The following is a 144,179-nucleotide window of genomic DNA, read 5'->3' on the forward strand; positions in this document are numbered from 1 at the left end:
AATCTGTGAGATATCTTCATAAAATGTTCTGCAGACATTATATAAAGCTTATAACACAGACATCAGCTGTCGAGTATCAGAGAACAGTAGTTCACTCCTCATTTCTTACCTTTTAAACTGGACTAGCTCCTCACTCAGGCCTACCTAACCGGTCTGCCAGATCAACCGGTCACCCTGGCAACAGTGTGCAAAATACGCTATATGACCAAGCATATGTCCAGCATGGCCCTTTCTAATGAAACCATTAATTAAATAACCACAAATTGCTGACACATATGTGCAAATGCACACACACAAATGGTATAGCCCCCCCCCCCCTGTAGAGATGCATCACCAATAGCATACTGTGTGTCCCAAAACTTTTGTCCATGTCGTTTAGGCTAGATTGTATAAAGCAGTATTAATAAGATAAGATAAAGTATATTACCTTAATTACAAAAAATCTTTTTTTCATGTCTTCTAATTTCTCACTTTTTGACATAATGCGAATCTGGCACACCTTTACATCAAAGTTTCAAAGTTCATAATTAATGGACTACAAGAAATTGTTCAAAATCTGTTTCACACTAAATTGCATTTAATTAAAATTAAGATTTTTTCCTTCTCTTGTAAAGTGTCCGTTTTGTAAATCTTCATAAGAGTAATTAAGCTCTATTTAATTTGAAATAAATACATCTATAAATATCATATTGACGTTATTGTGAGTTTGCTCCTAACATTTAAAGATCTTTTACATAACGTCTGCCAAACTTGTGGGAACGTACCCTGTTAGCTGGGAGATAGCTGAATAGAAACTAGTAAGAATCCCTCCTAACCATTGGGAGGCGCTGTAGCTTAGCCTGGCAGTATTGTATGAATCTCAGGCCTTCATGAACATAATATACATGAGGGTCGTTGCTGTGGGCAGGTCTACAAATGTAGGCCTGTTTACAGCTTATGAATGGTTTTATGTATTAGTTTGGTCTAAATGACACATATAAATGCCACCAATAAGTTTTGCCTCAAATAAAAAGGCTTACATAAAATGTGGTACACAGAGTATGTCACTAATATTAGTATAGTACACACAGATTGTGGGTCTGTGTGCAGCCATGCTACAGGGCCCCACTTATTGAGCTGATGGAGTACAATGCTCTATATCTCTGCTGTGGTCTTTCAGCTCCTGTCTGGACCAAAGTGATTCTCTTAAATTCTCATTATGTGAATTAAACGAGCCTATGATGGTGTTACGAAGTTATTAAACCAGTCCTAACTAAGAAGAAGGGCTTTACAGGTTGGAAGAGGAAATTACTGGAAGTGTAAACAGTAGCCTTCTGTTAATCACCGCCTGGAAGAGTGACGGCAAATGGATTCTCTGATCTGCAAAACAGGAGCTTCAGTTTTGTCGACAGTGTGAGATACCTTTGTCTCAAGATTCTGCCATTCCACCTAATGTTCCCGTTAGTACAATATATAAATGTACACAAGGGTAGAGTGGGACTGTCCACTATATAACACCTTTGACATGTGGACATTATCTCTAATGAGCGGGTTACTACAAGACTTCCCTTGGGGCCTAAAAATCTTGCTTCATGGGGACAAAGCTGGTCCACCTAATGCAAGAGTGAAAACACACATTCCCCACAGAGATGCGAAATGTATGACTAGGAGAAATTCTTATTTAGCAAATTACTTGCAAGACGTGTGGTTATACATACATGCTACTGTCACACAAAACCAGGTTATCTCCAAAAAGGCAACTTTACAAGAGAAGGGAAATGCTTTCTTTACAATGGAAGTAAGTATAAGCAGATTTTATTTTTATTAGAAGATTATTCAGAGCATTTCTATTGGTCCATTCATCATGAAATTTTGACATAATGTAAAGAACTGCCAGATTTAGACTGTCAAAAAGGAGAGGGAAAAAAAACAAAACTGGAGATGTTAAGTTCTTGCGTGACAGCAACAGTATATTTATAGACACCTATAGACTGGGAGCTTTGGCATTGACATGATATAAAAGCCAAATCAAATGCAGCAGTCCTGCCAAGCTAATCACTCCAACTTGGAGCCAACATGATCCGATGAAATGTTTGCCGGGAACGTCCCATTATTTGTTTTAATTAGTGTGCAATTTGTTGCTAGTATAATGGCAGTAATTCTTTCGGCCTGGTCTAAATGGGTCCATGTTTGATGTAGGAAAGGCCTGTTTTCTGCAGTCATTTTAAGAGAACACTTACCAACAACCTAGTAGTAATATTAAATATGAACAGAATGTGAATTGTGAAGTACTGATATTGTAATTTCTGCAGTTAATACCTGATATCAAAGTCAGCAGCATCAACCCAGGAATGATTTTTGGGACAGTAAAGGCTTCCTTGTGTAATCGGTAGAACAGGTAACAGGATTTACAGGTAAACACAGTCCTGCCTCAAAAATAAATATGCCTTTTCCAGCTGCATATAATAAAGAACAGTTGGAAACACAGAGGTAATCAAAATTATAGTTACATTTCCAAACCAAAAGTAGGAACCATCGGAGCACAAGTGATATTCATTATTCTGCTGGCTTTTCAAATAAGACTCCATGTTTAAAACACTGACCTGAGGTGGTCACAGTGTCCGTGGGATAGGCCTTTTCAGATCCATTACAAAATTCTAGCAAAATTAGACATTGGCAGAAGATGCTACTCTACACATCACACTTTACAAAATCACTTCACTCTCCAGCATGCATCTCTTCAAGCCATATGTACCCAGAAAAATATGGTCATCAGTTATTTCATCCCCCCCCCCCCGCCAACTCAATCTATTGCAGAAAATGGCAAGAACACAAACTAGATAATGCACAACAAAGTTGTTAAGAGAAAAAATAACGAACAAAAAAAAAAGTCTTATATGAAAGATTTTTCCTTTTGAAAAAAAAAAAAACATACAAGATCTTTCCTGTCAACAAACAGAGGAACAGGTGCAATCAATGCATTGATTTCTTAACACCACATGTTGGAGGGTTTTGGGGGGGGAGAGAAACAAAAGAACATTTGGGCTTTAGCTCGTCAACACACAATGGACTACAAAGATAATTATTTCATATTAGAATATGAAAGCAATAAATACATTGACTTTTTTTTTAATGAAGATGTTTTGAGGCAGTAAGACAAACTACTAAAGCCTGCCAATGTGAAATTTCTGCTAGCATCCTCGTTCTCACTCTCCTATTGCCTGGCCTGCGGCTTGCTGGCTTGTTTGAGTAGAAAAGCACCACTGGAACAAAATCTGACCAGTTCTCCTAGTCGCAATTGGCATCAGAGTGACAGAGCAAGAGAAAGACAGGTAGAAAGGAGAGTCAGGGATAATCGCATTGTGAGCAAGTGGAAGCTTATTTCCTGTGTCACGTCCCACCCATACACTTGGCAGACAGTCGAAAGGTGGGTTGGAGGCCCAGTCCCAGAGAAGAGCAAGGTGGCAGCCTGGTGAGTTGGAGATCATTCCGGAGAGGAGGGATCGTCGTCGTCATCTTCGTCCTCGTCTTCATCGTCGTCATATTCCTCGTTAAAGGAACTTGGCGTCTGGACCCGAGATTCTGAAGTGTGTGATGGTGCAGAGCTACTGTGGCTGTGGAGAGAGGCGAAAACACTGGCGTAAGTATCAATCATGAAAGCGATGCATCCGGAAGAATGAGCTTAGCTTTCTTTAAACAGCCATCTCATAATGAGAGATCTGCATCATCACTATTAACAGTACTCCAAAAATTATCCATGCCATGCTAGATGTTTCATATTTTTATTATTTCAGATTTTTTTAATGCGAGCTAACTCATCCAAACTGACTGTAAAGAACAGAAAGACGACAAATGCCTTCACCAAACACAATAGCAACTTTAACTCTGTAGAAAGTGTAAATTCACAATTCCTACACTACATCCCAGACAGTAGACCTATGAAGATACTTTAAATAAAGAATGCTGGGAAAAGTGGTATAAATGTCTACACTAATATATGCACAATAAAGGTGCATCAAATAGTTCTTTGAGCCATAGAAGAGCTACTTTTGGTTCCATACAGAACAGTCACTGTATTGACAAGTATTTGGACACCTACAGGAGGTTTTCTGACATTCCATCCTAAATCCATAGGCATTAATATGAAGTTGGTCTCCCTTTGCAGCTGTATCAGCAGGTTTGGAACTCTGCAGTTATTGAGTCAGCTGAGTGTTGGAGACTTTTATGCACTTTGCTGTTCGGCACTCTGCGACCCTGCTCTTTAGCTATGTGGTCTGCCAGAGACCCTTTGGGTATTCCAATTGGACAAGTAGAAGAGGGAAATTTCACCAAGTGATTTGTTTCTATGCTTGATTTGAAAACACCTGCATTCAGTGAATAAGAATTGTGTACCAATAGCCTTTTCCATATAGTGTATATTTGTAATGGAGGTGTAAACAGCCTTTAAAGCCTTAAACAGAACATTTACATCAAGAGAAAGTTCTTTAGACTTTTAAAATGTTCTTCACAATCACATGTCTCCAATAAAAACATGGTTCTTTATGGTTCCAAAGTGGTTCTTCTATTGCATCGCTCATAGAACCATTTAAAGACCCTTTATTTTTACGAGTGTACTTTGATTTAATACTGCATGTTGTGCGATTTACATTTTAGGGACCATGGTATTGCTGATTTGTCCCCACAATGCATTTTTGCAAACAGGTTTGTTCTTGTTGGGCAAATCTCATCGTAATTATGTTTAAAGAAAGAAAAAATTACCTTGTATGGCTGAGAGGCGTTCTGTTGGTGCCCCGGGCCATACCTGGAAAAACATCAGATTCAGAAAAGAAATGACATGAATAGACCAAGCAAATCAACAAAACACATAAGATTTTCTATAGACTCCATCCCCAAACGTCCCCACAATCAACAGATCAAATGTTGAATAGCATCTCACAGTTTTGCCATTAAAACAATGGCTGTTTGTTACTATACCCATCATGACTCACTACAGATACTTGCTGCTTACAATTCTGGTGACAAGTTGACAGTTAACCTTTAGATAAGCTATTAATCAAAACTGCACCAATTGTGTTTATCACAGCATCTTTGATGCCCATGGCTAATTCCATGGCTAAGTCCTACATGAAACTACAGGACGATAGACATATGCTGCCTGCACAAGCATTTCTCTCAAATCAATCCTAAGAAAATCTTTATTTTCTTAAACACTGTTGTAGTGCAAACACACTTGTGGTAACTCAAAGGAGCTGCAAAAATACCTGCCAAAAACAATGACACTTTTAGGACTACAATTTTCAGAGTGGCCTACCTGTGACGTATGTCTCCAGGGATTTGGGCACAAGTGACTTGGCAACAGTGAGGTTCTCTTGGGTGCATTTGCCATTTTCCAACCCCAGAGACATTCCCATGCGCTTCAGAATCTCAATGTCATCATGAATCTCAAACATATTGTCAAAGTTGAAGAGGTATTCGCATCTGCAATGAAGAACAAATTGAGCAGAGTTAGGATTGAAGGCAAAAACTGGCACTGATGAGACTGCTCAATAATAAAGATAGACTTATTAATAATAAAAAATAAACACGTAAAATTGAATGAAGAGAAAGACACAGAGCAATAGGTGACATACTTGTCACTGGAGATGGAGCAGTCGATGACAGTGCGCACGTCTGTGTTAAGAATGATGAAGGGCAGCTGAATGACAGACCCAGGTGGAGGTGGCGATTTTGACGATGCTTCGTTGGCCTGGTTCCTCCGCACTAGGTTCTTAAAGGCTATCTGCTGCTCAAGGCAAGAGATGGAGTGGTCAGTACATCAAGTAATCTCTCCCACACAGCCCTCATTGTCAATCTACAGAAACAGAAGTTCATTGTCTAAATTGGTTTGGGTTCCTTCGGTTCAGACAGCAGCCCTCCAGTTGGATCTGCAGCATGAGAGGAGCTCTGTGAATGATGAAGCACCTGCAACATTCCCTCAGACAGGACCTCCATTCATCTCTAATACAGAAGGCTAATGTGCTAACGTGAACATGCTAAGTGCCACAGATTTGTGACTGGGTGGTTCACTGTAGGAGTAAATATAGTATTAAGCTGAACAGGCTGTAACGATTTACTTGCCAGCACGTGCAGTGTGAGAGAGAGAGGAAGGAGAAGTGTGGGATGTGCATTTTGGAACAGTATTCAGTTTCAGTGGCCACTGGCAGCACTCCCTTGCTGAGACAATTAATAAAAGGAGAGTATTTGTTCACAGAGCTGGCCTATACATGTTCCCACCCACAAATATTCTTTTAGAGCAGCTACTATGAAGCTGGACAAGCTTAACAGAAGGCTGGCACAAATCTTTCTCAATGAAATTTAGTAACTGTAGTGTGCAACTCCGCCTTAGCTAGAATATGCAAAATATTCACCATTATTTTCAATACCTCCAACCCCAATCTAACACCTTATTTATCTAATTAAGGACTTCTGAAACCAATACTTGGATGTGGTTGATTAGGGTTGGAGCAGGAAGGTGCATCACCAGAAAGCAGGGCTGGTGACCATTGGCCTAGCATAACTACGTATCATTAAGGATTCAGTTTAGAAAACACAGTTCTGTTGAGCAGCTTTACATTGTTGTACAATTAAAAAGGGGTTGTGTACTTAAGACAATGGTTCTAAATAGAACAACCTTTTTGTCTGGTTAAGGGGTTCTCCAGACGGACTGAAAAACCCTTTATGATAAATCAATAGAGGACTTTAACAAATGGCTCTATACACACAGAATGAAGAGGTCAAAGAACTCTTTCAGTGTTCTATGAAACCCTTTTTTGCTGAAAGTGTAAATCTAAACCAGGCAGATTGAAAACACTGGCACAAAATGTACCACCATACTAAAGGCAGCTCAATTATATGACAAGTAATCTAATCTTTAATCTATCCTTCCTATCTGAACAGAGTGGGTTGGTGAATGCAAATGTAACAAATCGCATACATTTAAATTAAATTAAATTAAAACTGCAGCGTTACGGTTTCTCTTTATGATGAAGCTTTACACTTGGATTACACTTGAAGGCTTGGATTTTTTCGGACTTGCTGTAAAGCTTGTCCAGTTGCTATGAAAGACTGCATTTCTGGGCAGAGCATGGATAGGTCAACTGAGTAGTGCTGTGATATGACCTTTCTTAAATGCCATTGCTTTTTCTCTCAACTCTTCCCATCCTTTAACTGGGACAATGGTCTGTATTGCATGCTAATCTTGTGCTAAGGACACAAACAGCAGTCTGTTCACAGGTTGATGACCAAGCCTACTGCATGAAGAGGACAAACCTGCAGTATAAGCTCCTCCAGCTGGCTTCTTTTCTGTCTGATTCTTTCCAGCCGTTTCTGCTTCTCCAACTGAAACATGCACACATACACACAGAAAAGAAGATGAGGCTGGGCATGTATGCAGATTGTGCAGTCTACCTATGCATATGGAAGGGTAAAAACTAGCTTAGTATCCTGGAGATCTGTGCTCTATAGAACTGTGTGAGCATCTTATATCCTCCTCCATCTCCTTCCATCTTCTATAAAAACAGCCCCACCCCCAATTTGTCCCCATCATAATCATCCTCTCAGATGTGACGGTACCAGCTGTTGTCAAAGGACCCGTGTGTACAAAAAAAACACGACAGTTAAAATGAGTATCTTGCTTCAGTTAATATTAGAGTGACAAGAGCTATATTGCAGTCTAATTTATGACATTACTGGAACACTGAAGCGCCATTTCCATGTCATTGAAAAAAAAAGAAAAAAAAAAGGAAAAGGGAGGTAGTTGTTAGTTTACACACATGCACAGCAAATTGACTTGATATAACTACAATAACAAATTTACTTCCAGGTGCTCCCTGATGCACACTGAGTACATCAAGAAATCATGACCAAGGTAAAGAATCGAGATCTTTAGCTTTTTTTTTCTAAATCATAATTAATGTAATAATGGAATACAGCTTTAATTGTATTGCTGTATGTTCAGATATGCTGTGTTTCTGGTTATAATGAGCGTTTGGACAGTTTGTTGTAGACAGTCAGGCATCAGCCAGCCAGAACACAGAAAAAGCTAGTTAGCAAGCTCAACTTGCATATCAATCCGCTAGAGGAAACACCAAAAATAAATGAAAATTAAATATAAAATTAAAATATAATAAAAGTAAAATAAATGATTAAAAAGTTTTTACGAACAATACAGGAGAGGAACAGAGGAAAATGTTTTGTAAACAAAATGTGTTTTGTTACATAAGTCATGAACATCTCCCAATGTTTAGTGCTCTGAGCTGAACAGTTATCCACCTGGGAGTGTAAACAAAGGACTTCAGAAAATTTTTTTATGAATTTGGTCCATTCTGCAGCATGCATGGTCTATTTCACCTTATTCTTGGAACTACCAGTCGTACAGTGGTTAAACATACTCTGAGAAGAACATTAAGCACTCAACACGGTCAGATAGTATCATTAAGTCCTTAGAAAATGGATCTCTTTCTGTACTCTTGGGGTTTTTTTTTTAGTTTGTGAGACGTTGACCAATGTTTAAGCCAGTCTTAGGTGGCTTCCTTTTAATTAAAGTTCATTAACCCATCTTCTTTTAGCCATTCTTCCATCTCTCAGTTGAACCCACCTCCAGGTTGCGAAATTCCTGCGCCGAGTTGGTGGGTAGACCAATCCAACGAATCTCCTTCTTTTCTTTAGAGATTATGTTCATGGCCATCAACACATTCAATGCATCATAAACACGTCTGCGGATGTTCTTCTGGTCATACACCTGCTGCTTATACAGACACAAACAAGAAAAAACACACACAGTTTAACACAGATCAGTATTTTCGCCACGCTATGACAGCATCACCTAGTTTTTCCCCAGGGTTCCTTTCCTGTAAGGCCTCTGGCCCCCCGTAAGGCACAACCAGCTGCCGGCACCAGCCACTAAACCTTTTTTAATTATACTTTTAACATTCCAGAAGAGGTAAGGAGATTAAACCACAGCCTGGCTGACATTGGGTGTGCTGTCAGAACTAATACCGGAAAGTATTTACTACACACTCCCTTTCACTCTAGGGAGAATCTGTCCTTCGGTGCTGACCCCGGACCTATACCCCTCGCCCAAAGCGTAATCGGATCTTCAGCGCAGAAACAGTACAACTGTTTTGAGACCAGCAACAAAAATTGCTCAGCCTTCAACCTGGCAGAGAGGTTGATCCGTAACACTGGGAAGTGCTTGAGGCTTATATTCTAACGTTGGACCTGAACCAGTCAGAGGACCACCGGGTGAGTGTGTACAGTGAGTGTACAGAAATCTTTTATGGGTCAAGTACTGTGAACCTTTTGGATTGATATTTCATCCAACTTGGACAGACTACCAGGAGCCCCTATAAAACAGTTTGCTGAAAGTGGGTGAGAAAGAGAGAGAGGACTGGCCTAATCCACAGGTTCTGATTTCTTAAAAGTGACTGATAATCTAATGTGATGAGCTCTGGAAAGGTTGATGTTCACAGATAGTAACAGCAAAAGACTAAGTCAGGTGTGGCTGATGTACACCATGTACACCATGATCCACACATAGCCAAGTGTTGCCCACTTCTGAAAAAAGGCTCACAGCTCTGAAGTCGTCCACATGGTTTCAATTACAGCTGGCTCTGCAATCGCGATTGGCTGTAATAGCTACAAGTGGTAAACAACTAGCATGTATTTGTAACAGACCATGAATGTTTTTGTGGTTTTACTGATGGACTGACAAGCTACAGAAAGCAAACATAAAGAAAATTAAATTCCTTAAATAACTTTAGTCAATCAGTGTCTATTAATTTTGACCGACAGAAAATGTGCAAACCCATGTTTGGTTTCAGTTGAGACCTCTACAAAGTAAACAAACTATTGGTTATAGGAGGTTTAATAGGAGGTAGGATTTAATTATTAAAAGCAGGGAAAGATATGTGAGGCCTTCAGTAATTCACTGCTCCCTCTTAGGAAATGTGCTACTCACTGAATTTGAGTGTGTAAGGTTGGCATGGGCGAATTCTGCCACCAATTCGTCTGCCACCTCGTTGTACGATGTGGTGCCTTTCTTCTGCACCTTCTCGCACACCTTCATGGAAAAGTGCCTGAGACCCTTCCCATTCTTATCCGCCTTCTTCATTCTTTTACTGCAGAGAGAGATAAAGAGAGGAAGCAGACATATACATACTTTAAGTTATTGGATTCATTTATGATTGTCAGTTTATCAGGTACATTCCTATCTTGTACCCGTCATCAGTGACCATTTTGTCAGTGCAATTTGTCAGTCATCCTCGACCCCATTCTTCAGTGGAAAAAAAAAAAAGGAACCACAAAGGCCCACAGCTGACCAAGTACTGTACGTATATTTGGGTGGTGGACCATATTCCACACAGCAGTAAATCCAACACAGTTAAAGTGTGCTGAACTGGTATATGAGGCACAGCAGCATTGGTGGAGGTAGTACCTGTGTCTCATTGCTGTGTTAACTGTCCAACAGCCAAAACTATCCAGTAGTCAGAAGTAACTGCTGATCTAAGGCTACAGGTCGACCACTACCACCACTTTCCACTAAACAGTGTGATACACCATGATTGTTCATTAAAGAGCTGATCATTAGGAACTCTCGTCCGAGTTGGCGGAGTATAGCGGTTGTTGTGGTGTAGTGGGTAACAACACTATCCTCCCCATTGCAGACTAGGGTTCAATTCCTTAGCTAGGCAGACCCAAGACGTTAGACACTAAATCTGCTTAGCCGTGTAATATGACTCAAATGTAAGGCGCTGCCGATGCCAAAATATAACATGACTCTGACACAAACGTTGACAAAAGTCTGCAGTATGTCTTCCACCACTAAGGCCCACTTTGGTATCCTGGCAAGAAGTGACCGCAAAATTCAGCACAGAAACAAAGGTAAGGTTAAGAAACCGATACAGTACTGATAATAAAAGCGGCCAAACAAGCATCTAATCTCTAAGCGTAATCCTGCTCACAGACGAATAGTGGTGTGTCTAAAAACACAGAATGCTTACCTTCATGAATATTCAAAGCATGCAGATGCTCACACAACACACACAAAATACAAGCTCAGAAATATGCCCTCCCTGAAACCCTGAAACACATTCCACCTTACTCTAGTTCATTCGGTTACACGCAGCTCCACTGCTGCTGACCCACAGCATACTGCTACACGTGCTGTGGGCGACTGTGTTCTAGGCACATGTCCTGCTGAGAAAGCCAACAAATGGCACAGAGGGAACACGAGTAGGAGGAAAATGGAGGTCTGAGAGGAGAGGAAAACAGTAGTCTGTGCAATCATACACGGGTTCTCATGGATTACATAATATCACTTCACAACCTGCCTGGCATGTGCACCAAAAAAAAAGATGTACCACACATGATGTTTTCAGGGGAGGGGAGGGGGAATATGCTATTTTTTGTACCTGAGGAGGAATTTTCTGCCAATGCAAAACAAGAACAAGACGTTCAGATGTGCTCATTTTCTAACTATAGCTCCTTCCTTTTCAGTGACGTTTCTTAGACATTCTCTTTTGAGCCTGTTTTTCCCTGATGCCCAATTTAGCTCCAGCGCTAGTGCTACATCTTCAGGAGACTAAAATAACCTCTGTGGGTGTTTAACACAGGAGGGGGGGTTAAAAAAATACTTGTACACAATGAGAGCAAATTGGGGCATGTAGGCAATGTTAACTATGCTTTAAAAGATACTTGTCAGCAGCTGGTCAAATCACCTAATACACGGTACACCAAGCCAACTTTGAACTGGCCAGCTGAGAATGAATGAACAATATGATGCTAAAGGTGGGTTTTCCATCTACTGATTCTCCACTGACTGTAATAGAGAGAATGGCATCTCGGTCATTGCTAGTCCAGGCCTTTGGTGGAGCTACACAAGACCTCTTGCCAAAACTGCGTAACACTCGGTAACATGGGTCGTATTTGTCATTTTACTCTACCCTGCTAGTCCACATACTTTTTAAATTTATACTTAATCGGTCAGCACGCTCAGCCAAATATGTTTTCTGGTCTGGATCATTGTCTTCACCGGCGATAGCTGACTCTTTCCCAGCAGCTCGACTGGATCTACGGTTCATCTTAGCAGCAAACCGAGTTGAGCTCCAGTACTATAATTTGAGGTAAATGTAAAGTGTGAACTGAACCGTTACTGTTGAAACATTACTCTTACTGGACATACTGGTTATCCAGTGAAAAAAATCTGCTTTCCTTCTGGTCCTTTAGGCAGTTGGAGATGCTTGGTCTAGGACAAAGAGGCGGGTCTACCAAATGAGTAGGTGAGTCTGGCTCTGCCTCTGGTCTTTACTGCACAGACTCCGGTTGCAAATTTGACAACATGGTGCACAATTTGGCTTTATTTTCTATAGAATAGAATGGTTCCTGTGTCCATTTCGTGGAAATTTTGTGAAAAGAACAATATACAAGTTTTTATTTTACGTGTTATTACCAGAGACTGGCCCAGCTTGGTATTGGACTGGATAATAAACAAAAGCATGAACACTATAAAGACTTCAAGATGGCCAATGCTTTCGGCTGTACAACACATTATCGTCTACAGAATTAGATAATAAATTATACCAGGCACAGACATACCAGTCCCACAACAGGCAGAGCAGGTTGGAATATTCCAATTAGTGTTTAGTCCTAGACTTAATGGCAGCAATTTCCAAAAACATCATTAATTTTACCCATAGAGACAAGCAATTTAGGACCCAGAATTTCTAACAGAGAGTTTTCTGTGTTTTCTGTGTAAAACCAGCACTCATGACAGTTTGTGCAAGCTGGGTTGGCCAAGCGGTCATATATGAATATATGAGAAGGCAAATCCATTCCTTCACCCCGTTGCTCACACTCACGCTCACTCTCTCGCTCTCTTCCTCACGTTAGGAGAGCGTAAAACTAAAATGCAGCACTGCAGTGAGCAGTTAATTATAATAGTGTTGCTCAGTGTGCTGAATGGAGGAGTGGAGGGTGGGGGTAGGGGGTGTTTCACAGTGGCAGCTTGGGGTTCCAATTGTCAGCGCAGATTAGTTCCAGATGCCGAGTGCACAATGTTGGCCATAATGAGAAGAAGTAAATGGCAGCCATGTGGTAGTGGAAGATGCAGGGCATTTAAAGTGTAATGAGAGAGAGAGAGAGAGAGAGAGAGAGAGAGAGAGAGAGAGAGAGAGAGAGAGACAGAGAGAGTTGTGAGCGCACACTCACACGTGTGAGAACGGATGAACACGCACGCATTTCTCCGTAGCAACAGTACTGAGGTGCTCGCTCACGCTCACACACCCTCTCTCTCTCCTCCTGTGAAGAAGTGAAGAACTGCAGTCTCAGGGAGGGGGGAGGAAGGAAGGAACGGAGAGGCATCTGACCTTTCACAAGAGAGCATACATCTACCCATCTGTCAGTGTGCAGCAAAAGGTAGAGGCAAGGGACAGATAGAGGAAACAGGGTGTGGGTGTGAGAGAGAGACATCACACTTAAGGATGGGCAGTATGGCAAAAGTATCACATCATAGCACATGTTCACATTGATGTTTGTATATGTTTCTGATGATTAATAAGTTGCAAAGGACAAAAATGAACCAGCAAAACAAACAAAAATAAATGGAAAATAAGTGCTAAAAATATATTTAAATTTTTTTTTAAAAACATACAATAATGCTATAAGGTTACAGTACACACAGTATCTGCTTTACAGGCTCTTTAAAAACTAGTCTAAACCTGTGTTTATGATTTACAACACAGTGTGCAACATGCAACACAGCATTTACTACTTAGACCTGCACCCAAATGCTCTATAATCAGTTAGGGTTCCAGAGATTCAAGACATAACAGGGACGTTCGCCAAATGATAGACTAGACAAGAGAGTTGAAACTCGACACGGAGTGCAAATTTGAGACAAGTCTTTGGGTGGGAGTCAGAGACCCGAGACTCAACTTGAACCTCTACCCAGAAACTTAACAATCGACTCAAACTAGCATCTAGAGACTTGAGACTCCGTTCTGACCTACACAGAGACTCCAGGCAGACTGAGACAACCTCCACAGACTTGTCTGACTGACAACCAGAGATTCAAGAAACGACTCGGACTAGCGTCCAGAGACCCCGTACTTGATTCCGACTAGCGTTCCAGGGACCCCCACACTCGATTCCGGCTAGCGTCCAGAAACCCCCACACTCGACTCCGGCTAGCGTCTAGAGACTCAAGACCCAATTTGGACTAGCACCAAAAGACTCAAGACTGGACTCAGACTAGCATTCAGAGACTCGTCTCGGGGGCACACCCAGAGACTCGAGACTCAATTCAGACTAGCATCCTGAGACTCAAGTCAGACAAATATCCAGAGATTCAAGACCAAACTCAGACTAGCACCAATCTCGACACAAACCATCATCCAGAGACTTGTCTTGGAGTCTAAATTCACCCAGTGTCACATTAAAAAGGCTACAAATACATAATAAAACACATACATTATATATTTTTTTATTTCAACATTTGTAAACTATAAAAGAACAGGAGTAACTGTGTAATAAAACCCATGTCCAATCAACTACTTGTTACTATGTAGCTTATGCAGGTACAATGCACTAATTGGTGTGTACAGTCTCTCTCTAATTTAATACCCATGATACCCTCATAAATGCACAGCATTTACCAGAATCACATTAACAAGTCATCATACTGCCCAGCCCTACCAGAAGAAAGCTCTCAGGCACTGCGGTACAGAGCAGAGTGTGTGCATGAGGAAGAGAGACGTGCAGCTTCAGCAACACAGCATTTCTGTGAGAGTATGCGTGCACCAAAAACCACACACACAAACACACACACCCACAACCACCAAAAGAGTGTGTGTGCATGAAAAAAAGAATTTGTGACAGAGTGAGACACTGTGTTTGTGTGTGTTGGGGGTGCGAGGGGTTTATAGGGTGAGGCTCTGCTTACTCTTACTATGAAGTGAATAATTTACTGGATGCAGAGGATGGCCTGCAGGAACAGAACCCTTTAAAATTTTACTATCCACAAAACGGTTCATGCTTGAAACACTCCACACACTCCTCCAACCGTTCCAGCTACTTCATAAATCAGCACACCTCTGCAATACGTCGGCAGGGCACACATTCATCTGTACAAGTCACTGACTACAGCAGGGGTGTTTCGATCTTATCCGCAAAGGGTCGGTGTGGCTGCAGGTTTTCATTCCAGCCAAGCAGAAGCACGTGTGATTAATTAAAGAAGTGGAATCAGGCGTGCTGCTGGTTGCTTAGAGTGAAAACCTGCAGCCACACCAGCCCTTTGTGGATAAGATTGGACACTGCGGGACTGCACAGACTTTGACAGCTTTCAGACATGTCCAGAACTGCTACAGTAAGTGATCTTCAACCTGCATTATGGAAACAAGAACAAGGGCTCGCTATTCAATTATATATCAGCAAAATAAGTATACAACATACATCTTTAACAGGACTGGGGGGGGGGGGGGGGATGGATAAAGCAGGTTAACAATGAGGTTTTGGAATATCCATTGTAAAATCTCGAGATCATCCAAAATGATACATTTGCGGACTCAGAGCCACAAATGTGCTTGAAAGTCAGGTCTGTGGCAGAAAAGCCAACCATTTGCCCACATATTTGGCATGGCCATCTTTGACTGTGCAGATGGCAGAAAAAAAATTGAGTAAAATCTTTTTTTGTTAAGGAAACTGATAGAAGTAGTAGTATCTAAAAAACGTGCCCATTCCTACCCTGGAGTATCTTTAAGTACTTTCCCTGCACAAACATGGCCAATTCAAAAATCAAACGGATAAATATTAGGTACAACTAGCTAACATCATGTCTAGAACTGCAGTCAATAAGTAATCATCAACCTCACACACATGCCCATACATTTTATTTATAAATATAAAAATGTATATATATTTTTTAATCTGTATATTTATAAATACACATATATATATATATATAAATATAAAAGCACAGATTGCTTTCCTGTTCCATGAGATCTATAGTGAGTCACTGCGTGGTGTAGTATGTGTGGGAAGTAAGACTGCATTGAGACAGCAGTGTGAAAAAAAACAACAACCCAAATGGATCTGCAGCTGTGCTCCTCAGCAACCCCACACAGCATCTGAGCTTCATAAATCCTACTGGGCAGAGAGGTGACAGGCACATAAGCATACGTACACACACACACACACACACACACACACACACACACACACACACACACACACACACACACACACACACACACACACACACACACACACACCCCCTTTCATTAGCACATGGTCACTCTCACTCGAGTCTGTGTTCCCTTCCCCATCTCCACTCTAAAAACCAAGCAAATTATTAGGTTTCCTTCTCTGCTCTTCAGCATTCACATCCCAGCATGCAGCACTGTGCAGAACAGCATGGATCAATACAGCAAGTAAAGAGCAGAGTTTATGTACCTTGACGAGGAGTCACTAGAACACAGTCCATCCCTGCAACACACAAGCACAAATTCATTAGCTAGGATGGGGGAAGCTCAGCAGTAAAATCTAAACACATTTTAATTTATGTTTATTGGGAATTACAGGGATTTTGATGATTTCTAAGGAGCGAATTTCTAACGCAGTGACGCTAAAGGAGTGTACAACTTAGCTATTGGCTAGTCTTGTCTTTGCTCATACATGCATATCAGTGATGTCCAATGAAAAACATTTTTCCATTTTCCGTTTTTTGTTTTTCTCCATGGTTTGAACCCTGTAGCTGCTCTATACTCTATGATAATAATTCTGCATGAACAGCGTTAAGGACATTTTTGCCTGTAAAGCCACCATTTGGGAGATGCATGTTTTTCAGCGTCGATAACCTTATCGTCTAATCGCACAGTTAGGCCATATCACTACATACCAAAAAACTAAAATTAAAAACTAAATTAAAAAAAGGAAAAGAACAGATTGTGATGGGATTTTTAAATCGTCCTACCATTTAGAATAAAGAATAAAAAGAAAGTCCAATGCAACATCTGCGCCAAAGCAGATGTTTTTTTAATAGATTAATGGTTTAAAGAGCTGTTTCTGATGGGGGTCTGTTTTAGTGGTCTGCTGGGTCTTGCACACTTGTTTATAGGTTCCATTTTACAAAAGCCCCCCCTTCTCTTTTTTTATAAATATATATTTTTATTCCTGTCTGTTTTATTCATGTCTTAAAAACAAGGTTATTGCCCATTTGGCTGGAAATAAATAAATGCAGGATAGTCTTAAACTTTTACACAGCTCTGACTGAGTATCAATCATTATCAGTCTAATCATTATGAGGATTTTTTATCATTGTACTCAATCAGATGCAAAAATAATGACTGGATTAAAAATGTACTATATGGTCAGAGACACAGATGTATTTACATTCCTCGAATAACTTAACAGCTGCTTAAAATAAGCAACAGAGATCGCTACTCACATGCTATTCACAAATACTGTTTTGACATTTCTTAAAATCCAAATGTTTAAACTCCTATATCCCTCCCACAAAGTATGGGTAGTAAAACTGCCATTACTGCTTTTAGCACAGTACATGCTGAGCCTTCCCTGACAGTACTAAGCACTTTCTTTTCAATGTTTAATAAACCTGTGGTTGCTGAGAAGCTCAACTGGGCCTGTAAAACCACAGACCTTCTGTGACGTGGAGTCCATAAGAGTAAGACCAGTCATGCTCTCAGTGTGAGACATTGAAATCAGAGAAAATGAGGAATTCTGTTCTCAAAATCCCCCGCTACTCAGAAGAGTGTTTCTCAAGGGTGCCAATAATTGCAGACATGATTGTAGCTTTATAGAGAGAGGATTTTCCCTCATCCTATGGTGAGCATCAGCTGCCACTTACCTATCGGAGTAATAGGAATCTATAAAGTCATGTGTCCGTTTCTTGTTCCTAAAAAAAAAAAAAAAAAGAAAAGAAAAGAAGATTGCGATTAGAAAATGAGAAAATGAATTAAACCAATAAATGTCTAAGACTATTCAATTGGATTCAGGAGCACTTCTCTTGCATAAATATTTAGAACCTTCTAACAATATAAGAAATTTTTAAAACAATGCAATACACATCATTATAGCTGTGCGGCGCTGGAGTAAGGTACAAGAACAAAAACACTGGGCTGTAATACTACAGTGATTGTGGTTTGGCTATTATGGTAGATTGGAGGTCAGATTCCACGAGGCTTCATCTCACAGCTTTTTTCATCAACTTAAATTAGAAATACCACTGTGTCCTCTGTCTCACACCACTGGGAATTCCACAGCACGCGTCAACGTGGGGGAAGGGGACACACTCACCCTGGTGTCCATTCGTTGCCGTCTGGTGGGCGTCCTTGTGTTACCATGGTAGCAGGTGTAGTGTGTGGTGTGAAGGGGCTGCCGATGAGGATGCTTCCTGAGTGAGCCACTCTCTGAGGCGTGCTTATAATCTACAGAGAGAGAAGATCAGAACATCAAGTTAAAAATAGTACCAGGGGTCTTTTAACCCATATGTCTAAGAAAGGTGGGCAATAGGACAGTATTTTATGGCACTGTGATACACAATATGCATTTCTGAACAGTTCATGGGTACCAATACCTAAAAATATTTTGTCAGTTCATTATAAGAAGTGTAATCAGCCCCGATAAAACAGTCAAAACAGTTAAAAGCAAGAAAAATAGGCAAGCTTAAGAATCTGAGCCACTGACAAGGGCTAAGTTGTGATGGCTAGATGACTGGTCAGAGCATCTCCAAAACAACAGCAGGTCTTTTGATGGTTTTCTGGTATGCTGTGGCAGTACTCTTTAGTACTTAAAGAAAAAACAGTGAATCGACGACAGGATCACAGGAACTCAAAGCTCACTGATGCAATCTATGGAGGCTCTACCTCAAAACCTACATGACTTAAAGGTTCAGCTGCTAACATATTGGTGCCAGATACCACAGGACACCTTCAGAGGTCATTTGAAGTCCATGCCTTGAACAGTCAGATCTGCTGTGTCTGTACAAGGGGAACCTACTCAATACTAGTCAGGTGGTGTTAATGTTATGGCTGATAGGAGCAGATATAAGACCATTCCTTTTGAAGATCATTGCTTTTCTCCATGTAATGCTGGGTCTATCCACTCATGATGTAATGCTCTATCCCTCCAGAGACAGTGGCCTACCAAGGACAAGCTAAGGTAAAGCAGATCATCAGTCATTTTCATACTGCATGCCTCCCTCTTCCCCTTCCCTCCCCTCCCTTCCCTTCCTCCGCCCCTCCCTTTCTCTCCTGCGTCCATCCATCCTGCTATGTACCGCAATGTGCTGGGCCTGTTCCATCTCTTACAGACCCCTCTCACATCTATTCGCACTGTGTACAGTAAGCCGATGTGCGAGGGCCATGCTGCTGGGAAGGCTCGACGTTGCACAAATTTGTAAATGGGAAGTCACGCATGTTCTCGCAAACTCACTAACGAGCTCATTAATGGAGTGCGAGACACACAGTGCTCTGTTCTCCACTAACCAGGCTAGAGGGGTTCTCTTCTCCTCCTCCTCCTCCTCCTCATCCCACTCCAAGTTCCCCCCTTTTCAGAGCTCAGCCACCTCCCTTACGCCTCTTGTTCTGGATGTCCTTCCTGACCTCCTCCCCACTCCACATCTCCATCCTGCCCCTTCCTCTCCCCTCCACTGTTCATCTAGCAGAGCATTCCGTCACTTTGCTCATCCCGCAGAGCCCCAGTGACCTCTGCCGTTCACCCTCCCTTCTCCTACCCAGCACTCCCTGCACTTATCCACCGTGCGTGCACATATGCATAATTCAGTGACTCAACTCAGCACCACACACACGCAGAGGCTGCATGAGGGATAAAGCTGAGCGTAGAATGCAGGCAGTGCATAATAATGTGTGACTGCCACCCTCTGGACACACAGTGCACTGCAGGGGTGACTGGAAGAACTAATCACTGGAATTACAACAGGAGTGAAGTTAACTAAACATAAGCCTGAGAATATCTGGTTGTGAATACGAAAGAGGCCTAAAGAAGCTAAAACTATCATATTAAGAAGGTCCAACAAAATACTATTAGTGTTGGATTTGTGGAAACATCTCAAGCTAGACACAGGTCTTTCTTTCATATTTTGAGAGGTGTGTGTTATACACAGCACGCGTCGCATGGCTTTTGGTAAAATGCTCCTAGGGGAATTGCCGGCTTGCTGAGCCTGGAGTGGGAATGATGGGGATGCTATTCTCCCTATTACAGGTCAGTGGAGCTTTAAAATGATATTGAAGCTGTTATTATAAGGTAAAATGTAATAATAACGAAGCTTTAAAATGCATGTTATGAAACAATTCAAAAAATAAGAAGAAACCAATAAGTACAGCAATCAAATACTGAATCAAAAAGCAGCACTGCCTGCAGTAGAAGCAATTATAAAATCCTAAACAATCCTAACTATTCCCTGAATTAGAAATAAGCACTTGCTAAATATGCACATGCTGAATAAGATCATCTACTAAATGCATTAAATGTAAATGGTGTCACAAAGACAAATGTATTCACACCTGGCTTTTTAAGGGGCTCGGCTGACTGCATGCAATTTCACTACTTAAGACTACTTAATAACTTAATAACGACTGACTAAATATCCTATTCACCTTCCAATATGCCAGATGATTCACTGCTAAGCATTCCAAATGAAAGCTCTCCATTTAAAGAAAAGAGTAGCCCAAGAGTTGAGTTCATCCATATCAGTAAAACGGACCCATAATGTCCTTTCTTGGTGCAGAATCAGGAATCATGACTTACATTGCGTACTTGAGAACTCATCTCTTCTCTCCAGCTCTGAGAAGGCCACAGTTTTCGCTTGTAACACCACAATCTCACTAATCAGATCCTTACAAAACCCTGCAAACTCTGTCATATACCTATACAGACTTTTTTGCAGTCTTTAGACTTAACAAAGTGCAGAAGGAAGTGTCAGACAGCAGTTGCTATCGCTTCAGCTGTTACAGCTGTGAGATCCTGCCGTTGTGGGTTTTGCGTTAGCAGGTGGAGAAGAATTGCGCTTAGCTCATTCACCAATCAACAATTGTGCAGTCCTTCACTGCTGTCCGGAACACATCGAGGGCATTCGCGTTTAATATGCGTTCCTGACAGCTTCCAAATTTGGTTTGAGTAAACAGGATCACAACGTGTTTCAGAGACGTGACAAACGAAGATCAGATTACACAAGAGGGTTAGAGCCAGGTGCATGTTAGAGCAAAGGGCTTTGTTAAACTCGGCCCCTGGAATACCTCCAACTATTACAAAGTTCTTTAAGAGTCTATCGGAGTCTATTTTGAGCTGCAGGATCATTACAGGACCTAAATGGGGATGAAATATTGGGTGTATCCAACTATATTCTACTGTTTGTAGATGAGAGATTGCGTTCGGGTAGAGGGCTCACCGTCTGTGCTCCCACATTGGAATTCACTGCTCCTAATGTGATCTTGGTGGCAGGGCTGTAGTTGGAGGCCGTTACAATGGAAATGTTACCTGCATTATAGGGAAAAAAAAGACAACAAAAACAAAATCAGGCTGATGTCTAATATCAGAATCAAAAAAACAATGTGAACAATGATGATAAACTTAGAAGTTGGTTTACATTCAGGTATCCCCCCCTAAAAGTCTGGGACTTTGACAGTACCTGACTGTGTGACAGATTTGAGAGATCTCAAAGGCATTGGGAGGTATTTCCCCTAACGGACTGCAGCTTTGCAGATTAACTTTTGGAAAAAGACAAAGGCAAGAAACAAAAAAACGTAGCAATGCTGAAAAGACTTGAAAGGTGCAGTTCAGTAAGATACACACGCAGCAACAGTGCATGTGACGTACATAAAGGGCAAAGGGAGGTCATTTCCTTGGGGTCTCGGTGTTTGAATGGCAATGCAAATTCCTTCAAGACTGTTGCATATGAATGCAAGGCAATACAAATGGGCCTTACAACATGAACATCCAAGCCAGTGAATGGAATACCCTTTGTGCATATGCCATCAAATATTAAACACACCCACACACTACGCACACTACACTACGCAGATCATGTCAATGCCCAGAAAGGCTAATGCTGCAAACAATTACTGAAAAGCTCATAGGATCCAGCTGTCTTTACACAAAGAGCATCATGGACCATCATCAAGGACTACATAACTTCTAAGATTTCTCCTTCATTCATTACGTTGGTGCTGTGTTTCCTGCAGCTACACCTAACGAAAGCTGCGCTGTTATAGACCTAGTAACAAATACTGCTTATCTGTATTCAATCAATCCGCATCTCTGGGACATTCAAGCTCATGCTAAATGCCTCATATATATCATGTCTAAATGTCAAGCGCATTCCTTAATACATTATCCTAAAGGCCATGCCTACTCATCGTACAGTATATCCTCTTTAGCAGAAAAATGACCAAGCACCAAACAGTGATTTTCAAATGTCTTCCTAAAAAGGCATTACATACGAGATGCATTCAAAAGGTTTGGAAGACAGTTATGAATAATGGAAGACTATTTCTCACAGGCACCATTAGTCAGTTCTGCTGGCCATTACACTACTCACATTTTCAAATGTTACAACAGTTTTAAGATGATAGCATTTGATTTATTACTCATTAAGCCGAGACAGAATCAAATTGTGTGTAGTAGGGGATAGATGAAGAGCATGTCCCTTGATAGCACTCTCAATTCTCCTTTTCTGCAGCTCATTTATTGATTATTTCATAGAGACAACAAATCAGGGACCCCTCTGACCATGACTGCAGCAGAAGCCTTCAACTAACTGAACAGTAGGGGTGTAAAAAAAATAAAAAATAAAATCAATATATCAAAGTATCACAATATTGTTTTGTGATACTGTATCAATTCTCATATGCAGAGTATATTTTTTAATTTATAGTTTACATGTTAAGATTGGTGGCAGACAGTGGTTCATTAACCACTAGACAGCAGTGTTTTGTGAGCCTGTGTTTCGTGTCTTCAGAGCCTGTTTGACAACATAAAAAGACAACTTTTTTTTACTCACATTTTATGAATTTGATGTGTTTGTTGTTTTATACTATTAGTTTTCCTAAAATCTACCCAATTTCCTAAAGAAATTGCAATATATATTACTCTTACAGTATCGCAAGAGTCATAACCCCTATATACTTATATTTATGGCATTTAGCTGACGCTCTTATCCAGAGCAACTTACATAGTTACATATATTACAAAAGTGGGCCATTGCTGGTGTAGCGCACCCAGACTGGGAATTGAACCCTGGTCTCCCACATGATGTAACAGCTCACTGGCAGCTAGTGGTTTTATCTGTTGCGCCACACCAACCACTATCCCTATATTATATTATATTATATATATTATAATATATATATCCCTATATTGTGATATGTTTCATTATTGGCAGATTCTTGCCAAAACACACCCCTAGCAATCATGAGATCCTCCTGACCATGACTGCAGCAGCTAGCTGAACACTACACCTCACGGCTTGAAACCTCACAGTAATTCCAACTCAAACCCAATCAAAAAGATTCCAATTAAATTAATCTGGAGGAGTTATGCATTTAATCAAATCCTGAACCAAATCCTTGTGGGCAGCTAATCAAACAGTGGATGAGCTGTAACCATCATCATCATCATCATCATCATCATTAGGAGCAGTAGGATCATCAGCACAAGAAACGGCATCACCATCTGCATCTTTAACTACAGATCCCAGAAACAAAGTGTTACTAATTTATTCATATGTAGCTTCTTCAGTGTATTTAAATTTGCATTTGAATGCAAGCGCTCTGGTAGAATTAAGCATTCTTCATCATGAACCTCTAGTAGGTCACAAAAAGAAATTAAACTAATATTTCTTACATTTAAAAAAGCAAGGTAGTAAGAAATGCTACACACTAATATTGGTTTAAATTATCCCAAGAGAAACGTGTATCAATATTTAATCTATAGGACTCTCAAAGATGAGCAAACATCCGAGACTTTTTTTTGTGCAATGCTGGGCCGACGGCTGAGCCTGTGTGCATTGGTTAGACACGGCTGCAGCCGGATGGGCCTCAGCAGAGGAATGCGTCCGTGCCTCATTCTATAGAGTAACAATGAGCACTGCTTCATTAGAATACAGCTGAGCTTCAGGCCAGCATGCACCCAAGTGCACCCGCACACACACACACACACACACACACACACACACACAAAGCCTAAATTATAGTTAGATCCAAGTCTGATATGTGCCTTTACCAGCTACAGTTCACATTGCCATCATCTTCCCCCTCTTAAATGGCTAGCAAAACAAACCCACAGAGGAGAGAAGCCATTTAGGACAGTTCTAACATTGAGAGGGGTTGCTAACCTGCAAATAACCTTATTTCACACACTTTAAGCTGCTACAACATATAGCAAAACCGCATACAGACAATATCACAAGACAAAAGCAAGAACCCCACACGTCCGGATGGAGTAACATAGCTATTACAAAGTCAGTTCAAGTTATTTACCTGTTTGTTTCTGAAGAGGAACGAGCAGCACTTCCATACTTCCCACCTTTCTCCCTGTGTCTACCACTCTTTCATAAGTCTACCACTCAATCTTCAAGTTCAGTCCCACACACATACACACACATACACACACAGAAAGAGGGTAGACCACTCCTCCCCTCCCCCTGAGCTTGCTGCTACAGAGGAATTACAGAGTAATGGTGGGGGGAAACAACTTGGGATACCGGAAGGAGCTTGTGCTCACACAGATTCTACCTGCTCTTATTGGATGAAGAGTTTAACTGCTCAAGTGTTGATGTTCAAGAATGACCATGTAAACTGTCCTGACACATAAACTGACTGGGGGACAGAGCTTGTTTGGCACAGACAGATAACTAGATAGATAGATAGAAAGACAGAACTATCTAGAGATATAATCTGTTGTGAAACTGTCAGGAAGCTAGATAAATACATGTCCAAATATTTGTGGACACTCCTAATGAATGCGTTCAGCTACGTTATGCTGCCTACATTTTTTTGACAAAGTGTACAAACACACACACAAACACACTGTCAAGTCCCTGTAGAGAAGTACTGCCAACAGAACAGGACTCTCTAGAGCAGATAAATCATGTCTAAAACCAATCTAGAGCGCTACCAAGTATTGAGCTGTGGGGCATTGGAATTGTGTTATCTGCAATGATGGTGCTCCATCCCATACTTTTGGGATGAGTTGGGGGGGGGGGGTGAGGTAGGATAACATCCTGACTTCGCTAAAGGCTCTTGTTGCTGAATGCAATTAAAACCACACAGCAATTCAACAACATTTAGTAGAAGAACTTCCCTGAACAGTAAACAGTTACTCAAACACAGGCAGGCAGGAGAAACTCTTTAATTCCCTTAATTTCAGAAGAAACAACAAATGGTTTGCCGGTGCCCCAATACTTTGTTCCAAACAGAGTAGGTAGCTACATAGAAAGCAACAGTGATATGTAGCTAGACAGACAAGTAACTAGATGAATAGGTAGCTAGATAAGGAGACAGACACCCTCAACAACTTAAATGGTTAAAGTGGTCATTTGCCAGTCAAATGGCTCATCTACGATTGAGAACCTTCGGAGGATTGAATTACTTTAGGTTTAATATAGCACTAGAACACTACTGACTATTGCTATGAGTCAAATAACCCTTTTGCTATGATTGTACAACAGGCTGACTCAGTTCAGACGTCTATAGTTACTGCCTGGCTTGATTAGAGTACCAGCACCAACCTCCAACAGCTTTGTTAAAGGCCTATGCATACTTAATTGAATGAGGCTACAGTAAGAAGAAAGCTCCTGTGGTTCATTATACAAGGGCAGGCCCTCGAATAACTCACTGTTAAAGATCTTCACAAGCAACAGCACTTTGCAGTTATGCCCACATTACCACCCCCCCCCCCCCCCCCCCCCCCCACCCACCTCCGTCGTCTTTTTAAAAACACCCACAAAACAAGGAGAGGTGACTCATTCAGTAAGACAGTGTCTCTTGAGGAGTTTGTCCTCATCACCCCCACATCTGTTACTTTGTCACAACTGGAGGCAAATCGATCTTTGAAGACTATTATTAAAATAGCAACAGAGGAAGCAGAGACACAATAGAGAAAGAAAGGAGACAGAAGTGGAGCACATGGTTCTAAAAGGTTCTACCAGGGCTTCCAGGCAGGGGCTTAGCACCTCCTCTCTCACGCTCTCTCACTGGCTTTTTCTCTCTTCCCCCTTTTGTTACCATTCAGAAGAAACTTGAGAAGCCAGTGAGACCTTGCCGAGCGAGCGCAGAACGAGTCCACCAGTATGGGAGCACACACATACACACACTCTCTTCTCTCCATTCACAGGAAACCCAACTGCCTGCTCAGTACCTCCACCCCCCACCCCGCCAATCCAACCAACCAGACACATGGCCATGTAGAGTGAGATGGGTAATCACTTGGTCTGGCCTGACAGGAACAGTGGGAAAACTCCAGAAATCCTAACAACTAAAACACATCACGACATGCACAATAGACCTCAGGGCGAAAGCTGAAAGCAACCCCTAAACACACACTCACACAGGCTAAAGAGATCAGACCTCGTCAAAATAAAGGTTCAAGCATGTGCCTGCTTCTTTCACACACATAAACATACTGCAATCATAAGAAGGATGTAGACACAGGACATTTCCTGCATACAGGAAAAAGGAAAATATGTGCAACAGCTTATATTAAGCAAAAAGGTTCTACATACATCCATCTATAAAAGGATGAGAAGAACCAACATTAGGAAGCCTTTAAACACCTGAAGAGATCTTTGAGCTGCCATGACTCTATTCAGATCTATGGTCTGTACTAAGGAACGCTTGAGGATCTCTCTTAAATGAGGTGTAGGCCATTCCACACTCCCCCATATAAAACATCTGAGCTTTCTCAGCTTCTACTTGATTTTATCATCAAAGCAAACAGGACCAAAACAGACTTCCTCTGTGCTGCTGAACAAAGCCAGAGACATAATTTTACAGCACGCTTACAGTTTATCTAATCGATCAAGACTGAAGCATTCTGAGCATGGCAAACACGCAGCAGCGGATTTTCCAAAACCTTTACATGGATTACCACATTTCTAGATTCTGGATGTCACACTATTGGTATCATTAATACCAAAATAGTTTGGGAAGGCCACTTATATATCACTGTATAGTGACCTATACTTTTATTTACCATATTTATTGTAGATATACACAGTCCTATTTATTAAATTAACTCAGCCCATTATATCAGCTCCACATACCATATAGGAACACTTTGTAATCCATCCATTTTCTGTATACTTTGTTAGCCTCCTTATATCCTGTGCACCCTGTCAATGGTCAGGACCCAGTAGGAGCACCATAGAGGAGGTATTATTTGAGTGGTGGGTCATTCTCAGCACTGGAGTTACACTGACTTGGTGGTGGCGTATTCGTGTGCATTAAGCTGATATGAGTGGACACCGGCAGTGCTGCTGGAGTTCTTAAACACCTCAGAGTCACTGCTGAACTAAGAACAAGCCAACACCAACCTGTGGTTTGGAACTCTGCAGTTTCAATTAAGTCAGCAGAGCTTTCGCGACTTTTATGTACTATGCTTTGAGCTCAGCACTCGGCGACCCCACCCTGTAACTTTACATGGTACAAGGAGTTGCTGTGGTTCCTAAACGCCTTCAATTTTCAAGAACACCACGGAGATGATGGTGGTTTATTTAGAAGGGAGGAAATTTCCCCCCAACTGACTTGCTGCAACTGTGGCATCCTATGACAGAATCACAAATACAATTCAGTGAGCTCTTTAGAACGACCCATTTTCACTAATGTGTACAAAGGCAGACTGCATGTCTAGCTGCTTGATTCAACACACCTGTGGCAATGAGACTGAAACACCTGAATTTAGTCATTAAGAGGTGTGGCCCACTACTTTTGTCCATATAGTGTGTGCACTGTAACCTGTTGCTTCTTCTCTCTGTTATTACTCCAGAGTAATGTTATGCTGAGAAATCAATCCACAAAGACTCCAACCTTGCTGTATATATGTCAAACACCAGTAATCAGGCAAGCAAAATGACCACTTTGGAAATAGCACACCAGTTCTAGCTATACGCCACTAGAGGAATTACAGAACTATACTTTACCTTTTGGTAGGTTCTGGGTACTCAGAAATGCCTTTAAATCAGCGCAAAGAGGTGAAGCGCCAACCTGAAAGGAATAAACATAGGAATAAGTGATTATTAGTCAGCCACTACAACTTCAAAAACCTTCCAGTTATTACTACTACACTTTAAAAAGAGACAGAATTACAGGATAGTATGTGTGTTGTCGGTTGTCACAAGCGTTTTAGGCTAATAAAAACACAAATATGTAATTTTTGCCCAATTTCTGCTATGACCCATTGATCACTGGTTCGAATCCCAGGACATGTGGCCCGCTATCAGCAGCCGGAGCCCGAGAGAGCACGATTAGCCTTGCTCTTGCCGGGTGGGTAGATGGTGCTCTCTCCCTCTCTCATCACATCACTACAGTGTGATGCTGGTCAGCAAGGGTGTCTGCTAGCCAATGCATCAGAGTTGGGAACCCGGTGCTTTCCTCAGAGCATGGTGTTGCATCGGCAGCCGTTTGAAAACAGGCGGTGGCTGGTTGTGCATGTGTCAGTCCTCACCCTCCCAGTGTCGTGAGCATTACATGTGATAGGTGGAGTGTACTAAAGAGTGGGTTGGGTAATTGGCGATCTAGAAAATTGGGGAGGACAACTGGGTTTAAAACAATCAAATAAACTTGATTTTAACAGCAACAGCTTGTCCCATCCTCTGTTAAAGCTCTCTCTACCACATACATTCTGTTAAATTCTCTCTACCACAGCACTCATGTGAGAGTACTACATTTGGTATTACTTTTGTGTCACTCTACCCAGCAATGCTTCTTACCTCCAGACGCGTTTTCTGAAACACGTCTGAGCAAAATGAGCAACTTAGTTCCACTCAGTCAGCAAACAGAAAAAAAGCCTACAGATGTCAGTAGAGTTTACGGAGACATCCATTCATTAGGCTGGAAGGTCACAGAGGTCATTGTTACATCAATCTGACACAATGCAAACTGACTGAAGACAAAGACACAGAGCCACAGAGGGACGTCAGGATGAGCAGTGAACCCGCATTAAAGGTAAAAGCAAAAGTAAAAGTGAGTGCAGCAAACAAAACATTGTAAACGAAAGAAAAGAAAACGTAGACCTAACCGGGCAGGAGAACAGAGGGCGGGAGGGCAAGAAGTGAAAGGTTATTAGTGATCGACTAACACATCAAAAGACTTCTCCAACAAATTAAACCCCATACATAGTAAACATAGGTGCATTTATTACTAGTATCCTCTCCATGTTCTAGCATTCCCACGTTTGGTAAATTAATAAATAAATAAATAAATTAATTAATTAATTAATAAATACTCACTGTGTTGGCCATCATATAAGACATATGATGGAGCTGTTTCTTCTATTCACCACCTCTCCAAACTCTCAGAACGTCCCGGTCTCCTGCAGACAGAAGAATGCGAACACTAGAAGATATGCGTGTGGCGTGTGTAGTGCAGTCATTGTTTGTGACAATCATGTTGACAATAATTGACAGGACAATGGATCTTACAATGAAAGAACTATATTACAGGAGAGCACTCAAGTGGAAGTACTGCAAGTTAAAGAGAAGGAAAGTGACGGAGGATAATTAGAGGAAAGACAGAGGACGAGGGTGTGTCCTCCTCCCCTCTCTTTCACCGCCCCCACCGAGTGTACAAGTATGTATGAGTGTGTAAATATGTGAGTGGGCAGCATTTCATGCCACAGGTTGTTCACCTGTAGAGACATTTCACACAAGCTCACTGATAATTTAACCAAAAAAAAAAACAAAAAAAAAAACATAATAATTGTCGCAGATTTATATTTTTGAAACCTGAGATCCTTTTATTACTGTGGTATAGGTGGCCTCTATCCCCTTAGCTTATATGAGCACGTGTCTCATGGAGTCTCTATTGCATCTGAATGAGAGTTTGAAGAACCTCAACCTTCACTTGGCGTAAAATGTTCCTTACCAATGTGAAAGTTCTTCACATGCAGACCTCACTACAAATATGGAACAGAAAGGGAATCAAAAGTGGTTCCATTGGTCAAAGAAGCCCACTGCTGTAACAAAGGAACAAGCGATATCATAGGCTACGATAACATACTAGTAGACAGCAGGCTGGTACAGAGTAGGGGTGTGCACAGGTGCTTTAGTGTTTAAGTACTGAAATTACTACTAACTGATAAGGTCAGGTAGACAAGACACAACCCATCAGTAAACTCAAGCCCTGTGGAGGCTGTGAAGTGCTGCTCATTTTAAACGTGGCTGTAAAGCACAACAATTTTCCCTCAAGCAGGTTACATTGTTTATGCTACAGTACAATATGTGCACTAAGCAAGCAGCCAAGGTCATAATTAAGAAAAAAAAAAAAGATAGAGCAGCAGTAACTAAGGTGTCATTATAGTGCCTGCAGCATTAAGGCCACTCCAGCGACACTAGCTCACATTAGCTAGAACCAAAAAAGCGTCAGTTCTAGCTTGGTCCTCAATTTTGTCTTGACAATCTCCAAAGAGAATCAGCATTTTTTTGTACTAGCTCTTTCCAAGCACCCTTTGGCTCTCTTTCAACACCATATTAATCATGCCCTCGCCAATTTCAACTGAAAAGTCAGAAGTATGCCATACCTACCCAACCTACCCAAGACAAGCGGCTACTTGCAGCAGAAGGGGAGTTTTCCTTTATTTAAAACACACGCAGCTTTGCTCTGCTAGCATTAGATTTTCTTTTTAAGCTTGATCCACAAATGTAGCCTATATAAAAGGTAGTCAATAAGTGGGTGAACTGACTAAAAGCTTTTACTTTTGGTGTTGTTAGCCACAAATCCATGAGCTCGCTAACTAGTTAACCAGAATAAAAATGAAAAACAAATGTTTTAGCCTTGGTTTTCTGCTATGGTTTAAAGACAATCTTGTCTGATATTTCTTTTTTTTTTTTAAGGGAAATGTGTCGGGTCATGATCATTTCTAATAAGTACTGTTGCCGAAGTACACATCTGTGTTTACTTAACCTCTCGCCCCTCTGAGGGATCAGAAACTCAACTTAGCTGAAGTTAATAAAGTAATAGTGCAGGAGACTCTCACATGAGGAAAGTGGACGAGGGCTTGTTAAAACCACTATTAAAATGAGGGGTCCTTTTTAATTCAACCAGTTTCAGCCTCAGTGCACCAACTTACACTGTTTGCGTGTGAAACTCTTCACTGTGATTAACTGAATATTCATTCATTATAGATACTCAAACATCAAAATGAGTCAAGGCTAGTTTCTGAATATTTTATCAGACACCAAAAAAATAAACGCAGCTCTAACGGACAGAAAAAAAATACATTTCCTAAACACGATGCAAATTCACCACCTGCAGAAGGCAAAAGTTGTAAAGGGTTTGTTCCACTTAAGTCACTCTGTTTGCACTCCTTTTATGCACCTGCTGCCTGTTTGTGTGTGTGGCTGCACAGCTGCTTTAAGCCTCAGAGGAGCGATGTCTGATGAATAATCATCCCTTCCATTCAGCCAAGAGACGGCCTTTTCACATAAAATAATACCATTAGACTTAATGAACCAGGCCATTTTTCATCTACGCAGAAAGAAGACGACGTTGACAAGAAGTACATTAAAAAAAAAAAAGAAGAAGAAGAAAAGGTAATGGTAGAATAAGCAACTGCAATAAGCAACTTTCCAGAAAATGTAGTTTACAAACATACAAACTAGTGTTAAGACTGCTGACAAGCTTAAAAAGGCCACTACCACAGGTAGCAAGCACTGGGTGCAACTACATTCTGCCCATAACAACTTCTGATACTGGCTTCAAGATTCAATATTATATTGAATATTACAATTCTCACATTTTTATTAACATACATTTTATATCCAGACAATATCTGGATATACTTTAACCGATTCGGTTTACACTTGTGAGTGAAACACGTCCCCGGTGTCACCAGATACGACCTGATTTTACTTTCCCACGTAAAAAGCACACCAACCCGCACATATTTTTTATTTTATATATTTTACCTTCTGTAAACAGCTTTTGTTCCCCATCAAACTTATCCTGCTCTATGAGACTAAACAGTTTAGCATAAAGGCAAACTCACACCAAGTAAGGAGGAGTATTTTCTTGACCACCAGAGTGATCTGATCTTAATCTGACTGCAATGCGTCTTGGGAAATATTAACTCCTAGCTTTTCTTGTGGTGAGTAAAAGCTGAACGTGATCCAGCCATCAAAAATGCTCGCTAACACCAGGTGTGAACAGGCCCGAAAGCGCTCTGTTCCACAGTGTTTGGCTTTGCATGGCACAGAGAGAATTGTGATGGCTTTAGGAGTATCCCTATGATAATGATAGGTCTGCTTGCAAGTGAAATGACTCAAACATCAAGTATTTCAAGGACTGTGTATCACCACTCTTTGACAGTTGTAGGTTGTGTGTGTGGAATTACACAGCGTTTACACACAACAGGCTACACCAGCTACCTCAGGGTAAACTATACAACACTAGATGGAAGAAACCGAAAACTTGCATGACTGTATGCAACACAAATGAAAAGAAACCTGGGTTCGCTTTATATGCCTTTTTGGGTACTGTTGCGCATTTCCCGAAATAATGAACTTGTGGAAATGGAAACAGAGAAGCCTCAAAAGTGTGTGTGTGGATGAAGTCTGTATCCTGATATATTAGATGTGAATGAGATGTAGATCTTTGGAATCTGACTGTAGACAGGTAAAAGCAAAGCAACTCTTTAAGTGAGCTAAATCAACCAATCAGATTCTCTCCTGCTTTTAATACTCCAGCCAAATGTGTGTGCGCGCGCACGTCTCTCCGTGGCCAGTCTGGGTGAGGAGAAGCATGGGAGAGGCATAAAGCCGACAGCTGGTGAGCCTGGCTGTGTCAGAGGGGGAGAGGGAGAATGCAGTGAGTAGATGAAAAGGCCCTGCTGCCCAGCGGCCCCCACCCATATCCCTACAGCCCCCTGCCTGAGACACACATAAAGGCCTTTTGTCCTGCAGGGGAGAGGCCGAACAGAGGAACCTCGAAGCCCTTCAAAGTGGCTGGAGGTCTCCCCTTTTCTCAATATCTTCCCTTTCTTTATCATTCTCACTCTCTCTCTCCCTCGCACTTTTCCTGAATAAGAAAGAGTCCACCCCCCACATACAATGGAGCACTGGACACAATGGGTTAAGTGCACAGCATCAAAGACATGACACCAGAGACAACTTGTTGCTGACTAAGAAGTGGCAGCAGCTGTAGCTGCTAAGCAGCTCGGCCTAAAACTATATTTTGATAAGCGGCGCTAATGACACTTTTTGCTTTGCTAGACATTCTGACGTCTTACCTTTAGTTATGCAGTAATCACTCCAGACAGCAGCGCCATTTAAATCTCACCATTTAAGACCAGCACATGTATGTGACTACAGTGGGTCTTTGTCTGCTTTTAGGGTGAAAACCGGAGTACAACTACAATCAAGGGCACAGTTCTGCACTGCATCATACTTGGAGTTGGGTAATATTAGGGTGTATTATGTAATATGTATATAGGGTGTAATATGTATATTAGGGAGAATCTAAGTACTAGAAAAGATTTTAAAAAACTGCCACGCAAAGAACTTAAAAATAACAACTTTTAGAGTAGAAGGGAAATTTTTTTTTATTATTTTTATATTTATTTATGTTATTATTATTATATTATTATTTTAATTCCAAGTACGTTTGGAGCATTTCTATTGGTCCATTTGTCAAGAACTTTTGTTTCAATGTTTAAAAAAAAACAACAAAAAAAAAAAACTGCCAGATTATTTATCAAAAAGAAGAACAAAAAGATAGTTGATAATGGTTCTGCTTTTAGCACAGCAGTCTTTTCAATAAAAATCATTATTTTGTTTTTGGCTGGCAGTTATGATGATAAATCTGATATTAATAAATCTACTAGTGCATTTTGTTCACATGTCAAAACACTGTTGCACGCTGTAAAAAGGCATTTAGTACCCTGAAATATTATTTTTGCTACCTATCTGTCCTTTCCAATATCCAGCAATAACAGCGTTCCAGTCTTACTGCAGAACGTGAAAAAGACAAAGTGAACATCGGCTCTTTTTTGTGAACCTGAACATAATTGTCAGTAATTACTGGGCATGGGCTTTTTTCATTGTATTTCAGTTCCTTCACTGCAGAAAATGAGGGAAATGTGGTGTCCTGTGCTTTTAGTTTTGTTCCACAATGCGAGAGTCAGATCACTCAAATCTTACACTAGCTCACAACAACCAGATGATAATGAATAAATAAAACTATGCCACTGATGATTCACACAGCAACTGCATAAATACTCAGTTGCAGCTACACACAATCTTTAGTCACGTCAAGCATTTAATATAAGTGCATCTGCAAACTTTAGGAAGCCTTGCCTGATTCTAGATTACGGACCAAAATGTTATACAGCTCAGCTTTCCATAAAAGCTGTTACTAAAAGAGTGAGATTTTATTCAAGGCACTAGTAGTCTGTCACCATGGATAAATGTCAAATGCTGATCTGCCCAGGTGTACCCATTCCGAATGGCACTTCTGGATCAGTCCTAGTTTTTGAATGACATGGATGTAAATAACAGTAAAGGCTGATTTGTAAACGTTTTATAGGGCTGGACACTCAAACGCAAACTTTAGTTTTGTTAAAAGTCATTTACAAAACCACAGACATTGATTACAAGATCTTATCTAAATTCTTCAACCCATTCCAACATGGCATGTTTGAACTTCTACACAGAAATGACATTCTTCAGAGTCACAGCACCTGATGTTTATCACATGCCTTCATGTGAAACCGAGCTACACAGCTAAAAAGGTACATAGGTGAAGTCAGTATGTTGCCCTGCACATATTTGCAAGGACATTCCTACATATGCAAGGTGAACAGGTGAAATGCATTATTAATCACTGTAAATATTTTTTAGAAAGAAGCAGACATTCTTGTGAACAGAAAAGGACAAAAATATAGGTAGTATTTCTAGGCTGAATTGCTGAAAGTGAAAACTGACTACCTTACACCACTGCATAAGATTTGTGTGATTACTGCACTCTTTGCATGCTATTATTTTGTATATTTTTTATCCCATTTTTTATTTGATTTTATTTATAATGCTGTATTGTTTTAGGATTTTTACTTCCGTCATGTCCTTTTTGCTTTCTCACAACTTTTGCAGAGCTGTAATGTTTGACTTTCCCGGTAAGATAAAAAAAAGTGATCTATCTGTACATCTTAATCCATAATCTAAAACTTCCTATCACACATAAGACCATGCCATTGCTGCCCATAAATAGCAGACATCGATCTACGCAGGCTTTAATTAGGTATCTAAACATCTAGGAACATTTTAGACAGATTTACCCAGAGTTCAGCATATGTTTATCTTTCAGTCTGCTTCAGATCAAAGACTTTTTGGGACAAGCCAAACACTCCAAATGTGGGTGCTCTGTAGCGCAGTAAGCTAATAATCACATAGTGTTTATACACATATAAGCTGCTTGTTCGGTTAGTTTAGAAAAGCATATTCTGGTTATTTTAGCTAGTTTGGCTAAGCAGTGTTACAGCCGGCTTGTTAGAATGCTTCTTCTCGTTTCATGCAGTCACATGTTTCTCTGGCCTGGAGGATATCATGGAATGGTCTTAAAAATATGCAAAGAAATAAGCCTATAGACCTTTGGATCCTGTGGAGGAGAACAGCTGGTTAACTATTTTACAAATGTTTAAATATTTGACAAATTGACTTGAATTAAGGAGCCAAGTCAAGCAGCCCTACCATAGGGTTAAAACACAGACAAATGTATAAAGAAACCCACTGGTGCCTTAAACACTCTGCTATTCTACAGCAACAATCAATACCATGAAACATTGGTTTAAATTTAAACATCTGTCCAAAGCCAACCATTCAATTTAAAGCAAATATCATTGATAATCAATATGATTTTAAAGCTGCTGTGCATTCTTAACCAATCTGGTGATGTTGTTAGGAAATAGTGTGTATTACTATGCCCAAATTCTTTTCCTCTCCTTTCTGGGCTGTTGCCTAAAACACAGACTCAAGGCTGCTGACCTGGAAGAGGTGACTCTGCTAGAGCCGTGGTCTGGCAGCACTAGAGAAGAACAATGCCATCAAGGGGGGGTGGTGAGAAACACTGGCTGAAGCTACTGTGTGGACTGCTGGGGGTCACTCTCTGTGAGCCTAGGCCGAAGTACAACAAAACAGAAAATGGCAAAAGCACTTTAAAAATGTTTCGCACACCAACGTCACGACTTGCTTTCCCTGCTGTGGATGGAAAAATGAACATTAGCAATAATGTTTTCAACCCCAATACCAATTTTGTGGCCCGATATGATCATGGTGCTTTAATGTTGAGTACTGGCAGACAAAGTCTGAGCTCACATTTGTCTGTTAGTTCATAGAGAACAGAGATCCACAGTAAGCACATCATAAATAATGTGCACATTTTACATAAATATGACCGTTTACACAGCGATGCGCAGTTCTCATGAGCAGCTTCATGCAGCTCCACCAAAGTTACATAGTGCAGTAGCAGCATTCTGGCCCGAAACGACATTGACAAGAGACGCTATTCTTCGTATTGCAGTCAGGGAGCCAAATGGTACGATTGCTACAAAGCAACACTTTTATAGACGTAGGGGTTTGGCCGATCTGATGAGTTGGCCACCAGTCACTGCAAAGCTGTGTTTGAGTGGTGTCGGATCCTGGGAAATACAGTTTGTACCACCTGCAAAATGCACTCAAACAGCCAATGAAGTGGTATGTACAAACGGGACACTCATGAGGCTGGGTATCAGAAGTTTTCCTTCCCCCACCCCATCAGAGAAAAATGCATTATGCATGTGCATTTGTATTAGTTTTTAACAATCTTTTTTTTTTTTTATTAACCTTAAGCGTTTAGCTGACTAATACAGTTTCATCTGGTTTTATATGTCTCAGTATTTTTTCAGTTTTTATAACAGAGAAGAAGCAGGCAGAGTATCCTACAGGTCTGCATGCCTAGTGGGCGGATCTTCCAACAAGCACCTGACCGGAGTGAAGTTGTAAATTTTAGTTAACCGTCTGGTATTTACAACCATCCGATGAGCACTGAAACACAGCATTAGTTCTGAATGTACAACACTTTCATACTGGAAGCAGCTCTGCACAGCAACAAAAAGAAGCTAGACATGTCTGCAATGTTTTTCATTTTACACGAGGCTGCTCTAACCATGTTTTGATGAAAGGCAGCAGGCTCAAACGCAGCAGAAGCACTGCAGTTCTACTCTACAAACATCTGAACCACTTGTTAGCTGCTCAAAGTTGAGAACGTGCCTCACTGCTGACAGTATACCTTTAAGGCACTTGAGGACAAAAATAAAGAAATAAAACAAAGGACTTGGATTTGGATCAGGCTTAGTTTGACTAACACCCATTCATTAAAATCAGCTCATTTTCTCTATTGGCAGTCTGAAGTGGTGGTTAAGCCACCAACAAGCCAACAATATGATGGAGGAAGTCACAGGCTGTGTAGGTAACGAGCTTTAGAAACAGAGGGGTTATGCTAAACGGGGAGGGAAAGGGTTAACTACAGCTTTTATACTCCACTAGCCTGAAGGGGCGAGTTGTGAAAGGCTAAGATCCACTGTGGTGGGGTAGTGTGGGGTGGGGTGGGGAGAGTTACACTGAATTCGAGAGGGTGGCAGTGTTGGGGTGCAGCATTCTGAGATGGACCTTCTCTCTCTCTCTCTCTCTCCCTCTCCCTCTCTCTCTCTCTCTACTCCATGACCCCTTCCATCTGTCACTAGCACAGCTCAGTCTGTCACCAAGGCAACGGGGTCACCCTGTATTATCATAAGACAGGGATGTACAGGCCATTTATTATATGCTGAGGCAGTGCACTGAGTAGCATGAAAATACAGGGGTGTTTTTTTTAGGGTTTTTTGAAGACATTGAACAATTCATCAGCATCTGGGGCTGATTTTCTACACGTCAACATAAATGCAGCTAAAAGTGATCTTAAGGCTGTATGGGTTCCATTATTAGGTCATGGTGAGTGACCAGGAAGCCCTTCACTTCGACAGGGCAGCTGATTAGCATTGGATGCACAGAGGACAGGAGGGGGAGGACACAAGGGGGAGGACACTGGGATTAGGTCAAGTCCCACACAAAGGCAAACTCACATGCTGTATCACCCATAGAGGATATACACCAATGAGCCACGAACAATAAGACCTAATATGCTGATGGTTATCTGCATGCCACCCAAACAGGTCACTCTACAAGACCTATAAAGGTGCTCTCTGGGATGTAGCATCAAGATGTTAGCATCAGATCCTTTAACCCCTAACACATACCCTCGACACAAATCCAGAACATCCTACAGGTAAACAGCACTGCTTCAAGGTACAGTCCAGATGCTTTTATGTCTATTGTAGGCATGTTTGATGGTCGACAGGGGTTAGAGTGGACACTCTGCATAGTCTACACATATGTTACAAGGTACTGCAGTTCTCATCACTTACAATTTCTGAGACTTCTGAGTCACAGTAGTGCTTTTGTTGGTTCCACTCAGATGAAATGCTCACAAATCGATGAGCTAGCAGCCTCCAATGCCCTGTCACAGGTTTTGGATTTGTCCCTTCAGATCACTAGGTCATTAGTTAACCACTACAGCTCACTAGAAGCATCCCACAAGCCTTGTTGTTTTGGAAATGTGCTGATCCAGACATCTGGTCATATATAAAATTTTGCCCTTGTTAAAGACGCTCAGGTCTTCACACCTGACCATTTCTCCAGCATTCAACATGTCGACTACAAGAACCGACTGTTCAATTATCATTAACAGTCTAAAAAAACATACCAGACCTTGACATGTGCCATAATCAATGACCCCCCTTTTACCCCTGGCCACTTCATGTGACTAGTATCTGGATTGTATCCTGACAGTGATTGCTGTGTGGGATGACTATTATTACTGGGTGTTTTAGTTGTTGAATGAGTCTTGGAGAGATGGATGCTTTTACATTGCAAGCATGAGCCTCAAATGCAGACCACCTTCTGAAGTTTTTCACCAGGTGTAAACAAGGTCAATGTCATCTACAAGTGATCTTAACGGGAAAAAGTTCTACATATAAATGCATGTTAGTTTTCTGGACTAGGACTGGGTGATGGTAAAAACATTCCATCATGATATTTAAAGACATTTTCACAACACATGATATTTATCAGGATAGACGTGACCACAGACAACTAAATCCAAACTAATCACAATACAATAAAATATTCTCATATTGCCCACCTCTATTTCAGACCATTGGCTTCACCCATCATGTAATGTTCACACAATGTTAAAGAGCAGCTGACATTTTTCATAAATAATAAACCAATAAAATAACGGCCAATCAATACAATCAGCTTTACGTTCTACAATGAGAGCTTTTTTATACTGTAAGTAGTTCTGTTTTTAGTAACTTCCAGGGTTTGCCAACATTACTGCAATACAGCTAAAGCAAGAGTTAAATAAACCAAAGAAAGCCCTGGTTTAGTAAGGTTATCTTGCAATATCCTGCACATATCTCCACCTAATGTTGATCTTTGCATCATCAAGAGTCCTCGGGAAAGCCTACAGACACCATAAAAAGCAGCAGTCTTGAAAACTCCCAAAGGAAGATCCCAGGGGCCTTATTAGGACACTGTGCAAAAAACAACCTGGCTTTTATTTGGCAACAATCTGGGGTCAGTATGAGTTTAAGATGCAGATGTCCAGGGATGTAACTGTAAACTGGATCAAACAGGTTTGCGTGATGAGGAAATTTAATACCAGAGCTACTGCGTCTTAGACGGGCACGTGTAACGTTGCAGTGCAAACTGATGTGCTACGTTCTCTCTCTCTCTCGCTCGCTTGCTTAGGCACATACGTACATACTAACACACAAACAAAAGAGACAGAAAAAACAGTGCCTGTACGTCCCATGGGACGTCATGGTGACACTAGACCATGCAGAGCTGAGAAAGACAGCTGGGAAATGGCGCCAAAAGGGACACATGGTCTTCTTCTGGCCCAGTGTCACTCACGCATAAACACACAAGCCCTATATAATGCTCCTGATTTACTTTAATATCACGTGACAACCAAATTAACGGCATGAAAATAATACCCAACACAGACAATACTACCCAACTTTTCTCTTGTAAATTCTTTCCCTGAGGTCATAACAGTTTATAACAGTTTATGCACCGCAATTCATTTCTAGCCTGTCTTATCCTTTAGAATTTAACAGCTGGTACTGGTCCCTGTGTCTTTAAGACCAATATATGTAAATGAGCTCTGTTCTGACTGGCTGACCAGTATTGTGCCTCATTCAAAAAGCAGACTGGGCTGAAATAGCTTCAGCGTGAGGGGCAGGACTAGGCGGGGCTGCTGTACACTCAAAAGTAAAAAAGGTCCTTTAACCTGTATCAAGATTGGAACTAATTTTTAGTGCTACATAGAAGCAGTTTTAAGGTTTCCCCCCCTAAACAACATTTTCAAGAGGTTTTCTCTGTATCTGAAGAACCATTTAACCAGGAAAAGAACCATTTAAGCATTCAAACAGTTCTTCGAGGTGTTGATGTGTCTGGGTAGAACCACTGTCTTTACTAGAGAACTCCTGAAGAACTATATTTTAAGACTGAATGGTAGAATATGTTTGAAAACTACTGTTAATTTAAATTAGACTGTGTGGACTGGGGAGCGAATAGCAGATCTAAATGTTCTAGGCCTGCATGAAACTGTTCAATTTAAAAGGATCTTTAGGAACCAAATGAGGTTCCTCAATGGCATCATTCCAAAGAACCCATTTTGACAGCCTTTTTCAAGGGCTCAATAAAGTCATGCCCAACCCCGATTTGCCAACACTCAAGTGTTTGGCAGCCAAGGCTGTGCACTGGTGAAATCTGCCCTTCTTCTGCCATTTCTCTCCGCATACAAACGCAGACACGTTCCCGAGGTGCTAAGTATCAGGAAGGGGGGGGTAGAGACACCTGTCACTCCACGAACTCCTGGTGGGGGGCTCGTTTCCCCTCCCCTTCACACAAGGGATTAAATGTACAGGCTGTTGACTGTTTGCATAGGACCAACAGATGTCTGCTTCAAATCGGACAGTCTGCCCTCCACATTCAGTACAGTAGGCAAGTCTGAAGACACAGACATTACTCATAATCTTTCATCACTAATACACCAAATACCTCCTTAAGCACAACTCAAAATCCTAACAAAAGGTCCTCCATGGTCAAACCAACCAGTTTAAAAACCTTACACATGCTTGTACACATCATCCTGTACATGTTCAACAAACCAGACAGCAAAGCACACAGCTTGTAAAATGAATATTTAAAATCTTGGAAAGATTTCCACATTTGTTTTCAGTTGGGAGGAAAAGCACAGCTGTGGTCTGTCGTTAAAACCCTATGGGCTTGATTCTTGGCTGAAGTGTCCTGCAGAGAGCTCACGTTTATAAAATGTTCATTATCTATTGCTGAATTCTTAAACTGGGCTTGAAAATCTGTGTCTTCATGGCTCATGTTTATGGTAGATTTCACAGGTAATCTGTGAGTGTTCAGAGCACTGCCAGTATTCCCGTTTGGCATCCTAAGAGCATTTGGTTGACTCCAGGTATTCACACAACACAGAACACACTACTCCAATGTGTAAAATACAGATAATTCACAGCCTCCTGGCGGGCAACTGTGCTCCACATCTGGCTCATGTACCAACTGAAAGATCTATTTATGAGGCGATGGTCATAAAGAGACTGCCTCTTACATCATATTAATATAGACCACATGTTAGCACAGAGATACAAGCAAACAAAAACTGCCTTGTGAGAATCCAAATGAGGCCCTATCCACAGACCCTTATCTGCCATTAAATTTAACTGGCCAGCTAAATAAGATCCTGGACAACTAGCTCAAATTGATCCCCTACCTGCACAAGCACAGCAAAATGTAAGTAAAGGAGAACAGCTACCCCCTCACGCTGATAGTCTGTAAATTTGCATTGTGCTCTACAGAGATGCTACGCTGCTAACTAGCTCATATCTGACATCTAGACCAGGTTTCGTTTTGTGGCTCAGGACAGGAGCTTCATGAACTTAGCGAAAGCATGCAGCCGCATTTTATTATTTTACAAAAATAATACTACATACATACTTCTATCCCATCTGCTAGGCGCATCCAGGCAGCATTAACTAGCCTACCAAGCTGCAGGCTTCCTTATATCTGGTGTGATTAATTAGATACCACGTCATACAAGATGAGGAACTGTTAAACCATTTGAACCAGGTTTCAGAAGACAATTAAAACCCTAAACAACAACAACAACAACAACAACAACAGCTTCCCCAACTCCCAATAATAATTTATTAAACCATCAAAGGTTGAACTGGCCACTGACATACTAGCTAATGCTATAAAAAGACTCTGTGGGTCTTCCACAGACCCAGGTGGCAGTACATCCACCATAGCCAAAATAAACAAAATGACTAACTGACCGGAAACTCTGACCGGAAAGGCAATATGATGACATGCCATTGCAATAAAATGTGGCAGCATGCTTAGTCAGTCAGTCTGCAAAAAGAAATACTGTCAAATTGCAGATTTTTTGGAAACCATAGCATAAATATTTCTAATTAATTAATACATTAAAATATATTAAATGTTATAGTAGCTTGAATTGCAGCACCGTTGCACTGTACCTAATCTCACCCAACAACAAAAACACCTGGATTAATATCATCCTTAGGTATCATGACGTTAGACTGCCGCTATATCACCCTCCCATGCTTGCAGAAGTAAAACCATTATTATTATTATTATTATCATTATTATTATTAATATCATTATTATCATTATTATTATTATCATTATTATTAGTACTATCATCATCATCATTTTTGTTATTGGCTTGATCATCCAGCATTAAATGTGTGCATATAACAGAAACCATTCATCTTTAGAATTTGTAAATGCATGAGAGAGATGCAAATTCAGCTTTAATATAGTCAACAGGGCAAGTCATGTCCACACGGTCCCTACAAAACTACAAAACGAGCGGAAATGTGCAAACTGCAAGCTGACAGAGCAACGCCCGGCTCACAGCAGCAGCAGCAGCAGCAGCAGCAGCCGCAGCCGCAGCTCAGCCTGCTCTCCTTTCACAGGAACCGTAAACAGCACGATGGTGAAGGGTTAACACACACTGAAGCACTTGATGAACAGGACTGTGGCCCTGGAGAAAAATAACTCACGTCTCGATCTAAGAGCTTCTCCTGTTAACGACTTCGCCCGAGTTGTTTATCTAGTTAGTACAACAGGGCTAAACTGCGAACTTACTCCAACATGATAACTAACTCATCGAAAGCTTTCTTTCTTTTGCGTTTCAGAATTACACATTTGAGCAACATTACCCTGCATGAAATCAACAAAACATCAATATTAAGCCCAGTTTGGCAGTCTAATATCCATCAGGTGCAGCGAGCCCAGCTCAACGCAACTGTTGTTGTTGTTTGTGTAAAATCCTAGTTCTGCAAATCCGACCAAAAGTGTTCAGTTATCGAGAAACATGGTGTTTAGATCGATCCAGGTTAAGTGTCGTCTGTTTTGGACTTGGTCGTCAGTTCATACGTCGTTTAAAACTCACTTTCATCGCCCAAGTTTGTGTGATATGGCCGCAGCCGGAGCCGGAGCTGCTGCTAGCTCTCCGTCCGAACAGCGCTTTAACCCGACAGCCTGAACTTCACCCGGGCTACAAATACTCTCACCCCCGCACCGACTCCCGCAAAACACACCCGCTGGTACTCTACCTGAGGTCCAAAGCGTGCTCCCGGCTCGAGATCTCCCGAAAACGAAGCGCAGAACCACAAAGAAGCAACTTTTAAGGAGAAGAGCTCATCAAGCAGCTCCAGCCTGTCTCTCTCGGCCCTCCGCTCCACTTCCTGAGAGCCCAACTCTGCACACAAGCTTGGCGGTGGCAGGCAGCTCTCCTCTCTGATTGGCTGAGGCCGGCCGTGACGAGGCGCACTAACGAGTAGCCGATTGGTTGTTTCCCCAACGAGACGTAAAAACGTGCAAACTGTCTGACAGCACAAAGGCGTCGCGTGGAGGAGAGCAAATAAATAAATAAATAAATAAATAAATAAAATTAATAAGTATTTTTTTTATTTTTCAATTCACTTTTAAAAACGAAGCAATCATAAATTAAGAAACTTAAAAAAGTAACTTGCTAAAAAAAAAAAATTAAAATGAGCGAGGTGGGGGTAGGAAGAAAGCAGCAGGGAGCAGTGAGGACTGCTGCTGTATTTTTATATGATTTTGCTGTAACATATGGCAAACCGTCATGGGAGGGCATTTAAATAAGTCGTTGAAATATTAAAGCTTATATTTCAACGACCAGGAGCCATTTAATTTAGGGAGGAGTGCTTTAAAAACTCTACAAATCGCTTTAATTCAGTTCTTGTTTGTTGCACTATTAAAAAAAAGAGCAGCTGGAAGATGCAGCAAGTGGCAATGTTAGAAGTATCCTTTTCAGTGGCATGCCCTCAGTAACCTAAACTGTCATTTGCCCTCCTGACAAATGAGCTTTTTTCCACACTCCTAAAATCAGGTGCTTCTTATGGTTCTTTGAGCGCTTTCATAGAAAACCATGTCTATAATAGAGGTGTGTGAGTGCGTAGACCCTTTAAATAGGCAAGAGGTTCCTAACCCTGGTCCCAGAGGACCCCTGTCCTACACGGTTTTAGTGTTTACCCTGCTTTAACACACCACCGTCAGCTCAGGAAGGGCTTGCTAATTAGCTGATTACCTGGATCAGGTGTGTTGGGAGCAGGGTAAACACTAGCGTGTGCAGGGCAGGGGGTCCTTCAGGACCTGGAAACCTCTGTTGTAGGCCTTTAAAAGGTTCATAATACTCCCTCATACTAGAAACAGTGTTTTATGGATCCAAAAGTGATTTTCTATGGCATTGCTCAGAGCTCTATTAGAAGTATATTTTATTTAAGAGTGTATGGTGATTAGAGATTGTGTGTATTATAATAATATTAACAATTTAAATTGAAAACTGAAAATCATGGCTAGTTCTAACAGAGGGATAAAGCCCATTTAAAGAAGACAGTCAATGACACTACTCTCCTTTAAAAAGCATGAACATATAGTGCAATATTTCCAAGGTGCTTGTAATGATGGTGGAAATGTTGACTGTATGTTTAACAGAATACTAAAGATTCAGGCCTGTGTGTGTGTGTGTGTGTGTGTGTGTGTGTGTGTGTGTGTGTGTGTGTGTGTGTGTGTGTGTGTGTGCGCGCGCAGATTGGCAGATTGATAAGCACTTTGGAAGAAAACCCACAGGGAGTTTGCAGTACCTCAGGGCACACCTGCTCTTTACATGTGTGTAAGTATGAGGGCAAACGCTCCACTTTGCTCATGACTTTCAACGACAGTGCCACTGCAAATCAGACAAAAGGCCCATTACAATGTATGTCAAGTCAGGTCAAGGCAAAGTGTATTTACATATAGTGCTTTTATAACAACTGGCATCAGCTTCACGGAAATACAGGTCTGGGCCCCTAGTGAATAAGCCATGAGTAACAGTGGCAAGGAAAAACGTCTTTAGAGCGAGAGAAAGAAACCTCGAGAGAGACCAAGTCTCAAAAGGGAAACCCGTCTTATTCTAGCACCAGAGAGTGAAACATCAAAACACCCTGAATAGAGAATAAGTGGATGAAAATAGTAAACAAAGACAGAAACAATTCAGCAGAGAAAAAAGAGCAAAGACGGACGAGTCTGTCAGAGGTTATTTAACAAGAACAAGCTGTTAATCCACGATCAGTGTGTGGACTTTAGTATGACCAGATAAGGAACTCATAGTGTGGGGCAGGTGACAGTCAACAGAGGCTAGCAATCTTATCAGGAGGGTCAATGGGGCATGCAGGTGAGACTTGTGGCACATCAGAAAATTGTCAGGTATGTTAAAGTAACCCCAAAGGCAGATTTTCCATCACAGTATTTCTAATAAATGTGTTATTTCTGGAGTTAAATAGGTAAGAAGACATTATTCAGGAAGAAGGTCTTTGGGCAGAGCGGAACTTTCCAATAAAGAAAGCAGAAAGAAACCTCGTGAGTAGATCACCTTATTCAGAAAGTGACAAAGTTCCACCTGATCCAGCTAATGAATATTAGAATTGATGGTACTAAACTCGTCAGGTTGGTCACCCCTGATCTATGAGTTGACTGGGCAATGTGATGGGTGGATCTATGCAACACACCTTCCTCCATAGCTGCACTAACACCACCCTCAGACTGACAAAATGGCCAGGATTGTGGTGAGTTCCAGCTGCTGCCCACAGGGAAGTGTTTCAGGATGCCAGGCTGTAGGAGGAATAAGTACAAGCCCTCTGTTGTATGTCTCTCACTCAATGTCGTTGTTGAACCAGCAAGGAAATGGGAGGTGCTGATGTGGACACATGCAAAGGAGATGAGCATGGGAACTGTGTAAACAACCTGGACCGTAGTACTTCCTTTTGTCTTATTCAGTAATGTATTTTCAGAAGGTTCATCATTTGAATATCATTACATTATTCTATAATTTTTTCATAGAGTCTTCTTTCATTCTCCATAACTCTAAAAACAAAAAGATAATAAAAGGAAGATGTAGGTAATGGGACTGCCACTGTTAAAAAAAAAAAAAAGTTCAGTAACCTGTAAAAATCAATTGACAGATTAATGGACTTTTTTTTCTGGCGGCACATTGGCACAGCTCCAGAGGCCTGGGGTTGTTGGCTCAGTCCTCGCTCCAGTCACTGTCTGTGAGGAGTCTGGTGTGTTCTATGATAGACTATGATAGATAGAATGGGGGGGGGGGGTCCTACCTCTCAGCCAATGATTCTGGGTGGAGCTGGATGAACGTATGGACACTTTCTATAATAGTAACTCATTACACACGTTTCTGCAGACTGCATTATTAAGTCTGGAGCACATGCATGTTAAATAGAAACCAGGCCTCTTTCTTACACAAATCCAAACAACATAACAGAGAAATAAAGGCACAGCACCCCAGTATTCATAGTGCCAGAGTAAAGCACATTTTATAGTTATTAGTTTATATAATATAGTATTTTATAGTATATTAGTTTCGGAGAGCAGCAGCGCCCCTTGCGGCTGAGTCGCGGAACTGCTCGGTCAAAGGCTAAAGGCCACTCTCGTCAGATGCTGCCTGCGACCCGTATAAGATATCGCATTTACGAGCTTAGTAAAGCGACTTACAGGATAAAACATTTTTTGAGAGGGGTTTGTAGGTCCAATCTGCTATAAAATCAGTAAGCGAAAGTTTAGCAGACTTTTGAAGACTTTATTCCTGTTGGACCAGGAAGAGATCACTGTGCTGATCTCAGTAGAGTATCAGTTAAAGTAACCCCTTCATAGATCATAAAGCTCTGAGTTGGGAGTTTTCACAATCTCAGGTTCACGCAAGAAAACGTAAAGTCATCGAGAAACATTGTCGCTCCATAAAACAGCCTTAACTGCTGCTGCTGCTGCAGATCAGCCTCAACCCACCAGGCGTCGCTGTTGTCTAGATAAACTGCCTGAAGCACTTCCCCCTGTTATTAGGGCCAATATAATAAGCAAACCTCATTCAGCTGAGTTCTAGCTTACTATGCAGACATCTACAGTAATTTATCATAAATGAACAGCCATATTTTAAACAATGGCACTGTATAAAACTAACTAAATAAAAGAGTTAGTGTTTATTTACTCATTAAACCGAAGCATAAACCATAGACATGGCTTGCAAAATCTATTTTTAATGAAGGGTTTCCACTACACAAACATACATGATAGCAGGGTCAACAGGCACACACATACCCCAACATGACCTGCAGATTAATTGCAATGCTCTCCCTATAATGGTTATTTCATTGATTGCTCTTTGGTTTAGCAGGGCCTTCATGTATTTGCTTTTCAGAGGTTATTTACCTGGGGCAGATGAATCACTGGATGTACTCAACACATTAACAATAACCTGTAACCTGATAAAGGCACTCCACCCAGCTCAGACACAGTGAACACTTTATTTAGCTCGCAGTTTGATCATGTAATGGCCTTTCTGATGACCATTTGATACATGTGTCCACTGAGCTGAGTTTGACACTGAATAACAAAATCATGTATGTGGGCTCACCTTACCAGTGCATTCCTGAAACTGGTCAAACTGGCCCTGAATTCAGCTTTTACATACCACGGCTTCTTCCAGAGGAACAAAAACAAGTCCACTACAAACTCCAAGAAATATATTTTAATATAAAAATTGCCAAGTATGATCACACAAATCTCACTTTGGTAATCAAGTATAGATTTTTAAAAATAAAATGTTACACCAGACCTAATTAAGAAATCAGAATGCTTATCTGACGCTAAACGAATCACACATTTACAAAATAAAAGCACATCCCTCTTTGTTAAATTAAAAACCCAGACCACAACATTCTTTGAACCAAAGCTTCTCGGCCCACCCCCTCCCACTTAAAATGATTTCCATAGAAAATCCAGTCTGTTTCTCAATAACAGTGACAGAAAAAGCACGATTAAGGCATTACATTGCAAACAGTCTGTCTGAGAACTGCGCAGGTCCCTATATGAGAGTGCAGTCTTACCCACCAACACAGATTAGCAGACTTTAGAAAAGTGCTTCCTTTGAGAGTAAAGTCCCAAGCAACCAGCTGACCAGTTTAGAGCAGTCTTTCAAGGCTTGGACTACCAGCAGGATTCCAGTTTTAACAAAGGACGTTAAGAAAACAATAAAAAGCCCTACAAGAATGCTAAGAACACGGTACTCCTTCAAACATTTACAGCCACCTATTCTGATCTGTATTTGAAATCACAGTGTCGCATTATTTAAGGTGCTCCTTTTGAAGGCATCAACCATCCCTGCTTTACTACATGTACAAAAGTTTTTAGACACTTCTCATTCAACGTTTCTTCTGAAACGTGTTTGTTCAACCTTTGCTGCACTAAAACCCTTCTAAAAGGGTTAAACTTGGTGCTGAAACATTGCTGTGAAGATTTGGTTGCATTAGCAGGTTCATGTACTGTTGCTAGATGATTCATTTGGGGTCTTTAGCCACAAACAACCTTGAGATGAAGGTGATCAACAATGCAGAGTTAGTTCTTGTGACCGTGATCATCATAAATATGAAGCAATCTGAGATCAGTTTCTTATCAGATCTGAGAAACGTTCTCCAAGATACTTCATGAACGGCCACTCCGACTTATCAAAAAGCCATGCACCTCAGGGACCTTACTAATGGGGAAACATGCAGTGTATGAAGACCTAATTTGGCTGTTTAAATTAAACATAGTCTGAGGTCCACCATTCTGGGACCTTCATATTCAATGTTTGCTCAGTTCTCCAAGTGCAACACGTAAAGGCAGGTTTCTTTTACTGTGCTCTCCACCCCAATGTCTTCAGCATGAGCAGCTACAACTTTGCCCATTCATATCCACTGGGGTTTAAATCCCCAAAAGTTTTCTGGTAAGTGTATTATGATGTATTACCAAGCATTTAGCCATCACATGCACAGCTGAGATCATCTTTTTTGGCACTTTTCTGGACCTTCTACAGTCCTGCAGTGAAGATTTTATTTTTTACTTCCTTGGTGGAGGGTGTGGGGATGAAAGGCTGTACATCCACCTGCGCTTGTTAGGTCTTTGGCTACCGGAATAATCTAAGTTTTACATTCATGCTAAATTCCATTAAATAATCTTTATTCAAATGTAGCGTCCACACACACTGCCCAGGACAGGGCCAGAAATCATTTTGAACTGTTTGCAGGTATCTACCATTACTAGATTCCGTCCAAACTCTCTGATGGCATCCCCAAATAGACACACTATTTAACCTAGCTATTACAAAAACCACAAAGAAATGCCACAGCCCAAATCCCACACTGAACAGCTTTAGCTGACAACTGTCTGAGGACATACTGACTTCTCCAACATTTCTGCATAATTCAGCAATCAATATGTAAAAAAACAAAGTAACAAAGTCATGTACACCAATCAGTCATAACATTAGCACCACTGACAGGTGGAGTGAAAACCATTGATTATGGTTCATCTACAGTGGCATCGGTCCAGGGGTGGATGCATTACGCAGCAGGTGAACGTTCACTTCTTGAAGGTGATGTGTTAAAAGCAGGGGGTAAAAAGGGCAGGCATAAGGATCTGAGACCTTGACAAGATCCTTGACAAGCGCTAAATTGGGACGGCTAGACAACTGGATCACAGCATCTCCAAAACATCAGACAGGTCTTGTGGGGTGTTTCTGGTATGCAGTGGCCAGCACATACCAAAAGTGCACCAAGAAAGAAACCACCTGTGAACCGGCGACAGGGTCATGGGCACATAAAGCTCACTGATGTGATTACATGGAGACCCCACCTTACAAATAACATGGATCTGCTGCTAAGGTCTTGGTGCCAGTTCCACAGGACACCTTCAGAAGTCTTGGAATTCATGCTGTAAATGGTCAGATCTGTTGTGGCAGCACAAGCGGGACCTACTCTGTATTAGGCAGATGGTGTTAATGTTACAATTGATCAGTGTAGACCGGTTTGGTGTGAAAGGGTGCATAGAGAAAGGAAAGTCACTACTATTTTGTCTTAAAGCTGTGCATGCATCATATTTAACAAATATATTGTTAGGCCAAATTATTAAAAGAATAAATTCTGTGTATAATTTTAACAATTGAATGACACTGTTTTTTTTTTTTTTTTTTACATAAATGTTGCCACTGTTCCGATCATTCCACTTCCAAGTTCAGGTCCCTAAAAACTCATCAGCATCTGAAGTATTACATATTTTTATAGTGAAACCTGCTGTAGTTTTTTTTATATTGAATGCTCACTTTTTTGGTTGAAGTAAAAATCAAATGGCAAATTATATGAATTCATTTGCCAGAGCAGTGAATATTCTTCTACAAAAGCAATCACGTCCAAAAGGCCATCAAGGGATCTTACACGACATCAAGGAGAGAAAATCCCTACCAGCACTTCAGTCCATTTCCCTTTATTACAGTGTAGGGCAATTTAAGGCAATTAATAAGTAATGAAATCAGTCTGAATCCAGTATGAAGGCCTCACATGTATGTTCTGTCTTAATCATTTAGAAAATGGATGTCTTAATACACTGCAGTAGCTTGAAGCAGCAGCAGTGACGCACGCACAATAACCCATTGCACAAATTTACATTTCTTACCTTTGCATTTAACCCCTAACAGTGCACATGCTAGCACACACATTTACAGAGATGACTTTTAAAACTAGAATTGTTAACATATCTGTTTAATCAGTTATCTGCATCACCCAGTCTAGAACACTAGAACTTAAAGCCTATCAGCAGCATCCCCTTCCATACTTTGAAAGGTGCAGCAGTTTATAGAAACACTTTAAAAAAACTCTAACAAACCCTGTAGCAAAACATAAAACTCTACAACTATGTAAATGCTAGGGCAGTCAGCAGTCATTTTAACACGTCAACTAAACATCTGCTGGGAAGTGTACCACTTCTGGACCACCAAGATGGAGCAGGAGAGCCAAGAAAGTGACAAATGTCTGGTCTTCAAAAGGCTAAGCGTTTATATGCTAAAAGGGGGGAAAATCCACAGTTTCTGCTCTCCGCTTAACAAGTGCTGGTTCAGGACCGGAAAACGTGCACAGCCCGGACCACATACTGTCTGCAGATGGGGCATTCGTTCATGCGCTTGCCACACTTTGTGCAGGTGACCATATGTCCACATTCCAGGAGCACACAGTCGATTGGCGAGTCCATGCAGATCTTGCATAGGTTTTCTTCCATGCTAGGTCCAGCTGTGGTGTCTAAATAGGACACAGCAGAAAAGGATTCACAATAGTTTCATTAACATGACATGATATATGGCAGGAGTGGAAAAACTGAGGGTCAGGAGTCCAGCAGAGTTTGGCTATTTTCCTGCTTTAACATATCAGCTGAACCTGGGAATTAACAGGAGAGATGAATCAGCTGTGCCTGAACAGGAATACCACAAAACTCTGCAGGAATCCGGCCCTCAAAGACTGAGGTTTGCCCACCCTTGCAATATAGAATGAACAATAACAGGACATTACTGTAACTGTTCAACAGCTTGTTTAGAATCTAACCTTCAAATTGCATTACAACTTACACCAGGTTTGCTTTATTATAGTGAGGTAAGAACAAGTTGTGTGCATATGTCAGCATATATAACGGCGGCTCTGATCGACCCGCCATCCCTCAAAATCCACGGAAGACAAGCGTCCAGGCTTTTTTCTGTCCTGGCACCAAAGTGGTGGAACGAACTTCCCCTGCGTGTCCGAACGGCAGAGTCGCTCGCTGTCTTCAAACGCAGACTGAAGACCCACCTCTTCAGAGAGTACTTGGACGATTAGAGTACTATGGTCGCCTTATTGTCTTGTGTTTAGTAATGTCTAAGCTTAGAGGTATCCTTTGAATTATTGGTCTATTCTAACTAGCTAAGGTTTTTCTTGGGTAAATAGCAAAGCACTTTGTAAGTCGCTTTGGATAAGAGCGTCTGCTAAATGCCATAAATGTAAATGTAAATATAACACAATCACCCCTGGCTCATGGGCATCCCAATCCAGGATACAGACAGGACATGCATCAGTAAAGTCTTTCTCCTATATTTACTGGAAATCTAGAGATAAGATCTTTTTTTGGACAAGTTCTCTGTTTTTTTTCACACATACATGACAGGATATGACTTTTACTGGCATACCAAGCTATTATTAAACAGTAATGTTCAGCTCTTCAACAGTACTTTACCAGAATGAACAGGTTCATACTTGTCATGAAAGCCTCTGTAAACAGGATGTGATCAAACCAAACCAAATGTGTCAAACAAGTGCTTAAATTTGCTTTAGACTGCTTAACTAGATGCCTACAGTCGTGTTCCTTTGAAATCACATATGCAGTGGTGTTTTTACTTGCAAGACTACATTTTAAAACTCAACTGTTAATCTAAATAGTCAAAGACATGATCTGCTTTGGAAGCTGTAAGCTAGATGTTGCAGTACTACCCATGATGTATGTTCAGATGTACTGGTTCATGGGTCCTCCTGGTAGTTATTCAGGTACTGTACTACATCTTGTGTCAATTGATCGCAGTGTCAACTTCATTAACATTAAACACCTGAATAAATGTGCATGTGTGATAAGAGGTTTAATGACTAACCAACTTCCTTTTCAACTAGTCTCATCAGTCATGAGTTTTCTAATGCAAGTCAGAAACCAGGAATATATAAACAAAGACCATAGGTTTAAATAAAGATTATTCATCTTTTTCACCATGAAACTTACCTGTTCCATCACTGGTATTAGAAACTGCAAAAGAGATAAACACTGTATCATGAAAATGAACAAATACCACATTAAACCATAAACTGCTGATTGCATATGCAAATTCCTCACCCAAGTTCTGCAGGTCTTTCTGGTCATGGTAGAGGCGTGTGACTCGCTCCATGAGTTCCCATTTTTCACAGCAGCCCTTGTAGTTGACAAAGTTTCTGGCTAGAATTTCCTTTAACTGACGCACGCTCAGAGCCTCAATGTCCTCCACTGAGCCCAGGTCTGACAGAGATGCCCGTCGACCAGATGGCAACACCTCCTCCGAATCTGAGGACTGGGGGGGGGGAAGAAAGAAAGGTGTATATGCAATCAAGTGCTTTCTGTGTCAGCAGGGCATTTCCTAAATATTAAAATTTGTGCGCCTGTCAACCGGTATGAATTTGAGATTAGTTTGTTTGTGAATAAACAAGAATTTTAGGTCCTAAACTTGACTGACAGTTAAACTCAGGGGATGCTGTTATGGTTATCACAATCTAGTTCGCCACTTCCTCCAAGTCAAACTGAAACCACAACACAGTTTGCAAAATGCTGCACAAGCTTAGATTTAGCAAGTTAGCTTGCCCAGTTCTACAATGTGGCAGAATTCTGTTAACCATTTGCTCTCCTATCCACACATCGGCACTTAGCCTTTCTCCGGATTTGGGTGACCATCCTGGTCAGGCCAAATGATAGAAATATTATTCCATTATTATGTCTGATCTTTTGGGAAAAGTGTTGCTTTACTGCCTTTAATGTGGGACTTGTCCAATCAAACAGGAACTGATTTACTGATTTTTGATGGATTTATGGAGCCAGAACCAATCACAATAATTGTGAGAGGAACCAGAGGTTTGATGTGGGGAGACACTGTTGTATAATAGTTTAACAATGTATAATAATGACTCAAATGAATTACAATTGATGGAACTCCCCTTTAATACCAAACTAGTAGGGAATATATTAAAAAATAGTGCCTTAAAAATGATTCTGGAATACTGCAGGCTTCTGCACTTTGAATGCAAATATTACCGTATCTGTGACATAGCACCTGAAACAGGAAATTAGAACCGATTATAGAAAGGTCTGCCTGTTAAGACTGTCAATGTGTCCCACTTAGCTGTAGCCAAAAGCTCCTATTTGGCTGTTGCTCAGGAAAATCTGTGAGTCTTATGAGCTTTAAAAACCCTTAGTTTGGGAATGAAGTACAGGCTCAAGTATAGGCGGTATAACTGGTTGCACACATCAAATTCCACCTGATCACAGTTATTTGCTTTAAACATGGTGCTATCCTTTGACATGACTGACTCCATTTTACAGCATCAAGCTATAAAGACAGTTTGTAAAACCAATATTAGCATAAACTTTGGGGTGGTCACTTTTTAAATGACCACCCCAAATTGAATCTATTTAAATGGATAGATTAAATGATAAACACAGCTGTTTTTTGTCAGCCATTTGCTTGTTGTTTGTTTTCACGGACAGAGCAAAACTCCTAGACACCTAATCAGCTGCACTGCAACCATTCAAAAGGGATTCTGCACGAGAGAGTAGTAAAAGGAGAACTAGCAGAAGAAGAAAATCCAGAAAGTCTAGCCTTGTGTTTATTAGGCATGACATTCTCATGCCAGGCTTGGTCCCATGATTGGTTACATGACCTAAACACTGTGGCCAATAGCATGTGACAGACAACATTTAGTTTCTGACAGAATGACAGTCAGAAACATTTTAATAGCAGCAACTGAAATTTGAAACATGTGAAGTTTGAAAGGTTGATTCGATCTTTGGGCGTGCCTTCATGTGTTTGTGATTTGAAAGATTTGAGTTCAGTTTCACAATACGGGCAGTCAGTCGAGTCAGTTGTTGCCAACAGGTTTTTCAGTGAGCGTTTTGTGCCAAGGAAGCCACGAGCTTCACAATGAAAGTGGTTTGGATAGAATCACTTAAATCTGAAAACTTAACTTCAAAAGAGCATCAACTCCGTTATATCACAGGTCACTAATCCAAACCAACATGACCTTTCACCAAACTCAGCACCCCAGCAACAACCAAACAATCAAAGAATTAACAGCTACTATTTGCATACAAGACGAACACAGAGGGTTTCTTGTGTTTCCCATAAAGGCCACAGACACCACAGGGCACCCAGATAGCTTGCATGCAAAGTAGATATGGTAAGATAAGTGAATAAGCAGTGACGAAAGCACCATCGAACCATTTGTTCATTATTAAGAGCATGAAGTAGAACAAATATTTCCATTCAACCAACAGAGAAACAAAGCAGGACTACCCTGACCCTGAACAGGTAGGTTCCTGTCATTTTCTCTTGAGCTCTTTTTCAAAACATGCCACCATTAAAACCTGGTAAAGACTTTCACAAATAAAATAAATATACATCTATTTATTTAATGAAACTGGTACTGTTGTTAATAAGCATCTTATCAGCCTATTATTTTTGCTAGGTAAAGTGTTACTGTCTGAGTCAGAGCAAGGTTCGAACTCAGAGGGCATTTTTAACAGCAGGTTTGAGGTCATGATTAAAGTGAACAGGTTTTGAAAAAGACCAAAACAGCTTATTTTTATGAGCTTCAAAAAGCAGAGCATGATTCAGGCCTGCTACAAAGACTGGCTAGGAACTAACTGAAGAAGAGGACAAAGATATCAAGAATGTTCTCCAGGATAAGTTGACTCCTAATGCATTTTACACTGCAAACTTCTGTTTCCCTTGTCCTCTTCTTCATATCAACCTCCTAGCTGTAGAGCAGCAAAAAGAAGATAGAACACTTGGCTTATGTCTACAGTAAAGCTACCTGGGACTCCTGCTCCCCTTGAAGCTCGGTGTCCACCTCAATATGAACTGGTTCCTCTGCCACTGATGGGCTCTAAAGGTCAAAAGTCACATAGCCAGAGTCAGCCATACCCAATTCTTTGTAATGTACAAACTAGGGTTGGGCGGTATAACGGTAATACTGTATACCACAGTTTTTAAAATGTTGACGTATGTCCAAATGAGGACTATTTCAAAATTACGACTTGTCTGATGTGTCAGATTTCTGTTCCGTTTTTACCTAGTACATGGCCAAAAAGCTCATTCCCCCATGTGCATGTAAAAGAGCCACAGGGTGGGGGCAGTGGGGGAACTCCACCAACTCTAGCAACATGAAGAGTTAAGAATGGAGAGCAAGAAAACCTGGATGGACCATGGACCAGTCTACTAAATGTGCTTGAAGACAGTCAACACTCCTAAGACCATTCAATTGACATTGTGGAACAAATATCACATGTTTAGAGGATAAAGCCTCTTATCTAAGAGCACAGTTAGCTGGAATATGCTATGTGCTGTGGTGTTTAGCCTGCTAACATATCTAAACTTCAAATTCAGCTTTCTGTTCTTTTAACAGCAGTCACTCAGAGTCATTACTGTCTAAATGTTTATAAGTGTGTTTTCAGTCAACCAGACTTGACTTTATTCTGTAGTGAACAGGTCTGCTATCCTGCTAAGCAGCTTCTCTCTCCTGATTCAGAGCTGCATTAATTTGTCAGACCGACAGTTTAACATTTATTGAACAATTAATATAAAATTAAACTTTTTCAGCCTGAAAGCAAACTGAAGTTTGTATTGATCGTTAACGCATGATGATGCCACGTAAACGTAGAACAATCTTTGCTACCTTCGCAACTTGCTTCACTCTTTTGAAACTACATGACCGTATGAACAAGTGGATACCGCCCAACTCTAGTACGACCATTGAAGGAATAGTTTGGCTAGTTTGGTTAAAACTCAAATGAATACTTATCACTCCAGTTGATTAGCCATGGCATATTTGGTATCTGAAATTTGCTCCTTTAGTTTACAATAGGAGACTTGTACTTTAAAGCAATTCATTTATTTGCTTGAAATATCTTCCAAAATCTATGTAAACAATTTAAGTAGCAGTAAAATATCACAGACCACTTTGCAGTACTTTTCTGCAAGTGGTCTGTGTGAATCAGTTGCAGATCTGAATATGTTCCAAGAGGGAGTACTGAGAGATGTATTTAGACGTGTATGTACGTGTACAAGATTGGTGACAGTCTATGTCAGGTGTTTGTTAGCTACATTAGCCTAGTATTTTTCAGTTCACATTCCAAACATTGGCTGATCGACTGCATCTTGGATAAGTGATTGATCATGCGAATTAAATTTTTCACCAAACTGCTCCTTAAATACAAGTATTCATTGTCGCAAAGATCATGGCTAACAAAATGGCACACCAAAACCACGTGTGAAGTGGGTGATGTGTTTCGACTCTTCTTGAAAGAAAATTAGGAAGGAACACCTAATACATCACCATAATACATTTCAGTGATCCAGAAGGATTATGCTTCGATCCATAAATACTACATTTAAAATCTCCTTAAGCAACTAAAAATTTTTATAATAACAACAGGAATAACAGTCTATCTCCTGTTCAGTTACTCTACTTTAGAGAGACTGGACAAACTCAAAAGTGACGATAGTCACAGGGGTAAAACGAATCCTTTCAGAACTTACTACATTGTAAAAAAGGGTTTACAGAGTGTCAAACAGGATTCCTCTATCAAAAGAACTCTTTGTTTAGAGTGTAGGATGTCTGTACTGGTGACCTGTTTTACTGCTTACCTGCTCATCCCCTGCTGCCTGTGACCGTGAAGCCACTTCCGTTGTGACACCGTTCCCTGTACGAGGTTGAGTTGTTGCTGGGGTTGGTACAGAGGGGGCTTCCTGCTCAGTAGAATGTGAGAGATCATGTGACTGGGTTGGAGTGGACGTGTCAGAGGTAGGTGTATGTTGGCCAAGGACCAGGTCGACAAGTTCTTCTTTCTCTCTACACATTTGTGTAGGGACTTCATGCAGGTGTAGATAGTCCCGCAAGTCCTTTACTTTTAGCTTCATTAACTCCGCCCGCTCAAACAAAGTGCCATGGAAACGACGACAGGTATGACACAATCGTGGACGGGCCTCCAACTGTGCAGAGCAGCGGCCACAAAAACTCTTCTTGCAGTCCACACATATATGCTGTAACAAGTGAAAGTAGGCAAGAGCAATTATTTCTTTATGCAAATACAATCTAGTTATGTGAACAGTCTATATAAAGTAGGGGTGTAACAGTGTGTGTACTTGGACCAAACCATGACCGTACGGAGAGTTGTATACACCTTTAATTTACTCCTGTTCACGATGTCCCACATGGTAAGCACACATCACAACCACAAATCTTGAAGAGCATGCCTAGGTCTCACTCTGTATCTGAACAACATTTAGATCATTTTGAATGGTAGAGAGAGTGTTTCTTGTGATGCTCACTCTATCACTTAACATCAATCTTTAATTAGTACTAAAAGGGAAACCCAGATCTGTCAAATACAGAACTGTAATTTTAACAGCAAGAAAAGTGAATACAGGTGGGTACTGTCAAGAAAAAGTTAGAAACCTAGCTAGTTTTGTAGCTTTAGTCCTGCTTTATTCCTGTGGCTAACTTGGCCATCATTAAAAACAATGATTGGTACAAACACAAAAGAGCTCATGAAGCACATATCTGACAGAGGCTGTTGATGTTTGTTACCTTTCTTGCCTGAGTGTCAAAGCGACTTCCACAGGCCTGGCACGTGTGGTCTGGAGGTGGGGGAGATGGGTAGCTACTGTAGCCAGAGTTGGTGTACGCCTGGTTGCGCGAGTTAGTTCTGATTGTGCTGTTTTCCTCCACAGTGGACGAGTCCAAGCAGAACCAGTTACAACAACTGGCCCACATACTCCACACTTACTGAAAAAAAAAAGCAGAGAGGAAGAGGGATGTAGGCATTTTGATTCTCAACGTATCAAATAAACTTTAAGCAAAAATGTAAAATTCAAGGTAGATTTACTGTAATCCTGTTTGATTTTATATACTTATAGATGCCACTGTTTGCCATATGGAAAAGTACCAATCAACACTAGTCAAAAACACTAGCATTAAAATAGAACCAGCCTTCCCAATACATGCAATACAAAGAATACATGGTCATCCAGAGGTCAACAGTTTAGTGTCAATCAATATGTTTTTCCATGAACTCATGAAACCACTAGACCCATATTCTACTACTTACACTAAATGTTAACTATAAACAAAAACTAATTATATATATATATATATATATATATATATATATATATATATATATATATATATATATATATATATACATACATACATACACACACACACACACACACACACACATACATATATACACACACACACACCCCATGTCAGTATATACCATAAACATAGGAATAGCAACAGCTGTTCACTCCTCCGCCCCACCCCCCATCGTTTCTATACTGGCAACCAGTCATCCCCTGAAGACTGTGGGTAAACAATGTTAGTACTACATTTCTTTTTAATTCGTTTTACTCCATGGAACCACTGGTTTCCTTGTCATTTAATTTTTTTTTTTTTTACATAAAGTTCCTGTGCTTTTTGGATGACATTCTTCATTGGACATCGACCATTACTTCCTGACCTAAGAGCCCACAGAGTAAATACACATAATTGCACATCACATCTTATAGTTTCTGGGACATTATGGGCTGCTCCTTCCATTCCTCATGGGCTGTGGCCTCCAGGTCACTAATATTTTTGGGATTGTGCGCTAAGCTGCTTCCTTTAAATCCCACCAAAGCTTTTCTTTGCTTTTCTTCCAAGTCAAGCAACTGACAACCATTTCAGAATCTTCCAGGACTTCTGCTGAAACCAACCAGCTTCCTCAAGGAAGGCACACACACGTTTTCTTCTAGGATTTTCTGATACCCGATTGAAACCCTTCTGTTCCACAGGTTTCCCATACCAGAGTAAGCAAAGCTGCCCCAGATCACCATAGAGCCATCCCATGCTTCACTGTAGCCAGGGTAATCTTTTCAGTATATGCTTCACTCTTTCTCCTCCTGACATACCATTGGTCCATAGGCTTGAAACTTTTTCAGTTTAGTTTCCTTGCTAAACTGGAACTTGGAATTCTTCAGGCCTATGGATACAGTAGTATTGAAAAGCCATTTTGTGTTGAATTATGAGAAACCACTTATGTTAGTTGTGAGCTATTTAAATTGTTCTTTAAATTGTTTATTTCAAACAGCTGAACGTTTGTCAATGTTGCTAATAAACCTAACTTTGTGGGGGTTGAAAAATTAATACAATTTTATTGTGCATCACTGTATCATAACTAACCCTCTGAGCCTGAGAACCACAGACTAGGATTGGTCATTTAGCCTTTAGGCTGTCTGCAGAGCAGTGTGCAGTTTGGCACTTGGCTGCTGAAGGAGGACTCCCATCATTTATTCAGAGACTGTGTGCAGGCTGAGATACAGGAGCCCTGCATCACTGTTCCTACTAGAATGACACCATCATTTTGAAACACTGACCACAAAACAAAAAAAAAAACGATTTCTCTACACATTTCAACACCTCTTTCTACATCCAAACAATATTCTGCCAGTATGCCAAAATGTAAAAAACATATATGAATAAAGAGCTTTATTCAGTCTAATACACAGACAAGACCACAGGTAGATGAAAGTATTGGCAGTGGAATAAGGCATCAGGCCTTTTTGCATACCCCAAAATATTAGCGATTTGTGATGAAGAGTAATGTCTAGAGTAGCCAATTAGATTTTGAGTGATACAATATAAAAGTATATTTTGTACTATTGCATTAGCCATGAGCTTGTTAGCTAGTAGCTAATGCACTAGACTGGTCTTAAAATGTCCTAAAAAGCCATTCTAATCAAATATCTATTCCATTATGTTAAATGCTCTAATAACTGAAACTGGAAACATACACCAATTACTTTAAGGCACATCTCCTTACATTTCCTTTATTGCAAAATGTTTTGAATTGAGACACAAACATATTATATTGAGCCAACTTCTGTAAAACATGACATCCCTGTTAGATACTATGGCAGAGATAAGAAATATTACACATAAAAGTATATCAACATAGCATATTATTTATAGTGCAAGTGATTTTAAAATAATACTACTGTACCTCTTGGAAGTTCAGAGGAAACTGGAAAATGCTGTCGTCTATGCAGCTGAAAAAAATGACCATGCAATCAGTTGACACACACTGCACAACATTTTTTTTCCTTTATGAGACCAATACCAAAATCCAAATCCAAAATACCAAAGTTTCAGTCGATATGAATACTGATCTCATATTCCTTTAAAATCTACAGAGCTTACAAATATGCTATTTAAGCAACATATTTAAGATATGCATCTAAAAGTAGGCCATCATGCCCAAACTACACAACACTGCGTGTTGGTTTTCTGGCCACCACAACAGCACAGAGTAGTTCTCAGTTACTGTAGCCTTTCTGTCAACTCAATCAAGTCTGACTAATCTCCAGTGACCTCTCTCGTTAACAAAGCGTTTCCAACCACAGCATTTCTGCCCACTAGATGTTTTTCCTTTACCATTCTGAGTAATCCTTAGAGACTGAACTTTTTTAAGAGATCAGCAGTTATAGACATACTCAAACCAGCCCACTGGATACCAGCAGTCATGCCAATCACTATGATCACATTTTAGGTTGGTGTTTTGTTTGATAGTTGATGTGGAATGAAGCTGCTGGCGGCATACATACCAGATCTGCATACATCATTTTTATTGCTACATTAAAAGAACAGGCAGGCACATATTTATTACAAGTTAAATAAAATAAAAAGGGAGGGTGGGTTGCATCATAACCTTCGGTCCTCGTGTTTTTGGTTATTGAGAAAATTATTCAATTTCCTCCACATTCTTTCTGCTTAGTTAGGGCCATGCATTCCATATGATTAATCTCTTTAACCACATCCATCCATTGGGTTAGTGTTGGAGGCCTAAAGCCACTTCCTCGTTGCAGTTTTTCTGGCAGATGTAGATTTTCAAAATATATATTATATATATACTCCCACCAATCTCCTGAGGTAAGACATTTATAGCATTTCCAGCTCTAGAATTGTAGATACTGATTTCCTAACTTCTGTCCTGAAGGAAATTTTACTGTGCTTTTTTTCGCTAGTTTATCCACCAAGCATGACTTTGTTTCATTTGCTTTCAGGTTTGTTTAAGTGTTCCAAAAAAGAGAATATCTGACCCAACAGAAATCCCTCCATTAACTTGCAAGTGTAGTTCTAGGCTTGGAGCTACAAATCTTACTCCCCTGCTTGTCAGTTATGTTCACTTAAGTTCTTCTCCATCAGTTTTTAATGTAATTGGTTAAAAAATTCATGGAAAGTAAAATAGAAATATCATTTAGACTTTTTATAAACATACACAAAAAGCTCTACTATTGGTGAGATCATTGTTTATTTTTCACTTATTTTATGAAATCATTTTTTAATCTGTAAATACCTTGCTTCTCAAAACTACATTCTGAATTTAAATCAAACATTTTAAAACATCAATCTGCACCATAGCACACAATAAATAGATAATACCCTTGAAAGCCAACTGCTTAAATCTATCATCTTGATAAGCCCCTGAACATGAAAGTATTTTAACGTTTTGGAAAATTATATTTATCTACTGGGACCCAGCCCCTTTGACTCTACTGGAGTCCTAAAGATTCAGTCATCTGCATGACTTTAAGCTCTGGAGCCACATGACAGGCTGATAAGGTACTAATACTTTAATATTTTTTATAAAAATTAAACAACCTATCCAGCTATAATTACTATGCCATAGAAAAATATAAACAAAGATCACAACTACTGTAGACAATGTAAACACAGATTACATAAGCTTATAAACAGAGGCTAAGATGACGTGAGATTTTTCCTTGCGAAATCCTCAATGGAAAGCCCATGTGTCTCCAGCTTGGTCACAGATCATGTGATTAGTCAAACCACAAAAGACAATGCAAGAACAAACTGAGGTGTCCAATAACAAGGAAGTGAAGTGAGAGCAGGGCAAGCCTGTCCCTCAATGGTTCCCTATTAATAGCCTGCAGTGGTAACCTTAGTCAGTTACAAAGACACACAACTGCTTCCATGGAGACAGATTCACCTGGCAATATAGCAGGAGCATACAAAGAAGAACAGCAGCAGCATGATAAGTCACAGAAGTCTTGCCAAAGAATGTGTTGTAAAGCCAACTGTGGAATTAGTGAAAACTCCTTAGTAATGTAAAGGGTGCAGTATATATCCAAACATATGCAGCAACCCTGCTAATTACTGAATTTACCTACTACGGCCAACTCAATATACACTCCGTAAAAAGACACTGGCAATAGAATGGGGCGCTCTTGAGCAGACACACAGGCCTAATGTCAAAATACACAATGCCAAGTGTGTGGCAGGAGTCTAGAGGAGTCTGTGGAGAACTGGTACGGCACTCTGTGGTGAGCAGGAGCGCTATTCAATATCTTTTGATAGCTGGAGTGGACTTTGTTATCCAGAACTAATCGTTCAACATAAGTACCTGACCTTACTTACTAACACACTAGTGGCTGAATGCACAGTAAAATGTTCCAACAATTAGTGTAAAGTCTTCCAGAAAAAAACCAGAAGCTACACAAAAGCTATATTTGTAATAGACAAAAGTATTGGGACGCCCTCTCGTTCATTTTTCCTTCTGAAATGGCATTTAAAACAAAACAAACAAACAAACAAAAACACAGGTTATGCTGACTTTGTTGGAGTAACTGTTTGCTGGAGTCCAGGGAAGGTGATCTACTCTATTTCGGAGCATTGCTGTAAGAATTTGATTGCATTGAACATTAAAGAGATCAGAATGTTGGATAATCACCATCCTACCTCATCCCAAAAGTACTGGATAGAGCACAATCATTCCAGAGAAAACAGCTCAATGATTGGGGGGGGGGGGGCTTTATACCCCTCTAGCCCACACCTGTATACCTGCATTAGGCATGGTGCCAAGTGGCTCATGTTTATTTGCTTTAGAGTCCTATTCCATTGGCAATACCCCTACAGGAACTAGATAAGCTGTGTCTGTGCCCATTTGCACATCTTGTGCAACTTAAAGCAGCTGAATGCATTCATTATAAGGGGTGTCCACAGACATTTGGACATAGTGTATTACCAAAGCAAAGGTAGCACAAACTCCTTATTCATCACTTAGGTTTCACATTAATCATAAAACTAGCAGGTTTTATACACACGCACGCGCACACACACACATACATATACACACACATATACACATATATATACATATATATATATATATATATATATATATATATATATATATATATGTATACACACATGCATACACACACACACACACACACACACACATATATATATATATATATATATATATATTTATATATATATATATATATATATATATATATATATATATATATATATATTTATATATATATTTATATATATATATATATATATATATATATATATATATATATATATTAGTGCAAATACATTAGGCAAGGCTAATTATTTGCAAAGAAAAACACTCTAGAACAAATATTAGTTCGACGATATCTGTGGATTGTTTCTCTCATTCACATTAGCTGGCGTCAGCAAGCGTAGCAGGCTGTACAAAGTTCAACAAGCCAACAAAGGCACTCCCACAGTGCCAGCTCTCCAAATGATGCACTATTGTCAATGTTTCTGTACAGTCCCACAGCAGAGGCCCGAACTAACAATGGCTCTGCTTTGGCAAGACAGCTCGCAGAAGAACAGGACGTTATTTGACTGAATCCCAGCGTCCACAATAACAGCTTACAGCTGAATTTTACACCCATCAGCTATCCTAACTTTTACAGACTGCCCAGTAGGCCTAGACTTAATCAGACAGGCCTGATTTAAACTGCTCATTTTTAAACTAGCTCTAAAAAGATTGTACATTACAACAGTTTAGCAGACTTTGGAAAATGGGATGAGCCTAGCATGGTTGATAAACATTTTTGAAAAGTGAGGAGTCATCATGGCCAGCCCATTAATCATAAAACTAGACTTCCAACGTGTCTGAGCTAGCTTCAACTACATGAGACTAGCAGTAGTATGTAGATATGGATGATCTTGGAATCAGTGCACCATGAAAAAAACAACCAATCAAACAAATGCTCTGTCATCAGACAGACGTTTAGATTTGACACATTTGATGACATATTTATCATACTCTGGGTGAGTAGAATATTCAGGTGACATCTAAAACAAATGTAGATTTTCTGCAAAGCATGTAATCCATAAAGATGTACTTTCCCCCTATATTTTATAAATGCTTACATATCAGCAGATGTGGCAAAAACATTACAACCTGACATGTATGACATTCATGATACAGCATATGCATAATATTATTGAAACACCAGGAGTGCCACAGTTTTAAAAATACTGTTACCACTCTTAGCATAATGTTTATTATTCAAAATAACAGAACTTCACTAATGACGTTCTTTGCGATTAAACATCATATTAATCACTGCTCTTTAAGCATCCATGAGAGAGCATTGTTAATCACATAATTATGAAATATCATCATATTGCCTGTTTACCATAAATGCACTATACTGGACATGGTCATAGAACTTTAATTCCAATAAGCCCCACTTATGCTCATTACTGAACATTTTACATCTGGTCTGGGTGGCTGATCATGAGCACTCTGCAAATCAGTGAGCTGTTTGGCCCGCCCATAGCAATGCATCATCTACAAACACCTTATAAAGGCCTGTGCAAGCAAGAGCTTTCAGCTTTGGGTTTTAGGGAACCAATCAAGAAGGTTACAAAGCAGCTCAGCAGAGTTTCGTCTAATGGATATAGAGTTCACCTTACAAACAAACAGAAGGTTACAGAAAAAAAACCCAAACATCAATCAGTTCTTAAACAACCCACACATAACGGAAAACGGGAAATATTTAACATCAGACATCCCAATCCATTATTATGGTTTTTTTTTTCTGAGAAAGTCCACAACCACAAAATTTGACATGGATTGGCTGACCTTGTCTTAAGGGTTTCTGACTGCCAAGTCACATTGCTTTACCAGTACGAATTAATGCCAGAAACTAGCTAAAAGCCTTGGCACCTTGTTCTCATGATGAAAATCAAAGCCAGTTTAACTCAATGGCCACAGATGACACAAACGAAGCCACTGTAGACGTGCTCCCCTTTCTAACTGGCTGCATAACACATACGAAGAAATGCTACAACTCATGTATGAGCACAGCCTCCAGTCTCCTTACCTCCTTCACTAGGATCCAGTGATGGTCTTGTAACTCTCTCTTCAGAGAAGTGCTCAGATGAAGCATACCCCCAGCATGGTGGACAAGCAACACTGTGGCATGAGAAGTGGTGGGGGACAGTTTACCACAACAGGTAATCAGAAAGTCCATGACACATTTATCTATACACCTTTATAATGAACGCATCAGCTTATCCTACATAACTGAAGGACTACTGGAGGTACTAGGAAATGAGGTCTTCAGTGTTTGGGGAATATGATCACTCAAATGAATTAGATAGCTAGCTACGCTGTCTGCAGCCGAACCAGCTTATTAGATAGAGCTGCTGAAAACAAATGTTAGGGGGTTGGGACAGCGGGACAGCGGGACAGCTCGACAGCAGCTCGTTAAGCCTGTGAATAAAGTAAAAAACACTCGGTAACTTTTTTCGGTAATGTTCAGTAGCTGCAGTTAAAGTACTAGAGCTTTAGAAATCGGTTAAAGAGTACAGAGCGAAGTTGTAATGTAGCTTAACTGCATGTTTTAAAACTACTGTGCCAGGTCATGTCCTGAACCCGAGCTGGTCGACGAGGAAGACCAACAGAGAGCTGGCAAACACGACGAGGAAGCCGGTTACAACCAGCCAAACCTCCCCTGACTGCAGTTTCTAAGAGTAAAGCCATGTCGTCCTGTCTTTGTGGCTTCACCTACCTCTCCACATCCAAACCAGGTAGCTAGCTACCTAGCTCCTGTCGATGGTGGATCACCGTCGCTCCAAACTTGTTGAGCGCTCAAAAGTTTTCAGTAGTCTGTCCCATGAACAATATGCAAGTCCTATTCCAGACTCCAATAAAGGTCGCGCTACCCCGTTTCTTGGTTTAGCAGCAGTTACTGAATAATATATGGCTAGCTAACTAACTAACTTCTCCGTCCAGTCTCTCCACTTCCACCCCGAACTTCAACGGTCCAGCCGTTATTGTTGGCAGCTACGTGCGCGTAAACGCTTCGTAAACGTCACTAGCAGGGGGACGCGCACGTCGTACAAGGCCGTGAAATAAACCTTGTGAAACAACGCCCCCTGGCGGCTGCGGGAGAACATACAGGCTGAGGACGTCTCCAGCAGCGCCTCCGGTGGTCCCAGAAGCTTCATCCCTGCCCTAATTTGACTCATCTGTTTATAATATTTCAAAACGTCAAGTGGAAAGATTAAGGGAATCCCTGAACTTGACGGACAGCAGGCACCAGCCAATAACAGCGTGTCGAATTTAAGCATCGGCCAATAGGAGGCAGTGTGGGGCGGGGCAGCGACCAGGTTGATTAAAACTCACAAGTCACACTTTTTTTATTGCCTTTGATTAAAAGGCAATAAACTGCTCAGTTTTTGCATATGTTTAAACCAGTATATATATATATATATATATATATATATATATATATATATATATATAAACCAATATATATATTCTTTTTTATTTAATTTATTTTATTTTACTAACTTCCTAACAGTGTCATGTGAACACGATTTTGAGAGTCGTACTCTCATGCTAAAACTGCACGATCTCCCAAAGCATCTAACAAACACACTTATTACAATTACTTAATGTTAGAGTGAGCATCACACTGAACGCTCGCTCTCCCGGTTCTGAGGGTCATTGAAGGCATTTTTCAGGTACGTGTTTTTGGACTCTGCGAGTTGCCGTACAGCTGTTACAGCTGCGGGGTTGAGAGCGTGTGTGAAATAGAGCAGCTTGTGCTTTCTCTTAAAAGACTTCTATAAAGTATAAAGTTAGCCAGTCACCAAGTGTCTTTAGTTTATAACAGTGATCACTAAAATGCTTTTGGGAACTGGCCCTCATTGTTCTCCTACAGTTGCAGAAGGTGGCCAAGCGTCCACAGTATGCAACGGTCCAAATTTAGCTACATTTGGGAAATGGTCGTATTTCTATACCCAAGAAAACATTTTTAAATTATTATTATTAATAATAATAAGGTGAAGTATTATTATTAATAATAATTTGTATTACTTAGCACGTCTAACTAGGCTATCGTTACCTGGCTGGCCAACAAGATAATTTAGATAACACTGGCCTTTTACACTTCGTCTGATAATACCACTAACGTAGTAACACGACACGCCTGTCAAAACGTCTGAATGAAACAGTAATAATAAGTAATTATAAATAATAATGAATCGATCTGCCTCATCACTTTCTACCCCGGTGTGACCCAGTGGGATATGGCTTAAAAACAGTGGGGGAAATAAAAACGGGCTAATATCACAGGCAAACTACCTGTTGGAATTACTGCAACCACCCAGTAGAGGTGCTAGACCTGTAGTGGCTCTCACTTTTGATAGACGAGGCGATGTCCATGTTTTTCTACAGTCTACTGTAAATTCCGCAGTACCTCTTCCTTCCGCTAGTGGCCAGTACTTCCAGTTCTCTACGGAAAACGCTACACGGCCTCCAGTGTGCGCGAATGGGTAAACACGTTCACGTCTCACTTTCAGAAATATCGATATCCACGCAGATTGTTGCTCAACGTCATTTTTGTGTGAACATAACCTTAAAACATACAATATCTGGAATGCACATACCCTTTACGTTAGGGGGATTTCCCCTCTCTAACTGCGTCGCTTTGCTGAGGTGAAGTGTGAGACCATACTGCAGCCTCACCTGCAGCTACTATAGCTGATTAATTACCCATCACAAAGTCGATTGAGACAATAATCATCTGTAACTGTTAGTAAATGAGCACGTTTTTATGTCCTCATGGTTGTCAGCCCAGTAGGTACAACATAACACATATTCCTCAGTTTTTACCACAGTACTGGAGTAGAAGCTCATTTAGTCTGAGATCCCTGCAGTCTTCCACTGTTTGGATTAAAATGTAATTCATTATGGTTATTCCTATTTTGCACTTTTCACCTCTAATAACACAAAAAAAGCTGGATTTTACTTAAACAGAAGAAGCACTCCTTTGCACTCTGTAAAGATATTTTTATTTTTCCATTTAGTTGTGTAGTTAATGACTGAAGTTGGAGTGTCTTCAACACTATTAAAAGGTTAGAAAGGGAAAAAAATGCAGTTCAAATAAAACGTACCCAAATTGTTCACAACAGTATACGCTTTATATAACAGTAAGACACATTGCAATAACGTAAACGCAAAGGAGCACTTCCAGTGTTAAATGAATCCTGTGTGTGAGCCCTGTGTAGATAGGAAAACACTGTACTTAAGGTTTGTTTTATTGTTAAAATTCAAACATCACTTAAGAACTCATTGAGATACTTCCAGAGGCTTGGTCTGAAGCAAAGGAGGAGGATGGTTTTGGGGGTAAGCAGCCAGTCTGACGGTTTCAAAATTTGTAAAAATGTGTCTTACTTTGAAGAGGAAAACATCTCACAACTGGTTTAAACCATCTCATCAACACAGAGAGACAAGAGTTGAACACAAGACCATTAGAACAGCGAGAGGTCATCTCCAGCTACACAGTCAGCTTCCAAGCAAGATAGAATGAAGATTCTAGTTAGTAGTGATTAGGTGAGTTAAAACACTTTGGGTGTATCGCTAGACCACCCTTAACCAAACCAGACCATTTCCCAGTACAGCTGCTTTGTAAACCACCCTAGTGATGTGCACTTCCATAATGTATTATGTAATACAAGCATCCCTACTGTGTAATTAAATATTTACCCATTTCAACACATTCATTTGAAACACTTTAAGATGATATTTTTATTGCCATAAACAGTGTAGGAAAATGAAAAGAAACACAAAAGAATAAAAACAGCCAATCGTTCTATAGTACAGTAAGAAAAGGCTCTACTTCTTCCATTTCATATCCAGTAAAATGTCAAATAAAAATGTTGCAACACATGGATATCCAAAGAGAAATCTATACTTGATCTAATAGACAAGACTAGTGCCTGGCATCACCTTGATTGGAAATGTGCAGGTGATTTTTTTTTTTTTCTTCTTCTTTTTTTTGTTCAATAAGCTTCCTATGTCAAGGCAGTTTTACTGACCGTGTTAAAGAGTGATCCATAGTTAACTTGTTTTTGATGAAATACATAGCTATCACGCTGTGGAAGTTGACAAGATGCCTGACTGAGACTGTAGCTGATATCCATGCTTAATATCTAGCACTCTTTCATCACACTCTTCTAAACAAACTGGCTGTCTTGCACTATTGCAGAAAGCGTCGCTTACCTGGATTAAACAGACTTGGTCAAAAAAAATCTTTCAAAAAGGACTGCCAGGATTATATATATATGAAACAGAAACGAACATTCAGATTCTCTTGCCATTTAACCATTTAATGTTTAAGACAGTGGATGCTGAAAGCCCAAAATGTTATTTCAATAATGGAGCAGCAATTTAGGAAGCATAAAAAGACACAGCAGGTCTGCAATTACTCCTGTGTGTCTAGAATTTCAAAAGGGGTTAACATAAAGAGTGCCTTGGGAAAGGGAGAGAAAAAGAATACACATGGTTAGGTCCTTACCCAAAGGCAACAGAACCAAACTGAAGCCACTGTCCTTTGAGTCTTGCTTAGGTGTGGGAGGTTCACATAAAGATGACAAGACACGGGTAGGTGTAAGCCTACACCGAGCCTTTTTCCATAGGCCCCGAATCCAGCTTCTCTTTAACCAATCACACGAGGCCTTGTTTTGGGTTATTGTGAAAAGGGGAGGAACTCTGCACCTCTCACTCTCTGCTCACATGCCTTTGAGAGGTGTCTTTGAAAGATTTTTCGTGGACAAAGCCCGTAGATCCAGTCTAGCCTTCCAGAATAATGCAGCCACGCGGCTATCTCAATTCTTAGAGAACGGGAAAACAAAAACAAGAACATGATGATTAGACAAGGACCTGTTTCAGAGGCTCAAATGTAACACTTATTCTGCACATGAACAAAGTGACCAAACAATATAAACTCAGTTCCATGTGAACCGGAGATTGCAGCAGACTAATAAAACAAGCTCAGTCATTTCTACAAATGTAAATGTTGCATGTTACATTCACACGGCCCCAAAACGGAACACTGCCTGTACACTTCTGCCACCACTGCTTTACTGCGCCAGTCCAATATTACAGGGCTAGGAAAGCACCATGTGTACCCCAGTGTGTATTCAGATATTTTTATCTGCTCCAATAGGAGGGACATACATAACCAGATGAGGGATAATGCACGGACCACACTGGATTTGAAACTGTGTGTGACTCCACTGAAAACAGCAAAACTAAGCTTTGTTAATGGGGGTAAAAATAATTTTAAAAAGTGAGTGTATAGAAGGGATACAGTCACTGACACTATAACCCGTCTCACCAGCACAAAAATGAATATGGATTTAATAACAAGCACAGAGTAACATGTAATCTAACCTCTCAAGGAAAGAAGCTGCACCAAATTAAATCCACATCCAAATCTGCATTATTTCCATCACACATTAATGGGGCATAATCTTAGAATTTTAAAAAATAACTAAAAAAAAAAAAAAAATTCAATTTAAGAGTGCAGCTCTAATCAAACCCTTTTTGTGTCACAAAAAATGTGAATGAGCCTTCCCCCAGCAAACACTACAGCACAGAGCAGGCACTACTTACAGGGAAGCAGAGGTGGACGTAAAAACGATTTATCAGTTTGACATGCATTCACGAGCTGCTCGTTTTGTGTATGCTTATGTGCAAGTGTGTCATGAAGGCGTGTTCTTATTTTTTATAAATGTTTTTCCTTCTCGAATAAATATATTCACTCAAATTGGATTTAGAAGGAGCAACTCCGCTCATCTCTAACTAGTAGGAATGATGACAGAGCCTTATCTTATTCCCATTGGCATGATACGTATTTTTTCCTCCTTTCTTTTTTTTTTTTTTTTCTTGTGTCATCCCAGTCCCGCACGCTCCTCTCCCCTCCCATCCCTTCCCTCCCTCCGTCCGGCTCAGCGCACTGAGGGAGGCTGCAGTCTCTTAGTGTTTTTCTTTGGATATTACCTCCTCCCTGGGTTTGGCACCCCCGAAGATGGCCGAGTTTGGATTGGCCACTTGGTTTAGGGGTTCGGAGACTGTGCGAGGCTTCAACTGTAGCCTTGGTCTCTGCGCTCTTTCCTCTGAAAGGAAAAAACAAATAAACAAAAAAAACAACACAAACAACTTAGTTAGTACAGGACAACAGTCAGCTCACAACCCAGTTCTCTGAAAGGTTTTAAGGATTACCACCAATAGGATACAAGTACTATAATTACCAATACTTGTACTAATATTAATAATTACTAGTACTTATAAATCTTGAAGTGAATCTAAAACCAGAAGCTTAAAAGGATCTAACACTAATTATTTAATTAATGAGTTTCTAAAAGAAAAGAATATCCATACAATGCATAAACACAAAAACATTCAATAAGAATGAATAAAGTTGCGACACCATCAGAGGGTTCTCTGAAATCCGACTGGCCGCGTGGAGGTCCATCCCTGTAGCGACCCATTCCGCTACCCATCCGTCTTTCGCCAGGACGACTGCCTCCTCGACTCCTCCCGCCCATGAAATCATCATCTCTAAAGCCTAGTTTTATTTTTGATTAAAATAAATAAAAAGCATGTTACCAACTGTACAAGCAATTATCAAGCACTGAAAGTTGTTTCAAAATACTGATCTGTGATTAGTTCTGCATTTAATTTCATAATGAAGAAGACATGGAAGTAAACCCAGAGTCTCATGTCAGATCAGTATTTGTAGACAACTCTGAATGACAAGTTGCAGTGAGACTCCTGCAACAATATGACTGATGGCAATGAAATGCAGAGGCCATGTAAGGTCACGAATGACAAAAATCCAAACTATGGAAAGGACAAAGGAAAAAGTGACAGTGATCATAACATCATAACTTGCAGCCCGAGGTCTTTAAGTCTAAGTCAGCAACAAGGGCTAAGTGTAGCCTACAGCTACTTGAAAGTATATAGACCTATGCATCACCCAAGGGTGGGTATTTCTTGCACAAATGCCTTTCTGACTTTGTTCCCGCTCATCGCACCTCCTCCAGAGTTGTCGTAGTCGTCCCTAGAGTCGCGTCCCCCTCCTCTGGCCCCTCGTGAGCCACCGCGGCCTGAAATGCACAGGGGGCTCTGTTTAAAACAAGCTGCAATCTAAGGCAGGGAGTGGGGCAAAGAGAGCTACCCACTCACTGGTTCTGGTAAACTGACCAGACCGCCTGCCAGGTCTTGGTTAGTTGCACTGCTAAAAGGAGGCACTAGCTTGACAGACAAAGGAACCTAGAAGGCAGTTTGTGTTAGTGTGAACTAGGAGGACAGAGCAAGGAAATTCATGCTGTAGTTCGTTGAATTAAGAATAAATGTTGGAAAAGGACAGTGGGGTGAATGAAAAATGAGTAAGATGTGAATATAGCCATCAGCTCAAATCCAAGTTAGTTATTTAGCTTAATAAGCAAATATACAAGTCACACATACAACATACTCCTGTACACAGTACAATGGAAATAACTGGGTAAAATGTTAGTTGACTGTTGTGGTTCTTTGGTGTGAGAATAACAATAATAATAAAAGTTCTTTAAAAATTTTATTCATTTACTTTCATGACCAATACCTCGGTCATCTTTTCGGAAGCCAAACCCACCACCTCGCTCTTGCTTCCGTCCCTCTGCAATGTCCACCCTCAATGATCGGTCTCCAAGGAGCTGTCGAGGAGAACTACATGTAAACATATTCTAAAAGAAATACCGCAGCAGCACTGCACTACCTGAATACAAAGATTGCTGAAACGTAGGTTACTCACAGCACCATCGTACGTCAAAGCCTCTTTCAGAGATTCCAAGTCGTCAAACTCTACATAACAAAAGCCTTAAAAGAAAAACAAAAGCAACGCTTATTTACTCAAGGCGTTTCATTTAAAAAAAAAATAAAATAAAAAAAAAAAAAAAATATATATATATATATATATATATATATATATATATATATATATATATATATATATATATATATATATATATTAATTAAACGGTATGTTAACTCACCTTTGAATTTGTCTGTTTCTTTGTCTCTTACTAGTCGCACACTCCTAACACTGAGGTCTTTGAAAATGGCATCTATGTCTCCTTGTACTGTGTTGAAGGGCAGGTTTCCCACATAGGCTGTGTAGGGGGGTTCTGTGGGCAGTTCCTTCTGCTTGCGGGGTCCACCTGGGCCACTTCCACCTCGGGGTCTTAAACAAAAACCAAAAACAATTTTAAAAGCGTTCCAGCTTCTCTAAAAATACAGATCAAGACAAATTGTTTTACGGATACTACACAATTTCAGATTTCATTACAAATCCAAAGCCTTCCAGACCTAAAACTGCTATTGTTAAGCCCTTGATGCATGTAATACCAGCTTAAAACCATATTTTTAGTCAAAATCATCAGGATTCGGACCTTCATAAACAGATCACAAAAAGCAAGCATCTAAAAGTAGAAAAAACACATTACAATTAGCAAGATATTCTCACAGTTATAGAAAATGACAAAAATCACATTCATGAAACATTAAAAAGAATAATAAAAGTAACCCTGAAACTAGATTTAGACATTAGCCTAGTCTGGATAAGCTCCAATTATCCATAATTGCCTCATCAGTAGGCAGTGAACCACACCTAATGATGTCTATAACAAACTGATTCACCAGACGCAAATGAACACATTCGAATCAACTGCCCAATTCAGAAGGTTGCTTATATTATTTGGCCGCATGAGACCGAAATAAAAAAGGAGAAAACCAAACTGCCTGGAAGACACCCATATTGTGAGCTGAAGCACAATAATGTCACACTGACCACCCTCAAGAAGGCCCTAAGAAAACATTTCTGAGCGACAAATAATTCTAATTGTCTTTATTAATAATGATTTGTTTAACTGCATAAATACAGTCTGGTTAATGTTAAATTCAGCTCAGACTGGTGAAAAAAAGCTGGTTCATCTCTCTGCACAGCCCATTGTTTTTCTGTGTTGTTGTCAGGACCAAAGGCTGCAGCAATGAGAAAACACCCTCTTGTGGACAAACAAATATAAGCAGGAGAGGTCAAATCTCCTCCTCAAATGTTGGCAGTGTTGGTAAAATAAATACAGACAAGGGTTTATAACAACAAAGGGGAATACTGGTATGCATACATATCAGCTGGGATCCAATTACATGCACATAACTAAGTGTCTACAACAAAAAAGTTTGCACTGCCACTCGGTACTGACAAGCACTTTTTGGTACATAAAATCAGTGATAAACAAGTCAATCACCCTACCTAACGAAGATATTGCATGCTGCTGCAGACCAAAAAAATGTCTAAACATGTGGGACTACTGAAGTCCCCTGAACTCAGAAGGTCAATGGCAGTTTTCAGCTAGTCTCACTTAGGCGAATAAACAGGTTTACAAGGGTATTCTTATTTTTTGTATTCACCCTATTCAGCTCATTTTGTAAAAACATACAGGTTGAAGAATTTAACCCATGTTTTAAGTACTGCACAATAACCAATTTCAATCACACAAAAAACCCCAAAACACCTCTTGCTGGCCATTAGCTCAAGAAAAACTACAGATACCGTTCACTGTTGATGACCCCAGGTTTGCCTGTGAGCAAGCACCCAACTTCTTGTGATGCTCTGTCATCACCAAGGCCTATTGCTGTTTCAACAATATGCACCAGTCTCAATAATTAATATGAACCCATTTCTAATAAATGCTGTACTGTAATGCAATTGGTATATCTCCCTACAGCATGAAGAACCTATGCATGGCTGAGATACACTGATACACAAGACCTATCGGATTCAGATTCTGATTCTATGAGAGTTCGAGTGAAAGTTCTCCCTTATCGTCTCTGGTCCACTACAGAGCCATCAGACATCACCTCTCTGTGCATACAAGTCACTGCTCTCAGCACACCATGGTTCTGAACTACACCAAGAGAAACATGCAAAGACAGACCTATAACAGCTCCAGAAAGGGACAGGTGAAAGCTAAAGGTGAAACCTTGCAGCATCCAGATCTTACAAAGCAAACGCTGCATGTTCAGTTACCTAAACTCAGATTTGAAGGGTGTCTCTCAGTGCAACCAGTGATATGTTGGCAAACGAAGACACAGGGAGATGCAGATGGTGTCCAACATGCCAGAGACATTCCACTGGTGTCAGAGTAAATGAATCTCTGCAGACACCCAAGTACCTGACATGGATAGATAGAGTGACACCTGCATGCAAGTTGTGTTTGTGTATGTGTGTCCAACAACACCCCCCTACACACAACCCCCTTAATGTGATAAGATTACATATACCATGATATGTTAGGCCACAGTTGCTTTTCTGACCATGCTGTGGATGTTCTCTGTAGAAAACACTGCACTACTGGAGAGTATGCAAAATGTGAAATAACCATTTTAGCAAAATGCATTCAGATTTTAAACAACTTGTGTTTGATTTTAGTGCAGTTTGGTGAGCTGGAACAAATGTTGCAACATGCATAACGGAAATTTCTTCAGGTTCAATAATATGCTTTTTATAGAGGCCTTAAGTATCATGGTAGAAAAATAATATTCAGAAGCACAAAATGTTCCCTAAATTTAACAATGTTATCCTAATCGAATAAATAGGTTCCCATTATCCATGTAAACAATGTATTAAATAAAAGAATGGGGGTTTTCCCTTATTATTTTTCTATATTGATACTTTACTGTTGATTTGCCATATCGCCCACCTCTAAAAGTCTCCCATTGCACAACACTTGCCCTTCACTGCATTACCCTTCATTGCTTACCATACTTTACCTTAGGCACACTGAATCTTATCTTTTACTTCAAATTGATGATTCAACATTTTGAGACTTCCTAGAAAGCTACCATGTAAATTACAACGAAATAAACATAAAAAAAACCCCATTGTGCTTCTAAATTACTCGATTTAACTGCAAGACTGACGCACGTGAGGAAAACGTGCACCATGCACACCTTTGTTTCCCCTGTTGAAGTAACACTTCACGTGAAACTGCTTTACATATTTATATATGTTTTGTTTTTTTTAACAGAGGTGCATATACGTGTTTTAAAATCGGTGAAGGACTGACTGCCTGTCTGCACATCTGCTCAGGTCTCATACAAGTTCACCTAAACCGTTGCAAATCCTGCTGCGCTCCGAAACGCTCGGCGCCAATCACGTGCTCCAAAGCCCGTCACGTACAGAAATGTGTGTTTTGTGCCTTTAGTCCAATACTGTCCAGTGTAGCAGTACAGCACGAGAAGCTTCACTGGACTTCCTTTAATATGAAGCGTTAAAGGCCATTGCCTCGATCACGCAGTTAGGTGGATGTGTGAAAGACGTGGTGAGTAATGCGGGCCAGGCCCACTGCACCCTGCTCCAGACTGCAGACCTGCTCCAGACTGACTGGGTGCTAACTAGCTACAATTAGCCACCACGTAGATACCAGGCATGCTTCAATCCCACCAAAAACGTCAATAAGCTAGACTCTCTGCCAAGAAAGCCGTGGGGAAAACGTCCCCGGATAAACAAATGTATAAACAGACGTGCACGAAAACGATGACTCCGCTATGCTGAGCCCATGTGGACTGTTGTTTTTTTTTTCTTCCATCGTGACTAAACCTGGCGCCAACTGCCCTGCTGGAAAAACGCCCCACAGCTGACCCAAACCCATCTAACTTCAGCCCTCGTTTGCTCGTTAGGAAGAAAAAAAAAAATGCGTCGCAGAAACAACACCCCCGAGCTCCCCTGGCCACATCTGGATGCAGCGCGAATCCCCGGGCTCGCGTAGCGCCACCGCCCGCCATCCCATTCATCCCGGCGGGGCCGCGAAGCCCACAAGCCACGCTCGCGTCGCTTGGGCCTCGTCCCCCGTTTCCGCGCAACGCAGCTACACCGTGGCTTGCCCAAACCGCCCGCTTTCCTCTGTGGAGAAAACAAAACGTCCTACACGTGCTTTCTTACCCTCTGCCGCCACCAAAGCTCCCGTAAGCCCGGTCCCGGTCGTCGTATGCATCGTAATCCGCCATGGCCGCGTTCTCCGTCCACAGAAAGCGGAGTCTAAACGAGGGACCTTCAATATTACTGCTGCTGCTTTAGCTGCCTCAGCAGTGCCTGCACAGCTTCAGCACAGCCTCAACACGTTCTGCAATCCGGGACAAAACTGCACACAAACGGGGCCAGTAAACAGCGACAGAGTGCTTAGGTTCAAGATTAAAGATGGTCAGAAAAAGAGGCTATAAAGGAGAGTTTTAATGATATTCGAACTAGGCACAACCTGGGGAGCAACCATGAGAAGTCTTTAGCAAAATACAAAACATGGCTAATGAAAATCTGCAAAAACAAACAAACAAATAAAAGAATAAATATTTTAAAAAATGTTTTATTGAAACTATTAATTATACTATGCTGCAAACGTATGTGGACACTACTCCTTGTTTGTTGCAATCCCCAGAATTTTTAAAATTGACCAAGTTTTGACCAATATTAAAAAATAACCAGTCAAACTTATCTGTTTCTAACGTTTGCATGTACCACTACATCTGTATTTCATGCATTATTGTTATATTTATGTTTTTTTTTAGTAGACTCACCCCTTGGTACACTCCACAAGAACATGAACAAACCGTGTTCTGAAGCAACTGAAGTGTCAAAGCAGCACAACCAGAGAGGCTAAACTGCAACATTTACGGTATGAGTAAACATCCATCTATTAAAAGTGTACCACTAACTATGTCTAGTTAACGTATGTTATTAATAAATAGAACATTAGGCTAATACATGTTATGCAAAACAAGTCAAAATGAAGTAGGCCTACCAATCCCAGAAAAAAACCAGAGCAAATGACAAATGCTGAAGTTGTGCCTAGTAAAGGATGCCAAATATGTAAGAGTAGCTCCAATTCTTTGCTGCTTAAGGCTATGAACCAAATCTGGGTGAGAAAACAAGGCCAAACATCAGGCCTTGATGCAAGAACCAGATTTCCTAGACTGCTTAATGTGTTACTCTTGATTTACTGCCAGTAGAAAGAATTTCATTTTTCAAGTTTTACTCAGCTTTTATTGTTCAGTTATATAAACTGCTCAGACAGCTGTCAGCATTTGTTTAGCTCTCATTTCACTGTATATACATCTTTATAAGTGTGGTTCAAGTTTCAGGTTCAAGTTTCAGGTTTATTTGTCATTTGCACATCATGTCAGGACATACATGCATTGAAATGCTTGGGTTGAGGGTTGATATATGTATGTTTTACTATATAGTGTATATATATATATATATATATATATATATACAGTATATATATACATATATATTTATACAGTATATATATACTGTACTGTTTTACTACATATATGAAGTAAAACAGTGCAAACATAACAACAATAAATATATGTTGTTAACACAAAATAAAATAAGTAAAAGAAAATATACTGAATAACTTAAATATAATACCATAAAGCAATATACACATAATATACATACAATTTGGTTGCTAAGCAAATAAAGGTGGCATTAGTATGAAAGTGAACCACATATCTCTATTTCAGTACAGCATAGTGTAATGTTGCTGATGACACTGTTTGAACATATCCCCTAAATAATGAGTGTATGTCAGCATATATCCGATGTGCTACATCATTTTAGGTGATGCCTGTTAATTGATGACATGGAATTGTCCCTCACACAAGCCAGTGAACTGTTCAGAGAAAACTAGATTGACACACTGATGATTGACACACAAATTAACACAATGTGATGTTTTAGGCATGTTCTTGTTTTGCTTTGTACTCCAGCGAAGCAGGCCGTGTCCTTTATGAACCATGTCGGATTCTGTATGACTGCCGGTGGAACTGACTCTGTTGTCTCTGTATTAATGACATGACTACCAATGGCAGCAGCAGGGTAAATTCCTAAGAATCTTGAATGTTCAGATGTAAGTCAAGTCAAGAGGCTTTTATTGTCATTCCATCTGAGTACAAGTACACAGTGGAGTGAAATTACATTCCTCCAACTCTATGGTGCAACTTGGAACAGAAACAATACAGTACAGGTACATAATGTGCAAACATGGAAGAACAATAAAACAACAAACAGTACCGAATGTGTGGTGGGGATAAGATGCAGAGGGATGTAACTTGCGATGGCATATAATAATATACGCAGTCAGCTTGTGACATATGTGAACAATGCTGTTACTGAGGTAGTTTTTTATAATACAGTATTTAGCAGCAAGTAACCTGATAGGTGTGCAAGTAGGCACATGGGAGCATTAATAGAGATGTGTGTATGAGTGTGTATGAAGTATGTGTGTGTGTGAGGTGAGAGGGGGTCAGTTCAGTACTTGTGTGTTGAGAAGTCTGACAGCTTGGGGGTAAAAGCTGTTGCAGAGTCTCGAAAGATCCGATACCTTCTGCCAGACAGCAGCAATGAGAAGAGTCTGGCTTTGTGGATGTAGCATGTGGTGTAAATGTCCGTAATGGAGGGGGGGTGGGAGGGGGTTTCTTAGCTGTCCTCACTATTCGATGTGGGGTCAGAGAGGTTGCAATTCCCAGACCAGACAGAAAGCAACTGTCTGGTTGGATGGCAGTGGATGGCAGGCCACCAGGACACTGAATTAAACCATCAAAACAGTTATGATGTTCTTCAGGGCACCAAGATAGAATTTTCTTGGCTGGTCAAGTAAATATGCTGATCTGAAACCCCCTGGACATGTGTTTCTCTTGGAATGTATAGTAAGTGTTAACAGAGGTCAGTAGTAACTGGTTAAAGTTGAGTATTTTCAAAATATCCTGCCTTTACCTCTGCTCCAGTATATTTGTGGTAATTACCCTTTCTTGAATTACATTGTAGCCATTTATATTAAATAACTAATTTTGTTTTGTGTTAAATGTTGTGTGTTTATAAGTTGTCAGCCATACCTTAAAGCCATGTCAGATTTATGATTTTATTTTAGAGCAAAAGAATCCCAAGAAAAGAAGAACAAAAATCCTATCATGATAAATGATGGCTGTACTAAGAAGATCCACTGCTGTTCTTGGCCTGATCCTTTTTAATACTTTCACTTAAGTTTGGCCGAAACCACACCTACTGATGCATGTCAGCACTTTCATGTTAAATCTATGAGTAACTACATTGGCATTGGAAATGGACTCCTATTGCAAATTAGGGTTATTAGTCAAATGTACCCTTTTTAGCTGTTTGCAATAAACCAATCAAACAAAACCAATTTAAATAGTTCAACACAACTAATATAACAAGTGACTTCTCAACTTAGTTCAACACAAAATTCCACTTTTAATGACTACTGCACTCTCAGAAGTATTTAACCACTCTTTAACAAGAATCTTTAGTGCTTAGTAGTGTGCGCTTTTACTGATTTGCCCTGCTGTAAACTCATAGCCAGGCTCCAGCTTCTGACAGCTTTTCTGAGAAATCATAGCCTATTCCAGATAGGCAGTGGCCTTCAGTTCACTAATATTTTTTCTATGTAGTTTAAGTCAGGTGAGTGTGACAACAACTCTAGAATCTTCCAGGACTTCTTTTGCAACCAAGCCTGGTGGACTTGGTGAGGTATGCTTGGGATCATTGTGCTGTTGGAAGGTCCAGTAACGCTTAAGCCTCGGCTTCCAGGCATGGTGTTTTCTCCTAGGGTTTTCTGCTACTTGATTGAGTCCATATTGCCCTCCACACACACAGGTTTCCTCTGCCAGAGGAAGCAAAGCAGCCTCTGAGCATCAGCATATGCTTGGTTCTTCCCCCTACAGACATACCACTGATCCATAGGCCCGAAATGTTCTAGTTGTGTTGTATCACCTTACAGAAGTTTTGGAATTCTGTTCTGTGGAGCCACAAAACTGGAACTTTCTTTTTTCATTTCGTTTTACTTTCTTTCTTTAACAGCCTTTAGTGGCGATTGCATTGGGTTAAAAAATATGAGGTGGCACAAACCGCAGACTCAGAGAAACACAAATAAAAGGAAAAGAATGCATATGTATTTTACCCTGACAGACATTAAGAGGGTTGTTCAAGAGACAGAAAAGTCTCCAAAGTACACTCTGCCTAAACAAAATTCCCCAACTGCATTCTGGACTTCTTGACTGGCAGACCCCAAACTGTCAGACTAGATGAGTCCACTTTCTCTGCACATGCTCTGAACACCGGAGCCCCGTAGGGCAGTGTCCTTAGCCCACCGCTGTTCACCCTGCTTACACATATATACACACACACACACACACACACACACACACACACACACCACTGTCCAACATCATTTAAATTCCACCATCAGTTCTGTTGATGATACAGCAGTCATTGCCCTGATTACAAATGAGTAGAGCTTACAGAATGAAGCTCCTTTATAGAATGATGAATTGGCAACACAAGCTCTGTCAATGTCAGAAGTGGAGATGGTTAACTACAAGAAAGATGGTGCAGGAATGTCTACCAATCATTGACAAGATTGAAAAGAGTGAGCTATTTTATATTCCTCAGATACTACACCATGTGTGTGTATAAGGTGCACCCATCGCTGAGATTGAGGTTTAATCAATTAAAAGGTACTAAGAGTAGAATAGGGCATGCCCCCACTGAGTTTCTATAGATTTACAGCCAACTGTTCAGATGTTACCAACATTAGGTGAGCTCCAGTAATGTGCAGCTTTTTGCTTTTATCTGTTTTTATCTATTACTATTCATTTGTTCTCAATATGGTACTCCTCATTCTTGCTTTTATAAAATATATATAATCAGGGTACTCTGTAACATTTCATGACCTTGTTTGCTAGAACCTGTTCTCACTAAAACCATTAAAACAAAGTTTTATAGGGGAAAAGAAGACTGATGTGGCATATCATATCAAAATTTATATTAGCCTGTGGGCCTTCTGGCCATATGTCAGAAAGCCCTGAAATTCCACCTTGAGGACCCTGAGGCTAGTGGGGTATAAAGCATGGAGTTGTGGAACAGAGGAATTGCCTTTTCTGAAGGAATGAAGATTCAGTAATGGTAGCCAAATATGATGACACATCATGTTAACATATATACCTTTCAGCTATAAATGACATATCATACAATGGGTTACAATTACAAGTGGCCCTGCAGTAAGACAGTGGAAACAACCTGCCACATAACATCTGTCACATAAAAAATAGTTTATTCTGTTAATTGAAATAAAACACACATTTATTAGTTTCAGTGAATAGTGTGAACTAAAATTATTAGGGACCTCCTATCAGACACCACTGCTGCCTGTAGAAAAATGCTGTTTAACTAATACTGTTACTGCGTCATCAGGGGCTGTTAATTAGTCTAACAGACTTCTTCAGGTGCTGTTAATTAATACTGTTAATTAACCCATTGAAAATAATCAGTCACCCAGGTGCTGGGCTACACAATAACTAGCCAGCACATTGTCCCAACTGCATCAACCCAGCAGGTGGATAAATTCAGCACAGTGTCTGTAGACTTTCTGAGAGGACAGAGGAAGACGATGCTCACTAGTGTGGAGAACAAACTGACCTGCATCACAGTCTGCCCTGGCGGTACCACTGTCACTGACCCCAAGGCACTACAGCAGGTGGTAAAAACAAACCAGCCTTATTACTGAGGCTTCACTCATACCTGTCGAAGCTGCCCACACCAGAGATGGTTGTATTGTTATAATCCATTACCATTTATTGTATCTATCTTTTATTTTGTCTGAGACCTGTACAGTACCTAACTATGCAATAGTTCCAGGAAATATGAGTTCAGTGGGCATCCAGGGTTTAACCCAGGAGTCGGTATCATATATAAGGAAAACTTTTTGAAGGTTGAGTTTGTAGTTTTCATTGCTAAAATAAGATTTTTTTTTGTACAAATAGGCTTAGAGGCAGACTGCATTTACAGAATAGCTTTAGTTGGGGCTTGACAATATTGCTCATCAGGGCAGGTACACCACAGACAGGTCCATAAGCACAATCCAGACAGCAATTTTACAGCATCAGTAAACAGTGGCTTCAAAGTCACAGCACAGTAGTCATACAAACACACTACTTCACAACATGACATCGACACACAGGAGGTTATATATGGGTGGTAATGTGCCCAAAACAGGCTGCAGGTGTGTGAGACTGGTGTGTGTGGGTGATACCTGGGAGGAGCCTGACGAAAGCATGTTCTCCAGCCATATGCAGTACTGTTACAGTTTTAGGCATTTATTTGCATGTTTATTTTAAAACCACATGGAGAAAACATTTCTAAATATATATTTCAATATTTCTAAATATATCACTTTCATCACATTTTCTGCTCTATTCTATGCACAAACAAATTAGTTCATTATCATTAAAGGTGACAAAATCCAAAATCTTTCTTGTATTTATATTTGTGTGTGAGGTCCACTTACAATTTTTCTGTAGCTTTATGTTCCAAAATGTTTCTGTAGCTTTATTATCCCTTAGAATTAAACAGGCTGTTGCGATTACTGTACCTTTAAGATGGACGTGAGATAAATAAACTCTCTACTGATTGGATGTTCTTCATTGTTCTTCATTTAAAAAAAACACTCAGAGCTGAAACACTGTTGACAACTGCAATTTGAATGAGTGTGGCTAATATGTGGTGGGCTGATTAGGTAGAGATATGTAAGTTCTTCTGACATCAGAGAAACAGTGATTCCAAAGTGGGCTGCTTTCACCGCACAGTTTCCATATATGCACTGTATGGACTGCAAAGTGAGCGGTGTGTCTTGAACCTATAAGTACATTTACATATTACTTCCACAATATTTATTTATTCTTTTTTCCCCCCAGGAAATCAAGAGAAATTTAGTTGAAGTTTAGGTTGAAGTCAAAAGCTATGGTCCCATCTCACCTTTCTATACCACTAAAACACCCCTAATTAATAAAGTGTTTTTATTAGGGGTATAGAAAAATGAAATGGGACCATAACTCTTGACTTCAATGTTGTTTCTTTCATGCAGTAATTGTGCATTAAATAGCATGTGTTTCATCTAGAGGATGTTTACTTATTTGTTCTTCAGCAATCAGCAAGTGTGAAGTTTGCAAACTTTTTAAGGTGGCTGTACATTTCAATGGCACAGTGACATACAATGTGATGTCCACTAGGGGGTGATGACATATTACTGATGAATTGCCCTTCTAAGGCCCAGACAGAATAGAAGCACAATGACACCAGAACAGTGTTTATTCAAATTTGATATAATTTCCCATGCTGCAGTATGCAGAAGGTGTGCCTTTGATCTCTTTCTCAGCTTTAATAACATATTATTTCTGCTATGGAGCTCTGGAATTGTACCCAGTTCTAACTGATAGTTCATGGCCTCACAGTTAACTGCAGGCTTATTTGCACTCAAACACAGAAAAATACCATTAGTGATGCCAGGAAGGAGAATTTTGTGACTCTTTTAGGTTATACAATACTGAGGAGGGCAGCAATGTTCAGTGCACTTTGTCAAATGACCTGTCTTTCACAAGGACCTTCACATCAGTGTATGTTTGATTCCTATATAGCCTGTGACTGAATAAGTGGATTGCCATATCTTGTACTATATATATTCTGCTAAGAGATTAGCAAGCTATGGTAATTCATTTATTTCAACAGACAGACAGTTATCATCACTCATTCATAGAATTAACGGCTGGTGACTGTTGACCTTTTGTAGAAACTGTATTTAAGTATAGAGAAAGTATGGAGCCAACATTACATGCTCAAGTATGCTTTGCCATTTTTAACAACTAATTTGCATGTTTAATGAAAAAGTGAGTGCAAATGGGTTTTGTACAGTACTAATAAGGGCTCTTTGAATTGTAATAATGCTAAAACTCATTTTGGCGCTGTACAGAACCATTTCTAAAAAGGTCATCTCAATGGTAATTTTCCATTGACACTGCAGTTTAGTTCAGGGTTAGGCCTGATCCACGATTGAAACCAGCACTTAGTATAGCGACAAAGTAACAATAGTAGAACCTCTGTAAAATCTACAGAATGTTTCCTCCAGTGCTTTAACTAAGCAAAGAACCATTTAGGCCTTCAAATGATTCTTTTGATTCGCTGCCATTGTTCTACATAAAACCAATGCCTTTACTAAAAAGAACCCTTAAAGCACCCTTTTTAATTGTATCTAAAGGTAGCAGTTAGCAAAGTATAGCCTAACATGCATAACATAACATAACATAGCATAACTAAAACTATGTCCTGAGTGTCCAAATGTTAGTGGACACCCCTTCAAGTGACTATGTTCAGCTATTTTAAGTTGCACCCATTGCTGACACAGGTGTGGATTAAAGGGGTATAAATCCCCCCAGCATTGAGCTGTGGAGCAGTGGAACTGTGCTCCAGCCACTATGTTTTCAGATAAATTAAGGAGTTGGTGATGAGGTGGGGTGGTGAATATCCAATTAATCCAAACCTCATTAATGCTGTTGTCATCAATCAAATCCTCACAGCAATGCTCCAAAATCAAGAAGAAAGCTTTCCCTGCAGTAGAGACAGAAACTCAGGTTCAACAGAACCAGGATACACTCTTCACAAACCCGTATTTTGAGAAGAAACAATGAATGAGCAGGTGTCCTAATATTTTTGCTTTTGATTTTAAACAGTTGTTAATAGGTGCCATACTGTGAGACAGGCTTACTATCTAGGCACATTTTCAGCAATCTGTGGAAGGAAAGTTTTTTTTCCTCTGAGAACTGGGTCAAATGCTAACAGTAATAATTGATTGTGCCTAGATCTCAGATTCACTGGAAATCAGTGACAGTTAGAGACAAGAAAGATACATAAGGTATTTACAAAGTGCCCTAACATTACCTGGAAGTGCCAGAGCACTGCTGAGACTAACACATACCCTGCTCTAATGTGCAAATAATGAATGTGTTGGTAGTTAACTGATGTGCTGCAATAAGCACAATAAACTCTGTAGTGATGTAGCCCTCCACAACGGGAGTCTGACACCCATGAGTAACAGATTAAGTCCTATTTAAATTATATTACAGCTAAAGAAGGCAGCGGTGTTCACCACCTGAAGAGCTTAACGTAAGATTGGCTTGTTGCCTGTGAGATTTTGCTGAACATATGCTGAAATCAGATGAGTCAAACCTTCTCCTTCTTTTTTTATTTAAAAGACCCATGCTAACATAGATGCAAGCTTTTTGATTATTGAATGCTTAGAATATGGGGTTTCATGCTTTGGGCATATGCAGCCTCTGTGACAGTGGGTGCCAGAACAGCCTGAATCAGTCCTCTCAAGCCCAGGGCGCCTCATTAGCATGCACTGAGGCTATCTGATTGATTTCTGCTGGAGCAGGCACAGGACAGCGCTGAGAGGCTTTCACATCATTTGAATTTCCATGATTGATGAGGGGACTTTTTAATGGCACAAAGCAATGAAAAGAATCTTTGAAAGGAGGCTATTCTGTTGTTTCAGGACACACCCGAATACGTCTTTTCATCAATAACCTTGGGTATTGTATGTGATTGGCTAGGTGGGACTTTTCACACTGAAAAGGGGATATCAATTAAAGTGGAGATAGAGATGTTATGCAGATGATGCTCATTTTCATTTTTAAGCTTGAGTGCAATATCCATCAGAGCGCTTAATAAATGAACACTGTTTACCGGCACTGATCTGTAGATGCACAGATATAGTTATAGTTATGAGTAATTATTAGGGGTAATTATGAAGATGGTTTTTTTGATGCATAACAATAGCAGAACCCTTATTGGTGATACATAGAACATTTTTAAACGTTATAGAATTATCTACACCACCATAGTAGAGAACAACAGCTGCACATGAACCTCACTAGATCACTATGCACAGCTGAATGAGTATATGGCCCCCAGCGTTGGGCTGTGAAGCAGTAGAGCTTCATCCAATACTGTGTGAGTTATGTTTGGGCTGTTCAGAACTAATTATCGATCATCTGTACCTGACCTCATAGATGCTACCGTGGCTGAATGCAATCAGATCCTCACAGCAATGTTCCAGCATCTAGTGTAAGGCCTTCTTAGAAGGCATAAAAGCTGTTATTACAGCAAATGGGAACAATTGTAATCCTTACAGTTCCCCAAAAAAAACCCACTGAATTAGTGGTTGTGTACAGACCTTTGGACGTATACTGTAGTTTATGTACATTTGAGGGACTTTAAGCTCTTTCTCCAAACATTCTTCATCTGCCTGCTCTAAAACAGATGTCCTACACATTTACAGAAATACTGAGTCACTTGCATTGTCTCTGTAAAACGAATGAAGGTAAATTGATATAAAGACACATTCCAGACACGTTAATACAATCTAACCTCCTAATAGTGATATGTATGAAGAATTCTATGTAGAAGTAGGCATGTGCCATTTCCCCTAAATTCATTGCAATGGTTTATAAAAGGGGTTAGGAGATGATCTTCCACAGCTTATTATTATTTATTTATTCATCCACATACTGAACATACACTGAATGTATTCTTAACAATGGCAAGCCGAGTAAATGCTTTCAGTGAGGCAGCAGTTTAAGGGTAATCAGTGCTGACAGAAATGTCTTTTTGGCACCTTGTCGTTCACACTCACCAATTAGTGCAAAGACGCCAGTGAACACTGCTTTCTCATTTCATTGTAATATGCTTTAAATAGGATTTAATCAGGTAATTAGGCTGAGACAACAGGGTTCCATTACTCCACACCATCCAGTCAGAATGGAGGTCATTTACATATATCAGTCTTAAAGGCACAAGTAATGAAAATTGCTTTCATTCTGAGAATTACAGAAAGGTTGGGAAGTGGTTATATAAACATGAATTCTCACTGTCTTTGTGGAAAAATCCAAACAAGCTTGAAAAGTGGACTTCAAGGAAAATGATAAAATGCAAGAAATTGTAGGACATGATCGCTTTCAACTCTGCAGTGCTCTGTCGCTCCAAGGTAATCTTAATTTTTTGACTTTCTGGGAACGAGAAGCATCACGAAAGTCGTAGTGCTCTCTGTAAGTGAGAAAGTTAAGAGCGACATCAATCAGGGTATTGCCTGGAACAGTTCAGCTTTTGCACACTTTATGCAATATGCTGAGTCTTCACTTTCTCATCAGGCGTCTTGAATACATCCCCCTCTATTTGAATAATCTGTTCTGAAGATGGCAGACTAAGTCCTCTCATGCTGTTTCATGGTCCTGCTTTCTAATCACATCCTTAAGCTCTAGCAGATCTCCTTTATGCAGTAATACACAGAAAGCCATGCTTTACTGTGAGCTATACGGTGTGCCGATCGGTGACATTCTGCCTTTTTAGCCCAGTTTTCGCAATAGTTCCTGCACTTTTGGGATCTTCTGCATTTAAACATTGAGGGTCATCAACATCTCTCTTTTCTCCACCTCTTGGATTCGTTTTTCCTCGTACAGTGTTTTTATTGAGGTCAGTGCAAAGCTACAACCACAGAAATGGGTCGCCCGTCCAAACTGAGACTCCACAGCTGGTGGCTGGTGGTGATGGTTTGTTATGGAAGTGTTTGAGTTTACCGTTGCCACTCGCTTGTGTTGCTTGTTAATAGGACATAGTATTACTTCTCTCATGACTATTAATCATGGCTCATTTCAATTGGCTAATCCTTTGTAATGGCTTCCTGGTAGTGGCTAGGTTATAGGTAAGTAAGGAGGTCTGATACTTATGGAGATGTGTTTTATGTGCTGTAATGGTAAGATATTGGTATCTTAAGAATACCTCTTAGCCAATGACATTGCGAGTTCGAAACTAACTATGGTATAATTCAAACTTTTTTCATGACCTTTTGTGGAGTTCCTCTCTAGAAGACCTTTTGTTGAGTTCTTTTCTTGAAGACCTTTTGTGAAGGGTATATTAGGGGGTATGATTAAGTCATTGGATAACAGCACCCATTAAGACGTGACTCATGTAGTTGTCAGCTGCACTTGGGATAAAAATATTGCAGACATTCCATCCACCCTGGTCATTCGTCACTGTAATTACTTTTTTGTCATTCATTTTGTCACTTGCGTAGGCTCTGTGCATTGAGATGTTTTTTTACCTAGATCTTTCTCTCTTGTGGTCATACATTTTACAAATAACAGCTTGCTTCACATGTTTGTGCCGATGGATAGTAGTGCTTTTTTGGGATGATTGTGCTATTATATATGGTGGAAGGTGGCCTGTTTGTGCAGATAATATACCACACACTACTGTTTTCCTTTAGCAGGCCTGATGGATAAACTGTCTGTGGAAACCCATCTCAATTCCCTTACAAAGTTTCAACCCTTGTTCTATTGGACAATTCATTTTTCTTTTTTTTTCTTATATAAAAAAGCAAATTCATTCGTCTTCATGCAGAACAACTCCAACAACTCCTGGTTTCCTTGTTTTGGCTTTTCATGTACTTTTCATTTTCACGTTAAGCTGGCTGTTCAATAATCAACTAATATCAAACCATTACAAGGAGAAGCATTTCACAATCAACATCAGCCTTTAACAGAATTCCTTGCATATGTTGTTAGGGAACACACACTACACCATTAGGTAGAGAACAGCTTCCACACTCAATTTAAACTTTTTCCTATAGCACTTTTCACAATAAATGTTCTCACAAAGCAGCTTTACAGAGATCTGGCTCCAAGCTTCCTTTGAACAAACCAAAGGCAATAGTGGCAAGGAAACGTTCTCTCAGATAGGGAACAGGAAGCCCTGAGAGGAGCCAACCTTTTATGATCGACACGGGCAACAAAACAAATAACAGAACAGCAATAATAACTGGAAATAAATAGTGAGATAATGAACAACTATGGCTAATTTGACAGCAAGCCATGAATTATGAGAATGTGAGTGAGTGTAGGACACATGCTCAGTGTTAAAGTGAATATACAGTGAGTCCAAGAAGTATTTGATCCCTTGCTGATTTTCTTTGTTTGCCCACTAATAAAGACACTATCCTTCTGCACTTTTAATGGTAGATATATTCTAACATGGAGAGACAGAATATCAAGACAAAAATCCAGAATATAATTTTAAAGAATATATTTTAATTAATTTGTATTTCAATGAGGAAAATAAGTATTTGATCCCTCTTGCCAAACACACTCAATACTTAGTGGCAAAGCCTTTGTTTGCAAGCACAGCGGTGAGACGTTTGTTGTAGTTAACCACAAGTTTAGCACACACACCAGGGGGAATTTTGGCCCACTCTTCTTTGCAGATCCTCTCTAAATCATGAAGGTTGGTGGGCTGTCGCTTGGCAACTCTGACCTTCAGCTCCCTCCATAGATTTTCGATCGGATTGAGGTCTGGCGACTGGCTGGGCCACTCCATGACCTTAATGTGATTTTTCTTGAGCCAATCCTTTGTTGCCTTTGCTGTATGTTTAGGGTCGTTATCATGTTGGAAGACCCAACCACGGCCCATTTTCAGATCCCTGGCAGAGGGGAGGAGGTTGTCCCTCAGGATTGTGCGGTACATGGCTCCATCCATCTTCCCAGTGATGCGGTGAAGTAGCCCTGTACCCTTGGCAGAGAAACACCCCCAAAACATTATGCTTCCACCTCCATGCTTGACGGTGGGCACAGTGTTCTTGGGGTCATAGGCAGCATTTTTCTTCCTCCACACATGGCGGGTGGAGTTGAGGCCAAAAAGTTCAATTTTGGTCTCGTCTGACCACAAAACCTTCTCCCAATAACTTGGTTCATCTTTCAAATGATCATTGGCATACTTGAGGCGCGCCTCCACATGTGCTCTCTTCAGCAGGGGTACCTTTCGGGCACTGCAGGATGTGAATCCATTGTTGCGCAAAGTGTTGCCAATTGTTTCCTTGCAAACTGTGGTCCCAGCTGCCTTCAGGTCATTTGCTAACTCCTGCCGAGTGGTTGCAGGACGATTTCTGACTGTTCTCAGCATCATTGCCACCCCACGAGGCGAAATCTTCTTTGGAGCACCGGGCCGAGGTCTGTTGATTGTCATGTTATACTCTTTAAACTTTCTGATAATTGCACCAATAGTTGTTACTTTCACATCCAACACCTTACTAATCTTTTTGTAGCCCATTCCAGCTTTGTGAAGGTCAACAATTCTGACTCTGAGGTCCTGTGACAGCTCTTTGGTTTTACCCATGTTGGAGACTTGAAATCTGTGTGATCTGTCTGATTCTGTGGACAGGTGTTTTTCACACAAGTGATTAGTGAGAACAGGTGGCTTCAGGTCAGGTAACAAGTTGATTGGGAGTGTCTAACTGGTCTGTAAAAGCCAGAACTGCTAATGAATACTAAGGGATCAAATACTTATTTCACTCCATGAAATACAAATCAATTAATATATATTCCTTAGATTTATTTTCTGGATTTTCTTTTTAATATTCTGTCTCTCCATGTAAGAATACATCTACCATTAAAAGTATAGAATGATCATGTCTTTATTAGTGGGCCAACGAAGAAAATCAGCAAGGGATCAAATACTTCTTGGACTCACTGTACATGCAGGTTAAGCAGTCAAATGCACAACTATGCAGTATCTACTGCAGTGTGAATGAATCAATGCAAGGATCCAGAGCAGGACAGCATGGCAGCGGGCAGCAGGGTAGTAGAGGGCCGGGTCAGGCAGCACCAGGACAGAATAGTAGGAACAATACATGTCTTAATACATGGGAAAGAGAGAGAAAAAAGAAAGGAATGGCTAATGAGGATTGTAGCAACTATTGGCAAGTTTACACGGTGGGAGAATTCCCAAATTCAGTTATGAGAAAAGCTCAGATGATTAAATTCTAAAAATCAAGCGTGTTACATTGTAAGGCCTTCATACTGACACCAGAGACTATCAATCACTAGTCCCCAACCTAGAAAATGAATCTTTTGGAATCTTTCAGCCTGTGACTGACAGGGGCCCTAAAAAATAGTTAAATTGATTATTTTGGCAGAATTGTTAGGAGTCCAGTGTAATATCTCGTTGGGCCCAAAACAAGAAAATTACGTTTGATTTGATCATATGGTAAAGGAGACTGAATACTAAATACTACACAGTACAATTAAGAACAGATACAGCCAATAAACAACATTGTATCGTAGCATGACCTTATGTGTTTCACTGCTTGATCTTAAAAACTATACAAATAGTCCTTTTATGTCATTTACACTATAATCTGGTTAAAACATGAAGTGAAATACATGAAGAACAAAGCTTAAATAGCTGCTTAGTTCAGTTTACCTGCTTCTTCCTTTATTGCCAGTGTCCGCAATGTACAACTGAAGTCAACATTGTCTAGGGAAGAATTTAAATGTCTAAACTGAATACAAAAGCTGGATAAAGGTTTATTCCACATTGCATGTCTATAAAGCAAAACTAGAAAATGATGACTGAAGAAAAATGGAGGTTGCGATGCAGTGGTGTGGTCTGTGTTCACGGCAGAAACTGAAAACTAAAGGAAATTATGACACAGCTTTTTTCTATTCCATCTTAAAAGACACAGCACTTACCCTCTGTAGGCCTGTATAAATGCTTGGCTGCTCCAGAATTAAAGGTGGAACAGAAAAAGCAAACTCAGCACTGCATGGCAAAAATATTACATTTATTTAGTAATTCAAAAGATATTGTTAGCTTAATGAGTTAGCTTACTTACTGCTTGTCTTCCAGTTGGCTGTAGCCGAGGTAGGCTGCATGTCTTGGCCGCTACGTCATAGAATGCTGTTCCATGACGTGCAGAAGTGCGGAAACCTTTTTATACAGCCCTCGAAATGCAGCCCATGTTTGAAGCGATTTTCAGAACACATCTGATGTATTCTTCCCAGCATTCGGGTATCCACAATTCTCTGTGCATATATATCACAATGTCACATGCCGCAATTGCAAGAGCTGGGACCTATCTGGAGACCTCAATAGACTGTTCCATCTGTGTGATCAATAGGCTACTAAGAAGGACTCTTCATAGCACAGTTGTACCGAGTACCCACTTTACCTCGTCTGCAGCCATGGCTTTGGTACACAGCTAGTGGTTCCTCGGATTACAGATCAGAGCTGGTTGTCATGTGTGTGATGTGTGTGTTTCAGGGAACCATCAAAATGACATTTTCAGTCAACATGATTGGTTGGAACAGTAAACCATAGTGCTTATACTGATCTCCTGAGCCATTATAAAAGGGCAATTTTGCCTTTATGTCAGCCCTGGTTCTACTTCTGCTGAAATGTGGATCATACTATAGGCTAATCTTCCTGCTATTTATTGTTCATCTCAGCAGAACTAGAGTAACTTATGACCTGTGCTATTGAGGCATATTTTGCGGGCCCGTTTTCTCCAGGAACGTACCTCGATCATTCTGTTTCTGAAGCAGCCTTTCTATATCTCTATAGGCAGCCTGACATTGTTCTCTCTGGCCCATTTTTAGTCCATTCTTTTCTTTGCAGTCTTTTTACAGACTGTTGTATGAATATTATCAGTTTTCAAGTAGTTACTCCCTTGTTTTAAGAACCACTGAAGCAATAGTCATGTCTTCAATGTGATGGAAGGCTACATAGAGAATAGCTATGAGGGGAAGATTCTTTGTTAACATATTTATCATATCCTGTTGTCTTTGTATCCTAGTGTCCTCTGTATCCTCTCGAAGTTATTGAAAAGTCAAAGTAAACTTTATTTGCCAGCAGCAACTGCTTCAAAGCCTGGGCGTTCTGCATTTACCAGTACAATATACATCTTTTTCTGACTGCTGATGCTAAATAGCTTGCTGTAAATGAAAGGGCTTGGCCATACTGTGTGGTGCTGGTTTAGGCACACCCCTAAAAGTGCAATTAATCTCTGGGAGATATAGAATCATATATGTTTACAGATAAAAAAGCTTAATATCTCTAAACCTAGAACATGAAATGTGGTGATTTATTTCTGAATGTTTATAACTGGAAAATTATTATAATTAATTATAATTAATTATAACTTGTCCCCTTTAAAAACATATTACTTCTGTTTACTTACCTTTAGCTCACTACATATGAGCAGATGTATCTGATGTGTCCCTGAATTTTGGAAGAGAATGTATGAATATTGATGCTGTGCTGTTTCCAAATCAAAGGTTTTACATTTGCCTGCCTTACATGACATTTGCTGTGTTTCAGATACATGCAAGACCTTTGTCTGGGAACAGTCCCTGGCATGTGTAAGTCAAGTGTGTTTACACAGGCAGTAAGCAGCTGCAGATAAAATAGCAAAATAATTTTATTTTTCATCTATGTTAAACTGAAATGGCTGAAATGGTCTAATTAAAAACACATAATTGATCCATAGTTACCTGAATATTGGTATATGTGAAATGTGAAATATTTGAAATGTGAAAAAAGCTATTCTATACATGTCACACATCTTTTGCAGTGATGTGTGCAATGAGCTATTCCTCTTTATAGGCAGTAAATGTGATTCAACTATCAGAATTAGTCACTGAGCTGAACAGGGAAACAGAAGAACAAGGAAATGTATGTGAGTGAGTGTGTGAAGCTTTGGATTGATGATGTAAAAGACAGACAAATTAGAGTGTGTGAGAAAGTAAATGGCTTCTCAAAAGCCTAAAAAGTAAGCAAGAGCCCAGCCAAAGAGATTTACAATGAAAAAAATGCACCAAGAACAAAAGACAATTAACAGTTGATCTTTTAAACTGGACAACTGGAAAGGCTGAGGAATTGTGAGTTGCTGACCCTGATCTCCCCAGTTCTTGATAAGTGCTGACTCACGCCCAGTATTCAGACTTAAAGAAATTTCGTATTGCCAAACATTTTCTTTTATTAAAACACAAATGGGCATAGAGAACACTCCAGTTTTATGATTGGTTTAAGAAAGCAAACTGCATCAGAAGACCATACATACAACTTTGTTTTTTGCAACAGCATTAGCTGGTTAGTTCAATGGCAACATGAAGTGTGCTTTTATAGGCTTTGGAAACTAGACTTTTCTAGTCCTATCAACACTAGAAAAGTTACCTCTTTCCTTTAATTTCCCTTTAATAATGTTTCCCTTTACTTAGATATATTATATTAACACAATTACTTTATGTACATTCATTGTAGGTTTAATTGGTTAATTAATTTATTGTTATTTGTGTTAATGTAACACAATGTTGTCTTGATGTAACTCTACTTTGTACACATTTGTATAAAATAGACAAACTGCATAAAAATTATTCATAAATAGTACAAATATCAAGATCCCATTAGAATTTGTAGAGTACTAGTTTGGATACAGTAAGTCACAGTTTCGCAATCCTGGTAGTGGAGTATCCACTAGCCTGGATACTTTTTGTGTTTTCCAGCTATAGCACACCCATTACTAAAAAAGTTTATATCTTTGATTTACTGCAGTGGCTCCCAATAACGACCCTGGAATACTCCTGGGCTTTTTAATGAACTGTTTTGTTGCATTCAGGAATACCTCTGGCTATACATCTGCATTTTCTAGAGTCAAAGGGATTCCAGGGTGCAACAAATCAGTTTTTTAAAAAGCCCAGGGGTATTACATGGCTGTTTTTGGGAACCACAGCAGTAAGGAATAAACTTCTACAAGGTCCTGGTGTTTGATCAAAAACTGCATACCAACTCATCCCAAGGCTTTTGGCTAGTGCATCATCACTCCAGAAAGCATAGTTCCACTGCACCGCACCTTAGTGCTTTACACCCCTCTAGACAATGGTTGTCACTGGGCATGGCAGTCTTGGACTCATGTCCAGCTGCCCCAGAGCATCTCATTCTACTGTCAGTGCTTTCCTATTGCTGTTATACAAGCTTTCTGTATGCAACTGAATCTCAAAGTAGCTGAATTCTCAAATCAGATTATTGGGTTTCTGAAACCTTTTGGATAAATAGTGTACACCCAGAAACCATTCCCTGCTAAAGAAGTATTTCTGTTACAGCCGGAAAGGTATTGCCATGGTTCTGCCTTGTCAACCTTAGATTTGTGTTTCAAATAAACCAAACTGACATCAAGATCTTGTTACTGCTTTCTTGTGTTGGATATCCTGGAGCTAAGCACCCGTTTCAGGCTGTCCCTTCTCTGCTGAAATAGTACATAGGCTAACTGTCCAATCTATGCCATTACTCTCAGCAGAACTAGAGAAACTAATGACCCATGCTATTGAGGCATATGAAATTATTGTCCTGCACAGATTCAACCATTTGGCCTGGCACAATTTTTCTCTAGGAGGCTGCCTTGTTCATTCTGTTTCAGAGGCCTTTCTGTATGTCTAGCTGGAATGGTTCACATTGGCCCATTTTGTATAGTCAAGTCAAGTCAAGTCAGATTTATTTGTATAGCGCTTTTTACAACTGTTGTCTTCACAAAGCAGCTTTACATAATTAGTACTTATTAAAGGACAGAGACAGAAAAGAAAGAAGAAATAACATGAAGGATCAAAGACCCCCCCGTGAGCAAACCAATGGCGACAGTGGCAAGGAAAAACTCCCTCAGAGCTGGAGGAAGAAACCTTGGGAGGAACCAAGACTCACAAGGGGGACCCATCCTCCTCTGGTCAGAACTTTTTAAACATTAATGATAAAAATGACCAAACCAGATACAACAGAAAGTTAATAGTGGTGATATCAATAGTGGCAGACAGCCACGAGTCCATCTAGGTTTCAACACGGCCACCAAACAGGCAGCAGCGGCAGGCGGGAGAGCCACCGGTCCGCCATGGGTGGTGGTGGGTGGGGGGGCCCGCTGGCCGGACTGGTAGGTGGCAGCTGGTTTGACGCAGGTAGAGGGGACCTTTACTCGGAGAAGGTAAAAAGAGAAAGAGAAAGTTAGTTCTGAGAGGAATTTTATGGAGGGCGGAGAATGTTGAGCATCAGCATCAGGGTATGTCTGACGACTCCGGCAGGTCTGATTATAACAGCCTAATTAAAAGGAGAGAGCCAGAAGGTAACACGGACACGGGAGCACCCTGAGAACACCAGCATCTATCTGCTCCACCGTCAACAAACCTGAGTGATCGCGTGTAAGCAGCAAGACGACAGCTCCAGCATCTCAGTGTACTACAATTTCCTGGGTCCGCGAACCCCTGGACCTGCAACCTTTATCTAAGGAACATTAATTACCAAAAGCTAAACTAAACAGATGAGTTTTCAGCTTAGATTTAAAGATTGAGACTGTGTCTGAGTCCCGAACATTATCTGGAAGGTTATTCCAGAGTTGGGGGGCTTTATAAGAAAAGGCTCTTCCCCCTGCTGAGGTTTTCTGAATTTTGGGCACGAGTAAGAGGCCAGCACCCTAAGTAGATCTAAGTAGTCTTGATGGTTCGTAATATACAATAAGATCCCGCAGGTACTCAGGAGCGAGGCCATGTAGGGCCTTATATGTTAATAGAAGAATTTTGTATTCGATACGGAATTTAACTGGGAGCCAATGAAGTGCTGATAGAACTGGACTGATATGGTCAAATGTTTATTACATTCTGCCTTAATGGGCTGTTGTATAAATATTAGCATGTACTTTACTTTCATTTACTGTCTTGAGGACCACTGAAGACATTTTTTTAGAGGCTTTCTCTATGTATTGCTCGGACAACTTAGCATAATTTCTCCTTTACACATATTCCATTGTTTAGCAAATTAATAGTAATTTGGGGGCAGATTTCATTTAAAAAGTTTATTTTTTTCTGCTGGAGGAATGGCCACTAGAGGGTCTGTGGAAAGAGTCTACTCTTTACAAGAAAACGAGGAAAGGAGATTTTGGTGACTGTGTTTACATATAGCCTCGTCTTTCTTCTGTTGTTTTGTTGGGAATGTAATACCTGTTGAATCTTTTGTCTTATTTATTAAACTCCGGATAATTTACTATTCTAATAACATCTATGTGTTTTCTGTTTTTCTATATAATGTTAGCAGGCAGCACCAATTCTTTATTATTATGATTATTATTATTATTATGTGCTATTAGTTATTAGTTATATTGAACTAAAATGGTTCAATATAGTGTTGATGTTTTGTAGTTTGGTGGTAATTTGTTTAAAGGTTCTATATAGAACCATCAACCTAAGGTTTTACACCAATGTTAATGGTCTGGTGGCCAGGCCTGCCTCTGATTTGTCGCTTCATGTGCTTACAAGCACATGGCTCTGTTTGTTTCTTGTCTGTCCTAGCCCCCCCTGTTCATTAGTGTTCCCACCTGTGCCTCCTCTGTAGACACGCCCCCTTGTTAGTCCCAGGTGTTCTTTATTAGTCCCTGTATAAGTACCCCCTTAAGCATTCTCTTGTCTGGTCTTGTATGTGATGTTGGTTTGGGGTCATTTCAGTATACAGTGTTCTAGCCTGGCCTGTTTTGTTCTGTCTGTTATCTTTCTGTTCCGTTTAGTTATATCTTAATTAAAACCCTGTATTTTCGTCCACCTCTGCCTCCAGGCAAAACACAGTAACACCTATAGCATGCGTGCATGTTCAGTGCTGGTTTAAAATCAAAGAAAGAGTGTTTCTGTGACAGTTTCATTTCTAGACAGCCATAATTCAAGAGTAAAGATGTGAATGGGAGTGGCATAAAAAAGACAAACATCTGTAGAAAAAGCAGCTCAAAGGCTGCCAAAGCACTAGAACCACTAAGAACCATGACATTTTTGTGTTCCTCAGCAATATAGCTCCAGACTGCAGACTCTGAACCCCTTTGTACTTTCTGAGAAGCTCCTAACTGCTGCAGACTGTAAATAATGTCCCTAGAACATGCTACAGAGCACTCTGCTTAAACACAGTGGTGAAAACAAAGGATCAGAACTGTGTTAGACTTAAAGTATCAGACCTCCCTAGTTATATGTGGTGTGGTTTTGTATGGTTGCTATTAAAATGTTTTTTGCAGATATGACTGAACATTGAAATTTTGACATTTTCGATTATTTCTTTGTCTTTTGTGAAAAATCATGATCAATATGACGAGGAACAAGGTAAAAGGCCAGTTTCAGGTTGACTTGAAGAAGCTTGCTTAATCCAAACTCTGTGCTGCAACAACCAATGCACAGATCATTCCAACATTCATTTAAAGCAACTAGGTCAATGGCCATCCCCTGACTACATTAAAGTGTCTGTTCAGATGATGCACTGGTACTGGACACTATACATATTTCTGTCTTGTTTCTCTTTTCACTGGTCAGAAATAACAACACAAGGATTGGGTTTAATAATCTGCTTCATAAACTGGATTTTTTCAAGCCCCCATATTGTGAGTTTTGTTTTATCAATGCCTTTTAAACAACCTCCTTACTGTGTGCATTATCCTTTCTTTTGGATTCTTAAGATCTGGTTCTAATCCTGTGGTGACTGTAGGGCTGGTATCCTATTATTCATGGTTGGTTAAGCGGTCTATGTTAACTGGTTTTGTTCCTTTATTACTATGATAACTTGTTTTTGGGTTATGTAAATACCCAGGCAGCTCAGTCTCTACTGTGCGTACTCTACTGCAAAAGGATCAATAAAGCAAACACTCATGGCACGGAATAATGGGCTATTTATTGCTCCTAATTAGTGGTGGTTCATTGTATGCACTGTTGCCTTTTCCACTTGAGTAAGTTTGAGAAATGCTCTCAGTGCTACACACTAACATTGAGTTGTGATTGCTGTTGTTCAAGTATGTTGGCAGCAACGTACAGAATGTCAGGTTTAATTGAAGTATGTTAACTGTGTCTCACATGGTGTTTTTTGATCCAGTCATATTTACCCATTTAATTCCTCCTGTTTCAAATGTAGTCAATAAACCAGAATATGTTTGGGTCTGCTTCTTTAGTTTTGCATGGAAGCTACAGTATGAGGCTAATGTAGCTAAAATGTATGGAAGTCTATGCTACTCAAAATGTGTACCACCTTGTAGGCTTTCAGTGCACTGTACAAAACTGTACAAAAATACTTAATGTAGTAACACGCAATTACACATATTTTATTGAAAAAATGGTTTCTTCAAACTGATCAAACTGTTGAATAAACCCAGTTATGCTTTTTACATCTTGCTACAGCTTTAACTTGATGTACCAAGATTTGTACCATTTTTATTGGTCCTTTTAAATTTTCACATAGTGTGTTTCAGTTGATATGAAACCAACATTATTCTGATTCAATAAAAAAGCTTGTTCTACACTTCTGTTCACATTTCATTATAAACTGTCAATTTGTATAATTAACGTTTTTAAAATGCCATAAAAAAACTAAACTGACTGTTTTGCCATTGTGATATAGTGAAATAGTTTATATTGTCACCATACATTTAAGTAAATATATTTGAATAGGAAAACTTTCATGCCTTCTGACCATCAGAGCCATTCAACTGTGGAACTTTCTCAGGCAGCCATAAAAGAGATGTGTATATAAAGACTGATACTGCATCTACTGTAACTGAAATGTTCACCCATGCAATCTTGATTTGAAGTATGTATGATGTTTGTCTTTGATAAATAAAAGAAATACAATCAATGAGCCAGTGTTAATCTTACCCTGTGCCTTACAAAAGAAGATAATGCTGGGTTTAAAAGTTACACAATCTTAGCAAAAAAAGGTTTCTCGACATGCAACAGTCGTGATACCATGCCATGTATGTTTTCCAACATAGAGCAGAATTGATCACACATTCAAATAAACATTCAAATGGTTCTTTGAGATGGTTTGATATAGAACCCTTGAAAAACCTTTTTAAGGGTGTAGACAAAAATAAATGTTGCTTGCAAAACAAGCCCATCTGTCATGTGTTTTATTTTTCATCAGCATCTAAAATTATAAAACTTGAAAAGACAAGGGTTAGGTCAGGAGGGTAGAAGAAATACAGAAAAATGTAAATGTACAGAAAATGTGGTTCCTCCTTCTGTTCTTATTTTCTGAGTCTGCTTTAACAAACAATGCAGTCTCTACATAAAAAGGACAAGGGCATCATACTTTCTGTATTCCAGTCTATCGTATCTGCAATCAAACAATCATCATGAAGTTAAAGCGTGTGATGACATAATATGAGGATATTTAAGGATATTTATTGTATACATATATGTATTGTATACATTTCTGGGGATCTCAGTGAAGTAGACAATTGTCTGCTCTGTTGATTCATGGCCAGCTATGTGTCACTGTATCATTAATTCATCTACAAGACAGCCAACAAAAGGTCTAGAATTGAATTTAAATTTGGCATTTGCATCCGGAGTCTGTTACCATTGTCTTTCAACATGAGGACCAAAGAAATGTCAATTTCAGTAGAGTGGGCCCTCATAAGGCTGGGAATACAGAAGAAATCAATTAGGGAAATAATCCAAACATTCAGTGTCCCAACATTTACTGCTACATTTTTAAGAAGCAAAAACAATAAGGTCACCAGTACCAAATGGCAAACCTGGCAGACCACAAAATACCTCAGTAGGAGATGACCGAAGAATATTGTAAATAATGAAGTGATATTTGTAAACAGACCAAGAACATTAGACCTCATCCACCAATCGTTCTTAAGAAGATTTGTTCAGTTTACAAGAACAGTGAGATCCATCATTATAAGAGCAGAGCTGTGAACAATTCTACAGTTTAACAAAAACACATAATAAATCTGACACAGACTTTTTGCTTGTACTTTTCTTAAGCACAATTTAAAAAAAGCTACACTATACGTCCAAATGTTTGTGGACACCCCTTCTAATGAATGCATTCAGCATTATTGACATTGATGTGCAAATGCACACACAGCATGTCTAGTTGATGTAGTCCCTGGAGCAGATTAACATTTACCTATTGGCACCATGCCTAATGCCAGGTGTGGGCAAGAGGGGTCTAAAGCCCCAAGCACTGAGCTGTGGAACAGTGGAACTGTGTTTCTTATGTATGAGTTGGGGATGAGGTGGGGTAGTGATCATCCAACATCCTGACCTCACTAACGATCTTGTCAAATCCTTACAGCAATGCAACAAATTCTAGTAGAAGGCCTTCACTGAACAGTAGAGACAGGAACAAAAACTGGACAAATACCCTTAATTTAGGAAGAAACAATGAATGAGCCAGTGCCTCAATACCCATTGTCTGGAATGTAGACCTAAAAGGATCAAAGACCACCATTAAGAAAAAAAATCACCACTTTGACCTTGGCGTTGATGAGGTTACAATAAATGACAACAGCAGCGTAAATCAAATGCCTCAAAACTGTGGCTGTGACAGTGGAGAACGTTTAAGGCAAGAAATCTGGGAATGTGCTTTACTGACCTGAGCATTCTTTCAATATTACTGAAAAAAAAACAAGCCCACAAAACAAGCAGGATGCAGTCTAAGGGATGCAAACGTCTGGCAGTAATTAAGTAAAAAGACACTGGAACCAAGTACTAAACCTCACCATTTTATTTAAAGTTATACTATTTGTCTAATAACTTGAAATGACTATGTATAAAATGCTGTGAATGCTAAATGGTTCACTATGATTAAAGTCTATGCAATGGAGTTGAGAAACTGATGCTAATGGGTTCTTATAGAGTTTAAGGGGATAATTTATAATATGCCAAGAGATGCAATGACAATGGACAGCAGTCCCCTTACTCTCCACTGTTTGCTGTTTGCTTTCAGAGTCATCACTTGTTTTGTTCTGGATCTGCCAGCACTGTTGATTGCTGTAGGCCATGCAGTTGTGTAGGCCTAATGGAACAAATAGATAGCATTGACATTCATGTCATCTTGGATCCAATAAGACAAACCTTGGAATCAATAGCAAGCACAGAGTTTGGAGCTGCTCTGTTTTTGTTTAGTGATAAAATCCTCTTCTGTTTAGTGGATGCTGTGACTCAAATTTCAAACAAAAGAAGTTTGCCCAAGAAACAGTGTGTGGTGCCATCTCAGCAAATTTAGTTGATAGCATTTTGTAAACATGGGTAACTAGTTAAAGGCCTGTAGCAGAGAATTAAATTTATTTTCTGGGTTTTGAAACAGCTCTTAACATTCAGATTAATTGTATTGGCTAGAAGTTGTTGGCATGTGCAGTATTTTGTTCCTTATTTTTGTCAATAAGCTATTTTCATTCAGTTGGTTTAGTTGGATTATTGAATGAATAAATAAATAGCCCATGTTGTTCCTTTAGACAAAAAAACCATCCTAACTTCCAAGTAATTTTGGTATTTTATATTGGTACATTAATCACTAACTTGTCACGCAATTTAAGAACAACTGACAGTTTCAAATGATGTCTGAAAGTCAAAAACAGCAATAATAGAAAATGATGTTGCATGACTGTGACATTTTGCAGTATAAGTACTTATTATTAAATAGTTTGCAAATAAAAACTGTTAACAGTGTGTATATACATGTTTTTATCTTTTTTCTTTAATTTTACTGTTACTTCTTCACACTACGTTGAAAATGCCAGCTTTAAATAACATAATTGTATTGATAAATCAACCAATAAAAAGTATACAAATTCTTAAACTACATGAATGCAAAAAACATCTGTACTTTTTACAGAATCATTTCTATCTATTTAAATAATTCGAGACATTGTAACAACAAAAAAAACTTTTACACATGCTACATATATTAAATTAACCAAATAATGTATTGTTATATAATAATTATTGTTATCATGAAATTGCAGAATATTAAATTTATCTTATTTTATATTGATATTTTTGCTTAATATCTCAACAAAACAAGTCATTTAAATAGAGGTGTCTAAGACTTTGTATATCATGTCAGTCACTTGAACAATGTTGTGCTACTTATAATTTATATATAATTTAAACAGTTCATTCACTCATATTGCATTGCTCACATTATTCTACTGCTTACTGCCTGCTACCTCATACTGTCTTGTTCTGCATATTTAATGCATTGTCTTGTAATTATTGTTGGGCATTGGGCCAATTTGTTCAATGTGGTGTATTGATTGTATTGTGGATGGTGCTGAACTGCACTGCTTTGTCTAGTATATATGGTCTTTGTCTTTCTGACTTTGTAGCATCTCATAAATACATGCCATATGTGTGTGTATGTTGCTGGAGAAACTTTGTCAAGTTCCAAAGTGTTGTATGTGGTTGAGGCGACACTTTTGTGATCTTGGTCCTGACAAAGCTACACTAAAAAATGGAGTTCAGTATAATTGCAGCTGTTATTTATGTATGTTAAACTATTTATTGTGACACTAAATCAATTTGCGATAAAACACACAAGCTGAATATAACATCAGATTTTAGCAGTCCTGCTCAATGTGTCACAGAGAGAAAAATGTGAAGATGCTGAAAATCTTATCAGAAATGATTCATCGTCCACCTTTGAAATGTTTGAAAGCCTCAATATGCATAAAACACCCATCCTGATTGTGATTTGCAAGCACTTACAGTGTGAGATGATTTTCACTGGCCGGTCTGATTACCAAGCCCATTAAAAGAGTGGGTAATTCAGTAAGCAGGAGTTAGGGGAAAAGCACTTTGCCACCCACAGCTATAATGTATGGCTGTCAGAGCTGATATCTTGGTGGTTCATCCTCCACAGCCCACATCTTCCCTTTGAAAGAGCGGCTGTGTTGATAACACTCCACTGCTGACACATGCTACCTGCGTTAAAGTGCTGTGGGCTGAGAGAGTTGTTATATTATGTGTGGAATGTGTTGCTCATGACTGTGCCGGCCCACACACAATGAGAGGGAGAATGGGAGAGGGAGGAAAAAAATAGTCTGGTGGGCAGAAGTTTGGCAAGGTCAGGTATCTCCCACTCGAATCAGTCGCAGCTGGCTGAAAAGAAAGCACAGAGCCTGTGAGCAATACCAGTGCGGATAAGAGGACAGAGCTTTCAGAAGCATTCATTCCTATTACTGCTCTCAGGCTTTGACCACTATTGTTCCCACTGCACTCGCTGGAGAATGCTCCAGTTGAGCAATTAGCCTTGTGACAGAGATGGAGGCATGATCATTATCTTATTTGTGCAGGCTAATTAGATTAGGCCTGGACAGGACACATCATACAGCTAACAGATTTTGTTCTGCTCCACTGTCCCCACCTACACCTATCAGAAGCATATGCAAAAGGTTATTTTGGGCCATGGAAGGGCAGTGGCCTAATTGCATGTTAGGAAAGCAAAGCAGTTTTTACTTTACACTAGCAGTGGGTTGAGGATATGTTGTTGATGCTTGTTAGGGATGTGTGATTCCAGGTTAAGGGGCAAAACTAGATTTTTACAATAATTTGCTAAGAAATGTTTTGAATGTAAAGTAATTATCTCAAAATAAGTGTTCATGTAAAGTAATCAGCTAAATATAAGTTTTCATATAAAATATTGAGAAGTAATGCATTATTTTGCCATGATGCAAAACCATTACATCTCCAAAATGACAACTTTACAGGACATGGAATAGACCAAACGTATATCTCAACTTTCAATGAAAATGACTGTAAAAAATTGGAACATCACAAAAAAAATAAATGGTGATTACAAGGTTTTTGAGTTACATCAATGATAATGATCATATATATATATATATATATATATTCTCAAATCCAATGCCTTTTTTGTAGATTTTAACTCACTACTTAAAATGCTGACTGTACACTGCACATTGAACTGTGAACACTAAAATAATTATGTAAGAATGTAAAAATAGCTCTTTACATAGTCTTTGTATTAAATTTCATTCAACTTAATACATGATTTTTATTTATGTAATATTAAAAATAATTAAAATTTGTTTATTAGCTAATATAAGACAAAGGTGTGTAGAATTAGTTTTACATAATCCTCCACATTAATGGCATTGTTCTTACTTTGAATACTAGTTAATTACAATACTTGAAATTAAATATATGGTAAAATATTGTATCTTAAACACAGAGCCATTTCACATTCGTGTAAAAGTTCATTTTAAACTGTCACATGCCATCAAATTGGTCAACAATGCAGTACCAACACAAGTACTTCCATATAGCTACAAAAGTTCTTCTATGCTAAAGTATTTGTTTCTGCAAAAACAGTCCATTTTTAATCGACTGTTTGTCATTAAAACCCATTGTGGTCACAAGAACCAGTTCCTTTACATACTGCGTATCTGCCTATATTTAGACTACATCTGTCTCACTCACCCCGAGTAATGCTGAAGTCATAAGGAGTGTTTCAAACTACAAAATGATCCGAGTGGTCCTCTAGGGAAAACATGCAACATGAGAAAAATGTAGGATGAACCATCTTTAAGTGTAGTTAAAGTGCACCAGAGTTTCACTTCCAACACTACTGTAGCCTTACCATAAAATCTCTTAGTTGGTATTAGAGAGTAAATGACATCACGTCTCTATAAATGATTATTCTATGATGTGACGCTCAACCTGAGGTAAGGTTGCACCAGTTTTCAATCAGTTTTCGCTCAGTGTCATAAAGAGGACATGGAGTGTGTTGAGGGTGCTTCCTGAAAAGGTAAATCCCCTTAGACTTTAAATCCAAAAGGCAATTTAGAATAACCGCTGAAGTGCAGGACTGGGTCAATGCTGCATTGAGATATTTCTCTTATAACTTGACTTGAATAAACCTCACAGACAGCCAGGCTGTAAAGACAAAAGCCACAGAGCGGTTTATGCTTATTCACTGACACGTTCAGGGGAAAAAGCCAAAATCTTTGATCATGTTGGAAGGAAATCTAACAGCATTACATAACTCTTCATAATTTCACAGCAGCTGTAATCCGCATGCCCTTGCTTTCCACATGCCTGTTCACTGCTCCGCCTCTTTTATGTCAGTGTAATGGAGCACTTATTGAGACTCTGTGTAGAGTTTTAAAGAGGACACACAGCTGTTTACATTATTCTTTATTGGTAATTTAAAGCAGTAGGCATTGGAAATAACTGATAACTGAAGGTCTGTCAAATTGCTGTCTATTATAGTGTTATTTTTAATGTCTCCTTATTCCCATTACCTTAAAACACAATGTCAAGAAAATACAGAAAATGACTTGTAAAACATTTTCTTCACGGTAGATTGTAAATTTACACTCCTAAGATTATAATCCCATCATAAAAGAGCTAACGTTAGTTCTAGATTAGACTTGAGCAAAAGTGCAAAAAAGGAACACAAAGAAATAAAATAAAAAAAAATCCAAAGCTATAATACATAAAAAATGCCTTCATATATATAAATTATATATATATATATATATATATATATATATATATATATATATATATATATATATATATATATGCCTATGGCACCAAACAAGAATAGGCTTAATCGGCTAACCTACCACTAGTAGCTGCTAGTAACTGTAATCACATGTTAACAGTCTGTGGGAAAATAGGGGGGTAGGGGGTTAAACTAGCACGCTTACTCTTGCCAGGACAGAAAGGCAAACATATACCCAAGCGCTCATCCTGACAATGCTTTCAGATAGGAGGGAAACCTTAATACTTTCATTTACTGACCTTACACTCCCAAACATAAAGGTGCTACAAAGGGTTCCTCAAGTGATGCCATTTTTGGTTTTGGATGTATGTGTAAAGAAGCTTTTAAAAGAAGGTTAAAAGAAGTAGATGTTTAAAGGTTCTTCACACTCACATTTCTTTCACAAAAACTGTCCTTTATTGAACCCGAAACGGTTCTTCTATGGAATTGCTCAAAGAACCCCATGTAGCACGGTTACCTGTGTTGGAAACTGTGTTAGTCTAATGTTCACATGTAGGAATCCTCTCTTCTTATCTTTGAAAAAAAAAAAAAACAACAACAGAGAACTGAGTAAAGGTATCTGTGAATGCTATAAAAGGCGGTGCGCGGGAGAATCCTACATGAAGAAGAGCTGTTAATGTGAGTAACTCCCTATTTCAGCACTACAGCAGTGGACAGCGTCCAAGCCTCTGTTCACTGATTTACAAGACGCTCTTCCTCCACGTTACAGCGGCCTGTGTGTCTCGGCCTGTGTGTCTGACCTCATAGAGAACAAATATATATATATATATATATGTATGTATGAATGTATGTATCAATCATATCATATCTCTTACTGGCAATCATTTATTACAGCTAGTCCATCGGCCGTTGGCGATCTGACCCACGGAAATGAAGCCACTCGGCTCGCAGTCAGGCTCGTCCTCGCTTCAGCAGAGTTCATTCACATAGATGGCAGACGAAAATCAATCCAGTGCGCGCGGATAGCGATACAACCGTGTAGACCACTACAAATCGATTCGCTTGAAGGATGCGTCCATTATTTTATATTTATCCCCCCCAACCCCCCTCCTCCCCCCATCTCACCACACACACGAAAAGGGCTCCTTCTCAATGCTCCTCCTGAAGCTGTAGAAGAAGACTTCTCCTCGCTGTTCATTCGTGTCGACGAATCTTCATCACCCCCTCCCTCCACCCCACACACCCTCAGCAGACCCCCGACCCCCTCCCTGTTGTGTGTAATATAATTATAATACATGGCGCGTATTTACAGTGTCAATGCCAAAAGCGTGTGCGTCGAGCTCGCGCTCATCAGGACACGGCCACGGCTTGGAGCAAGTGGTCGTCGCGCGTCTGCGCAGCGTGTCTCGTGCTCTCTGATGCGGCTTCTTCCTCCTTCGGGACGGGGACCTCGGCCTCCTCACTGGCGCTGGCGCTGGCACTGGCGCCGGTGCTGGGACTGACCACGGGGCTTTCGCCCGTGGTCCGTTTTAGCCCGCCGGCGCAGGGTCTCTCCACGACGCACTGCCGAAGCACCGGCTTCCCCTTGGCCGCCGCTCGGGGGCTGCAGTTGTCGCGCTCGTACTCCTCCTGCGCGCGCTGCATCTTGCGCTTCTTCATCTTGCTCTTGTGAAAGTGGAAGGTGGTGAGGGACACGGAGATGACCGCGGCGATCATCGCCACGAGCACGAAGAGCACCACGGTGGAGGAGAGCGCCTGGAAGAGCTGCTCCACGCGCGCCATGCACGCGCCCTCCGGCCACGCCGTGCCGTTGGAGCCGCAGGGCGGCACGGCCAGAGCCAGTCTGTCCGGGGAGGTGATAGCGCTCATATTTCAGGTAGCTCCTCCCAAAAAAAGAGACCCAAACAAGCGAGCCGATGGCAGCTGATGGGCAGTTTCCACCTCTGCGCTGCTGCTGCCTCTATATTGCAATCATTCCTCTTGCATGGGAGAGAGACCCCCCTCAGGATTCAGCCTGTAATAGATCCAATAAAGAATGGAGCGTGAGTGCTAATACGGATTGAAAGGGAGGACCCCCCCCCCCCCACACACACACACACACACCCCGCTCCTCAATTAAATGTCCTATACAGCCACGTTACAGACAAGCCAAAACGCAAAGAACGGCCAGAGAAATGGAAGCGCAGAAGCTATAATGTACCCCCCCCCCACTCACCCTCACCCCCCTCTCCATCCCCCCCAAGAACTGTTGGACGAATAACATTTCCGAAGGGCGCAATAGTGGTGGTGAAGTTTTCTGTGCAGAAATAACGCGCTCAGAAGAATGTGGACCCCCTCTTACACAGCAGGCCCTCCACAGCAGGCTAAATTCTCGTTAGATTCTCCTCCGGTTAATTGAATCTCGGAACTAGTCCAGTGGGAATGCCAAAAAGGACAGGATTCAGTGGACATGCGGTGGATTCAAAACTGCGGCATTCCTCCTCAAGCGCGTTTGCGCACGATTTACAAACGCAGCCTGTCTGACGCGGGACTCCCCGCCATGTTCCGCTCACCCCACAGCCTTATGATTATGAATTATTATCGCGCGACCGCGTTTAATGACAGTAAATGCACAGTTTTTTTTTTACCTGCCACGAGCTGCTGGGATGATCCTGCCGTCCTCTTGCTCGCGCTCGCAAAATCTGAGCAGAAAGGAGCAAAATCCAGCCAATCCGCGCAGATCGCAGTGACGTATCCTCTTTGATATACCAGCCCCCCACACCTCCCGCCCTCACACACACACACACACACACACACACACACAGAAAGAAAGAAAGACAGAAAGAAAGAAAGCAACACCGCAACCAGCTAAAAAAAAAAGACTCATTCATGCATATTTCTAGACGACTGTCATCGACCTGTCACGCGCGGGGACTGTCGTGCTGTATCCGCGCGCTCAAAGTAGGAACGACGTGCTTTTTGTTCCCCGCTGCACTCCATGCCTTTTTCCTCAACCGAGGGTGGGCGATCACTCGCGCGAGAAGAGCGAGGAGTGGGGTTTGGGGGGGGGGGGGGGGTGGTGCTGGAGTTGAGCCCGTTGCATAGAACGCTCCGACAAAACGTGCACGAGGCTGGGGGTACAGTTAAACTGTGAGTGAATTCATCTGATCGTGGCACATCAGGGTCACGTGACTTTTCAAGATTGTCACGTTTTGGCTGAGGCGTTGTTCAGTACCTTCATTATCTGTAGACACTTCTACACCCATTCCAACCCGCCCCTGGAGCAGAGAGGGTTAAGTGATTAAATAGTTACTTAAAGCAACTCTATGTAGCATCATCTTTATCTAAAAGTATCAAGTTGATTATATTAGGGATTATAGCATCTCTATTGTTGCTGCTACGGGCTCGATACACTGCTCTCTGCACTATGTAACTTTTGAGAAGTGGGAGGAACAACGCTTCCGAGGACTGTGTAATGCTGTATAACACGAGCCATATTTGTGTAAAATCCTGTAAAATTACTCAGCCTTAGTCCACATGTTTCTTTCACTTGCAGTGACGGTTCTGTATCTCTCAGCTTGTCCAGAAATGCATTTTTAACGCATGTCCTTTAGAGGTGTCTCAAAGCACAAACAGTTACACTTTCAGACTGCAGGGGGAGCCCAGGAGCAAGAAATGTCTTGTATAATTCTTGCTTAATACTGCATTAAGGCAAGCAACCTGTGGCAGCACAGGAGACCTGGGTGTCGAACCCACAGCCCAGTGATTAACATCAGGCATTCTAACCGCTGAGCTGTCTTCTGTGCCCACTGTGGGGCTGACTGATGCTTGGAGTTCATCCAAAGTGATATTTACTGCATCTGTAGCCCTACTTCAATCCTGGACATTTTTAAGCACAGTGAAAGTTTATTTTCCTCCCAGCAGTGAGAAACCAGCTTCAAGACCTGGAGAGCTGCCCAGTGCAATGAACACAAAATGTTTAAAACTGTAAAGATAAATTAAGACGCCATATAGAAAATAAATCCTGTTCATCAGTGAGTTAATTTTTTGTTTAGAAACTAAAAGTGGTTCTTTTTTGGTACCTTTTTAGGAATGTGCTTATTAGTAGCCCATGCTTTGTTAATGTCCAACAAAATATTATTAAGTCAATAAAGTCTAAAAGTCACTTTTTTGCAAGTCTTCTCTAAGAGGGTTGAAAGTTCAGTCCAGTCTACCATGCCCTACATCAACCTATGGTTGTTCAGTAAACATTAATTGTGTCAGATCCTCCAAAACCAATGAAAAAACAACAGAGGCTTCAGGCCATTGGTAGAAGGAGCTGTCCAGTGCTGAAGTGGAAGAATTCATGTGAGAACACCAGTGTTGAATTAACATCTATTGTGTTACTATACACTATATGGACACACGTCATGATCCTTGAATTCAGGTCTTTTGTCCAGTCACATTGCCCATTGCCACAGGTGTCAAGCACCTAGCCAGGCAGTCTGTCTTTACACACATTTGTGTTCTAAAGAGTTCACCGAATTCCAGCCTGCTACTGTAATTGAATGCCATTGTTGCAATTGTTGAGTCAGTTCCTAGGTATTCCACAATCAGCTGTGAGTGGTATTACTGAAAAGTGGAAGCATTTAGAAACCACTGTAACTCATCAGATCATGTAAAGTTACAGTGTTGAAGCACAGTTCATAACAGTTACCAACGCTCTGCTGCCTCAATAACTCCACAAGGAGGGAACAACTCCTTATTAATGCCTATGAATTTAAAATATGTTGTCATGAAAGCTTCTGTAGGTGTCCCAATACCTTTGTCCATATAGGGTACATCCAGTTAGACTGGTTGTAATGAAGAGGTAATATAGCATGGGAAGTGTTAATATGGCACAGCCGATGTTGCACTGATAATACAGCCTTTCACACATCAACAATATCTGTTTGAGTGGAGGAAAGGTGACTGAAGGCGCAGAGCTCTGCTGCTTTGCTCAAAGCGACAGATAAAGGAAGCATATGAATGTATGCTCACATAAAAGATGCTATTATTGGATAAATGCATACTAGCTTGATGTCCAGTAATAAAAACTACAACTTGTATGTTTAATATAAGTCATTGCTTTTATATATAGTATATCGTCACTGTCCAATAACATGCAACTCCAAATAGTGAAATGATCTTAACCTTGATGATCTTAACATGTATCTCCAAAATCAGCAATATATGGTATGCTTTTCATATGCTATTCTGTGTAGTTAAGCAGCCTTTTAAAACTCTAAATAGTCCTATGCTCGAATGTACAGTTCTAGTACAGCCATTGAGAAGGCAGCGAGGAGATGTATTTGTATGTATTAAAAAGTGTCCACACACCCGCCGTGTCCAAGACCTCTGACATGACACAAGCAGTCAGGAGTGATGACTTTGGGATCTGAGGGCCAGTGGAGAACTGCTGACTGTCCATCTGTAGAGATGAGCTCCACAGCTTGCATCGTCAGTCTCTTAGCATTGATCTCCTCCAGGCTAAATTTAGACCACTATGTGCTACAGTGTTGTACATAAGGGCTTGTTACATTTAATTTGCATTCATTTCACAAATGAGGCTCATGCTGATATAAATATGTACAGTTAGGACTGTGATCATGGGTCTGAGGCGATATATAAAAGATAAATAAGGACAGAGTAATGAAAAACAATTTAAGTCTGTTCCTGCCGTCTCAAAGAGAAACATTCAGAACTTTGCTTGGAGATATTTACACACTCTTATTAATGTTTCATGGAGAATTCTTCTATATTATCAGCTTTGATGATGGATGCAGTTAAAATTTAAAAGCGACAGGAACCAAATTTTAAAGGTGAAAGGATAAGATCCTTTTCCACCTTTTTCACTTATGTCACAACGCTGCACAGTGTCTGAGAAATAAAGTGGACTGTATTGGTTTTCATAAACTCAGGAGATATTGCTTATACATTAGTAATAGACTGCTGTTGCGAATAAAGCCTCCTTTCACACACCACAGTAAAATTTAGCCCACTCCCCTGACTGTGTTCCAGTAACAGTAATGAAGCCTCTTGGCAATAACCTGCTGGAATGAGAAAATCTGAGCACATCAGTCTGCCCTAATGCACACCTAACACATGTCACTTGTGTCAAATGATATTTTTACACATAGAGCATGTTGTTTTGTAATCCAACATGGGAAACCTCTGATTAGAATTTTAGCTACCCTGGTGGTTGGATCCCAAATGATCTACTAGGGCTGTAACGCAATGGCATAATTTGTTTCTGCTGCTGTTAAGGGCTAAAAATGTGGCATGGTCTAAACCTGGTCTAAATGTATGGTTAGCTTTAAAGTGGTCCTTTTTGAAGCAGAATTTTATTATACCTGTATGATTGATGATGACGAAACAAAGAAGAAAAAGGTGTTGGTGATGGAATGCAATCATCTGCTGTGAAATAGAATAGATTGGAAAGATTGTATGTGCTCCTCCAGGCACAATGTAGAGGTGCATCATGCAAAGTGATGCACTGAATTTTCTTGACTGAAATGTATACATAATTTCCACATAACATCAACACAACCACTGCCAAATGGAAAGAGACAATTGTTTTGATGTAAGGCATTTTATTGATGTGGCACAGGTCTGAATAGCATACAGTCAATATGTGTCTTTTTTATCAGTGTCTTTTTTAATAAACAGGGAAAGACAGGAGAACCCAGAATGAAAAACAGAACCCATGTCACTACAAATTTAGAAGCAACACTCGCAAAACTAGAACAAAAATGTTGCATTGCTGTTGCTATGTGGTTAATATGGTATAAAAGTAGGGGTTTTGGTGCTTGCTATGGTATTCCAAATGTTTGCTATGGTGCTAGGTGGTTGCTATGGAGTTGCTTAGTGGTTGCTATGGTATCCAAGGTAGTTGCTATGGTGTTGCAAAATGGTTGTTAGATGGGTGCTATAGTGTTGCAAGGTTTATGGTTTTTCAGGCAGCTGATATGGTGTTGCTTAGTGCTTTCAATGGTGTTGCTAGACAGTTGCTATATTGTCCAAGGTGGTTGTTATGGTGTTGCTAAGTAGTAGCTATGGTCTCTCAGATGGTTTCTTTGGTATCCCAGGTAGTTGCTATAGTTTCTCAGATGGTTGACATGATGTCCCAGGTGGTTGCTCAGGTGTGGACAAATTATATATAGTTCCAGGAAAAAACGTGGATAGTTAGATAGTTTAGAGCCTCCACTATGTTATGTGGAGAATCTAGATTTTAAAAAGTTCTCATTTACAAATATGGTTTTAAAAAAGAACCAATCTTTGAGCTATTCATAGAACCAACAGGGCTTCTCTACAGCCTTAAAAAGGGATTCTTAGGCCATGATTTTATATATTTCTAAAACCGTATTAATGTATAACAACAATGGTTCTTTGCCTGGTTAAATAGTTATTCTCGATGATGATGAACCTTTTCGAATATATCTAGTGCTTAAAGGAATCTTTCAAAATGATTCTATACAGCATCAAAATTTCACTATTGTAAGTCAAATAGCCTTTTTGTTCTACATAGAACCTTTTTTTGCAGGATGAAATTACTCCAGAGAACCATGTTCAGCACCTTGATTTTTAGGAGTGGACAGGGCCAGTGAAGTGTAGGGCCAGAAGGATGTCTAAAGTGAAAAGTAGGAGATGACATTTTGTCTGACAAATCCACAAAGGAAAGTGGGGAGAGCGGAAGAAAGTGATGGAGGAAACATGACAGACAGGGTGGAGGAAGAGCAGAATGGGGGCAGACAGTCAAAGCAAAAATAAGGGAGTGCAGAATAGCAACTAAAGCAGGAGAAAAAGAGGCAGGAGGCAGGAGCAGAATGAGAAGCACTGCAGCCAGTGGTGGAGAGATGGAGAGAGGAACAGTCACGGATGTGGCTCTGGGAGAGCAGAGCAAGGAGGAAAACAAGCCTCATACTGAGAGGAGAGTGAATGAAGGAGACAACTGATGGGCACTGGAGACTAAATGGGAGAAAAAAGAGAGTGGGCAAGCAAAAAGGGCCACAGTAGTGAACTAAAACAAGGGTGAGAGAGAAAAAGATGGCAGTTGAAGCTATGAAACTGAACTGTCTCAAAGGTCAGATTAAATTCAAACTACATTCTTTAAAATTACAGCTTCATTGTGATGCACTGATCTGTAAAAGGGAGAATAGCGTCGCTGTCATTGTCACTCCAGGCTCGGCATGCTACTAACTGCAGTACATACCTTTGGAGAAGTGGGCAGGACAACTTGCGAGAACTGTGTAATGCTGAGTCATATTTGGGTAAAATCTGGTAACATTACTCTACCATGTCAGTTCAAATACTTCTGTCACTTTCAGCGACAGTTCTGTATCTCTCAGCTTGTCCAGAAAAACATGTACTTTAATGATGGCTCAAAGTGCAAACTCTACTTCCCGACTGTAGGGGGAGCCCAGGAGCATGAAATGCCAATTTTGCATAGTGTTGCTTTAATCATGTGAGACATATTCCCTTTTCAAAGGTGAATGTGCTTCAATAAAGGGGCTTCAAATGGTTCTCTTAGAGATGCCATAAAATAAATACCTTTAGTTCTACAAAGAACCATGTTTGTGAAAGATAAGTGTGAATGTGAAGGCCCTTTAAAAGGTCTAAAGAACCTTCTTGATTTTCATACTAACATATCCGATACACTGTTCCTATATCCTACAGCAGTTTAGCTCCACCCATTCACACTGCACTTATAAAGAGTGTTTCATCCTGGACTGCTTTTAGAATTAGGTGCAAAATAGAGCAGCATTTCCAAACATGTTTATTGCCTGGTACATTTAAAGAAATATAGACAGGTTAGGAAATGGTCATGCCTCCTGTTGACACGGTAGTCCTTGACGCACCTCGGATCAGTTCTTCTAGTGGATTGACAAACTCTCCCAACTCCAATTCCCATTTCTGGCTGAATCTCAAATACCTCCTTACTCCTAATATAGTGAACTACACAAGTCCATAAGTCTACAATGTCTGTATGTAGATAGCTCTAGATTTCATATTTCCACATATGAATAAATATAAATACTGATCTATTACAGATATTTCTTCTAACTTTCTTCTAAAGTTATTTTAGAGACTTGTACAGTACACTATATAGTGAGTGTAATTTGGGATTAAACCTCTGTGTTTTCTTCCTTGTTAATAGTGTTTTGATGCCTCTATTCATGAGGCAGTCCCAACCAGGGCTAGTACTCTCATGCAAGCATTTTCATCTCTGTGTGGACAGAAACTGGGGCCTAACTGTGTCCGTCTAACCACGCCCTACATAACTTTGGTTTGGTTTGGTTTGGTCACATCTTTGCTTCTTCTCTCAGCTGCATATTGAATGTTTGTTTTTTTTTGTATTTTTGATAGTTTTTATAAAGAGTTTCTCATATTGACACCTCCAAGTTTTATTGTATCTGCAAGCGCCTGGTTGTTTTTTATGTTAGAGAACCAGTCATGTTAAAAAAATGAATTATGTGTGTTTTGGTGTATAAACCCACACAAAGGCACAAAATAAAATGCAAGAAATTATTAAAATGTAGTATATGGGCCTGTAATAGTGGGTTCTGTCCACTAATAGCTTCACCCAGGGTTCTCTACAGTCTCTAAATCTTTTCAGTAATGTGTAATGAGGGAGGAGAGGTTGAGGAGCGTGACAGAAAATTGGAATCTTGATTAGTCGGAACAATAGACAACAGCTTGGTGACTCTGGTGTACACAGAATGAGGAGAGAGAGACAGAGAGAGAGACAGAGAGAGAGAGAGACACACACACACAATGCAGCTAAGTAAAATAATGCAGAACCCATATTGAGCAAACTAGGACAACTTTTAATTAGGAAATCCTGAAGAGTGAGGAGAGCAGTCTTTCAGCAGAGTAACTTCATAAATCACAGCAAGAAGCGACACACAAGAGAGGTCAGGAGCGTGTGAGATGGGGAAGTGCTGGGAGGCTATGTTAAGATTCATTATGCTTACAAACAAGTAAAATCTAAATCTAATCAAGTCTGCAGGCAAGCAAGCTTATTTTTTTGTCTGCCTTTCTTGTTCTCTGGGGGGCGGGGGGGGGGTCTCGATACAAAGAATGTCAAGTCTGGACTTGTGTACTTGGCAAGTTTTACTCGTGAGTACAAACTCCTGAGGACGGGAGGACACTGTATGCAAGGTGCCATTGGAACAGCAGCGTGGTGCATAAGGAATATCTGGAATATCTGTGTCAAGTCCACACAGGTCACGTTCTATTGGAACGGGTGGAACAAGAACACATGCAGGCATTCGGACTGAACTCGGCTAGATGAGAACTTTTGGACGGGTACTTGTGCTGCAACTGATGATGTTTTACAAGACAGGAACACAGATGCAGACAAGATTGCAGATTGAGAATCGGCCTGGCTCTCACACTCTCTCCATAGGTCTGCTCAGCTACATGATTCACATGAGGGTGACTGACCAATGAGAGCCCAGGCTGGAGCAGCTGGGGAGGAGCCTACCTTTTAAACCCATGAGCCAATAAAGCTGCAGAGATGGTTGCTATCATACACCATGTGCTGTGGGCATGGTTTACATTTTTTTTTCTTTTATCTGCTTGTTTTTAAAGTTTGTTTTTACTGGAGTTTGGAACTTTGCTTTGTGGGTGTTTTTAGGTATTTTCTTAAAGTTGTGAAATATTGGAAATTTTCTCTCATGTTGGAGTGTGCTTTTTTCCCCTGTTATTTTGCCAGGTATGTGGGGTGCACCTACACATTTCACACTATACAGGACTATGCTGTGTTTGTACTGCTTTCATGTGCTAGTTGGAAGATTTTGTTTCATTTACATTTACATTTACGGCATAAGCAGACACTCTTATCCAGAGTGACTTACAAAAGTGCTTTGCTATTTATTCAAGAATAACCTCAGCTAGTTTGAATAGACTAAAATTAGATACCTCTAACAAAGATACCTCTAAGTTTAGACACTACTAAACACAAGTCAGTAAGGAGACCATAATTCTCTACTCTTCGCCCAAGTGCTCTCGGAAGAGGTGGGTCTTCAGTCTGCTTTTGAAGACAGCGAGCGAATCTGCTGTTTGATCACCCAGGGGAAGTTTGCTCCACCACTTCAGTGCCAGGACAGAAAAATGCCTGGTAGAGCACCAGGGTGGCTTCTCTAGAGAGGAAGGGTTGAATTCTCGGGATGTTGTACAGGAGAAATCTGCATGAGCAAGTTAGATTTGCAACATGAATTGAGAATGATAACTGATCATCCATGACTACACCAAGGCTTCAAACTTTGGTGGATTGAGTGACCAGTGAGTTCTCAAAGGAGCAGTCCAGCAGTCTCCCACTTGTGACTTTGGAATTATGAGCATGTTACGTTCAAGTACTTTGTAAAAGCAACATGCAACTCAATGGACTTGATGTCAGCTAATGTAATATTAATAACTTTAGCACCATGCTAGCAGAGCAGTCAATTTGCTATGGATGGAACAATAACTAGTTTTGTTCAATTTTCAAGTTAATTTCCCATTTTGCATATTAAAATCATGTGCACCACCATTAACAATGGCTGCACTGTTACAAACAGTTATGTAACGATACTGATTCTGTCTATCTCTGTGAAAAGGTCACCAACTTTGGATCTATTTGCCCTAGAACAGGAGTGTCCAGCCTTATCTACAAATGGCTGCAGGTTTTTATTCCAGCCGTGTGTGATCAAGCGTGTGTGATCAGTTGTTTAAAGACACCCTAAGTAAACTAGTGGACTGAGTAGAAAGAGAACCTACAGCCACATTAGCCCTTTGTGGATAGGTTTGGACACCCCTGCATTAGAACTTTGGGTGTTCATGTGCAACTTCCAACTTGAGAACTTGTATTTATTGTAAATCAGATAACATGTGAAAGCAACATCAGTCCCCATTGCTAGAAGACATTATTGGCCAGATAAATTTAGTGTTGGTTTTATTTTTCTAGTACTGAAGAATTGGGGGTCTTTTCTGCCCTTAAGGTTTGATTCTCCCAATGGAGTAGTAGCTAAGGCTAGTTTTAACTTTGTGTTTCATTAATAACCTCTTGTTGGTAAAAGCTCTTTAAGCTTGTTCCTTACACCTTTCCTCTGTCTTCACTGGCCAAAATGTAACACCACAGCACCCTAAATGTGAATACACAGTTAACAGACTTGGTACATTCTTAATGTGAAGATAAACATTGTGGCATTGTTCAACTGAAAGACTGTCACAAGTAGCAGCAGTAATACAGGTTATAGCAGTTTATAGTTGATAATACATAAGAGCTCATGGCTGTATGTCCACCATTGGCTTAACATTAAACTCCTGCTATAACCTGTATTACCGCTGCTACTTGTGACAGTCTTTGAACAATGCCACATTGGCAGTGACAGCAGAATTGTAAAACTGGTGTAACTGGGTGGAGCTGGGTGCAGCATTAGGCTTTGGGCCAAACGTGAGCTACAGTCCACAACAGCAGTCAGATTTTTATGAAAATGTGAAGACGAAACAAGGTGCATGGTGTGCTTGGAATATTGGTTCTGTAATTAGAGCATGATCTGCATGAGCAGGAAGTAATTTCACAATTGTAGGATTCATATGTGCAGAGGCCTCTCTTTTCAATTTGATGAAGTGAAAGGCAGTGCAATATGATAAAGAAAGTGCTTCTGAAATAAGTATAAAATTGGTCTCCAAGACTAGTTGAATTCATATATTTATATAAAATACATGTCCTGAGTGGCCACTTTATTAGGTGTGTTATCTTTCTGTGAAATGAGCTGTCTAAATTAAATGAGCATATAAACATGAATAAAAAAAGTGTAACTGAAAATACGGCTGTGCTTTCTTGTTTTTGTAGATTTTACTACTATTTTTGCTTTACTAAAAGCATTGGTTTTATACAAAACCATGACAACCCAAACAACCCTTTAGATGCTTAATTGGTTGGTTATTTGTCTACTTAAATAGTTATTTGGATTGGTGTAGCCCAGCATATGGTTGTAGAACCAGAAGTTGTCTGAGACCTTTGGAGTACTGGGCAGTTTCGGCAATCGGAAAGAAAAGCAGCCCCCGTCCTTTAATGAACAGAGGTAGGACTGAGAGACAAGTGAGCACAGGGTGGAAATGGGGTGGTGGGGTTCAAAAACGTTTTCACAAAACACAGAAGACAGAGGTAGAAATTCAAATTCAGGCAGGGTCCTCCTCCCAAAAGTTATTTAACTTACTTCATTTAGAAAACTCCATTAAGGAAACGAAGTCTTACACGAGGGCTGTTGGAGACAGCCTGATTGAGACCGCCACAACCTTGGATGATTACCTCATCTGTTCTAAGTACAAATTCAATGCCAAAATAAGGCCATTATATGTTCCACTGGTCGTTCCCTGTAATGGATTAGACAAGGCAGTTTATTTGGTGCATCTCCTATGTGTATAATGTAGGTTTGTCCTATAAAGGAGCTATTTGTGTAAACTGCAAATCATTAAATTAATGATGTAATGCTTACAAATGTCAGCGCAACTCTGCATTATGTAATTCAATCTATTTTCAGACAAAACTGGAAGCATTGTTACCTAAAGTATTACTACAAGTGAGCTGACACTTGGATACGGAGATATATTTCAGTGGAATAGGTAAGTATCTTCTTGGTGAAATCACCGCTAGAGTGCATGCATTCTGGTCATCTATGTTTAGTAGCTTTTCACACTGTTAACATTAGGTAAACACTGGAACATCTGTTTCACCCAGTTTAGCTCTTCTATAAGCACTGAACGGCTGAGTTTGATAGACACTTTTGCTTTAATCTTTTAATGGGGATCCAAGAAGTGACCTGCTAGGCCCTAGGTGTGAAAATACTTTAAATAAACTTCTTACTTCAGCACTCAGTCTTAGCCAAGTCTTTCAGTTTATTTAAGGACAAAATGATTGTTTAAAAAGTTTTTACTCACTTACGGTACACAGTGAGCCAGCTTTTCTGGCATAATGCTGATAGTATATTAAGGATTTTTTTTATTGTGACTCTCCTCTGGGAACTCTTAACACTGAATATATACAGTTTAAAGAATGCAACCCAAGCATGAAAAGACTAATCTTTAAAACCAAATGATGTAAATGTATTTGAAGAGGTTCTTTAAATTGGCCCCTTTATCTTTAAATGCCATCAGATGCAATCTGTGATACTCCGAAAAGTAGCATATTGTGGCACCCAAACTGCACTGCTGCTTTTCCAAGGCAGTTCCTAATCTGTGTGTTCTGTATTTGTTGTATTTGTATCTGTAGATTTCTTTTCTTTGTTTAAGCAGTTTTTTAATTTTTTGTAAATTTGAGATATTTGAGGCTGTGGAGAACTTAAAATATAAAGAGGAGAAAGCATTTCACATGTCTAAATGGTGGCATTTAAAACCTTATCAATATCTTTTGAAGAACCATCAACCCCCCCCTCCCACACACACACACACAACTTCAAGCTATATTTATTTAGTGTGGAGTTTGGTCTTTGCTTTATCTGATCATTGGCTTTGCCTTGGTACAACCATTTGTGGCTCTTGCAAGTAATTAACAACAGGCAACAATGTGCGTGGGCACTGAAATCAGGGCCTCTGAGGACACTATTCTTGTTGATGAGATGCGTAACTTCACCATCTGACCGACTATGCGAACTAATTCTCTGCAGAAAGCTGGGTTGATTAAATTCTGCAATGATGTGACAGTTTTGGCATTCACTGAATGAGACCTTAATACACATTTCTTTTCAAAATGCCTTCTCATTAACTCACCACTAATGAAGAATTATGGGAGATTCATAGGCAAAATGCTGTCATTATAGTGGAATTATTAATCTCCATTAAAATGTTGTAAAATATAAAATCCCATATTGTGTTCAGTCATACATTATTTGCAATTCACACAGTGTCTGTCTTGCTGGGGATTTCTCAGAGCAGATTTGCTCTTTCAAAGGTAATTACAAAGAAAGCGCCAACAAGGAACTGGCTAGACCATCTCCATTTCTACTACAGGTTGACAGCTTAAAAGAGAAGGTGAGTTATTTAATCAGACTGGGAGAGAGATTGGAAAAAAGAGCACCAACCACTTTCAGAACCGATTTAATCCGACTCTCTGCAGGATACAATAAATCATGGAATCCCAGTAAAAGCCTTGAGGAGGATTGGTCTTTTGAGTGTGAAGACTCTTGTCAGGCAATGATTCTAACAAGTGCGTTCAACCCTGCTTGGGTTCATTCTATGGTGTCTTAAAGCTACAGCACCACATGAAATAAATAAACCAAACTAAAAATATATCCTTTCTGCATCAATGTCCATCAATAAGTAAGGGAGTCAGTGTAATCAAAAATAATCATGGATTTTTTATACCATGACATTTTTCTAAGTGAAACATGATGCGAGAGAGAGTCTCTGAGAGAGATGGGCATTTAACTTAATGATAGGTGAGTAGAATTGAATGAGCAGTAAAACATGGTATTTTTGTTGATATTATTTTTCTCACTCGCTGTTGCATAGTGAGATAAGCAATCTTATTATATTACCATATATTATCATATATGTCCTTATTATATTATCATATCCATATATTGTATATATATAATGACATATGATAATATATAATAATATAATAAGATAATATATATGAGAATATAATGAGGACATATTAAGAATAGTGTGGTCATAGCAGGCATTGGTTTGCATAGCAGTTTTTTTTGCAGTTATTTAACTGTTTACCATAAATAAGTCAATTGTGAGTGCTGAATGCCAAACACTCTCTCAGACAGAATCCACACTCAGCCAACATGATCCAAGTCATCCTGCTGTGTGTTTCAAGTAGCTATGGAATATACAACGCAGCTTCGACACATTGCTTCCTCTGGAAAAGCATTTTTGCCATGGGCCCTTAGGCCTGGACCAGGTCTGGTAAAGGCAGTGAGTTAACCCTAAATGCCTTTACGTGGGCTCCTAGTACGATTCCTTGCCCTCCAACTGCATACGTTACATATTGTCATTGTAGAAACAAAATCATTCATAGCAGTCATTTAATAATTAAAACCATGCTAATAAATGCATTTTGCAAAAATAAATGCAAAAACAGTTCATTCAACAAAATCTTAAGGCTTAAGGTTAACTTACCAGTTAAAAAAATAAAAGTAAACTTGAGTTGATGTAATTCAGCACTTCACTGTAATTACAGCACTTAAAGCATTGGAAAATTGGACACTTCTGGACCATATCATTTAAAATACACTTTCCTCTGAAAAATGACTGTGACTATATCCATCTTGAAGGAAAGACCATCGCAGAACAGCACAGCCAAGTGTTCTTCATTTCTAAACCATCCACTTTAAAATGCAGTAAACAAGCTTATTACATACTTCAGTTCCTTCAAAGCTATTGTCTCTGCAGTCTGGTGTGGTGTTCTGGCAGCAGAACCAGGCCTGTTCATAGTGGCTCATGATGAGCTCCACCTCGCAAAACACATTGCTGTATTTCCATAGAAACAGACCAAATGAGCTCTGCGCTTGTCTTCAATATTGGAAGCCTTTTTTTCCCCTCATCAGCCAGGAAAAAAAATCTACAAATACAGAGTACCAACAGAGAACCTTAAATACTCTTTAAATATTAATACATGCAGCGACTAATTACCCACATTTAGTTCTAATTTGTCTTTTAGAAAGCACTCCTGTCATAAGTGCTTTCAGTTTTCATTCCCGGGCTGATCTCAGGGCAAATTAGATGCAAACATCAATTGGTGTTTGCTCTCACATCCAATTTACATTATACAAATGAGAATGAAATATTAATCAGGGCAAATAATGTCTGAGATACATACAGGCTTTAGAAGTGTCATGATGATAGCATGACTGTGTGTAGTGTTTGTAATAATAATAATAATAATAATAATACTTAGCAATGCAAAATGATGAAAGAAAGAGAACAAAAGGGTGGCAGTTGAAGAACGACAGATTAGAGAAGACTGCAAACCAATGGGTTTGTGTTTGTGTGTGTGATTGTTGGATTGTGTGAGAGCAGTAGACTCTTAGGGACATCAACAATAGGCTGAGTAAGTGTGATTCAGCTCGTTAAAGCCTGGTCAGTTTCTCTGACTGATCAACACTGCTGGGAAATAAAATGTGCTGACCTCGCTGACCCAGTAAAAGCACAACTCTTAAAATCAAGTTCAGGGTGGCTATCCAGAGAATGCTTAAGGACTGGACAACAGTTTTCAAACTACTACATGCATTTCTTTACCCAATAAAAGCCATAATACTTTTATTTCTGTACTAGTTATGACAATAATGAGGACGCTAATGATGAATAACCATGATGATGATCATGATGATGTAACAAAATCAGATGGGCTCAGAGATTTATTAAAAGTGCTTGTATGAAAATGATGGTCTTTTGAACCAGCAATGGTCAAAATGCAAACACACACAAGACAATCAAAATTAGAAACAAGGAAAATGCCATGAAGGCCAGAGACCAGGAGAACTATTCCAATTTTTATTTTTGCAAGAACACGCTAGGAAGTAGGGAATTCCTCATACTGGGTCAGAATCATTGCGTAGATAAAAACTAACAAAAATAATAAATAAACAGATACATGGGTGGAAATCGTGGGGGTTCAGGGTGGAGCTACAGCTGTAGAAGACCAATCCTAAATGGACTGGTCTTCACCCTACCAGCATACGGATAGGGTTGGGGTGTTTCTAGCTACAAAATTAAGGTTGGCTTAGACAAGAACCACTTTCAAAAGGTTCTTCATGATTTATCCAGTGCTTATCAAATCTCTACTCAGTCATCTTTCACCCACTTATTGATTCATCTAGTGGTTGCCTGAATTTATGTCTTACCTGACAGATGACTTCCTGTCTTCATTTACTGGCTGAAGATGAAGAGCTAAGAGTTATTGACCTACCTTTCTGCAAACACCATGGTGGTGCTGGCTTATTAGGTAATAATTATAAATCTGAACTATTCTGATCCGTCTGCAAATCCTGCTTTCATTTGCTCTTTGTTTTCTCATAATATTCTGCGCCTACACAGCATCTTTCAAATAAGCAGTTGATTCATGTTTGTGAAGAGGTTTTTGATGGGCATCAGTTGCTGCATGGAGGGTTTTCTTTTTTAGGTAACAGATTTTTCTTTATTTTTAAAGTAATGTTGAAAAAGAAATGTTGTTATTTAGTTCTGAGACTATTTCAAAGGTGAATTATGTTGTTTTGCATTATTTTATTGATCACCACTTCACTGAGTCTATTAACCTGATGGCTTATGTGTGTAATTCTGAGGCAAAGCTTCATTCTTTAGGGAAATATAGCTATGAAAGCTAGATCTCAAGTGGTTTGCATATATATATATATATATATATATATATATATATATATCATCCAACAATTCTGAAGTTTGGAACTTTTAAGGAATTTTTAAGAAGATTCTTAGAAAGATATTTCTAAGGCATCGCTAAAAGAACCATCTGAAGCGTCTTTATTTTATATTTAGAGTGCAGACTAAAATATGTAAAGGTCAATAACATTAACATGGCTTATTTATCCTCGGTCAATCTCTAGTAAATAAGGCTCATTTCTGTAAAGGCATAAAAAAGTAACTTAAACAAGATGACATAAGCTGTCATTTCGTACTTGGTGCAGTGGAGGATGACCCATCAAGCTGTTTCCTGTGTGAGACTAATAATGTGTCTCAGCACTGTCTTAATTTGCAGCAAAACTGCCAATTATATAAATGAACTCTGTGAAGATGAAAACTGATCTAATTGCCAGAGACTTGTTAAAAGAGGTGAAGTTTCAATATTTTTTTTTAGAACACAGAACTTTATTGGACTCGTGGGATTGGCTGTATCTGTCGCAGAATAAACGTGACTTGACTACGTGATCAAATATATGAAGAGCAACGTGCCAGAATGAGCATGAAGGAGAAGCAGTGCTTTTTGTAGATACTCCAGCTTGGACTTTTCAGAGTTGAAAAAGATCCTTTTCTACTTCTGAAACACCATAAAACTGTTTATTTCAGTCTCATTTATAAAGTTTATACAACTCCTGCAGCAAAACAATCAGCAGATCCTCACTGCTGCATACATTGAGTTGCCAGTAGTGTTACATATAGAAGCATATAGATTTACAGTTACTGACTGTAGGGTCCAAGAACAAGAATCTGCTTTGGCGGTAGACCAAATTACAGGATTATACCATGGGTGTCTCCACAACCCATACTTATACTTACTTATACACATACTCATACAACACAACTATATATTTTTGCAAACTTCATAACACAACTGACTTGGATTGGCTCAAACATTTTAAGTGCAAACCTCCTTCCATCAGCAAGGGCATTGAAGATGAAACGTGGCTGGGTCTTTTAGCATGACAATGGTCCCAAGCACACTGCCAGGGCAACAAAGGAGTGGCTTCGTAAAAAGCATTTCAAGGTCCTGGAGTGGCCTAGCCAGTCTCCAGATCTCAACCCCATAGAAAACCTTTGGAGGGAGTTGAAAGGTCTGTGTTGCCTGCCGACAGCCCCAAAACATCATTGCTCTTGAGAAGATCTGCATGGAGGAATGGGCCAACATACAAGCAACGGTGTGTGCCAACCCTGTGAAGACTTACAGAAAACGTTTGACCTCTGTCATTGCCAACAAAGGATATATAACAAAGTATTGAGATGAACTTTTGTTATTGACAATGCCAATTGACATTATTTGCAAATAAATTCTTTAAAAATCAGACAATGTGATTTTCAGAATTTCTTTTTCTCATTTTGTCTCTCATAGTTGAGGTCTACCTATGATGTCAATTACAGGCCTCTCATCTTTTTAAGTGGAAGAACTTGCACAATTGGTGACTGACTAAATACTTTTTTCCCCACTGTATATATATAGTTCCTATTACATTGCTGGGTTAGTGTAGAACAGGCTACACTTTCAAACTGAGCAAAGTGGTGGGATCCCACCGCATGTTCTCAGTGCACCCAGCATAAATTACAGCTTTGGATGAGTGAAAGTTTCTAATTTCATATGGGGACATTCCTACTTGAGGGAGGCTGTGATTAAGACTTTTAGTTGGTTAGTCATTGTCGAGGAAAGAAGTCTGAGGAGAAATACATTTTTCCCTTAAGCTTAATTATTTTCTTAAGTAGATTCTGTTGTTGAGTGCTAATGAGTAGAGGCTAAGGGTACCGGAAATAGCAAGGGCTTTAAAATACTATTCCTGTACTGGTCTACATATTAAGGGGATGCTGGACTGTACAAAAGCTGAGGTGCCTTTGGTGGCTATTTCATTGGTAACTAAATAGAAGTGACTTTTTTTCAAGGCAACAGGTGCTTTTCCCTATTTCCAATTTCTTCTTTTTCAACTCTCCCAGAGCCACTCCATTTTCTTTGTGTCTTCCCTCTGACAATACATCTCAAGGCCCATACAGAGTCAGTGCTATTCTTTCTTTCCCTCTCCAGCAGGATTGTATTTGAGTAGTGATGGCCACTGCAAGAGAGAAATTGGATTGCTTAAACGCAGGATTAGATCAGAGGACATGAGGGATAGGAACGGCCATTGTAATCGAGTACTGGGCAAAGAAAAAAGGAAAAAAGAAAGGAAAAAAAGAGCCTACACAGGCATCCCAGCTACCACGCAATACTACACACCAATTTTAAGTGAAGTTGTTAATATGTGGTTTATAACATCATGTACAGAGAATTTTTATTTACCTGACAATGGGACATTAGCTTCTCAAATTGCAAGGTTTTTTCCACCCTAAGGCTTCTTACTTAGTACATGAAACACAACTCTGAGTTAACAAATCTGTGATGAAAACATCAATAATTAAACAAATTAAGTTTAATCCTCGTTTTCTTTTACAAACACAACTTGTAATGGCAAGCAGACATTCATTATGCAAACGCTAGTGTGGGTGTTCTCTCTGTCAGAGATGCACACAAAGATGTTTTAAGCGCTAATAGCATTCCCTTGTGGATTTGTTTTGTCTTTGATAAATTACACTTGTACACCCTCAGATACCTATTGCCAAGTGTAACCCCTAATTGAAGTTTAAATCTAATATAAAATTCTTGGATCAACATAATAACATTTAATCCTTAAAATTTAAAACGTTTAAATTTAATGCTGATTATTTTTTGAACTAGGTTTATGAATATGAATAACCTCAGCTAGGTTTAAGATTAATCTCTGTTGGTTAAACCCTCCTCTAGTGCACTAAATACTAGTTCTCTGCCCACAAACATTTTACATTCAAAATGAAAGTGAATAGATTAATAGCACAACACATATTTTATTGCATTAGTATTCTTGATCGATTCTTGATTGATTCTTGTCTTGTCTTATCTGTCTTGATGAGTGCAATCTTGTACATTTTGTAATTGTTGTAAATTAGGACACCAGACCAATATAATATATACCAATTAACTGTATATATGTTGATATTCAACAAGTGTTGGAAATTGGAGTTGAACAGGCCTATATGTATGACCCACAAAACTGAGTTAACATGCTAATTCAGCTCATTTAAATCTTCATCCATATCAGACATTTGTTTCATCTAGCTACTGTGCTCTCTCTCTCTCTCTCTCTCTCTCTCTCTCTCTCTCTCTCTCTCTCACTCTCTCTCACTCTCTCTCTCCCTCCCTCTCTTTCTCTCTCTCTCAGTCTCTCAAAGAAGCTCCAGTGGGCTTTGGCAGCATTAGCAGTTGCCCCCTGAGGCGCACGCAATGCCTACAGGGAGAGCCCCTGGTTCATGCTCTCAGTAATTGGGTTAGCCAGGAGGCTTGGCTCATACATCCTGGGTAGACATATTTTAAATTCCCCAGTAACCAAAAATAGGCACCATATTGGAAAACTCTTGACCCTGAAGATCAAAGAAAGCTGCAGACCAAATGGTGAAATGGTGAATACACTTTACTGCACCAAAGAAAGATCAATGTTTGAAGATGCAGGTTCAGGTTCAGGTTCAGATCCATTCATGCTCACAAAGGCTGATCTGGGTCTCAGAGACAAAGGGTTTGTTTACCATACATTTTGGGCTTCCATCTGTGCAGTGTGTTTTATTGTAAAATAATATTGAGTAGATAACCCTTTTGCCAACACAACATATCTGACCATTCGAGGCATGGACTCCACAAGCCTTCTAAAGCTGTCCTGTGGTATTTGGCACCAAGACATTAGCAGCAGATCCAGCTCCAGCAAGTCCTTTAAGTTGTGAGGTGCGACCTCCATGGATCGCACCACTGAGCATTAGGTGCCCATGACCATTTTGAGCAACATATATCTAATCTTAGTAGGACAGCCTTTATCTTAGGAACATTGCCTAACTAAGAAATTCTGTATCTCTACAGGATGCAGAAAAGCTAGTACATGATTTTATTACCTCAGGACTAGATTACTATAATGCACTTTTGTCAGGTTGTTTCAGCAGGAACCTCAATAAACTTCAATTAGTTCAAAATGCTGCAGCCAGGGTCCTTACTAAAACTAGAAAATTTGACCATATCAGTCCAGTTCTATCAGCACTTCATTGGCTCCCAGTTAAATTCCATATTAATTACAAAATTCTTCTATTAGGATACAAAGCCCTACATGGCCTCACTCCTGAGTACCTGCGGGATTACATATTATGAACCATCAAGAACACTTACATTTTAAGGGTGCTGGTTTCTTAGCAGTTCCCAAAGTTCAGAAAACCTCAGCAGGAGGAAGAGCCTTTTCTTATAAAGCCCCCCAGCTCTGGAATAACCTTTCAAATCATGTGGGGGACTGAGACACAGTCTCAACCTTTAAATCTAGGCTGAAAACTTATCTGTGTAGCTTTTGGTAAGTAATGTTTCCCCTTAGATAAAGGTTGTAGGTCCAGGGGTTCGCGGACACAGGGAATTGTAGTATACTGAGATGCTGGATCTGTCGTCTCGCTGCTAGCACGCTATCACTCAGGTTTGTGTACAGTGAAGCAGATGGACACTAGCGTTTCAGGGTGCTCCAGGCCACTCCACCACCACCACCCATGCCAGACCAGAGGCACACCTGCCTAATGATCATGTTAAAACCTAAATGCACTCTTAACTATCTGCCACTATTAATATCACCACTATTAACTATCATTACTCCTGTTACTCTGACCATCACTGCCATGACTATATTAAGTTCTACTACACCATGATTATTATATTATGATTATGATCAGAGTAATTCAACAGTACAGATGGTTTGGTAACTTTTATCAATAATTCATAAATAGTTTTGACCAGAGGAGGATGGGTCAGTTCCCCCTTGTGAGTCTTGGTTCCTCCCAAGGTTTCTTCCTCCAGCTCTGAGGGAGCTTTTCCTTGCCACTGTCGCTGTTGCCTTGCTCACTGGGGGTCTTAGAGTTTTCATGTCTTTTTATGTTATTTATTTTTCTTTTTTTCTGTCTTTTAAAAAGCGCTATACAAATAAATTTTACTTGACTTGACTTGACACATGCCCATGCCAGTTCACTGGTTATCCTTTCTTGAACTGTGTTTTGTAGATACTGACCCAAACAAAACCCCACAAGACCTGTTCGATGTTTTGGACATGTTCTGACCCATTCCTGCTTTTAACACATCACCTTCGAGAATTGACTGCTCACTTGCTGCCCAATATATTCAATCCTTGACAGATGTAGACATAGATGAAGATCTGTAGATGAAGATTAAGGTTTTTCACTTCACCTTTCAGTGGTGCAAATTCTATGGCAAATCTCTATTTGGGGCCCATGACATGAGGAACAATTTTTCAGCATTTTAAATAAAATAAAATAAAATAAAATATTTGATGTATTTAAACTGTACTGTTCGTGCCTCCATACAGTCCATATATGGAAATGATACCACCTGTTTTATATTCATTGTGAATTTTAATATGATGAAAACGAACACAAGTCAACAAGACAACAGACAAATAAAAACAGTTGCTGAACATCATTGTATGATATATATGGCACACTGTATGTGAGCAGCCAGTGTACATTAGGTTCACAAACTACACTATATGGACAACAGTACTGGGAAACCTGCTGAGTCATTGTTTATCAGGTCAGGACTGCATGGCGCACTCATCAAAGCATGGAGCACCATCATTTCAGAGAATACAGTTCCACTGCTCCACAGCGCAATGCTGGGGGACGTTTAAGACCCCTCTAACCCACACATGGCATTAGGCATGGTGCCAAAAGGTTAATTGTTAACAAAACTAATATTATTATACTACTACTCACTACTACTACTATTTCACATACTCACAACTGCAATCACCTATTTATTTTTATTTTTACTGGTAGGGAATTTACAGTATTTTACAAGTGGTACTCCTACTTTGTGCGTGAAAAGGGATATGATGTGTATCAAAATCCAGATAGGGCGTTCTGTGTGGGTGCATAAAACACTTTCAGAAAATAAAATCACTGATGCAGTTTTCCTTTGCAAAATTATAATGGATGCTGGGACCTTTAAAGACACGCACACACAAACACACACACACACACACACACACAAACCTCAGCGCAGATTAAAAAGCAATATTTTGTCCACTAAGCAGTTTAGGGCAATTTGCATTGTCTGATGCTGCAAAAGAAAAAGATTGCCTTGCCACACTGCTTATCTAGGAAAACAATCCCTCTACTGTTTTATAAATCCATTTGAAAAGCTAATAAATGAAACAGATCAAATAAATAAGCTTGACATTTCCTATCCAGCACATTCTCCACCTCGCTATGTAAACACAATGAAAGCTCAATGGATCCTAAATGGCTTCTGATACAGGACCATTGCATTAGAGTACTTGTGATTTAACAGTACTTGTAAGGGCACTAGGGGGCTAACAATGCGAAACCTAAAATAAAAGAGAAACAGCACTATGCTAATGAACAGACAGGATCGCTATAAAAGCCGGTGCGTTTCTCAACTTCAAACCTCAAAGCACCACTATGTACCATTTTTACCTTAAAATAACAGCTTCAAAAATATTAAGAAACTCCACTGACTGTAATAGGGAGAATATTCATACTACTCATTGCTACTCTGGGCTCAGAATAATGCTAACTGCAGCATGTAACTTTGGAGAAACGTGCAGGATAACACTTGGAAGAAATGCATAACGCTGCATAAGTCATATTTGTGTAAAGTCATATTTCTGCCTGGTCTGCTTTTTCAACTAGGCAAAATACAGATCAGCCAATCAAAACAGAGCCATTTACTTAAAATATGAGGTAGTAGTACTTGTTACTAGCTATGCCATAGCCATAAGAGCTGAGCCTCATTGATGATCACTGAGTATTGAATAACAATAGTTACAGCTGTCTAGACAGACTTTGACAAATATAACATGTGTATCAGGCTGGAATTAAAGTGATGGGCATTATTCTAAATGTTTTATTTTTCACAGTAAACATGACCTTTTTCTGGGTGTTTTTGTTGGTGACTGACTTTACTGTAATAATTCATGCCTAAAATTACCCTAACTGGGTATCCTTTCCGAAGAAAAAAAACAGTATAGCCAGGAGGAACATTTATTTTTTAACAAAGAGATAAATAATTTTGGTATATAAAACGACATAAATGTAGACGGACTTGGTAGTTATGGTTGGATGCGGAAAAACAAAACACCACAAATATGGGCCCTGAAATAATATGCAGGACTGGCATAAACAATGAGGGAAAAGAACACACAGCCAGCCTAAACAAACATTCTAATGTGAGAAACACTTTACACTGTTCATATCTGACAGTATTATATTGCTCTCTTAACGGATCAATATATGTTATGCCAGCTGCAGCAGAACACTATGTACCTAACACACAAGAATAAAAACTGTGTTTACATGTTGACAGTTTTGCGGGAACTTGATGACAACATCAAGAGCTGATTCTTCTCACATGCTTATGCAAATCAAATATTTTGGTCCTGTTTTAATAGCATTCACATACTGATCTTCTTTTACCAGGCTACAAAAGTGTTCTTTGTCAAAATTCTATTAAATGAGCAAATCTATATTAATGAGATAAGCACATACTGCTTTAGAACTGTTTTAGAGGTTAAAGAAGCTTCACTTATGAATGCTAAATTGTTCATTTGTGTGCATTTAGGAACCTATATTTAACTATTTTCCAATCTTATTTCTTTAGAAACTGGCCTGAATTCTTTAGAATACTGTGCCTGTAAGGCTGTAAATGTAAAGGAGTTCTGTTACGAATGGCTGTCCAGTAGGTGGATATACTGTATGTAAATATAAAGACTTCGTTTTAATGCATTTACTGCATGCAACCCAGGAGTGAACACTACATTGTGAGGCATTATACATTATGCATTATAATGTGGTTCATATTCAGACTATATCTGGATATACTTTGGCCGGATTCTGCTAAAATGTGCCCCCAGTATGGCCAGTTGGATCCGATTTCACTTTCTCATGTTAAAAGCACATCAGCACAAATCTGATATCTTCTCACTTAAGGTGGTCCAGCTCAAGAGCATGAACGGTTTTGAGAAGCGGTGGGGGGTTCCACACTGCGGTGGAACCATAGATGGTTCACAGATTCCCGTAACGGCTCCATCAGAAAAAGCGAAAGACTATTTAAATCATAAAGGAACACACTGTAATAACTCCAGCTGTGGAAGATCATCTATGGGTAAACAAGCACACATGCACACAGAGAAAGAGAAAGAGAGAGAGGGAGAGAGAGAAACCAGTATACACAACACTAACAATTACACATGTAAACGCTCTCGTCAGATGTATTCCAGCTTGCCAAACTGTACTGGGACACTGGAAATACATTCCGTTTACAGTTATGTTAAATGTAGTCAAAATGCATCTTTGATTGCCTCCAAATATGTGGTCAGAATGTTATCTGGTCATGATCTGATCACACTTCATCCTGGGCATGTTTACACCTGTGTTTTATTAATTTTTAAAAGGTGGAAATTATGTTGCAGGTTGTGGTAGTGGTCAAAACCTTCTTTTTCCTAATCAGAAATCTTGGGTCTTGGGCTCTTAGATGCATATGAGCAAGAGCTTACAGCATTTTCAGGAAGCTTACAATTCGACCTAGAAGTGCTTACACTAGTCAAACTCAAACACTGGTGGATTAATCAAATGTTTGGCAACAAGGTGAGCTGCCCAGCCTTGTGTGCTGGTGCTTCAAAGTGTGTTAGCAAAGCAGGTGGCCAAATATGCCATGCATACCCACAGGTCCAGACCAGAAGCCCAATTCAATCTAATGGATTTCTGTTGGTGTCTCTAAGATGAGCCAGAGAGACTAGAAGAGGCTTCACAGGTCAGTGAGCTGAACTAAGCTCCATCACAACCTCAGAAGAGGGAGTAACAGCTTTCTGGAGTGAGTGCTCCAACATCCCTGCTCGTCATTGTTTGGCTCAAAGACCTAGACAGGTTGTGTAATCCTGTAGGCCTGCTTTAAATGCCAAATGCCATTCACTTACCAAACACCTGGCACTCACCCACACAGCATTTCGAAAAACAGAATAGATAAGGGATCAAGGGTACTGTTGAAGAACAAGTGAATTCAGCTGGTCTCTGAATCATCCAACCATCAAAAATGCTGTCCTGTATCAAATAAAGAAATGTGCCTGACTTTAATTGTGTAATCCACTCATTTCCATATACAGTGGGGGAAAAAAGTATTTAGTCAGTCACCAATTGTGCAAGTTCTCCCACTTAAAAAGATGAGAGAGGCCTGTAATTGACATCATAGGTAGACGTCAACTATGAGAGACAAAATGAGAAAAAAATTCTGAAAATCACATTGTCTGATTTTTAAAGAATTTATTTGCAAATAATGGTGGAAAATAAGTATTTGGTCACCTACAAACAAGCAAGATTTCTGGCGGTCACAGACCTGCAACTTCTTCTTTAAGAGGCTTCTCTGTCCTCCACTCATTACCTGTGTTAATGGCACCTGTTTGAACTCGTTAACAGTATAAAAGACACCTGCCCACAGTCACACTCCAAACTCCACTATGGTGAAGACCAAAGAGCTGCCGAAGGACACCAGAAACAAAACTGTAGACCTGCACCAGGCTGGGAAGACTGAATCTGCAATAGGCAAGCAGCTTGGTGTGAAGAAATCTACTGTGGGAGCAATAATCAGAAAATGGGAGACCTACAAGACCACTGCTAATCTCCCTCGATCAGGGGCTCCACGCAAGATCTCAGCCCGTGGGGTCAAAATGATCACAAGAACGGTGAGCAAAAATCCCAGAACCACACGGGGGGACCTAGTAAATGACCTGCAGAAAGCTGGGACCAACGTTACAAAGGCTACCGTCAGTAACACACTACGCCGCCAGGGATCTTGCAGTGCCAGACGTGTTCCCCTGCTTAAGCCAGGAGGATGTGGCCTTAGATTCTGCGTTAGTTGTTTGTATTTCACTTACCTTAATATCTTTTAAATCCACCATACCTTTTTTATTCATGTGTGCAACAGTAGCAGGTCAAAAGCAACTGGTAACTGGTACACTGGAACCTCTTATTACATCCAGTGTCCAGCAGCACATGAACTGGTTTTACAGGTCTATTTCTCTATTTTTGGGATTTTTTGAAATCTAAAATATATAACTATGAACCTCAAAAATAAATAAATTAAATGTGACCAACCACAAAGCAGTACAGGTGCTGTCAACGCAACATTGAACACAAAATAGCTATTGGTAACTAAATGCTTTTGTCTAAATATAACTAATATGCTTGAATAGAAGTAAAACTTTTATTATTATTATTATTATTATTATTATTATTATTATTTATTTATTTATTTATTTATATTAATTATTATTATACCATTTCTGAAAGGCCCCAGAGACTGCAACACCATTAAGCAAGACGCACCACTAACCAAACAACACCATGAAGACCAAGGAGATCTCCAAACAAGTCAGGGACAAAGTTGTAGAGTCACAAGTACAAGTACAAGTCAGGGTTTGGTTATAAAAAAATATCCAAATCTCTAAATATACCCCAGAGCACCATCAAATCCATTATCCTCAAATAGAAAGAGCATGGTACCACAACAAATGTGCCAAGAGAGGGCCGCCCACCAAAACTCTCAGACCGGGTAAGGAGGTCATTAATCAGAGAGGCAACAGAGACCAAATGTAACCCTGAAGGAGTTCCCAAGTAGATACTGGAGTATCTGTTCATACAACCCAATATGCTGCATACTCCATAGAGCTTAGCTTTACAGAGAAATAGCCAGAAAATAAGCCTTTACTTACATTCAAAATTATAAAGGCTTGTTTTGAGTTTGTCAAAAGGCATATGTGAGACTCTGCAAATGTATGGAGGAAAGTGATCTGGTCAGATAAGACCAAAATTAAACCTTTTTGGCCACCAAGGAAAACGCTATGTGGCACAAAACCAATCTCATCAACCCAAGATCAATGGGCAAAAATCCCAGTGACAAGATGTGGCAAGCTTATCGAGACTTACCCAAAGCGACCTGCAGCTGTAATTGCCACAAAAGGAGGCTCTACAAAGATGTTTTCTGTTATTTAGTCCTATTTGTTGTTTACTTAAATGAAATGTTTAAAGTTGTAGGCAAAGTTGGTTAAAAAAATACAAATAAATGTATTTTTATATCGACCACTGATATTACATTCCTGCAGGTGATATGACATACTTGCACCATACAGCACAAAACAAGTGCTGCACAATAGGCACTGAACCTTTATTAGCTCTCGGTAGAGCAATTTTGACAGACCTGTATCAGCTGTACTGAACATGGCTGTAACAGTTCAGGGACACTGTACAGAGCAGGCAGTGGCCTATTTAATGAGGGCCAAGTTGCCACATTGCTGTTGCCCACAGAAACCCTGTGAGCCCTACAGGGCGTTCGTTCGCTCTTTACTACCATAACCTATTAGATACATAGTTTTTGTAATTCTTCTTTAACAATCAAAGTGATATTTTGCAATATTTAGGAAACCTTAAGGAGAAACCTATACTGTCAAAAAAGCTTATATCTCAAAAATGGGAACAATAGGAGAAAAAACTATTTTGCAACTTTTTATTCCCTATTTCTATTTGTCCTGTCAACATGAGCTGTTTGCAATGTAAAGGGCAGCTGGTTATGAGCCAGCTGGTCAGGATTTTCCCCTACTGCACACAAGTATCTTTAAGCCATTTCTCACACCAACAACCATTAGTGTCTCACTTCACACTCAGACATTGATATTACATGTGTGAAGACACACAGGCACAGACACACACACACTATGCTTGCACTCAGAAGCATTCTGATTTTCTGAGCCTGGCATTTTTCCATCATTACAGTCCTAACGACTCAGCTGTCTGCTCAGCCTTGGCTATTTTCTGAGTGAAAAGCCTGAGACTGGACTGTATTATTGCATCACCGGTTGAGCATGACAAACGTTATACCCAACATAGAGATTTATTTCTTGCACCAGTAAAATGATATTTCTAGTATGTGAGACAAAAAAACTTAACTTTTAAATACATTCTTGGGCAGCACTCTTTAACAACAGGCTCTTCAGTGGTTCTTTAGTAAAGGCAGTAGATAAATACAATATAAAACTATGACGAAGAAACATTTGAATGCAGTAATGCTTTTTTGTAGCTCAGGAGGTGGGGCTGCTTATATGTGCTATTCTAAAATCAATTTAGACTAAGCAAAAGTAGGAAAATATGCTCTTAATAGACAACATTCACCATTTGTGTTGGACTCACATGGAATTTGGCCTCCGGCTTTAACCCATCCGGGCAGTGAACACACACATATACACTACTGGGCAACACACAGTGAGAATGAGTACACATGCCCAGAGTGGTGGGCAGTCAACACTGCAGCACCCAGAGAGCAGAGAGGATTAAAAGAGGGCTTTGCTCCAGGGCCCAACAGTGGCAGCTTGCCACTTGAACCTGGTATCAAACCTGTGCTTTGCAACCCTGTCATCAATAGCTCAGTGCCACTGAACCACCACTAAACTTATTTTCCTGTTCATCACTGTTTTAAAACAATGGTGAAGTGAAACTGCACACTTAAGTAAAAGCAAAAGTATGGAGCCAAAAATATGGTAACATGAGTCAAAAAATAGCCGTAATTAAACACACTTAAGGCCTATATAACATTAAAGTATTTATCTTACCAAATTAAGGTGCTGAAGTGTGTTCATGAGACTAATCATGATCAATTGGGGCAGTTTCTTTTTATATGGAATTTGGGTGAATATTTTATTAAACCCAGTCGATTAAAAAGCAGAGTAGGTCCACTTATTGTGGAAAAAAAAAAAAAATTTAATCTTCAAAATACTATACAGTACAGCTGCCCATAGTTTTCGATCTCGATCGAGTGGTAGAAGTGATTCGTTTTGTGTTGTGTTTAACCAATAGATCCAACTGTTCTGACAACATAAAAAGTCAACTTTTTGTTTGCTCAGATTTATGCATATGATGGTGTGTTTTATAGTATGACAACTTTCCTAAAATTTGATTATAAAAAAATCCAGTATATTGCCTTGCTTATTGTAGTATAGTACTAGTATAGTATTGCAATATACAGCAATACTGAATCGCACGTTCTGTCCCATATGCAGCCCTACTATGGATGTCATTGGATTCGAACAGTGCTCTGAACACCTCCTCCTTAGTGAAGAGCTCATTAGTGGCTCTACTTTCTGAGGAAGATCTCATCTCAACTGTTTCTAGAAGCATCATAGAAAGCGTATAAGCGTATGAAAAACAGTAAAAGAAAAGGTATAAATTGCGTATGTTCATTTAATGAATTGGAACTAATCGAGTACTGTGCTTGTAGCTGGTGCTGCTGGTAGCAGTGCCATAATGTAAGCAGTATAACGTTAACAAAATTCATTTATTTGTCCAGAAAAGGCTCCCGATGAATTGACAACACACCTCTGCAAACCAATCTATGTCAAGTATAATTTACTAAACTGCTAAATTGAAACCTGATTCTAACCTGATCAAACTATGGTTCAGACTATGGTCTGGACTTTCAGGTATAAAAACTCTCTTTTTTACTAACCTAGCAAACAGCATGGGCAAAGAGAATGATGCAGATGGAGACAAAAGAGATTAATTTAGGTAGTAGGACAGTGAAGATGACCTCTGTAAGACAGAAGTTGAAAGGGGTCTGTGATATTTTCCCTCAAATCTCTCTATCGCTCCCTTCTTCTAGCTTTGGTGCAGGGATCTCTCCTCAAGTGACAGCTGCTGTGCAGTAGCGGGGAAGAGTTAATGAGGAAAGTAAAAGACGAATACTTAACCAGAGCGCCCTCAGAGAGAGGTCAGTGTGCTGGCCTTATGGCTGTCGTGAGATTTCCACACATACACAGCCCAGCCTCATTAAAACTGAATCAGCCACATTTGACTGTAGACAGGGAAAGCACGACTTTGCAAAACTACCACAGCCTTTCTTCACTACAGCAAATAACAGATCTATAATTGAGCATAACAAAGGAGCGGTGAGGTTAAAAGTAAACTCGGGCAGAAGAGTCTGACCGTGGTTTCTTGGGGAAAAAAAACATTCTATTGCTCATCATACTAATGAGGCAGAAGAAGCAGGCTCTTCATTCAAGCTGCCATTCCCATCCGCACAAACTGCGATAATACTTTATATTTTTAACGCGAATCTGCAAAACAGTATTTGATTTTTCGTCATACTGTGTGCCATTAGCGCTGCAGTTTATCGTGTGTGTGTGCATGCATGGCTTAGTGCAGTTAATTACCTAGCTTATTATCTTGGGGGAGAGGCTTCCTTCTATCTGCACCACAAACAGGAACACAGCCACAAAACTCCTCGCCAGTCAATTAAAGAGAAAGGAATAAATCTGCAGGAGGAGAGAATGGAGATAAAGAGAGCAGTTATTTTGGGAGATGAAGCTTAGGCCACACTAACCCGGGGGATGGCATGAGAGGGAGAGAATAAAGAGTGACCCTTGTTCTCATCTCCCGCTTCACTCTGCAGATAAAGCAAGGGAAGGGAAACCACATTCAAATCACACAAAAAAAAAATGACTGGAATGCTAACCTTAAATCAAAGGGATTCAGAATTATGTAACCTGACAGGAGGCATTTTTTGCTTCTGAAACAGACTGAGCATATGGTACTGAATAGAAAGCAGCTGGTTTGGAGGTACAGCTTATCAAAAACAACTCAGACTGTACACAAAAGTGAGCACGAGTGCACACAAATTTAAAAGAATGGTAAAAATGAAAGAAGTTTTTAGTTCTTAGACGTATTCAGTACAATATGCCTTACACTTGAGTTATTCATTGACCTTATAATCTATCCACACATTATTTTCTAAGAGCTGTTTATTGTGATTATGAAAACTGTATCTCACTATTTCAGAATTTTAAAAAAAGAAACTGATTGTTTTTTCTCTGATTCAGACTATCAATTTACTTAGAATTAATTCCTAAATAAATGCATCCAAATGACATTTCTCTATATAATAGATAGCTCCCATCATGTATTTATGCACACAGACTACAAAGACAGATACCAAAGGCAGCAGCGGACATAGTTATGTAACTGTGAGCAAGAGATATGCAGCCAGAAGAAAAGTTTTAACAAGTTGTGTTTCCCCTCTGGTATGCTGAGCTAATACTGCTGGACTGAATTGAAAATGTGCTATTATTCCTAAACAATAACCCACATGTGTCTAGAAGGAAGTATATTATTCTGAAGCATTGCCTTATTTATCTATACATGCCCATCTCACTGCAAATAAAGCAGAGGGGCTCAGCAAAACATACTGTATTCTACTCATAGATATTAATAAACACGCCATAGCTGTAGGGCGGCTTAGTGTAGGTGGTAAAAAGTGAGTGTTTTGGCAGCCGCTAAGCAATTATCAGTTGGGAACCAATCACCTTTGAGTATAAGCCAGTGTAGAATCTGCAAAGTGCATTTTGGCATGTACAGCGGTGGGCTGGTTTTCAATCTCTGAAACTGCATGAGTGCACTCAACTCTGAAAATGACACAAAAGCACACAGTCTGCACGTGTAGAGAATGGAAAACCGGCAAGGTATTTTAAAGAGCCCAAAAGAGTAATAACAGGGCTACACATGATGCCACTGTGCTGCAAAATTGCACTCAGGTGGGACAGTTGAGGTACTGGTTGCCTTGGAAACCAGCCAGTGAGGGATGTAGCCAATTATACGCTGTATATCATACACACAAGGCAAACTGTAAAAACAGGAACATACAAAGTAGAGTAGTCATACTGAGGAAAGGCCAATATGTCTCCAGTATGTTTTTCTGGTCACCATTTGAGCCTTTGATAATTTTACCATTTGTGTTGCCATTTGGTTGTTTCTGCTTAGAGGAAATGTGATCCACTGACTCTGACCGAACCCACTTTCTGTAGACGTGTGCAGGGCATGCTATAAAATCAGACCAGCAGCAAAATTCTCCCATTAGGACAGACCCAGATCTTTCTTTCTCATTTAAATGTCAACCACAAAACAGCTCCCTCGGGAATACTACACCTAAACCTAAGATAAAACATCTGTGATCCAAATATTCAGCAAACATTTACAGAAGACATTCAAGCCAGTTAATGTTGGTGTGTTAAAAATAGATGCATGGAGTACAGTTAAATTGCATTAATACTAGGGCTATTTCCATGGTTACAGTGCGAGTGCCTGTTACCTCCTGCCATAGAGCAGTCTGTTTAGTTAAAGCAGATCTTTTCAGTAGGCTTTCACTGAGAATGTACACCTAATAAATGATAATTCCTTAAATGTCTTTCCTAGTTATTCATTTGATTACATTTATGTATACTCTTACCACTATAAAGGTTCCGTGAAGTGCAGTGCCAAAGAAGAAATCTTAAAAAAAACAAAGAAACAATTGTAAGGACATTTCTGTAACTTTAAAAGAAATAAGTTTAAATAACAGCATAGTGTTCAACAAAGCCGTTTAGGACCAATTCCAGTTTAGTTCTCGTGAGATGCTCAAATATCCATACCAGTTCTTTAAATGGTTTCTGACATTTATTTATGTATTTGTCTGTTTATTCTTATTGTTAACAGATATGCATATTTCTTATTCTTATATATGTTACTTATGTTACTGTCCAAAATCAGAGACTAGTGTTTATTAAATTAATTTCCTTTCAAAATAGATATAACGAGATATTTTTGAAGAGATTAGATATAAGCCAATCCACTAGCTTAAGGAAAGGAACAAAATAAATAACAGGAGTAGTCAAAACTGGACTTTAATGATACTGAGAAAAAATAGAACTCCTAACATCCATACAAGACCTGGTAGACAATCATATAAACAGAGCTTAAAGCTTCATGAGAAAATCAAGCTTCTCTATTACTTCAGATCAA

The 144,179-nt window shown here is 39.9% G+C and overlaps 4 protein-coding genes across 13 annotated transcripts; all 4 read right to left on the minus strand.

The window, feature by feature from the left end:
• Window positions 1-2,470: 2,470 nt before the first annotated feature.
• tfdp2 (transcription factor Dp-2) lies at window positions 2,471-44,118 on the minus strand. 2 transcript variants are annotated; one of them, XM_072691051.1, is made up of 14 exons: window positions 44,008-44,118; window positions 29,495-29,577; window positions 28,187-28,250; window positions 21,440-21,528; window positions 18,328-18,458; window positions 17,879-17,926; window positions 16,465-16,497; window positions 9,977-10,136; window positions 8,615-8,761; window positions 7,288-7,356; window positions 5,610-5,761; window positions 5,291-5,457; window positions 4,738-4,780; window positions 2,471-3,593 (listed from the first exon to the last, which is right to left on the minus strand). In XM_072691051.1, the coding sequence occupies exons 2-14, from the start codon at window positions 29,516-29,518 to the stop codon at window positions 3,464-3,466; spliced, it is 1,257 nt and encodes a 418-aa protein (XP_072547152.1). In that variant the 5' UTR covers window positions 29,519-29,577; window positions 44,008-44,118; the 3' UTR covers window positions 2,471-3,463. The 2 variants fall into 2 exon arrangements, with proteins under 2 accessions (XP_072547152.1, XP_072547153.1); XM_072691052.1 differs by lacking the exon at window positions 44,008-44,118 and adding an exon at window positions 36,239-36,275.
• A 5,825-nt stretch (window positions 44,119-49,943) lies between these two features.
• Window positions 49,944-67,754, minus strand: rffl (ring finger and FYVE-like domain containing E3 ubiquitin protein ligase). 4 transcript variants are annotated; one of them, XM_072691851.1, is made up of 9 exons: window positions 67,500-67,754; window positions 66,810-66,901; window positions 61,634-61,679; window positions 59,176-59,373; window positions 58,233-58,628; window positions 56,401-56,472; window positions 53,678-53,888; window positions 53,567-53,590; window positions 49,944-52,071 (listed from the first exon to the last, which is right to left on the minus strand). In XM_072691851.1, exons 4-9 carry the CDS (start codon window positions 59,359-59,361, stop codon window positions 51,890-51,892), a joined length of 1,071 nt encoding a protein of 356 aa, XP_072547952.1. In that variant the 5' UTR covers window positions 59,362-59,373; window positions 61,634-61,679; window positions 66,810-66,901; window positions 67,500-67,754; the 3' UTR covers window positions 49,944-51,889. The 4 variants fall into 4 exon arrangements, with proteins under 4 accessions (XP_072547952.1, XP_072547953.1, XP_072547955.1 ...); XM_072691852.1 differs by lacking the exon at window positions 61,634-61,679; XM_072691854.1 differs by lacking the exon at window positions 56,401-56,472.
• A 2,012-nt stretch (window positions 67,755-69,766) lies between these two features.
• eif4h (eukaryotic translation initiation factor 4h) lies at window positions 69,767-78,921 on the minus strand. 6 transcript variants are annotated; one of them, XM_072691838.1, is made up of 8 exons: window positions 78,765-78,918; window positions 74,818-75,005; window positions 74,577-74,641; window positions 74,418-74,478; window positions 73,819-73,890; window positions 73,212-73,349; window positions 72,782-72,897; window positions 69,767-71,610 (listed from the first exon to the last, which is right to left on the minus strand). In XM_072691838.1, exons 1-8 carry the CDS (start codon window positions 78,827-78,829, stop codon window positions 71,605-71,607), a joined length of 711 nt encoding a protein of 236 aa, XP_072547939.1. In that variant the 5' UTR covers window positions 78,830-78,918; the 3' UTR covers window positions 69,767-71,604. The 6 variants fall into 6 exon arrangements, with proteins under 6 accessions (XP_072547939.1, XP_072547938.1, XP_072547941.1 ...); XM_072691837.1 differs by having other exon boundaries at window positions 74,373-74,478; XM_072691840.1 differs by lacking the exon at window positions 73,819-73,890 and having other exon boundaries at window positions 74,373-74,478; window positions 78,765-78,917.
• A 31,160-nt stretch (window positions 78,922-110,081) lies between these two features.
• LOC140565391 (uncharacterized protein C11orf87 homolog) lies at window positions 110,082-111,565 on the minus strand. The gene is made up of 2 exons (XM_072691277.1): window positions 111,449-111,565; window positions 110,082-110,835 (listed from the first exon to the last, which is right to left on the minus strand). The coding sequence occupies exon 2, from the start codon at window positions 110,688-110,690 to the stop codon at window positions 110,172-110,174; it is 519 nt and encodes a 172-aa protein (XP_072547378.1). The 5' UTR covers window positions 110,691-110,835; window positions 111,449-111,565; the 3' UTR covers window positions 110,082-110,171.
• Window positions 111,566-144,179: the final 32,614 nt, after the last annotated feature.

Source organism: Salminus brasiliensis, chromosome 11 (assembly GCF_030463535.1).
Source record: "Salminus brasiliensis chromosome 11, fSalBra1.hap2, whole genome shotgun sequence".
NCBI lineage: Eukaryota > Metazoa > Chordata > Actinopteri > Characiformes > Bryconidae > Salminus > Salminus brasiliensis.

What these genes read in the sequence shown, in the direction of transcription:
- tfdp2 (XM_072691051.1), bottom strand. Translation starts at nt 29,518, where the DNA reads ATGTCTTATATGATGGCCAACACA. An exon ending in TACCCAGAACCTACCAAAAG is followed by an intron (nt 21,529 to 28,186) that starts GTAAAGTATAGT and finishes CCTATAATGCAG; the next exon opens with GTAACATTTCCATTGTAACG. An exon ending in TGCTCCATCTCCAGTGACAA is followed by an intron (nt 5,458 to 5,609) that starts GTATGTCACCTA and finishes TCTTCATTGCAG; the next exon opens with ATGCGAATACCTCTTCAACT.
- rffl (XM_072691852.1), bottom strand. Translation starts at nt 59,361, where the DNA reads ATGTGGGCCAGTTGTTGTAACTGGTTCTGCTTGGACTCGTCCACTGTG. An exon ending in TTGACACTCAGGCAAGAAAG is followed by an intron (nt 58,629 to 59,175) that starts GTAACAAACATC and finishes CACTTGTTACAG; the next exon opens with CATATATGTGTGGACTGCAA. An exon ending in AAGGGGAGCAGGAGTCCCAG is followed by an intron (nt 53,889 to 56,400) that starts GTAGCTTTACTG and finishes CCCCCCCCCCAG; the next exon opens with TCCTCAGATTCGGAGGAGGT.
- LOC140565391 (XM_072691277.1), bottom strand. Translation starts at nt 110,690, where the DNA reads ATGAGCGCTATCACCTCCCCGGACAGACTGGCTCTGGCCGTGCCGCCC.
- eif4h (XM_072691836.1), bottom strand. Translation starts at nt 78,829, where the DNA reads ATGGCGGATTACGATGCATACGACGACCGGGACCGGGCTTACGGGAGC. An exon ending in AGCTTTGGTGGCGGCAGAGG is followed by an intron (nt 75,006 to 78,764) that starts GTAAGAAAGCAC and finishes TTTTTGTTTAAG; the next exon opens with ACCCCGAGGTGGAAGTGGCC. An exon ending in CTACGACAACTCTGGAGGAG is followed by an intron (nt 73,350 to 73,818) that starts GTGCGATGAGCG and finishes AAATAAAACTAG; the next exon opens with GCTTTAGAGATGATGATTTC.